The sequence below is a fragment of the Solea senegalensis genome, linkage group LG15 (assembly GCF_019176455.1).
Source record: "Solea senegalensis isolate Sse05_10M linkage group LG15, IFAPA_SoseM_1, whole genome shotgun sequence".
Taxonomy (NCBI): domain Eukaryota; kingdom Metazoa; phylum Chordata; class Actinopteri; order Pleuronectiformes; family Soleidae; genus Solea; species Solea senegalensis.
In genome coordinates, this window is record NC_058035.1 from 19,157,604 (window position 1) to 19,279,499 (window position 121,896).

Genomic DNA, 121,896 nt, shown 5'->3' on the forward strand with positions numbered 1-121,896 from the left:
CTGTCGGCAGAGTTTGCAAAATATTTCCCCTCTGCAAAGGACTTGAGGATTGAGAGCGGATATGGGATCCTCATATTTCATTTACACATATTAAGAAAACATCATTTTGCAGTTCATGTCACATTTAATTTGGGGGGTTAAAGGGGTTGAACTGCAGCATGGAGAGCCTCCTCACCTAAACTAGGGGATGGAATCATCCATGTTTTTTCTCCATATAGCTACTTAATCATTTTTGAAAATGAAAAAAAAGACTTATTGTATCTTTATGTGTAAAAGAAACCATCATTTATACATTTTTACCCTAATTTAATGCATCATAATGGTCTTTACCTGATAGTTAAACACCTCCTCATACAATATGCAGAATCATATAATAAAAACTTTCTCATAAAATACATTGGAAATGTAATTCTCTAATTTATGTAAGAATTGTGTGTGTAAGTGCATGTGTGAAAGTGTTTCATTTGTGTATGTGGGCATATAGTCTATATTCCCACATAGTTGTTAGTGTGAGGTTGTCAATTGTGTATGCAAATGCATTCCATGTGCATGTGTGTGTGTATTCAGTGTAGTATGTGAAATATTCTGATTTCACATGTGTATGTGAGAGGTAACGGTAAATAATGTCCCTACCAGCCCCCTTATGTCACCGTCCTCCTACTTTTCTGCTCTAGTTTACCATTGGAACACTTGAAATACACATGATATAGAAATATAGTGATGAGGGAATGTTTTAAACACTAAAGGCTTTGTGCTCCGTGCACTTCGCATCTCTCACTCGTGCAAAGATGTCAAAGGTGGGGATGCCACAATTCTCAATATGATATTGAATCGTTTGATAAAACATTTACAGTTACTGTAAATAGGCATTTGTGAATTGTGGTAATTTTGGTTTTCATGTCCCGCAACACTGCACATTATATTTCTTGATACTGTGGGCCTGTGAGTCCTGGTATCACCCAGCATTATCACTGCCTGGAAGCAGGACAGTGTGGTGAAGGATTTGCAGCCTTTGCAGTTGTTGAAGGTATGAGCTTCTGTTAAAACATGGCCCATGTTACGTATTACCCTTTCTTTTTAGAGGGTTTTATTTAAATTAACATTTACATTTATTCAACATGTATATATGTATTTCATTTCCTACATTACAGCTATGTGAAATTAAGAAAGAAAGTGTTTTTCTTCTCCCTAAGCCCTTACTATTCCTGTAAAGTCTGTCGTAATGCGTAAGCAAGAAATGCTCTGGGCCATCAAAACCGAATAGAATGGAAAACCTAAAAACAGTCAAGGTACAATTTAAACCTGCCCCTAATTTTATTCCCCTCATTCACATAACTACCAGTCCTCTTCAAGATCATCATCCAGGTCAGAAAACTCATTTGACATGCTGTTGTCTTCCCCATCACTTCCCTCAGTAAGAGTTATAAGGAGGTCCAAGAGATTATGATGGATGCTCTCCAAGCTGATTGCATCAACAGTTCCCAGGGAATTGGAGTACCTCTCTTCAAAGAGACGCAGCAGCACCAGCAAATGGAGGCCGCGGCTGATGAGCTCATCACCCTCATCATCATCACTCTCAGACTGGACATGTGTCCTGTGTAACTCCGGAATGTCAAAGCTGTCTACGTCTAAGCACAGCTTCTCCTTGCAGAGTTCACATGTTGTGATGGCCTTGAGGTTTGCTCTTGAGGTTATTTTGGACATAATCCACCTCTTGATGCATTCCTTGTGGACATACTGCACACTGCCTGTACAACGGCATGGTTGAATCAAAGAGTTGGCAGCAGATTTCTCCCCTGTGTGGCAGATACGGCACAGGTCACCCTCTTCGTCACTGGAATCCTCCAGAAGCAGTTTCTCCTTAATCTTGTACAAGTTCTCTTGATCCCTTTTGGAATGAACTTTTTCTTGATTTTCAACACCACTTGGTTGACCCATAGGTACTGAACTGTTTTCAATGACTGAATGTCCATGTAATGTTTCATCTTGGAGTTGCCAAGGACGGCCAGCTGCAAGGACATCTAAACCAACTGCTCCTTCCTCTGCATCTGCTCCTTTCTCTTTTCCATTCACCTCATCCTTCTGCAGTGCTTTATTTTCAACATTGTCCCATTGCGTCAAGAGATGCTGTGGGTGGCTGTATTCTTCCTCTAAGCCTGCAGTTGAACGTGCACTCCCATCGCTTGTATGTCTTTTGGGGCAAGATGGGGGCAAGTGATCTTGGAAAGAGGAGGAAAGCCAGAAGCAGCCATTGTCTCCTCCACTGCTGTTGTTGCTATTGCGAACACTAGGCTCTCCCCACAATGACATTTTGGACACACTACAGTAGCCATTGTTGAGGTCTGCTCTATGGTTTTTTAGGCTACCCAAGGATGTCTCTGACCATCTAGCATCAGGGTCCACACTGAACATTGAGGCCCCCTCTTCACCATTCCCAGACTCTCCTACTTTTGAGGAACTTGGTGAGTTTATTGGACTGTCATTGTCAAGAGAGCAGATACTGGAAGATCCACACAAAGAGTCTTGGCTGAGGTATTTTAAAAATAGTTGTAACAGTAAGCATCTTGTAGAGCAATAGCCAACTGACTCTACTGCTTCAGGGACTGACCTTGGAGGACGTGCCACCTCTTGTCTGACCGGGGTGGTGGTGTACCATGGGGTGCGGGAGGAGTAAGAGGAAGATGTATCTGAGGAGGATTCAGGGAAAGTTGTTTGTTCTTGAGGTGAATGGTGGGTGTATGAGCTGCTCAATGAATGTGATGTGGTTGTGCCTCTCAAGTTGTCAATGAGAGAAAAAGAATGAAGGGAGGAGTGTGATGATGATGATGATGATGATAAGTGTCGACGTTGGGAACCAGAGGCTGACCTTGACGGGAGTGTGGCCTCTTGTTTGACCAGGGGGTGGGTATACCATGGGTTAGAGAGGGAGTACGGAGAAGATGTATCTGAAGTGGATTCAGGAATGAGTGTTTGTTCTTCAAATGAATGTAGGGTGTATGAGCTGCTCATTAAATGGGATGAGGTTCTGTTGCTCAAGTTGCCAATGAGAGGAGAAGAACGATGAGAGGAGAATGATGATGAGAGGTTTTGATTCTGGGAACCTTTTGTAAAGGCAGAGGAAGAAGAAGAAGAAGAAGAAGAAGAAGAGCTAGGAGTCCTTTTAGGCTCTACAACTTCAGGGACTGATCTTGGAGGGAGTGTGGCCTCTTGGTTGACCAGGAGGGGGGTGTACCATGGAATGTGGGTAGAGTAAGAGGAAGATCTGTATGAGTAGGATTCAGGGATATTCGTTTGTTCTTGAGATGAACAGAGCTCGTATGAACTCCTCAATAAATGGGATGTGGTTCTGCTGCTCAAGTTGCAGAGCAGAGGAGGCCAACATTGGGAGTGTGTTGACAAGGGGTGTTGATTCTGGGACCTTTCTGTAGCAGAATAGGTGGAAGATGAAGAGCTGGGAGTCTTTGTAGGCTGAGCTCCCTGTGCATAGGTAGAAGCCATCCTATCAGTCCGATACCATGTGGAAGTCATTCTAGGAGTCCCAGTTCTTATTTCTAAACCTGACAGTCTGGGCATGTGCTTTTTCTCCTGCTCTGTCCTGTGCAATTGCTTTGGGGAGTAAGATGATGAAGATGGTGACCAAGAGCGTAAATGACAATAGCTCTGCAAATCATTTTGTTTTTCAACTACACCTCTACCACTGCTACAATCATCATCATCTCTGGTGTTCAGACTTGGGCACATTCCCAACCTCTCTACTGAATTACACTGTTTCCTTCTACTGCTCAGATAGGAATCGTTCCAGGGGCGATCAAATAATCTGCTCTCTCTGCCGTCTTCACTCCCTTGAATTTGGCTGGGCCAGTGACGTTGGATGGGTTTGCTTCTTTGTTGGTGTCCTTTCTTGATGCTATTCACATATCCTCTTTTTTGCTTAACCACAGTTGACGGTGTCTTACGCCAGCCAGCCTCCATGATAGTCCTTTTGGTACTCTTTCAATTCCTTTCACTCTCCACTCTTGTACAAAAGGTGAATAATTTCGGGGAGGGGTGAATAATTTCCACTGAGGGGTGTAATAGATCTTGGCTACTGGTTAAATCTTGGTTCCTTTGATACTTTTATGTTTTTTATTTATTTTTTAATTCGATCTGTCCTTTGCAGGTAAGCGCATTCCTTGCAATCTGTGGATGTTGTATAGCATCAAGGCCCCCAGGAATTATGCCACTATTGGATGGGTTTATATCTTATTTTATTTTTTCCTGTGAAAACGTCACTTTCACAGGATAATAAAAAAATGACATGCGCCTATACCCCCAGTGGGTCTGCCCAATGCTATCCCTATCGGCCTTTGATCTGTACATAAGTTACCATGACAACCATATTGTTAACAGAGTTCAAAGCCATCAGTGATTACTAAAATATTACAGAGCATTTTCTACCTTTCAAAAGGATCCTGCAAAGAAGAATCCACAATGCAACAAAGTGGATTCCAACTGCCATAGATACCACTACCAACGAACCAGCATTTTCGGTCGGCAGTGAATGCACATTTTGTTCATCAGGCCATAGCATTTCACCTCTTATTGTACAGCCTGCCAAAAATGATCAGAGGAAATCCAGTTGTTTTACCAAATACAATTGAGTATGGCGAAAGTGATCATTAGTTTATTTTAGTTTTATTTATTTTATTTAAATTCTTCAGTGGAGTGCAAAGAACCTTGTTGCTAATGGTCAGGAATTTAAGAAATCTATTCAAGATTGTAAGAAAAAAAAACTAACGATAAATCCTATGTCAACAGTACATGCTCATTTTTCACATGGTTGATTCAGAGCCCTAATAATCACAGAAAATACAATAGAGCCTTCACATTAGTTGGTGTCCAAGCCCCCAGTGTAATTCACAGCTAGGGCCCAACATGGGACGTTGAGCATTTTTGTGTTCTCACAGTGTTTGAAATGTTTTTTTTTTCTGCGATTTTGTTCCAAATGGTGTTTTGCTGTCATGGTTTCCTGGTTTTAACAGTTTGTTTCTGTGTGTGCAGAAGTGGCTTGGCACTGGCCTATTACACGCACCTGTGTTTCATCACCACCTTTTACCTACAGTATAAAGACCTTAGCTGCTAGAGTGCTCCAGTTGTGTTTGCACCTTGGCTGCTCAGCTAATGCTTGTTTTGTGGGTTTTTGGGGCCTGAGTGTAGATCTTTCATCAGTGCCACTCCATCTCCAGCTCACCAGTGCTGCTCTCCTGCTAATGTCATTGTAGTTCAAATCTGTAATATTGCATTACTGCCTTCTTCTCCTCTTTCCTTTGCCTTTTGTGTTATGTCCTTTTCCATATATAATATGAATGGAGATGACAAACTGGTATTTGGAGCCACACTATGCTTGGCTAACCGCCATTTGACTTGTATGTTTCAGAAAGATTTTTAGTGTTGATGACTGTACTGTAATCCTATTTCATGATCTTCTCTGAAATCAAATGAAAAGGGTAACCTCTGCTCCTGTTAAATGTCATTCTGTAAGGTTCACTGTGTTCCAAGTGATTCTGTGTGGCTGTAATTAACTTCTTAATTCACTTACCCAGAGAAAAAAACAGGAACCATGATACAAACCTGTGTAATTTCCACAGTTATAGAAACATTGCAAAACATTAAAAAACGTTTATGATACATTAGAGGTGGTGGTTAGTGGTTGCATATGTTTCCTGTGGGTTTGGGACCTAATGGTTTCCACTGCATCTTTGAGCCATGGTTTAATGGTTGCCATTACAGGATGCAGTTGGTCACTAATGGTTGTGATCATTTCCAATAGATTACAATAGAACTAACAAACCATTTATTTGTCAGAACCTTGAACAATTATGGATAAACCCTTATAACTGTTTAAAATGGATTCTAACAAGGATCTTTCAGCAACAAACTTCTGTTTGAAGACTCCAGTGCTATAAGAGTGCGAGCAGGGTACATGCATAACCAATTCAGAACTGTCCTGTCTAAATATGTAACTTGATACAACTGTTACATATCTGCTCCTGGTCTCTCCTGTCTCTGCCTCACCTTCCCCTTTTCCTTTCCTTTCAGCTCTCCTCTGTCCCCGATTTTTCCTTTCACCCCAACCTGTCGAGGCACATGACTTGAGTCTGGTTCTGTTAGAGATTTCTTCCTGTTAGAAGGGAATTTTTTTCTCTCCAGTGATGTCTAGGGCTTGTTCATTGCATGGAATTGTTGGGTTTCTCTTTGATCTACATGTATAATATTGTGAAGGTTTCTACCTTGAAATAATGACCTATATGTTGTGATTTGGGGCTATACAAATGAAACTGAATTGAATTGAATGAAGCCAGGTAGATGGTGAGTGGTACACCAGCCAGGCAGTCATTGAGATCTGAATTAAGGGATTGATCATCTATATTATACAGAATTGTTGGACTACAGACACTTTTTTTCAGGCAACTGTATGCATTGATGGCTATCGGGGTGTAAAGAGGATTTTGACAAATAAATTAAAAAAATGTCTAAGAAATAAATGGCTTTCATACTTCTCTGTCAGGGAAAAAAAGTGATACTGCAATGATGATGTGCCATGCTACAGTACAATACTCAATTCCAGCTGGATTTCTATTTGGTCACATACTCATCAGAATTCATCAAACATCCTACAGGGGTCAGTGCAGCAAAGCTTTTACTCTACTTTGCAGAGTTACTCTTTAATCTGAGAGTGCAGTGGGCATATTTGGTCTAGCCCTTGACTCTCTTCCATGTCACTTGTCAGAATGATCGGTCGTGTAACCTGAATTAAGTCATGGCTCGGTCCAGAGTCTTGGGGATCCATTCCTGTCTCACCAAGAGGCCTGAGCACTGATCCATGATCAGTTCTGCTCATCAGCTGTTTTGCTGCTGGCAGGGCAGCTGCAGCTTTCTTAATTAATGTAGATTTGACTGGTCATGCTGCTGCTGCTGCAGACACATAGCTACCTGCTGCCGCGGCTGCCACGAGAAAAAGAAAAAAACCCTTCAGCCATGTCACGACACCAAAGAGGTATAAAGTAATTAACTCAGAGACCTGTCTTGGTGAGGCCATCATGCAGCTCATCATGCAGCCGGTAGGAGAGTTCTGTCACGTCTCTCGTGGTCAGAAAATGTACCTCTGTCCTGTCAGGTTTGACAGCTGCCTCAGTCCTAGACACGTGTATGATAGTCATCATCTGCCATGTTTTAATATCAACGTGGATGTGCTGATGCTCAGTTATGGTTGACTTGTTGCCCATCAACCCGTCTGCTTTCATTTGGTGGTGGCCTGCATAATCATTAGTTTAGGCACCAGTGGTTTTAGAATCACATTAGAGCTAGATAGAAAATGTACCAGAAAAATTGAAAAGGAGAAAATGAGAGAAAAAAGGAGACTTAATTGAAAAAAAGGGAGGAGAGCGTAGACAAAAAAATAATTTCAGTCTGGTCACGTAAGACAAGTTTTTAATTTTCCATAAATCTGCTTAATATGCACATTGTTTGTCAACATAAGTTTTCAACAGCTGCTTGGAAAACTCAGTGCTGAGTGCTCTTTCCTTCCATAGGTCACCATGTTTTTCTAACCCTCATAAATATTCATTAGTCAACTGATGCAAACGTCCTGTAATTATTTTTTCTTGTGTACTAAGTCTATATAGATGTACAGTAGCGTTGTGTGTTTGTGCGTATGTAAGAGTGAGCCCACACCATGGTGCATGTTTGATTTCACTATCTCCTGACACCAGCTGTGAAACTATCGGGGATTTAAATATTTAACATCTTGAGATATCATTTTCACACACTCCTCTCCTCCATTTCTCCCCCCACACGCGACTGCTGTGGGTTAAAATCCGCTCCGTATGTCTTCTTTTAAACATGTGCTCGCGACTATCTCTTAGTCTGTTTCCGCTTATGTGTCCATACGTGCCTACGTAGGAGTGTTCACCATATGTACTTGCAAGTTTGTTTGTATGCACCGTACACCTCCAAGTCCACACGACACATCTTGATTTTCCGGCTGTGAAATACAATGATGTAAATTACAGTAGAGTGACAAGCCTCTTCATTTGAGCTGCTGTATATCAGCATTGAAAGAACAGTATATGGGGTAGTTTGTTATTTACACATCTCTTTTATTATTACAGATGTACATGACTTATTGTTTAAAATATCATCACAGAGTCGCCAGATTTTATGTCTGACAATTCCATAAATGAGACTTAATACGCAGCATCACACTGTGTTCATGCACATATGTAGCTGCCCCACCAGCTACTTCAGTCCCATCAACATTCGACCTATTTGGTTAATTTCTGCGTGTCGGCAACAAGTGGAGATGGAAAGTGAAAGTGTCTGATTTAGAGCAGCAGTGGAAAATTGGATTTCAACTAGAATGAAGTGTTTCATGAACCAATTACTGACCTAAATTCTAAAGTCAAAACCCATAACATAGTCAACATGCCTCGTCACCTTCCCAACATGGTGCTCTCATTCCTTGAAACCTCCAGAAGCAGTGCTGGTTTCAAGCTTTAAGACTTTAAATCCACACAGATCGAGCATTATATCACAAAAGCTGGCAGACTGAATATATGTGATCCTTACAATACTCCCATGTGCTTTGCATGCGTATGGAAACAGCTGCAGGGGAAACTTGACTTAGACACACTGTCATGTAGAATGGAGCTTTTCACGAATGTCATAGTGTGTCACAAAACACAGCAAGGCTTTACATTTAAGTGCACCACCAGTTGCATGCATTTCCATAATGACATGTGTCCGACAGTAAACCTAGGAGGAAACTTACAAACTTATCCCACCAGTCAGAACTCCACAAACAGGCGGTTCTCTCTTCCTATGAGGTTTGAGTGTTTGTCTGTGAATAAATAGCCCACTCTGGACACCACCAAAAACTGTGAGTGAGCTGTGAGCGATGTAAGCCATAAGTTAGCTCTAAAAGTTAGCTCACTATAGACTGGGGGTGACACTCTATTCATTCTCCCAGTCAGTGGATCATCAAAATGATTTGAAGCTTTAAGTAAAACGCTTGCATAATGTTGCTTTTTAAGAAAGCAGGTGCAAAGTACGGCGTAATCTTTGAATGAATGAGAGTTCATTTTATGAGATGGCAGGAGGTGGTTGTCACATCTCATTTCCTCGCCGCGGTGATGTTTATGCATCAGAAACACTGTGGTTAATTTTACTGTGGTTAAAAAACCCATTCTTTCTCAAAGTATTGTAAAACTGCTTTCTATATTCAACCAGTTGAATCTTCGATCTTTCCCTAATTTGAATCAGCATGCTGTTGACAGCCTTAACATCTTCATATCCTATAGCACATCAGCAGCATTAACCTTAATTAGTCAGTAAAGAGGAGACATCTGACTTCAGAATTGCCATGTTGATGGGTGGAAGATCCCATGGGTGACCATAAAACCCTTTTGAAGAAGGAGTATATTAACTTAACTGCTAGCAAATGGTAAAATAAAACTGCAAAGCCAGTAAAAGTGAGCAGTGAAAGAAGAAAGTAAAGTCAAGCACTGAAGCCGATATTACCAAGACTATATCTGTGTGCCACCCGAGCATACATCTATAAGCATATACATATTTATTGTCATCTGAGGTATTTGTCATTACTGCAGCAGGGAAGTCTCCATCTTTATTCTGCGCTCACTGAATATTTCTTTTCCTCTCCCCCTTCTCAACCATGAGATTACCTGAAGGGACAGTGAGCTGTCAGTGTAACACACACACACACAGTTGTGAGAACAATCATACATCTATTTGAACAAGTATCTGTACTGTACATGGGTGAAGATTAAAGCCACACACACACACACACAGGCAGTTGTAACAGTCATCAGGGACAGTAAGTTGAATTGCACTCATTTAGATGGAATGACCATCTTACCATACACGCGTGTGTGTGTGTGTGTACGTGCATGTTTGCACCTTGCAGAGCTTGGGGAATAAGACGCTATTACCTGCAAGAGTCTATGAGAAGCTCTGTAAATATTGACAGAGGGGGTGAGGGAGGATGAGCGTGAATGAGATGAGGTGGAGATATGAACCCTAAGGGGTTGTGAATTGATAATTTAATGGTTTCACTGGGGGAAGAAGATTGGATCGAGAGGAGGAGATAAGAGGAAGAGGTGGGATTTGAACCCTCACTGTTGCCATGGCAGCATTTGGCAGTAAAACGAGCCAAACGGCCACAGCTCCGAATGGTTTGTACAGAAAACACAGAGGGTCTCTTCACATCACGGTCATCAACCCACAGCAATAACAAGAGAATCTCATGGAAGGGAAAAATCTGCAACAAAAAATACAATAGCGCTTTCTTTTTTCTTCAATTTTAAATCGGCTTTGGTGATGAGTCACCTTGTGCTACAGCAGGACTTAAGGCCATTCCCTCTGCTGTGTTCATAGGTCAGAATGGAAAAAAAAAAGATGAATTACAATCCGATAAAACGCACACAAACAGTGAGGTCACACGAGGTGAATAGAAACGGTAATTATCCTCATGTTAAAGACTACGGAAAATATCATGATGGAAACTACTGAGAACTTTATATGGCTAATCTTTATTTTAAAGCTGCAGTAAGCAGGATTGCCAGAAAATATTGGATTGCTGAATCTCATCATCATGTAGTTTTGAGATGGAGGCTCTTTGTCCAGAGCCTCTCCCACCAGATGAACATCATAAACGACAGGTAACCTCAGGCAGTTTCTCCAATTCTGAAAGCCTCTGCCCATATTGAGACAGGCTTTGCCGCTTTTATTGTTCCATCTCTTTTAGACTTTTACCTTTTTTAAGGATGCTTTGCAGCTTTGGAAGTTTGCTGCTTCGTAGAACAGCCAATAAGAACACCTCCCGCTCTGAGGCCACATTTCCCCAAGGCTGGCATTGGTGTAAAGAAAGTGCAGAAGTTTATTTCTCCCTCAGATCACTTGATTGCCCTCATGCTGAATGGTTATTATTGAATTACTGATCAATACTTTCAAAAAATATGTTTTTTGAATGAAAAAAACATTAAATAAATAACTGCAGAATCCATATAGTATTCACTGTTAATGATGTAGCACAGCACACAATTATGCAAATATAGTGAAAACTGTAACGGATACATTTGCTGACGTTTTGGACATAGTGGGCCATCACTAGCTATATTTGTTCTGATTTGAATTTGCAAAAATCTCATTTAAGTGGATCAGACACAGTGATGGCGCCTCACCAGGAAGTCATGATCAGATGCAATGATGATCATAAGATATCAGCTCTCTCTCGTTCGTAATGAAATTTGTGTTGGATCATGGTTTTTGGATTGGCATGTTTACTTGTTTACACTTTTATTCTATTTACTTGCATCCATGTAAACTTATTTGATCAGAGGTAATGGCACTGATGTGTGACAATGAGCTAAACTGATTTGCTGTAGTATCATCTGGAGCAGATGTGAAGTTGTTTGTAGATAAAACGTGTGTAGTGATTATGACCTAAGCAGGAACTCAGAGTTCTTTCCATTATTTTCTTTTTTGATGTTTGGATTCTGAAGCAGATTCATTTTACTGAAACATGATGAGGACAGGTGAATGATGAGGACTGGTGAGAATGGTGAGGACAGGTGAATGATGAGTAAAGGTGGATGATGATGAGGTGAATGATGAGGACAGGTGGATGATGAGGACTGGTGAGAATGGTGAGGACAGGTGGATGGTGAGGACAGGTGAATGATGAGGACAGGTGGATGGTGATGACAGGTGAATGATGAGGAAAGGTGGATGATGATGACAGGTGAATGATGAGGTGAATGATGAGGACAGGTGGATGATAATGACAAGTGTATGGTGAGGACAGGTGGATGATGATGACGGTGGATGATGATGACGGGTGAATGATGAGGACTGGTGAGAATGTGGGACTGGTGGATGGTGAGGAGGTGAATGATGAAAGGTGGATAATGATGACAGGTGAATGATGAGGAATGATGAGGACAGGTGGATGGTGAGGACAGGTGAATGATGAGGACAAGTGAATGGTGAGGACAGGTGGATGATGAGGACAGGTGGATGGTGAGGACAGGTGGACGATGATGATGACAGGTGAATGATGAGGACAAGTGAATGGTGAGGACTGGTGGATGATAAAGATAGCTGAATGATGACAAGTGAATGAGGAGGACAGGTGGATGAGGAAGACAGGTGAATGATGAGGACAGGTGAATTGGCACTCATTAAGGTCCCAGAGTGAGTGAGAAAGTTAAAGTATTTGTGACCTTTGACCCATTTTGACTTGTAAAGTTTTGCATTTAAAAACACTTCATGTGAGATTTGTGTCCCCTTGTCCTTTTTGCATGACACAAGAAAGAAACCCAACCTTGTTTAAAAAGTAGCTCAGTAACTCTTACTCTGAGTACATTTTAAACAAGCTACTGTTTTACTTTAACTTGAGTACATTGTTTGAGCAGTACTTTTACTTGAACTGAAGTAAAATGTTATCAAAACAGTGGTACTTTTAAGTGAGTAGAATATTTCAGTACTCTTTCCACCTTTGATCATTAGCATCACTGACTGATATTCACCTGCCTCCCGTCTGAACAGAGACATAGAACTGTGTTAACATGTCAGTACAGTCTTTTTGTTGTTTCTGTTTTATTGCTGCAGGTTACAACTAAAGCCACAGTATTGACTTACATTGTTTATTACAGCCAAACAAGTTGTAATTAAAGTAGGAATATTTTCATAATCTAAAATAATTTTAAGAATATTTACACATTTTTTTATTAGTACAAAACAAGCATGTTTCAATTCAAAATCCTGCAATTAGTATATTTTACACGCATACTGTGCTTTTAATGATCTACTCATTGCATTTTTCTCTTGTGTATTTTTGGAAAGACTATAACAGAAAAAAGCCCCTTGCCCACTGCTCTGCGGTATAAATTTTGATATTTTTTTTCAAAAATCACTCTTAATTGGATTAAAGTTCATTCCTTTGTTTCCCTTTCTTATAGTCATTTGCTTTCCACTGTTTGGCCTTTTAACTTCTACTAATAAATAAACCAGATGCTGTATTACTGGTAAAATGAATAATCACATTTTCTAAAAATGTAGTTGTTTGTTAAATGAAGTGGATCAGGTTGTAAAACAAGACGGTGCTCACTTTTGTGCCTGCAGGGGGCTGAAGATATTTATTGATTTAATTGAACATCTGTGACTCGGATGTTTGTATCTGCCAATGATCCCTCAAGGGATTAAAATGTAAACATTTCAATAAAAGTGACAGTAAACGAGACGTGAGGAACGAGGATCACATTCCTGTTGTGGCACTTTTTGGTATCGGCCCATATTGGCTTTAAAATGTATTATCAGATATTGGCAGTCTGATGTGATTAATGACTAAAACATTAGAACACTTTTAAAAAAAGGTTATATCTACATCTGCTGTAATATAAGTATGCAAAATATGTTAATTTCACTCCAGAAGAAACAAAATTACTTTGCAGTACCTGTTGGCATCTGTATCGGTTTACAAGTGCTCCAAATGTCCAATAACATGTATCCTTAATGCAAACACATGTGCATATTAGCTGCCTTGTTTGTCACAAATTAACATTCGCAAGATCTCGTAGTCATACAGACAATTTTACTCTTACTTTAGTTGGAATATCTGATTATTAAAAAAAATGAAATCTGCTTATTTTTTGTATTCATCCTTGGCCTCCTTTTAACCCTGTTTTCTTCTTATTGTGTTTTTTAGTACATGCCCCAAAAGACTAAGGAAAATACTTTCTGTCAAATACCTGCTTGGTAAAAAAAAACAGATTCTGATTTTTATCGAGGAGATAAGACAAAGCATTTGAATATGTAATATCCTAACTCTTCATATAAAGAAAGCAATATTCCTCAGAAGTGCTCTGTGCTGCTTTTCCCCTCACATACTGTCATTTACAGGATGTTTACGAAACACTTTAAAACCTGTGGTGTGTTTTTACTGTTTCATATAAGAAACAATATCTTTCACTCTACCGCCGGTTTATAAGGTGTTATTCCCGGTGATCAATGAGAGGAGCACATCTGTTTATTTTCTTCTTTTTTTCTCTCGTCAGCTTAAAGTCCACTCACTGTAGTTTTAACGATTCACGTCTCGGTGCTGGTCTCCCACCTTCCAGTCAACAGGCCAGCCTGCATGTTGTCTCACATCAGCAGCTTCTCTGCTAATGAGCTGCTGCTGCGACTGTCAGACAAAGCAGAGGCTGCAGAGTTACACCAAGTTAGAGCCGAGTGGTCGATTTCAAGCGAGTCGACGCTGAAGCTGCGGCAGAATCTGAACTGCTCAGACGAGCGTGTTGAGACTATTCGGCAGTATGATGAATCAGCTTATTAAATCTCAGGACCGGCCACATTTCAGGATTACAGCTGCAGCTGGTTGCTGTGGAGTTTCCAGCAATTATTTGATAGTTGCAGTGGAAAATTTAGTCTATACATTCCAGAAACTAGTGAAACATGGCTTCTCTGAGCCAGACAATAACACACCCATGTACATATGTCTACAGCTGCAACTGTATTAATGGCCTATTTTCATAATCGGCTTGAGTGTTTTTGGAGTGTGTTAAAGACGTGAAAACTGGTGACCTAATAGTTAAGAAGTATGCATAAACACATGATGGAACCGCAAATCACTGCAGCTTTATTTACACCAGATGTGAAGCAACGTTTCAGGGATGGCGCACATATAACTCTCTGCGTGGTTCTGATGGAACGCGTTACATTTTGAAATTCAAAGTTGTCAGTGTTGTTGCAATCGTTCATGTCTTTGCAGTGATTTCTTTCTATGAAATATAAGAAACATGGGGCCACGCGGTCGGTGCAGTGGTTAGCACTCATGCCTCTGTAGCAAGAAGATATGCAATATGGGGATTAGGTCAATTGGACACTCTAAATTGACAGGTGTGAATGTGAGAGTGAATGGTTGTTTGTCTCTGTATGTGTCGCTGTAGTGGACTGGCGGGTTGTGTGATTGGCACAGAACCACCCACGACCCTCATGTGGAGGATAAAACGGTAGAAGATAGATGGATAGATATAAGAAATATACTCCCGTTTGGCGTGAATGCATTAGTATTTATCTTGTCCCGTAAAAGATGTTCTTCCTCTTGATTTGTATCTTTTGTTCCTGTGAAGCGTGAAGCAGAAATGCATTCAGTCTCTTACCCACACTGTCCTTCCCGTAAAAAGCTGAAGTTAAGCCAACACTCTTATATGTGTGTGTATTTTTTTTTTTTTGTAACATCCCACAGGCCCACTTATCATTCTGGTTGGAGTAGTCTGGCTCTATCTTGATTCACAGCAGACATATCTGGGTGCACAGACTCACAGAAAACCACACAGACAAAGACGGGAATGAGAGTCATTTCAGTGGAAGTGTGATGGAATCAACGCTGCTGATTTGTCATTTGGTTGGTACACTGCGGGCGCCTGCCAAACAGCCACTGATACGGTTGCCATGGAAAGAGGTCTGGTTTGGTGCAAGTGAGGCGGAGAAATCTGATGCACTGCCATTCTGGGCCTGGTTCATTTTTGTGTCAGATATTTTACTGCACAGATTGAAGCACACACAAAGAACAGAGATTGTTCCTCGTTACTTACTTATCGTTTCCTGTCTCTTTACAGTACATTTGACACTCGCGGATGACAAAATATGTCTGTGCTGGAGCTGCAACCCCGATAAGCGAAGAATCAGATTTCATGCAGATTTCTCGCTGTAAATCCATCCATCATACCTCTCTGTATGTATGTTTTCAGTTTCATATTTATATAGATGTGGGAGTTTCTGTCACTATAGAAACCAGACTTTGAGATAAAATGAATAAAAACATCATCAGATGTAGAAAACTGAGTTTCTTAAATGTGAGCATTTCTTTTTTTTTTTTTGTGTTCAGGCAGTGTGACTGAAAGCTACATGTTTTTTTCTGCTCTCTTGAGTAAATTATTCCACTAAATTAAATCATTCTGTCTGCTCAGTGAAGGACCACAATCTGAGAGAGCAGCTGAAAGCTCCATTGTGTAACTTCTCAACATGACGTCTGCCTTAGTGATGTCACTTTACGTGGACACTTCTTTGTGTTTTCAGTCATTCCCTCACCTGTACGCTGCCGTCTTGCTATATGAGCACAGTGTTGCTGTCTTGTCTTATACACAAATCACTTCTTGTGTGCAGCACGAGACTTAGTGGGCCGCTTGTCGTCTCTTACCCCCAAAATACACTGGTCGCAGAGTGGATACACTTACACTGCACTCTGATCCGCACAGCTCCGCCAATTTACGCTGCTTGCTTCTCACGTCCGCCCGCTCCCACGCGGTTGGACAGCTGGAGTCGCGAGACTAGGTTTTTGTCGCGCATGGAAATACACTGTACATGACGTAAACACAACAAACTGAGCGATATTTCTACTGACCGAAGAAACAGGAGCACGCTGGGCTTGCAACGATTGATGTTTTATTCTCTCGCCAGAAATAGAAGTGCGGCATATCCACTCCGATCATCCGAGCTGTTACGCAGATGTTCGCAACCAGCGTACTTTGACACACTGACTAGAATGGATGTGTATCAGCTCCGAAGCCGCATCGGAGGTCTAAATTTTAATTTCCCCAAGGGAACCTCCCAAAGGGATTAATAAAGTCGTCTGTCTGTCTGTCTAAATTAAATGACTGTCGCATTTATTAGAGTATTTCAATGGCTATAGACATTAGGGCTGTCAGTTTTCCTCTATAATCCCATTCCAATTCCTTTACTTATTATTTTTAATATTCAAATTATTAATTCAAATTTGAATACATTTTAACTTAATGTGGTTGTTATACGTTCTGTCCACCGGGCCATGCATGGGACGCTGGCGGCCCGCAGGTGCCTCTCGACGGCGGTAATTTAATTAGCCGTGTTGTCCGTGGTGATGTAGAGCACTGACTCACGTTCTACTCTCCCGAGTTTGTCACCAATGCATTTGGCAACGTTTTCGGGCAGTGTGGCTCGTCTGAGCTTCTGTAGTTTTGAGAATTATATCATTCAAATGTGCGGTGACTGTCACGTATGCCTCCGTGGCAACTCTGTCGCTGATAGTCGTGCAGCTATAGGAACCGTGTACCTTGGCTCAAGCTCTTGGATGAAGTCTTTGTAACCGGACCCCTGCGAGATGTTAATCACTCTGTCTTTGCAGATAAAGTGTACCAGTTAAGTTGCTTGTTGCATATTCTGCAGATTACGATAACTTTATTTGTAGTTTTTCCGGTTTGTTGATGGAAAGCCTAAAACTTTCCACACGTGAGATTGTTGTGATTCACAAAAATGTATTGTTCTGCAAGGGTCGTACGCGAGCAAAGCATTTTGTGTTTCACACGTGAATAGGCAGAGGAAAGAGGCCCGGGCTTGGGTTGCCACGTTTTAATAAAAAATACACATTCAAACACTTATTACAGCACTCGATTATTATTGACTTTTTTTTAATATTTGAATTAAATTTGTTCCAACAGATTTAATATAAAAACATAGACTTTCTTCTACTCTGTTTGCAGACATAGATTGTTATCAGTACATGTAAGGGTCCGCTTCTTAACTTTCAAGTGGACAAATATTTGCATTTACGATGCCTACCTTCAGTTTTCCAGTCGACTTGTTGACAGAACTTCCAGAGTGAACATGTTGCTCCTATAGCTTCAGGTTTGTGGCAATGACATGAGAGCTTTTCTCATCTTTGTAAAGAAAAGTGAGTTGACTGGTGCTTCACTGCAAACACAGCTCATCATGTGGCAGCACTGTACTCTGCTGAGGCGACAGTCAGTGTTTCCTCCCCTGCCTGTTTTTGTTGTTGTGGTTGTTGATAGATTTCTCCCATAACCACTGTTGTGTTGGTGATTTGTATAAAATAGTGAGAGGCTGTTTTCAGGTGTTTGTGTGTGGATTGTGAATTATGGCTTTTCTGGATTCCCAATCATACATATGGATTGTACAGCGGAGAGAAACACAGTTTTTACAACACAGCTGGAACCAAACCCGCCACTCACAATGTCACAAACAGAAATAAAATAGTTACTTTTAATTTATTATTAATTGTTAATGAGATTAGTTGGAGATATTATTATTTTTATACAATTATTTACAATAAATGATTTCTTTGTTACAGTGCAGACAATATCACTGACTGAATTGTTCCTTTAGAAGTAGATTTCAAATAAATACTTTGAAAGTACTTTTATTTAGTTTAGTCAGAATGATATACAGTGGCCGCAAACAGCTTTTTAAAAAACAAAGCAAACAAAAAAAAAACGTTGAGACAAGTAGCAGAGGCAAATTATAAAATGCCAATAAGGAATAAAAGAATTTCATGGCTCATTACCTGCTGGATTCTATCGACGCAGACACGACGAGTCCTCGCTCAAAGCTGCAGTGCGACATGAGCATAAGTGAGAAGGCATCAGCCAGCAGGGAGTCTGTGCTCTTTGAGGAAATATGTAAAGATATAAAAAATACATCTGTGCAACCATAACCGACACTTAAACCTCTCCATATTGTCATCATGACATCGCTCAGGCAGTGTCAGTCAGGCAGGTTCAAACAGCAACAAGGCAGAAGAATTACACAAGATGAGACGGAAGAAAGAAGAGTCTTCAGCCTAGACTTTGAATTCATTGTAAAATTAAAGAATTTTGTTTTGAGGTTAGTGTAATAGTACCAAGATCACAGTATTTCAGAATCTGAAATAATAATTGAGAGTTAATTATAAATACTATTCCAGCTAAATGATGTAATTAAATTATATATTCACTCAGAGGTTATTTTATTAGTAGTGAACAGCATACTTAACCAAAGATCTACATCAGTGTCCAGTATGTGTGTGTGTGGTGTCCACACTGCGGCACAGCACAGACTTAAGTGAAGCCACGTCCACTCCTGAATCCTGCTGATTAGGCACAAAGTTACATTAACTTCTCAAGTTTTAAGAGTTATGCAGCATTAATGCATAATTCCTGAGGCAGTAAAATGGCACAGTGAGCAAACGCTGGGGTGATATAAGGTTGTGCACTCGGTGTAAAGGGAAGTGAGATTGTGCAAAGCACAGAACAGCAGGGGAGCACTTTTCCATTGGTCAAACACAATAACACAAATACACATTCCGTTGAATGCACAATACAACCATACAACAGCTGTTCAACAAATAGAGACATTCTAAAAGGCTGTAATGTTATTGTGAGAGTGGCTCTTCAGGTCTTTTGTAGCTAAGAGGCTGTGATATTTGAACACACAATGTTGCAGCGTTAACTTCTGATGTATCAAGAAATAGGTGTATCTTTAAAGCTGTAAAGATCCAGTGTGGAGCATTTAGGAGGGTTTATTGGCAGATATTGAACATACATGGTGTATAACTGGGTATATGTACTTTAGGCAAGGGCCTTGCTTTATGGAGGCTCTCATCTTGTGCCGCCGTGTTTCTATAGTAGGAAAGGATCTCTATTGTCATTATACACCTGAAATTGCGAGGTGGGATGGATGGTTGATCAGACTACTAAAGACGAATGTGTCTAACCCTACTAACCACTACATTACCATGCTATTAAGAGCCAGTAAAGAAGAAGGAGGAAATGCCAGGGAAAGTGGCAAGAGTTGTGTTTAGGACACCTTTGCAGTAGAAACCTAACTACACTGGTTTTGGTACGGTTGTGTTGCGTCTCCACTCGGAGCTGATACACGTCCATTCTAGTCAGTGTGTCAAAGTTCAAAAGTGGATACGCAGCACAAATTCAGCGCAAGCGGGAGAGGAAGTAGGAAAATAATAATACTACTTTTCGGAACAAATCATAAACTCTGTCGACGCCACGTCGTATTTCACTTAATTACATCACAGAAGGAATCCTTGCAAGCGCAGCGTGTTCCTGTTTATTTGGCTGGTGGAAATATTGCTCCGTTTTGTTGTGTTTACAATAGAGATGTTCTGATACCATTTTTTCCCTCCCGATACCGATTCTGATACTTGTGCTGTGGGTATCGGCCGATACAGAGTACCGATACCGATACCAATACCAGTGTGTTATAAAAAAATATAATAATAAAAATATAATATAATATATATCATACTACGCCTGCATGACTGTGATATGATTATCATTGGTGGTAATGTCTGGCTCAGGTTAAAGCCTCTGTAAAACATGAACGAATACAGCAAATGGACATTATTTATTTTTACCAGTGATATGTTATTTCGTTTTTCAGCTTGTACGTTTGTTTTGTCCAAACATCGCAGCACTGGCAGAGCTTTAAGTTTCCATGACGACTGACCGGGAAAGGACGTGCGTGACATAGTTTTTCCATGACTCCAGATTGTTAAAATGAGTCTCTGAAGTAACGCTAAACTTTAAAAAACAGAGGCACACATACGCAGGACACAGGTACGCTGGTTAGTTGTAGCGCTGCTCTTTTCGTTTAATAATCGGGCCGCTCCAGTTTGACTGTAGGAGCTAGCTCAGCTAACAACGCAAACGGAGCTAACTGGTAAATACTGCCAAACCGCCGACATGATGAGCTAACGTTAGCTCCTTGTCTACAGGTGTCGGGTGATAAGTTCTTCTTCACACCTCTAAAACAGCACAGCGCAACTCTTTCAAGAACGGCGAAGAAGAACCATGTCAGAGCTAACGGAGCTCTTATAAATTACGTGCTATCGGATCGGTGCATGGACTCCAGTACTCGCCGATACCGATGCCCACATTTTCGGCAATATCGGAGGCATTTCCGATACCGGTATCGGAATCTTGAACTTATTGATTGCTGAATATTTATCAGAAAATGTCATAATAATAATGTAAATCAAGTTAGCCCCAGCTTACCATTTAATATGCAGACAACAAAGATAAAAGACCTAGACTATAGGATGCTAAAACTTCACTGTATATGAAATACATACATAATCCGGTAATTCTGATCCATGACAGGAGACTTTGACCAATCACAGGGCAGCTCAGAGAAGGAGGGTGCTCCTATTGGCTATTAAGTATTTCAATTAATCAATTTGAGGTTTGTTTGTTTTATTGATTCAAACAATCCATTTGCTTTTTCAGTTGCCATATAACAAAGGAATCATTACAGCTCAATAATAAGACAATAGAGAACATCATCATTTCAAGGTTTGGGAAATACCAATCCACACAACAATCCAAACATCAATGTAATCAATGGAGAAAATAATCGATTCATCTGTTTCAAAGATGGAGAGATTGTCCCGGGTCATCTGTCGTGTATATAGCACTTTCATTTTCAGCCCATGCTCTTGTGGTGACTCGACTCATTTTGTGGTGTTCCTGTCCACCACAGCTTTATTTGCTCTGGTGCTGCAGATGAATAGTATTAAACAAGATGTTAAACACGTTGTCTTTAGGGCTGCAGCGAAACAGTGCTTGTTGGTTTGTATCAAACAGGCGAGATATTTCAAGGTGTTGCACATTTTAATGATTTCCCACAAGCTAATCCTGAATATAATTGGCACATTAATAGGAAATAGAGTTGTCATTGCCTGTAGCCCCGCTGCTGTGGTGCCGTGTACATTCTCACCTGAGTTCAATTCACAGCGATGGGCAGTGATGGGCTCAGGCAGGGAAGCAAAACTGCACACATTTTTTAATTTCTTGGGACTTCTCTTGGGATTAAAATGAAATGTCCATCTCAGGACCATAGCAACATCAAATGCTGCAGCCTCAAATATTTTGGTAAATCTTTTCCTTAAAGCACTAAAAGTCTAGAAACTAGTCGAGTGGAGCCGCCACCTAACTCAAGTCATTATTTTACCCATTTCATTCATTGAGTTGTTGCACAGTGTGTTCACGCCTGACTGCGGCTCCTGGGCCCCCCTGGGCCCCCCTGGGCCACTGTAAGGTGAAGTGTTGGTGCCTCGGCTTATGACTGAGGTGATGCTTCTCTGAGTGGTCAGGATGAGGAAAAATAAAGCTTTAAGCTCTTGTGTGTAACTTTTAAAAATAAACACATGTGAAAACACCAAGAAAGCTATACTACAAGATTTTCAGAAGTGGATTCTACTGTTCAAATAAACCTGGACGTCCACACGTGTACTTTAATCAGAGTAATGATTTTGGCTTCTTGTGAACATGATTGTGCGTGATTGAAAATGAATTGGTGGCCAACAGGACGCAAAACAAACACGACACAGCTGCTGCTGCTGTTGCTGCACCAAGCGGCTCCAAGTTTACTGATTGAAATCTGGACGAGTAACATCACGTTCAAAGACAGATATACAGATAACTGAGCGATGGCAGGAGCGGTCTCTCCTCTCTCTGTGTGTGCAAAAGAGGACGGGCTTTGGACCTTTTCCTTTTCTTTTGATAAGAAACAAGTACACTTCACTTCTCAGACCACACAGCAAGCAGAGGAGAACACTACTGAACACCTAAACCATTCATTCATCTGTCATCCATTTATTTACTGTATATATATTTAAAGATCTTCTGTCTTTTTTTGTGTGTTTTTTTTTTTTACCTCCTATTATTGTTATTGGCATTAACCCCCACATTGACTGAGCTATAAAATGCACCAAAGCTGCAGATGTTAACAAAGGTTTGAAGTGAAAGTGAGTGTGGACTGGTTTTATGATGCCTTGCAACAATTTCCTATTCAGGAAAAAAGTGATTTAAACACATTTTTGTTGAAAGCTATATCTGGAGATGTATCGCTCAGTTAGCCCAAGCACCAGACTACTCAGGCAGGGATGCAACATTAGAGCAAACAAATGCATGTCTTTCATATTGTATAAGACACAGTGAAGAGCAGGAGTGTGAGTGTGAGGCTGTCAGCCAGTTGTATGGGAGGCATGAGACTCTGTCCAGCTCCTGTGGAGGAGTCCTGGGCTCTGGGGCGGAGGACGGGCAGTTTGAGGAGGGTGACAGAAAGGAACAGCACATTCCCAGAGCACTGCTCTCAATAGATCCTACACTGAAAGCAACACAATGTTTCTTTCAGTCTTCGACTGGCTCCCATTACCCACCTCCTGACAGTGAAAACACAGGCTGTCTGCTACAATAAATCACTGCCTGTTTGTATGCTCGGATGCCTGGGCTTGCAAGAGCTAAATTCAGAAATGTACTAGAGACGCACTCAGACTCGACACAAAGTTCAACATCAAAAAACACGTAACTTTTTAAATGGTAAGGGAAGAAAAGAGAGCGCGAGGAGGGCTGGGTGTTGTTACTCAAGGAATGTTTATATGTTGAAGTCATGTCTGAGCTGCACATTTAATCATATTATATATATGCTTATATTTCTCAGAAAAAATGATGTCATTCTGTGGCCACATTTTTAATTAGCTTAAAATATATTTGTAGGAAACATAGCATTAATCTTTAAGCTGTTTGGAGTTCCTTTTCCAGCGAGCTGGACCAGTGCACTAACAGTTCCAAGGAGAAGTGCAATTAAGCGGCGTTTGATGTGGACTGATTTAACAGCTTCTGTGAACAGATGTGAGTTTTTACAAACTAATCATCCCATGTTTTTGTTCATAAAGTCTAAATTTGGAACGCAAAATATTTAAACTTCAAGTGTAAAAAGTAAGAAAGCGATGACAAATAAGTCAAAGTAAAATAATGATGTAGAATAAAAAAAAAACAAGCACCTCCCACTTCAAACTGAATCTTCAAACTCCTCTGACTTGTTTGAATTGGAGAGCTCGAGCAATTTCATTAATTGAGCAGATACAGTATTTTGATTATTATCACTAACATCTACCATGAGAACAATAATAAACATTACTAATAGAGCTGCAACTAACGATGATTTTCATAACCGATTAATCTGCCGATTATTTTCTCCATTAATCGATTAATTGTTTGGTCCATAAAATATCAGAAAACCTTTAAAAATGTTGATCGGTGTTCGTCAAACCTGGAAATGATGTTCTCAAATGTCTTGTTTTGTCCACAAACCAAAATGATTGACTTTTAATGATTTCTTTGTTATCCAGAGCAAAGACATGAAGAAAATATTCACATTTAAGAAGCTTAAACAATCGGAAATCTTGTTTTAATCATGAAAAGAGCTTCAAACCGATTAATCGATCATCAGAATAGTTGTTGTAGTTTAGTAATTGATTAATAATCGTTTCCGCTCAAATTACTAACCTGGAACATGATTTACAAGCATAACCTCTCCACACAAAACAACAGGTAAATACATCACATACTGTATGTCAGTCAACTATTCAACCCTGTGTAATTACACAGATTTTATTCAACATTTTGGATTTCTTTGATGCCATTCCATCAGGTGGTGTTGCTCTTTTTCAAGGCTTGAAGATTTGATATATCTGTTGGAAAGTTCTACTTGTCAGGCCAAGGGAAAAACATAAATAAAGCAATCTGTCATCTTTTTCAACGAGACGTTTCATGTACACCTGCTTCTTTGTCATGGAAATATTTGCTGGGGAAAAGTTACGACCTAAGTTGGAGAGAAATCCTTTAAATTGTTTCACAGTGTACGAGAAAAACTTAGAATTCGGCCTTCTTTAAATGAGCAACTTATATTCCTAAGCACAAACCTAACAACTCAGTATAAACCAGCTGAAACTGGCAAATCACCAAGGCCTCTGTGTAACCCTGGCACCCCTACAGAGTGTTCCTCATTATATGTTTGTTGAACCTCACCTAACTGGGGCAGAGGATCGACAGCAGTCGTCCCCAAGGTCCACTCTGGGTATCAGCAGAGGAGGTGCCAGACATCTTGACCTGACATCTCCCCCTTTTCTCTAAAACATTAACCATAACTCTAGGATTCACACGCAGAATGACAGAGGATGCCCAACTGTTAGCCTCTCTGTGTTTGACAGATCTGAGCTGTCTTCAATAAAGATTTTCAACTTAACTCGTCACCGGCTCCAGAAACTCCATTCTTGGTCGTCTCACCTGATAATCAAATCCCAACAAACTCTTCTCTACAAAGCCTGAAAAGAACCACATGGATGTAAACTGATCCTTTTGTGTAACACTAGTGCTTTTCTCACACTGTAACAACTGTCACCTTATAGTTCTGATCATAATCACCCCAATTTTTTACTTTGGAAAAAATGTATTGCTTGACTTCACTAAATATGATCACATTTTTTGATTTGATTAACTTGCTCATCATCTTACATTTACATCTAAGCATTTAGCAGGCGCTTCTATCCAAAGCAACTTTCAACAGAGGAATAAGCTACATAGAAGTAGTCTTGGAAAGAACTCCACTAGATAGTGATGGGGGTGAGAGTGCAGAGGTGGATCCAAGTGCAGAAGGAGATGCTCTTGGAAGAGCTAAGTCTTCTTGGAGATAGACAGGGACCCCCCTGTTCTGGTAGCGCTCTGGTAGAATCAGTGATTTGAATGTGTTGCGGGCGGCTAAGGGTAACCAGTGGAGTTCAATGCGCAGAGGGGTGACATGAAGGGTGACCCTTTTTTTGTGCACTGCCATGTTCTGGACCACATGACTGGGCGACCGAGGCAACATGATCTGTAAAGGTCAACTGGTCGTCGTTCATGACGCCCAAGTTTCTTGCTACTTATCCAATTGTATTATAAATCTATTATAAATGTATGAATTGTATTCATTTAGACCAAAGTGCCTTGTGTTGTTCAGGGTCTTCTTCTTTAGGTCTTTATGGCGGTTGGCAAACTGAGGTATGGTCGGGCAAATGGTGGCTGCATTCAAAGGAGTCAGCAAATCGAATCGAAACGGGACAGCTTACGGCGAAAACATCCGGTCAACAAATGCACACTCCAGAGGATGCAGCCCTTGGATTGAGACACAGCTACTGGATTTGCTAAAGGATTCTAGGAAATTCAGTGGAGCTGCAGATTGATTCAAGGCCGATTAAAGGAATATTTAAATATTTCAGAGTTGAGATGCCACACCTCCCCCCTGTTGACCTATTCCCAGTTTAAAGACACCGTCCTTGTGGCTGAAGGTGCATGCCAGTGTATGTGTATCTATCTAAAGTGGCCAGCAGCCGTTGTTCCTCAGCACTCAGACTTCCTGATTGCTGTAATTTGGTCAGCCATGGCACCAGTTCGCTGCAATTTACAAGACTCGAGAGGTCGTGTGTGTGTGCGTGTGCGTGTGCGTGTTTGTGAAGCGAAGAGAAAGAAGTAGAAGATCGAGGGGGAAGGAGAGGAGAGGAGTGTGGCAATTTGGAGTCAGCGCAAGTGTGTCCAAATGTGTGTGTTTGTGTGAGCGTGTAGACAGTTCAAGAAGCAATTTGGAGAAAGCAAGTATAAATGTGTGTGTGTATTCAACGTGTGTGTGTGTGTGTCGACAGCTCCAGCAGCTTTTCGAGTGGCTACTTTGATGTCTGACCCACTTTGGCTGTTGCTGACTATAAAGCTATTTATTTAGTTTTGTGTGTGTGTGTGTGTGTGTGTGTGTATAGCTATCTATCAGGCAGTGGACTGGCAGAATTTTGCTGCGTGAGCTTCTGGACTCTCAGCATTCGCCGGGTTTAGACAGCAGAACATCTCACACTCCTCCTCCTCCCTTTCTTTCTGTTTCTTCCCTCCATCTCGGCCATTTTCTTCTTCAGCTCAAGCTCCGTCTTCTCCTCGTCATGCCTCTCTCCTCCGCCACCTCCCCCCCCCTTCCTCTCATCCACTGTAGCTATAATGTGTTCTCGTCTTCATGCCTCGTAGTACCACATCCTTCCATCTTCCTCGTGCCATTAACCTCTCTGGTGAGGTGGTTAGTTTCGGCTCTCCGATCTCATTGGCTGAATCAGGTTAGCTGTTGCAAAGTACCAAATAAATCTTTTTTTCTTTTTTACTCTCCTCATGACAGACTTCTCTATTAGGTTGCTCATAGCCAGGATTAAACACAGCCATATACACGTGGAAAAGGAGGCGTTACACAATTTCCTTTTTACACTTAGACTAATATTAGATCTTTTTAAACACTCAGTCATTTCCCAAACCAGGTGCTCACTATAGTTTTAGCAGCTGTTTTTAAAATGGCCTGTTTGATGGGGACTATTTTTGGCCACAGATTAAATTTGGGAAAATGCATACATTTACATGCATAAAATACATTTGATGTTCCAGTGAGTGTCGGACTGTCTCACACAAGAGAACATAGTAGTTGATTTCATTCAAATATGAGTGAAACAGGACAGGTCCACCTCTGATGTGTGTTGTGTTAATGTAACAGTGATGGTAAATAACAAACTGTCAAGATCCCGTTGTTTTGTTGTTCCTATAACCATAAATAGAGTTTCCTTGTTCTTTTTCTTTTTCTTTTCACCATCACATACAGAAGTGTGTGTCACGTGTGACAGTCGTGCTGGAGCCCTGCTGCTATTCTTACTCTGCACTTTCCAAAGATAAGTTTGTCAGTGTGGCCACTACTGTGACGTCTGTTGATTTTGTTTTGGATAATCTGCTGTACACAGTGTTTTCTTTTCTTTTCTTTTCTTTTCTTTTCAAACAAACAAAAATGCTGAAACGAGGCAATGTTGTTCTCTTTTGTGTGAGAAGTTATGCAGATGATTAATTGATCGTGAACTCACTCTACAGTGCCGTGGACATGAGATTTCTCACTGTGTTTCTTGTATTAGCACAGCACAAGTGATGGTTACTTCTGAGCAGGTCAAACACGGTGGATCAAAGATAGACAACAATGCGTCGATTTTTGAGGCGTCATACCTTTTGATTTTAACCTGTAATTTGGAATTAAAACGTCCTGACAGCTAAAAGGTTCTTGGCATGTGTTGTGATGGAGCTGAAGGTACACACAGACTTTGATCCAGCAGCTCAGCCTCCACGCTCTGACTCTTTGTCATTTCACTGACAGATCTGGAACTGCATGTACATCTGTGTGCTTTTCATGTCAGACCAAACATATTCCAGTTTGCATATTTCCAGCACCTTCACCTCCGCACCTTGTTCTCCCTGTCACTGCTGTTATATTAGTAACCATTAGCAAAGCTAATTATTCTTATGATAATATTGCAGATTTGAACTGTGTGATTTATAGTACTGCAGTGCTTTTTTATTACACAGGAGGTAGGAGCAATAAAAGCAGCAATAAGCCACTTGACAGGTTTCTTTACTTTGATGTTAAATCAGTGAACAGGTTTTTTAAAAAAAGACAAAGACTTTTCTTAGTGAAATCACTGTGGCCTCTCACGGCTTATTCTTTAATTTTCTGCTCCTCCGCTCTCCTCAACCTTCACCCCCTCTTTTCTCCCCCCCCTCACATCACCCCCTCACATCTCTCTCCTTCTTGGCTCTGTGGGTTGATGTAATTGAGGAGTAGCTGGTGTGCGGTTCTCCCCCCGTTCCACCGCCCAGAGTCCGGAGAGTGAAACCTCTAATCAGTAATGTCAACAGCTGACACTTTGCTGTGCTGCAGCATAGACGGAGTGTGTGATGATGGTTTCAACTCCTGACAACAAGATCACATTCATCACAGTGAGGTAAAAAAACATAAAATAGATCTGTATACAAATTATGCCGAACTTAAGCTGGAGATGTTCTTTTTAAAATTGTGTTTATTTAATTATTTTTCCACAAAACAGGCAGTAACACAAACACTCCATAAAAGCAAACGCCTTTCTTAATCCTCTGTAACAAGTGAATCCTTCCATCAGGCACTTTAGCTCCTATAACAGTGCAAACTGTGGTCTTCTTTGGCGCATTAACATTTAAATGAACATTTATGTGGTCACAGGTGTGCATTTATTGGATGTTTAACAGTGGCCCAGGCTCAGCCAATCAGAGTCGAGGACGAGGAGTGTCTGTTTTATAAGTCGTCATTAATGTCGCAAAGCGGCACAGATGTCACACTCACTGTTTCTGGGGAGCCATATCTGCGTTCATAAATCTGTTCCAAAAGCTGCATGTATCTCAGTCATTTTTCTTTCTTTTGCACTCTGAGAAGAGGAGCAGTTTGGCTGGAGAAGAAAATTCCCTTTTTTGTTGTTGTTGTCCAAAGGGGGAAAGCAGATGAATGAACAGTAGTTAAATGAGAGATGGAGCTCAGCATTCATCTGTAAAGCTTTAGCTCGGATGTCACAGTTCAGTCACTATGGATTACGGCTTTAAGAGCGACTAACTGCCAAAATAGCCTCTGTGTGGATGTGTGTGTGTGAATCTTGCCCACATTTATCTTTACATTATGCATATATCTTTATATAGATATATATGTATATACACATGCATATATATGTATATATATAAATATACATATACATATATGTGTATATATATATATATATACATATATATATATATATACATATAATGTAGGGCTCTCACTGTTTGTTCAAAACTGTTAACTGTTCAAAGTTTGTGTCAAAGTGCATACATGAACCTCAAAAACCTGTTTGCATTCAAAATATACAGCCCTAGAACCTGTCGCAGTGAAGGAAGCTTACCTTAGGTCCACTTAAAATCCAGCAGAAAAAAAAGACTGTGAAAAAAAATACTAAACCGCTTCTCTTGAACCTTGATGACCGCGTGGCCCAAATGAAAAGAGATTTGTCACCATTTTTCTTTATTTACAAAGCACTTTAAAACAACACGGTTGGCCAAAGTGCTGTATACAGACATGAGGACAAACACAAAAGTAAAAACAATACAAACAGTAAAAGCAACATCTCAAACTGAGTTAAAAGACAAATAGAAAAAAAAGGTGTGTTTTAAGAGAGGACTTAAAAGCAGGAAGTGATGTGCAAAGTCAACTCATTCCGCAGTTTCATGGCAGTGACTGAAAATGCACGGTCACCTCTAAACAGTGACTGAGACTGAAGCAGCTCAGATAGATACTGTGGGGCAAGACCATGAAGACATTTAAAAACAAATAAAATCATTTTAAAATCAATTAAAAAAGGAATTATAGTTGTGTGAACCTAGAACCTATAGTGATATCTGGATAAGCCAGTGCGAATCACAGTTGTATATGAAGTTGCTAATATGAACAGGTCAAATTTGGATTTTAGCGTTGGTGTGTGTTCTCTCAGAGCACTCTCTCGTGCTGCACATTTATGCCTATAAATATATTGCCGTACTTGTACGAGTCAGTCAGTCATCATCTACCGCTCTATCCTCCACCAGAGCGTCGCGGGGGGTGCTGTGCCAATTTCAGCTACATCGGGCGATAGGCGGGGTACACCCTGGACAGTTCGCCAGTCCATCGCAGGGCCGCACACACAACTAGAGACAAACAACCATTCACTCTCACACTCACTCCTATGGTCAATTTAGAGTGTCCAATTTACCTAATTCCCACATTGCATGTTTTTGGACTGTGGGAGGAAGCCGGAGAACCCGGAGAGAACCCACGCACACACGGGGAGAACATGCAAACTCCATGCAGAAAGGCCCTTGTTCCAACCGGGGCTCGAACCCGGGTCTTCTCGCTGTCTTCTCGATGGTCTTCTCGATGTAATCAGTGACTTGGGTTTTGTGCCGTAGCCTTCAATTAGCATCAAAACTGAAAAGGTGAAAAGATCCATTGCTGATGTAAATGAAAGGGTTCATTCTGTGATTGTACAATAATATGTGTGCCCTGCCATTGAAAAACCAGGAAGAAGTCTCCAAAGGGGCATTGAGTTATAAATAGATGTTTAATAGATGTTAAAATATTTGAAGATGATGTGACCATTTGCATGACCGTTGGCACACCTCAAACTGGTTTAGGGATAATTTTAGCCTCAAAGATTTACACCTTCTGGGAGCCAAGAGACGGAATCATCACATTTACATAGTCCAACCACCTCCTGGTCTAAGCTGTCAGCGACATCTGATATATGTTAGCAAACAGGACAGAAACCAGCGTAGTAGTTTGAACAATGGTTATCAATAACAGGTCTAGGGACCCCGAGGGTTCTATGAAGAGGCCCCAGGGGCGTTCCCAGAAACAAATAAAATGAAATATGAATATAAATTTCATAAAAATGAAAAACAATAACATACAAGAGTTAGAAAGATCTTAGATAGATACATATTTCTAATATGAAATAAAATAAAATACATTGAAGTGCCTCTGGGTAGTAGTGTGGACGGATCAGTATGTTTCTGAGTGAGCTGATGATGTGCTAACTCTCAGCTAGTTGCTAATTCATTAGCATCATAGTCAATACATTATACGCAAAGCTGTGTCATTCACGCGTTATTCAAGCAAGTTATTTATATTAGACATATATTATGTCTTAGTCTTTTGGACTAAAATGCTTATTAGTTTTAGTCACATTTTAGTCTTTTCTATATGTGATAGTTTTAGTCTTTTAACAGATTTATTTAGATGAATAAGTATTTGAGATTGCTGTTGGGCAGAAACCTTTAATCTCCATATTTCAACAGTTTTTTTTTTTTCATGAATTGATGCCTACATAATACAAGAGTGTCACACACAAGTTGTGAAAATGAAAATGAAAATTTCTCCGCCGGTGGTGCGCCGCGACCGACTGTAGGTTTGGAAAGGCTTGGGGCGAAGGTGGTTTACAGCTAATCCCCACCTGTCTATCGGAGCGGACTGTCCTCAGTGCGCCCCAACCGCGTTGCGTCACCAGGGTGGGGAGCGAGGGGTCGGCGGCGATTTCGCAACCCAGCTGACCTTGAAACACGGACTAAGGAATTTTTAGGTTTTAATTGACAGATTACGCGCACAATAAGTAGAAATGTCATGCATTTTGATGGTCTGACAAACCACCCACTCACATTTACACCAATTTACGTCTCGTCAACGAAAAACTCACACACGTCTCGTCATGTTTCCGTCATCAAAGATCCATGTTCATTTCGTCACCGTCTCGTTATTGTCATGGAAAAAAGGGGCGTCAACGAAATTATTTCGGCATCGTTGACGAAAACAACACTGGTGTCTGGAAGTGCAGTAACAGTAATGAGCCTCTGCAGGAGCGGCTGCATATTAAGTAGCCATGTGTTTTCTCTGTGGTGCACAGCGGCACTGGAATGTGGTATCACCACACCCCGACTTGGAATCGGTTCACAGCAATCAAACAGCTCAAAAACCATAAACTCAAAGTTTATGGTTTTAAGACCCACAATACTGTGATTTGAAACATTGAGTGGCTTCTTTGAAATTTCAACTTGCATTTTCTGTAAAAAATGAAAATCTCTTTGTTTGTGCTGGGCCGACTTGTTGCTGGTTTCCTCGTGGCTGGTCACACATATTATATTATAATATTAAAGATGAAAAACAAAATGTTAGTAATCACAGTGGCAATTCTGTTGTCCTTTGTGCAGCTGATCCTCTGTGGTGGCTGTGTTTTTCAAAGCCTCTAATGTCGTCTAATGAACGCATTAATAATTTAGTCTGCACTTAGGTACAAATTTGAGATACTTCAGTGTTGATTTACTTTCGTGGTTTTTACTGCAACATGAAAACAGTGATATGTGAACTATAAATACCTGAGACACATCAGACCTGTCCACCTGTAACGTAAACGAAGCAGGTAATAATAACAGGCACATGAACGTTACATCAAAGGAAGCCTTTCAGACGACAGTGAAGCTGGAGCTCCACTGAAGCGGCATGCGGCTCTGAGCTCAGGCCAGATTCATCCACTCTGCTGCTGAACTGTAATCACTCCTCTGTTGCTGGCCGGCGTGATCACCACCTGTGCTGATGGCGCTGGCAGCGGCTCAGCAGCAGCAGCCAGGAACCACATCAGCGTTTCATCACCCGACTATGAAACATACCATTTGTGCTTCAGGTTTCCTGGTGTGACGGTGTGTGAGACGTTCATTTCGCTGCGGTGAGAGGCTGTTTGCAGCTAAAACATGAGCAGTGACAAAGCTCAGTGCTGTTTTCAACAATTTTAGGAGCAAACGGAATGTGATGAGCTGTAGTGAATCATTTCTCAGATCCTCATCACCAAACATCAGTTTATATTCATGTTTAGGCAGAATCCCTCTGAGAGCCCATGTTAGACTTATTTCTACAGTTGTTTGGATTTCCTTTATTGAGTTTTTACCATAAGGTCAACGTGGAAGTGCATAACACGAGGGCTGCACGATGTATCGCTTGACGTGCACATGTGCAATAGTCACATCGCAGGATGTGCAATGTTTTCTCTTTTTGTTTTTTAGAACATGTCTGAACCGGCCACTGGCTCTGTGCTCTCTCTGAGGGTCACAGGGGAGCTGGTGCCAATCCCAGCTGACATAGGGCGAAAGGCGGGCTACACTCTGGACAGGTTCAGTTTGAGTCCTGTGTCGGACGTCACGCTCGTGACTCTTCCAGTGACGGCACTCGGCTCACCTCACCAGAGCGTGTAACAGAAAATGTACTATCCTTAAGGTAAAAGCAAGAAAAATCAAGTTGAGTCAAGCTGTGCTACCTTATAAGCGTCCATCTACTGAGACAACCAACCATTCATTCTCACATTCCACTGTCAAATTAGAGTGACCGACTGACCTCTGCAGGATTTTTGGACTGGACTGTGGGAGGAAACATGAGTACCTGGTGAAAACCCACGCACACACTGTGAGAACATGCAAACTCTGTGCAGAAAGACCCATGAACCTGAGTCTTCTTGCTGCAAGGCGACTGTGCAACCCACTCTACTGCTGTGCAATCCTATAGTCAGTGATTTCGGATTTTAAAATCTAGGATGGCACTGGCCAGTCTTTTACTAAATAAGGGATGATAATGTAGCAGGTTGGCAATTTTTCCGCTTTTTTAATCAAGGTCAAAAGGAGGAAGAAGATGTTAAAATTCTTTTTGTTCCCCCTTTTTTTGCAGTACATACAGAATATCCTGCATTTACATCTAAATTTTGGTTTTGATATTCCACTAATCATTAAGAGCAATGGATGATATTAAAGTATAGAATCAATCCTCAACTAATAAACACTAGTGCATCCTTGCATACGGCCAATTCAAGATCCTGTTACTGATTTCTCTCTTTTTTTGGACTGTCGCTCAATGTTGAATCCATTTCTCCAGCAGAAACTCCGAGTTAAAGTCCAAGCCAAACGTTGTACGTTTTGATTTTAAGACATTAGGTGGTCAGGGAAGAAGAAACACTCTCACTCAACACTCGGTCGTTGAACAGGAGCAGCTCAAGGCTGCCGCCGCCGCCGCCGCCGCCGCCTCCTTCTCTCGCTGGATGAGAGTGTAACGTTGTTTTAAGCTCACAGGCAATGCCGCAGTTGTTGGTCTGATTACAGATGATGAATCACTTTACATAGCAAGCGAGGAGTCTGTGGTGGAGAGCTCTTCAATCGGATATAACCTTTTGTTTCACCTAAACAGGAGCTGCAGTGAAAAAGAAACACTGACTCCGGGCGAGAACTGAGACACAATCAGTCATCATGAATAAGCCAAAAAAGTGTGGAAGGCTAAAAAAAACAAAAAAACTTTTTATTTCCTCAGCACTAAAACACTGTCAGCTTTGAAAGCAGAGAGCAGTGTTGACAGCGTGGTGAATAAAAAAGAAAGAAAAGCCCATCGGAGATTCCACTGACTCAGACGACTACAAGATGTTTGATGCATCTCTGGCAGCCGTGACCCATTTCTCCACAGAAGCAGGAGTGATCAAAAATGTTAGAACAAATGTTACTGCTTTCTGTCGGCCTCCCTGCGGTTTCAGGCTCTCTGGATCTCGACTTCCTGCAAGAGGAAATGTGGGCCCATCCTGCACAGCCATTACCAGCCATCCAGCGTGTGTCAGTGCAGTGCACTCGTGCACAGTATACATCAACCACTTCCCTCAAGTTACACCACAGTGGAATAACCCTGCATCTCAAGTAAAAGTCCTGCATCAACATTTTACTTGGCAAAATATTTGGAGTAAAAATGTAATTTGGTGTCACAATTCCAACTGATTATTGTCGAGATGTGTCTCTGTTGCAGTTTTAAATCCTCAAAACTGGAGGAGGGAAAAAAAAATGAAACGGATAAAAATGACTTTAGGGCTGTGAGGGATTACTGCTCCTGCAAGAGCTAAGAAAATTCTCTGGAAGTCTTTAGATCATGTCTGGCCAGCTGTGGTTTAGTGGTAGAGTGGGCTGTCCTCCAAGGCTGGGGGGTTTGATCCCCAACTCCAGTAGTCTACTTGCAGATGGTTTAAGATGCGTCTGGAAGTGTGTGAATGGGTATAACAGTGAGAGAAAGAGTGCGTCAAGTAAAGATAGTGAAATATAGTGAAAGAGTCAACTGCAGTGTAAAGCACCTTGACTGATCATCAATACAGACCATTTACCAGACCACATCAGTCCACATCAGTCCACATGAGCTTCAAGTCTGGTCAAGTGAAAAGAAATGACTTCTAGAATTCACTTCTGACGGCAGATTTGTAAGATAAAATAAGATTTGAGCCTTAAAACTACTGAGACTACGGTGGGTTAGTCAGACATCAGCTGAGTAGGCTTGGACATGAGGCTGTGGACACATTCAGGACACACGGGGTGCATTCACACCTGAACTCAGTGCTGTCCGCATTTGACTGGATCACTTAAGATGGATGTGGACACCAGGGACGTCATTTATAAAAGTGTATGCCTGAAAGTTTGGCGTACGGATGAAACACAGGATTTGCTTACGCCCCAAAAAATATTGGGATTTATAAAACTGTGGTGTTAGCTGATCGCTTAACAATAAGAAAAACCTAATCACCACATGTTGTGTGCGCGCTGGCGCTGGATCCAGTGTGGGAACCGGTTCTCAATCCATTCATCGTCACTGGCCAGCAGATGGGACCGTTCTCTGTAAAGTCTGTCCCTCTGCAGCTTCCGTTTGTCTGTCCCTCTACCAGAGACAGAGCTACAATTTTGCATCGTTGCGCATTGTGATGAAATTCCTCTTTGTTTCTCTCCACATCTGATTGAATCCTGTCGGCTTGAGTTGTGGGGAATTAAACAGTTCTGCACTGACTGTTGCAACATTCTGCCCAATAAAAAAAACAAACTTTTATAACGTGGGAATGAAATTAAGCCTAAAACAGGAAAATATAATTAGAAGCACAACGTAATTAATTATAGGAAAATCACACAAACACGAAACCTAGATCCATGAAAACATAGTCCGTCCTCCTGTTTACCTTATTATCCCAGAGAATGCGTCTCATGCCACAAAAGTATTTAATAATTACAGCATTTATTTAAAAATGTGTTTATTTGTTGACAAATTAATTATTTTTACACACTGGTGTCATTTTGAACAGTTTCTGGCCATCGGGGTCGCAGTTTCTCCTCTCTAACGTAAATGTGCGTACACATGGGTCAGAGTTTATGTAAAGTGTCAAGTTTGTTTTTTATAAATAACAAACTTTGTGTAGAAAGTGGTGGACTTTATAAATAAACAGGGTCTTTTGATGGAGACACCAGTGGATCAACAACTCCTCTGTGCTGTTATGTAAAAGCACTCATTTCCTCTCTGGTCGCAGTTGGGAAAGTACGCTGTTTACAAGAGGCCACAAACTTGTAGCATTCATTCGTAAAAGGCTGTATAATAACAACACGCACACAGTTCAGTATCATTCTAAGTCTATCTCCTGCCAGGAGCCGTGTATTTTGGTATTTATAAAGTTGTGGTGTTTATCGACCCAGTCACCAGCCGTCACAGCCCAACAACCAGACCAGTCCACCGGGACTCTTCCCTCGCCTCTCGATTAGTCACTCTGGGCCTGGTCACAGTGAGCGGATGTTTGTTTGATTTATTTATTGCAGAAAGTTCACATTCTCTTCATTGCTCCACTCAGATCTGATGTGTTGACGCCGCATTTCATCATGTCTGTCACTCGCTTCATGTACTTTAGGATTTAATCTTCGTGTCCTTGGCTCTTTGTCGCGGTTTGCAAACATTTCTATTGTCAGTGAAAAATTGGTCAGAATGAGTTTTGGAAAGTATGTGCATTATTTTATTTTTTTTTAGACAGATATTCACCTATTTTGTATTTTGAAATTAAGATTCATTTCAGCTGGATATCCCTCCTCTAATCCTCCATCACCTGTGTTCCGCATTTACACTTCTGTCACAATGAGTTTCTGATCATCTCCTGAAGTGGTTTGGCAGATTAGATTATAATCCATCCTCTGCTGTATTTACACATCCATTTACAAGTGGTGAGCCGCTATGAAATGCCAGGTGTAAAAGTGTGTTTTTAGAAACAATGTCGCCTTCAGTTGGAATCAAAACTCAAAAGACGCGTCATTTGTCCATTATGGGCTACTGTAGAAACACGATGCTCCACCTCCATAGAGCTGATGCCGTTCCTGATATGCACATAAAAGGCTAATTCTGGGATGATGAAATCCATCCACTTTTAGTGTAATTATTTCATCTTCAGTTTCTGCCAAATGAAAATAATAAAAATCTAAATTTTACACACTGGTCCCTTAATGTGAAAGTGACAGAAATGCTGAGTTTGAAGTAGACTTGCAACAATTATTTGATGAATCTATTGTTAATTGATGACTGAATCAATCGTCAACTATTTTGATAATCGATCAATCGGTTTTAGAGGTTGTTTTTTTTAAAAGCCTTCTGATTTTTCAGCTTCTTAAATGTGAACATTATCTGGTTTCTTTGCTCCATTTGAAACCGTGATTGGCATTTTTCAACGTTTGCTCAAAGAATAATCGACAGATTACTCAGTTCTGAAAATAATAGTTAGTTACGGCCGTAGTATACAACTCTAATCTGAAATCTCTAGTATACAGCATTGTCAGTAAATGTACTTGTCACCCACCCAGCCGCTGTGTGTGAGTCTTTATAAGCCACAAACATCCCTATCTGAGGAAGCTGGAACACTTCAAGTCCAAGACAAAGTGATTATGAAGTTTCTGTTCCCCGGAGCTCATTCAGCCTTCCAGCAAAAGACCCACAAACTGGTTTTCAATCTCTCAGTTTTACCCATGAATTTCTTATCTGACTGGCATCTCACGGTTGTCGTCTGCTTCCAGCTGCTTCTCTCTCAGGGAAAAAACAAACAAAAAACAAAAAACATGCAGCTTATGGGGAGAGAAGTTCAGGTCCTTTTGAAAAATGCTGCTTCACTCTATGCCAATGATTAATCCTCATTTTACATGTTTGATTTTGTGTCTGCACTTCACTTCCTCGGCTGTTGTTTGTCTGATTACATTATGCGTCACACTGAGAGAGAGAGAGACGCAGGAAAACAACGAGTGTTTAGAAAAGTTGGATAACAAAGACTGTATTGACTCATTTTTATTTCTCTGTTGAGGGTTAGCTGCAGAATCATGTTATAAACAGATTGAGTGTGTGTGAAGTATGTGATTGTGTCCATATATATGAAAACTTAGTCGAGTTTCGTCGGTGTTATATCAATCAGGCTTTTCAGTGACGATAAAACTCACATCCAAAAATTGCCCTAAAGTACACATACACGTCTTATTCTGAGGTTAGAAAAAACTCAATTATTTTTAATTTAAGGCACTTATACGCTCAGAGAAAACATATATAACTTATACACTCGGGTATTAGATTTCATTTTCTGCCAGTAAACCCTCCTAAATGCTGCCCACTGGCCCTTTTAAAGCTTTGTAATAATAATAATAATAATAATAACAGTTGCAGGACCGACTGCTGTCCTGTGTAATGAAGCTTAATTTTATAATTTATTGCTAAATTGTTCATGAACCCACTAACTGTGGGTCACACACTCCACTTTGAGAATCGCTGCGTCGTGATTCCTGTTTGTGTTTTGTCGCAAACGCAGCAAGTCCAAGCTTATCTTCATTTAAATGAATTAGTTTCGTTTTGAAATCAACGATCTCCCGTCCTCTTATTATTCTTACAAACCATGAGCAATGTTTGAGCTCCCCTCTGCAGAAATCACATTATTTCTGTAATAAAATGTTTGCTTCATGTTTAGCCCGGAGAGAGTGACGGCAACCACAATGGTTCATTAATGGACGAGTGTTTTAAAAGCTCTGTTTCTCTCTGCTCCTGCTGTGGTTTGCTTTATGCCTCGTCTGATTAGTCTCTGCGGTGGACGCAAAAAGGAAGGAAAACCATAATGTAGGCGACCGCAGCGGATGCGCAGTCTGTTAACTCATTCACCATCAAGTGCCGGGCGGAGTCGAGACACACGCGTCAACCTTTGTGGGGAGAAATCAAATTACAAAGAGCCTACATAGAGTTCAGGGCAGAAAAGACTACGTACACTTTTTGAAACTAATTTCATAGCAGTCAAGTTTTAATGTCAGAAGGCTTTTTGTTGGCTTTTTAAAGGTCACAAAGTAAATTACAGAGAACTGTAGATTCTGTGGATGTGTTTCTCTCTATATCTCTCCCACACACACACGCTGCAAATTATACACATTCAAGACACAACAGCCCCAGGTGTTGAACATGTTGACATTTGACGCTATTTTAGTCATTGAACATGATGGTCCCAGCTGTCTGTTAACCTCCTGGACACACACACACACACGGAGGGGAGAGTACATGGATTCACAGACTCTTTGTGTTTTATTTTCTACAACACTTTCTTTTTTCTCCGAGCTTGAAAATTGATTAAGCTATTCTCTGAATGAGCTCCACTCCCTTGTCTTATAGTGTTTCTTGCCTTATTATTTCACACACAGGGGAAATTACAGGAATGCGGTGGTAAAAGCTATCGATTCACAGATTTGTCTGATAATAATAAGAGTTTTTTCTCCCCTCCTGTTTTTAAGAAAAAACAAACAAATCACTCAGGTATAAAGTCCACTGATTTTATTTCCATTTTCAGCACTATTTTAGCTTTTCCATGGGTTTAGATCTGTTATATCACCAGGAAAAAAACAAAAAAACATCTGTGGCTGACATTAGATTACACAAAGCATGTAGCCAAATATTACTTTATTTAGGGTCTTATGACGTTTCTCTAACAAAACTGGGAGATACATAAATGTGGCCCTAAAAAGCCCATGAGCCGACCACAGGGACATACATGTATGTACAACAGCTTAACATGAACACAAGTTAAGTAGGCGTTTAGTTGATTTACTCGCTAAAATATTATCAGAGTACATATACAAAAAACGGTGCCTCATTCAACTGAGGGTTTGCTACAAAAATACATTTAATAACAGTGTTCTTCTCTAATGTACACAGTTTTATCACAATAATAAATAAAAGTGCATTCATCGAGAACGAGCCTTGAAACCCCCACAGAGCTACAGAGCGAGACTGTGTTTCTGAGTGCAGTCACACCAGCTAAATGTGACCGTGGTGTTTTTTTCTTGCAGTAGAAGAAGTCGTGAGCTCCGTGTCACTACTTCTGTTCACAAACTCCTCGAGAAGCGCGTCACTGTGGGCTCCATGGAGTCGCCATGGCAACACAGCCAACATAGCGGAGGTCATCTGGTGAGGAATCGAGCATCATTGTGACCGTTCAGCCCAAAATGTTGTACCGTGTGAACAAAGATGCCGATCCGTTCACGTCGTCATTTCACGTATGAGTGTATATATATCTGCTACTTGCCCCAGAACAACAGATAGGTGCTGCCACTTATGCCCCAAAGACATTACAGCCACATGTGAGAGAATATGTGACAGAAAAACAGCGTGTTTTTGCATCTGCTCCTCCGTAAATGTCGCTGTTGCATGAACACTCGCGAAAGTCTGATGCGCTCCCGGATAGGCGTGGTTCTACAGAGGTATGAAGACACGGGGGAGTTGTTAACGATGATATGCAGGACTCTATGGAACATGGTATGGAGACTCAAAAGCTGAAACCTCTATCAAAGAATCCACACTATAATAGCTGGCTTTAAAGGAGAAATCCACCCCGAGGGCCTGTTCAGACAGGAACGTGCCCGAATGAGGAAAAACGCTTTGAACTTCCAATTCCACTTGCATTTGGATGCACGGATGCAGTGCACCGGTGCTATTGTGTCACAGAACACAGAGTGGAAATTCACCTGTCAAACTGCGACAAGCAGCCGACGAGTGACACAAACAGGAAGGCGGTGGTTATGAAAACACAGTTGTGTTCTGATTGCCTGAAGCGCGACGGGGTTTGTGTTAGCGGAAAGATTCCAACAGTTTCTGAAAGCTGAGAAGCAGCACGTCAAAGCCACTGTGTGGTTATTACAGTAACGTCACTCGGCGCTGTTGCGGGAAGCTGGAGAATCAGCGTCTTTGTCACCAGAGAGGAGAGAGTTGGAAAGACGCCTGTACATAGTTTCCATTTTTTGGCCTGTTTTTGGACATTGAGACAAAGACTCAAACAAATGCTATTTTAAATATGTTTTACACTGTTCATATCTCAAATTTAACACACAAAATAGTGTTCACACGCCATTTCAACATGCAGTGAACTGTAAATTACTGCCAGGTGTTGAAAAATGGGCAAAATAAAAGTCCAGGCGTACATAAAGGGTTAAATTAGTATGATGCATCAAATCATTTTTTTCTCACCCCCCCATTGGGTGAGTCACTAAATGTAAACTTATCCACCACACTGGGATATTTTTAGTGCAGCACTGAATATGAGTGAGACTCCAGAGAGTCAACACTCTAAAGCGTCATGAAGAAGAAGATGAGACGCCGGAGTCGGTCCCTCAAAGTCAAAGAGCAAAGGCCTATTTTTAAACGTACGCTCATGCTCTGACTTGACAGCCACTTATGAGGAATATACAGCGCAGAGGAGGCCACGATAATTGAATTATTCTCTAACTGTGGCATCAAAAGATTCCACATGGAGCACCGTGGAGAAACTGTGTCCATCTAAAGCCAACACAGGCTAAATACTGTCATATTTAAACAGGAAGCAGAGATTAGTAAACAGCTGCTATGTTGAAAACTGTGTGAAGCTGTTTTTTTTTTTAAATATAGATTTATGATTGAATGGGAAAGTAATGGTCTAAAGGGAACTGTAAAGCACTTCAATTCAATATTTGCTAAATAAAGCCTAAATTTGTAAAAAATTTAACTTATGACAATGTGCAGTGTAAAATGACACTTAATCAATTTTATACCAAACTATTGTGATCTAATTAATCAGGCAATTTAAGAAAATTTACTTTTATTTTTAAAGAACTCCAATAATTTACAAAGTTTAGTTTTTCTTTGCCTGTTTCTTGCAATGAATATTAAGTTAATACATTATTTAATTATAATTATTTATTTAAAATATATAAATGCACTGTGGTTTAGACACAATTGGCAGATTAAAGAGATAGATAAGTGGCTCTTTAATAAATGTTTATTTAAGTTAAAGAAAGTTTCTGTATTTATTTAAATAAAATTGTAGGAGGGGGAAAAAAAAGAATCAAAGAAACGGCATCAACATCAGCCATGGAACCGTCGTTCAGTAGTTTTTTAGTTCATTCTTAGTTTAGTTCATACAAGTGGGAGACGTGTACGGCCTCTAACTCCACTCATAATTGTTTTATCTCTGTTAAAGCTTCTCGTCAATAAAGAATAAAGAAATAAATCCTGGTCAGGAAACTCCAGCATCTCTGCTTTATTGTAGCTTTAAAAATGCACTTTTTTTTTCCTGTTTTCTCGCAGCAACAGAGAGGCTTGTAGGTTGAAATGTTTGAGGCAAGTGTAGGAATTAGTTTAGTTCCAAAAAGCATTTATTAGCACAGACTAAAGATATCTGAGAGTGTACAAGGGTGGATTTGTCCTTTAAAGTCACAAACCATGAAATTTCCAACATGCCTTGCAAGCAAATCATTGGTTTAAAATGCAAAGCAGGAGCGTCGACTGATTTCTACCACGAGAAATGAGCCCAGCTGTGTGTCCCTGTCACGATCCCGTCGGCTGCACACCTGAGGCTCATTTTGAGCAGGTCGTGCGACTGATGAAGATAATTAGTTCGTCTTTTTTTTTTTTTTACACATGAGTGAATCTGCGCACGGAGTGTTCGGGAGTTGCCAGAGATATGGCTTTGAGAGGTTTTTGTTTTTCTGCTTAAGTCTCATTAACCCTGGCATTTCATCCTCACTTTGGTTACGCAGGTAATGACACATAAAAGCTGCTCTCTCCCAGCTCACAACTTCTTCCTCGGGAAATGGGAAAATGTACTTTTTTCTTCTTTTTAGAAAAACAAAGATGAGTCAGAACAACACCTGTAAGGGTACGACAGCTGGATGTGGCGAGGGATAGAGCGGTGCGTGGTGACTCTGCACTGGGTGAAATGCTGTTGCTATGGGATATGAACTGGGAGCATCCAGGAGAGGGATGGGGGGAGAGGTGTAGAAAGCGGGAGGAGGTGGTGGAGGAGGCGCAGGACCTGGATTAAGAGTGAGGGGACAGAGATGAGGAGAGAACGAGGGAAGGAGTTGAGGGTATGATGGGACCGGGAGGTGCGGCGGAGGCGGCGGGAGGAGGGAGAGGTGATGCTGGATGAAGGTGTGACGGAAGGAGAACGAAGAGGAGGGAGACAGGGACGCCGGGAGGAGGATAGGAGCGTGGAGGGGGATGCACGGTGGAGGAGGGAAGGCGTGGGGAAAACGCGGCCTCTTCTCTGGGAAGAAGTGTTCAATATCCATCTCCTTCCTTCTCTCCCGTTCTTTCTCTTCCTTTTCTCTCTCCTTCCTCCTCACCCACTCTTTCTCCCACTCCTCCTTTACCTTTATCCTCTCCATCTGTTTCTCCTCCTCCGCACCTCTCTGCTTTGTTTGTGCACTCGTGAGTGCGTCGTCATTTCTGGCATTGTTGTTATCGGCGACGCCACAATCAGCGGTGTGATTCCTGACGGGGTCATCGCGCTGACCGCTGACGCGAGCCGTGTCACTGCGGGTACTGTGATCACGCGCCGCCTCCAGGAGGTCATGCTTGTGCTGCTCGTGACCGTCCTCGCCGCGGCCACGTGTGCCGCACGCGTGGCGCGTGTCATTGGTTGTACAGTTACATGCTGTGCCGTGAGCTGCATTCACTGTGTGCTCAGGTTTACTTTGACGGTGGCCGTCATGTGTGTCCTCAGTGCTGCAGGAGGCACTGAAGAGTCGGTCCACAGGTTCCACCACACGATCTGCAGACACATCGTCGTCTTTGTTCGTGTCTAAATGTGTGTCAGTGGAGTTAGTGTCGTCTTTGGAGCGGGGATTGTCGTCTTGACCGCGGTCACTCTGAGTGTTAGGGATGTGACAGTCACTATCGGGTGTCTTCTTCTGGTCCTCGCCTCCCGCGCCGCCTTCACTGTCATCACCGCTGCAGCAGTTATTCACATTGTCAGTGATGTCACAACCCGCCGCCTCCTCCGCGCCGCGTGTTGTCGCGCGGAGACGCCGGCACGCCACTGTTTTTTCCTCACTTGTGTTGCACTTGTGCCAAAGTGTCTCGGCCTCGCTCCTCTTGAGTTTCAGCTCCTCTGTGACATCCTCCACATGAGAGGTATCACTTACGCTGAGGTCAGAGGACAGAACAACACATGCTCTTTCCTGCGTCGGCCTCAAACCTTTGACAACCCTCCTCGCTTGTCTCCTTCCCCTTTTCCGTCTCTTCCTCGGCGTTGCCTCAGCCTCCGGCAATTCCTTCTTCCTCTTGCAGGCTGTTCCTGCGCTCTTTGACATCACTTCCTTTGAAATAACATCTCCAGGGAGGGCTGTGTCTGCGCAGGCTGATCTTATTCTAGATTCGGTGTCTGACTGTTGTGCAGAGCAGCGTGGGGCTGGCCCTAACACGAGATTGCCGTGTCCTGCAGGTATTGTTTGTCTTTGACTGCATGCTGTTTCTCTAAAGGGAGCAGGGATGAGGCTAATCGCAGGATCACCCGCTGTTTCCCCGTGAGGTGGAGGAACAAGACAAATTTCTTGCTCACGTGCTGCGCCTTGACAGACAAGAGGAACACTGCTAATCCCGGGTCTGCACATATTTTCTTGAGCATCCTGAGCAGCTCTTATCTCCGTCTTCCTCAGATACCTCTGCTCGTCGTCGGGCTGCCCTCCCTCCTCCTCTTCCTGTGTATTTATGTGTATCTCCTCTGTCAGTCTGTCATTCAGAGCGGGGTCGGGTGTAATTGCACGACGGCGTGCCGTTTCTATAACAGACCCATGGACAGGGCTAATCACTGAGTTACATGCTGCACCCCTGCAGAGGAGCTTTCTGAGCCCCTGGTCCCACCCAGAGGCTGATTGCTGGGATTGATGCGGGCTGGCCTCCCTTTTCACCTGCAGACACAGCTGGTTACACCGATTACACCGATTCACAGGAAGATTACTTAATAGCGCTCCTATCTTCTCGTCATTTCTGCCTGCCCTCTCTTGCTCCGTCTGATCTCCTCTTATCCTGCCTTCTTCTTTTCTCATCCTCTTTTCTTTCCCTCCTCCCAGCTGATGCGCTGCAAGATTACTTAATAGCCCCTTTACTCTTCTGTGGTCTTTCTCTGTGCCCTCTCTTTTCAACTTTTCTTCTCCTCTGCCTTCAAGCATGTGATTCACAGAAAGACTGTTGATTATCCGTCTTCCTCTCTCTGGGTCTTTTCTGTCTGTCTCCTCCGCTCTCTTTCTCCTCCCCCTCCTCCTCATTCCTCTCCTCACCCCTCCCCTGCGCTTCCTCCTCCTCCTCCTCTGCCCCCCTCCACTCTTTTGAAGGCCCGGTGCTGGTGCAAGGTGACATTCTGCAGAAACGGGAACTAATGCTAAAGCATTTGCATCGTAGCAGCCGGAGCAATCCAGAGCTGTGTTGCCACTGCTGCAACAGGCTACAGGTTCAATAGGATTTCCTGCCTCATCCTCTTCCTCCCTTTCATCTATCTTTGCCCACCCTCCTCCCGCTGTATCATTGTTCCTCTGTTGGCAGTCAGGTTGTTTGATCACAGATGGCTTTATTCTCCCATCGCCTTCCTCCGTCCCTCCTTTCTTGCCCTCACCCCTTTCCCTGGCCCTGTTGTGTGCTCTGAAGTCATGCAGGAGAGGGTTGACACTGTAGGATATGGATGGTGACGTCTTGGTGTAGCTAACCATCTCTGATGGCCAGAGAAGAACCCTGCTGCCGTCTCGGCTCAGGACACTATAAAACGGCTCTTTGGGACGACTTAAGGACAAAAACGCTGGGTCCTTTGTGCAGTTTGACAGGGAGGGGTTTGATTCTTTGGGCTGCGATTGAACTGAAGACTCTTTGGTCTCATCTAAAACACCAGAAATAGATTCTTCCGGCTGATTTGTAGCAGAACAAAACAGATCTGTCAGTTCTCGGGTGGGTTCTAACTCTATCCGATTGTCCACATCTTTTGTGGATTTAGCCTCACCGTCTCTGCATATGGAAGCTTGAGCCACAGTTGTGCTTACACCGTCACAAATCTGTCCTGGTATCCCATTATCTAAGGGAAGATTTCCTCCAGTCTCACTTTCACTGCTGATTTGGGCTCCATTTCCATTTTTATTAGAAAAGAAGAATCCTCCATTTCCTCTGTCAGTGGGTACACTGGCTTCAGCACTACCCCGGTTTCTATTATCCAAGTGATCCACAGCTCCCACATCGGTGTCTGCAGATCTGAGCGGCTCATTTCCAACTCTCTCCCCCAGATCTTTGCTCCTCTTTTGGGACATCATACTTTCGGGCTTTGTAGACAATCCTGAGCCTCGTCCAGCTTGGATGAAAACTGCTGCTGATTGGTGGAGGAGGACACAGGTCCTTTTAGGCAAAGAGAAGGACACAGGACGGCCTCGGCCAGGGACAGATTGGACATCGAGTGCCCCCTGCACCGCTGTGCTGCTTGTCATGTTAGCAAGAGTTGAGCAGGAGGTGGAGGTGGTGGGGTTCTCACTGAAGCTGGTTTTGTTGGAAATGCAGCCATCATTAGTGGAGGTCACGGAGATGTTATTGGGAGTAATGGCGTTGCTTAATTGATGATGAGCCCATGGGATCTTGTTAAAGTGTCTTGTTTTGGTTAAAGAGTTCGTCGTGTTGTTGTTGCTCGGCGTAACGGCAGCGGCTGAGCGGTCACTGCGGTTCAGATGAGTCTCGTTGAGGATGAAGGACTCAGCAGCCGCCGAAGTTGCTGTGTTGTTTGCGTCCATTTGATTGTACACCCACTGTGTGTTGCTCAGGAGTCTGGTTTCCAGTGCAGGGTCCAAGGGCAGGAAGGGTCCAATCAGTGGGGTTTGAGACTCTAAAATGAAGGGAAGAGCAGAAAGGATTACAGCACTTGACACTGATTACATTCACATGCAAGACATAACAGGATTATCTGGCTAACCTGACTATAAAGACAGGAGTAGGAGAGGATACACGTGGAAGAATAGAATTCATTTTCAAGACTTTCCATCCCGTAAGCTCCTTATGCATTTATTCAACATCCTGTCTCTTCATCATTACTCTTTTGTAGCTGTTAACACATCAGAATGTGATATATGGGTGTGGGATGGACTTATGAAAAACATAAGCACCCAGATGAATGTGAAACTTACATAGAAATGGGACCACAAATAAAATTAAGATTACGGTTTTATCCTATACATGTCAAATTCCTTTTGAAAGCACAACATACAGCGAGGCTTTCGTCTGCCTGTGCGTAACTGTGGCCGATGATTTAGTATAGACTTGTTTTCTCGAATGATGTTTTGAGGAACTTTTAAAAGTAATCCATAATTCCTCACACCAGGACATTTGATAAATCTTAGAATTTTAGATGGCAAGCATCATCAATCTTCAAATAAACAAAAATATGATATATATTTAGCCCCTGGAAAATAACCACATCTCAAACGTTTCCACTGGTTTCAAGTTAAAAAGGAGAAAAGGAAACCAAGCAAGAATTTGATATATTTTCTAGCAGGTTGGCAGTTAATCGTTTAAAGATGCTGCTGTAAAAATTTCTTGATATTGTTTTTTAGAAACAAATGTATTTCCCATCATGAAATCCCCTCCAGATGCACCAAAGGGAGCTGATATCATAGCACAAACACATTTAACTGGTGAATATTCTCCCAGTGTCATTGGGACATCCATATATTCATGTATTAGAACACCTCACTAACACTAAAGCAAACAGCACTGTATTAAATCCTAACTTAATGTTCGGCTTTTGTTTTAGAGAGGTATTGATTCATCTTCATGGTCATTTTGTTGTTGTGGTGCTGCAGAATTGCACTATTATACTGAGAGGTGTCTCTAATATTTACCCTGCACTTATTGGTATAAATGGGATGGACCAAATAATGACTACTGGAAACTGAACGCAGTTTCCTCTTTCACATTTTGGTCGGCAAAGAAATCTTTTCCAAAGTAGAAATAATACACATCTCGTGATGAAAGTGGCTCTGCAGCAATAAATGTGAATATTCTAATGCAGACACATCAGAAAGTGGCACAGTGAATTTTATTTTCTACATCCTCATCAAATAGGTAAATGGACTTCATTTAGCTTTAAGTGCCTTTTGAACTTAGCAGCATACAAAGCACTTGACAATTTGCACCCATTCACCCATTCACACACAATTACATAGCAACAGTAGCAACATGAAGCTGTGGACTGAATTGCCAATCCTGCAATTAGTGGCCAATCCGCTCCACCACCTGACTCTCAGTCCTGCTGGAACACAGTGGCTCAAAGTTGGGTGATAAGTAACGACATTTTTCATTTTCAGTCTTTGAGTGAACAATCTCAGAGACCGTTGGCTATTGTCCGAAGATTCATTTGTACTTGTGGGCAATAGCAAACATTTTTACTGTGTGAGAAGCTTTTAAATGATGTGTGTGGCCAGATTTGTTTAAACCCTGGTCATTATTTGGCCAATTTCAGCCAACTACATGTGAATGCATAATAATTAAATAGCAAGGAGCTGATGCATTTCAGTCAACATGCTCCGCCTCTGGCCAAAAAGTTAGGTTAAAACCGCAGTGCATAACTTTAAAATGTATACATAACGGTTATTGTGCGTTTCCACTAGCATAGTACCTGTTACCTGGTACTTTTTTCAGTACCTGCTCTAGCGAGGTTCCAAGCGAGCTGAGGCGATACTATGCGTGGCGTCGCCAGACTGCCGGCCACTGTCTGGTCAGAGTGACGTCACAGGAAGAGACGTCTGACACAAGAATCAAGCCGAACTGTAGATCCGTTAAAAAGACTTAACAATCCTAACAACGTGGGTTAATCTCCAATAATTACCAGGGAAATGTCTAAAATCTCAATGTTTAACAGAGGAGTCTGGTGTATTTAGTGACAACACTGCCGATCGCGACTGGCGAGCAACATCACAAAAGAGGAAGTACTGAACAAATCTTTTTAATTAACTGATTCTAATGATTCAGTTACACTTTACAAGTCACTAGTTTGTGTGTATCGCATGTAAAAATAGTCACGGCAGTTTCATGCAGCCGTGCGGTGATGACTCAGCCCATGCTGAGTAATATTTTGTAGTGGAAAACCGACCTAAGCCGTGCCGTGCCGCGACGAGGTGAGGCGAGTCGAGCTGGGACCATGAACCATCAACTCCACATGACTGTGTTTCTCACTGTATACACACAAAGCCTCCCTCCAGTAGTTTTGCCTCACAGAGCTCACTTTTCAGATGAAGTACACAGTTCACAGTACACAGAAGTACACATCATGTCTGACTAAAATAATCAAGAACAAAATAATTACAGTATGCACTGCTTTCGTGCAATCTGAGCATACTGTAGAAAATTATGTTATAGATGTTTTGATTAACTGGATTTTCCACCTCCGCAGCTCTAGAGGGATGAATCATACATGATGATCAATGTCCTGCTGTAATTATATTCCCCATGCTTACAGTATCCTCTCTTCACTTGGAGATGTGAGTATAAAGGGGAGTTTGGTCTCATTAGTAGAAATGACTTCTGCCGTGCAGTGTTGTGATTTGTTGTGAGAAAGAACGGCCATCTACTTCAACATTATTGAGTTTTTCCTTCCTTTACTGTATTCATGAATTAAGATGTGGTCAGAGCAGCTACTGTATATGCAGCGTGTCCTCTAATCCTTTAACAGATGACTGGAAAGCCCTCTTAAAGCAACGATATCTAACTTTTCCTGGACGTGCTGTCATAGCAGCAAACACAGCATGATGATGACATTTTGAACAACTTCTGGGTGTTTTTAACTTTTGAACTCATCAAATTACCTTAGAGCAAAGACAGAGGTTTAAGGTGGAGATGAAAGAGACTCACTTCTCCATGTTACAATGACCCACTTAAAGGATTTTGAAGCTTAAAAAATTGCACAGCTTTACATTCAAGGGAATGTATCTTTTTTTTCTTTTATTTCTTACCATCCACTCCTGTCTCACGAGTGCAAACCATGCTGCAGCTCCACAGGGTTACATAATCCCGGGTAGTGCGACACAACTATACAATAGCTTCTATTCAACTCTCTACTCAAAGGTCAGCGCTGTCAGAACCGTTCTGGCCTGGTCAACGGCGGGAATTTATTTGTCAAAGTTCACTTAAGTTAAACTCCACACAGGAGCTGTGGACTAATCCACTGTTCCGGCAGTTTCATTTGAAATCCATTGATTTCTGCGCGATATTCTGCTTTTACCACTTCTGCTACTGTATATAATTGCCCAGAACATGTTCCTGTTATTTTGTGCTCAGACTCTTCCCTCGACCATCATCATTAATTCTCTTCTCTGAAGTCAACTGTCGATAATGATATTTCAGCGTTACTGCAGCAGACAACTGTGTGTTTAATCTCTTAATATGAAGAGCGATATCCTCATCACCAAAACCAAACACATACTCATAAACTATTTAAGCAGTTCTGTGCATGCAGCTTTGAAGCACATAAGAGGCCTCACTTGTTCCCAGTGTGGAGCTGCTTCTGTGGATGTCGTCCCAGTTCTGCTCAAAGTCTGGTCTGGTCTGGATCGCTGGATCGACCGCCACTGTGGTGGATCTGAACATGGGACCGGAACCTGGAGCGCTGAGTGGAGCAGATGAGAGGAGAGGAGAGGTTTTGGTTTTCAAAATCCCTTTAATGACCCATTTCAATGAAAATCCAGATCACTTTGGATCAGAGGAGGAAAGGAAAAAAAATGTCAGGAGGATAGGAGGAGAAGATGAACAAAAGAAAGGAAAGAGGGAGGAGGAGGAGGAGGTGAAATGATACAAGGAACGGAAGGTGAGAGAAGAAGAGGAGAAGATGAAAGGGAACAGGAGGAGAGCAGCAGATGAGGGGAATGGGGGAGAGGACGCAGGAGACGAGCAGCAGAGTAAAAACAATAAAGAAGGTTGAAAGAAAGGAGTGAAAAGAAGTGTAAACTAACAAAAAGAAGAGAATACAGATGAAGGAAAAGGACAGAGGAGAGTGGGACAAGGGAGGAAAGGGAAGGAATATTAGAGGAGGAAATAGGGCAAGAGTTAAGTTGAGGATGAGAAACATAAAATAAGGGGAAAAATCTCAGGGCTGGGGTCAAATTATGATGAATAAAGAGGGGGGAGGAAAGTGAGGAAACCAATACATGGGAATCAAAAATATGATGGAAATGAAGAGTAAAAAAGTGTTAAAGAGTCCAAAAGAAGAAACTGAGAAAATGATCAACAAACGAGGGGGGAAGGAGGGAGGAAAGTAGATAAGTGGTGAGGAAAACAACAATAGACAAGGAAAGAAGAGGAAACAAATGAGAAGGGAAGTCGAGGAAATGGGGAGACGGGTGGTGGAGTTGGTGAGATGCGAATGCGGCTGAAATCCAGCTGAAAATCAATTTGACCATGCGTTCCCTCTCCCTCCCTTTGTGCCCGGAGCCAGGCGGCGTTGTTGCAAGTCCTGAAACGGCAGCAACAGCGAAAATGGCAGCGACAAGACTTCGAATACTGCGAGCGTCTTCGGCCACACGACATAATTGGTCAGGAACCCTTCACAGCCATGCTGATAATCCACATTAAGCGCAGTGAGATGCATTTCTTTGGGTTGCTGTGCCAATACTGGTTGTAACCAGGGAGCTTGTTAGAGAAATTCTATTTTCTCCCGGTTATTTTTACTCCTACATTCAATCCTGTGAAGAAAACATGTCAGTCAGCACATCAAGTGTTATTAAACGTGCGTAGGCCCACATTGACAAAGTAAACCCACATTAATATTCTCACATGAGTGCATTGATTTAGACGTCGTTGATGTCGGAGTGGGTCTGCAGGGACTATTTTCTGGCGGAGACTTGTACACACTCTCGTTGCGTGGGCCTCGTCAGGTTGTGAGTTGAAGCCCTGAGCTCAAATTGTGCATTCATATGCTATCGTACTGTATATTTATATATATATATATATATATATATATACATATATATATTATTATTATTTAAAAAAATCTCTCTTTGGTAGCTCGCCAGACAAAACACTCACCATCACACGCTTTCAGCTACAAACAGCCAAACACACATCAGCTGTTTCCACAGATCTGTGTTTGTTTATCAGTTGTTGCAGCTCGTGAACGCAACACCGCTGAGCAGCGTGCGACACAGCTGTGCAGATGTTGAATTCTAGGTGTGATGGCGGTTACTCACCACTCTCCTGTCCTCCTCTCCTGGTGTCGATGAAGCTTCCTCAGCACTTGCTCCGCTTTCTTCTCCTCCCTGCGCCTCCTCTGTCTCCTGCAGGCCAGTGCTCTGTAAAACTCCCTCTGTTTTAGCTCCTTCAGCCTCTGCGAGTATTAGTACAGTAGGAATAATTGGTTAAAATGGATTAAACGGTAACATTAATAAAATACAACAAGCTGAGCATAGAGGCAGTACATGTGGTTGCACACTTGACCGTTTTATTGGACGACAATCACTAGCAGGGAGTCACTTTATTGAATGATGGGTGTCAGATATGTCCCCTTGTTCCAGGTTGACCTATTACATCACAGACAAAACAACTTTTCTCACTCTAATATTATTTCTGAGTCAAAGCCCAGGAGTTAGAGCTTCTAAGCCAGTTTGAGTGCAGTTGAACTGGTAATTTGACTCCCAAGTTATGGTTAAGGTGAGGGATAACGCTGTGTAAATGAATGGAAGTCAATGCAGTGTCCTGAGAAGAGTAGCTGTGCAAACCTCTGTGTGTGTGTGTGTGTGTTTACAGTATATATGCTTACTAAGGCAGTCAGTGTCAGTTTTAGTACAGGCCAGAGCAACTTAATTCACTTACTGAGCTCTGTCTGCAAGCTGTCTGTAAACCAGAGATACTGATATTGCCTGTGTGTGTGTGTGTGTGTGTGTGTGTCACAAATAATGTTAATAATAACGTCCCAGTGGGTTAACATCACACACAGACCGATGACAATAGACAGTGTGACAGACAGACAGCGAGGCGGCCAGGGAAACCAACAAATAGATAAACAGACTAAAATAGACAGACAGATAAAACACAGAGGGACAAAGAGACAGTGTGTGTGTGTGTGTGTGTGTGTGTAGCCTCAGCGTTTCCTATACAGACGTACAGTGTGGACAGAAATGACAGGAAACCTCACCTTAAACTGCAGTTTAACCCAACAACAGCCACTGCTGTGACTTCAAAAATAACCACGGTGTTGAATCGACAGCATTATGACACTTTCAAAGCAAGAGCTGTAAACTCTGAGCTCAACAAAGTGTTCAAATGTCTGCGTACACACAAACAGACTGTGCAGCCCAGAGCCTCAGTCCCTGCACAGTCTCAGGACCTTTATTTCAAATCAAATACTGAATAATCTGTGTCCTTACTTCACCTTTATGACCCTTTGGGATAAATATTTAGAGACAGATAACATTGAGTTGAACAAAATCGTCAGACAGTATTTAGTTCAGACATCAGCCAATGCTTTGTATATTATTCTCCTACAGCCGCCTTTACATTAGAGTTTCTCAGCTTGTACTGTGGCATTCAGCAGCTTCAGCAGTGGAACAATGCTCAGCCAGTCTGATATTCACAGGTGAGCTCTTTTGTGCCTGCGCTAATGTCAAAATGTCACACAGTTTCCCCAGAAACATTTAGTGGCCAAGCGTCCAAGCAGAGGTGAATCGCACGCTTTAGCATCTACAGTTTTCTATTTACTGTGGTGGAAAAGAATATGAATCCCGATGTGGACAAAGATGAAAAGTCGCGTGCTTATTTTGCTTTAAATAAGAAATACTCATTCTGTTATTTGCAAAAGAAAACGTGACGGTGTGTAACACACGCACAATGCAAACTGCGACCTGCTTCAGTATGTCATTTTCGATTGTTGAGATACTAATATCATGAAGAACATGGACTGATAATAAGACAACGTGGCCTCGGGCATAAACACTGGAAAGGACCTCCCTCCTACATAGCAGATTTAATTGCTTCACTAATTTTAATATAAACTTACTGCTACATGTTGTGTGGTTCTGGTCGTGGAGCTGAAACTGAAAAAGAAACTAAAGCGAGGCCGGGTTATTTCTATAGCAACATTCAGACAAAGGCCTTGAAATGTAAGAGATTAAAAATAAAAGACAATAAAAACAAAGAAGTCATAGTGGATACAGAGGACGATTAAAATAACAATTAGATTGCATTAAAATTGCATGTAAAAAAGACAATAAAAACAAGAAAAGTGGAAGATTAAAATGTCTACATATTCATCTGCAGCAAACTACAATTTAATACAATTTTTTATTTAGTCCTGATTAGTTTTAATATTAGATTTCTTAAAACGCCTCAACCTTACACCACAATATGAAAGCTGCTTCCCTTCACTGGGTGTTGATTCTGGGAACACGGAGCAAACGTGTCCCAGATAACCTGAGGCATCTGGAAGCTTCATAACGTACAAGGAGATCAGAGATGTGCTACAGCCTCACACCATTTACTGCTTTATAGACAAGTAATATGATTTTAAAGTACATCCTTTGACACACACAGGAAGCCAGTGCAGTGATTTAAAGACTGGCGTAATGTGTTTCCCTGGTGTTAGTGACGAGTCTGAACGTCCTGTAGAACATGAACATGTCTTGTTTACATAGGAATCTTTTAATTCTCGTTTCACTGCAGGGAAAGCTGATATAGGATTTAGACGACGTCAGCGTCTTTTCCACTGACCCTTAAATGCAGATAGACATTCATTTGCGAGCACAGAGTAAACACACTGTGTACACTCCTGTTTTCGTGTTTATTTGATGTTTTATGTTTACATTTGGATCAGATACTTCACTGTACGTCTCCCACTTCCACTTCAAATAAAAAGGATTTACCTCAGACATCATAGTAAAGTAATCTGCGTCTATAAGATGCACCGGGCACGAGTGTGTTTGGTGGAAACAGGAAGTTGACTCTCTCCCCTGACGTCCAGAGAGTAGTACTGATGTGAAACAATCAGAAAGTGAACTCTAATTGTTTCCCAGTGTCTCACTTTTTGCCCGTCTGTACTCTGAAGTATTCAAATAAAAACACACAGCCAGCAGTGTTTGTAGATTTTCCCGTCGGGCTGGTGTGGATGACAAATAAAGAAGAGTGTGGATGTTTCTTTAACTTGCTGGGTCTGGTAATTTGAGTCACTGGCTATAATTAAGAAGCCTTTCGATTCCCTGGTTTACTATTGTTTGATTACTGTTGCAAAGACAGTTACGACGCGTTGCGTTATTAAAAAAGCACCCTCGCTGTGAAGAGCAATCTCCTCGTGTATCACGACTGCAGGGTGACACTGGGTGAACACAATTCTAAACAGTTTTTTTGTCATTAAAAAAAGCCAAAGTTCATAAATTAAGATGTAATTTTTCCTGGTAGCCGAGAGAATAAGACAGTGAAACAAGGCTTATGGGAACCACCGTAAACGAGGATGATATCAGTTTCCTTTCATCATTCGTACCGGCGATCAGTTTTAACGTCAAAATGACAAGTTTGAATGACAGAGTGGGAATGAAAGAGTCTCCCTCCTCCATATGACACGTCAGTGATCCATCAAAATCATTTAGAACAACAACATGCGTAGTGTTGCTTTATTTTATAAATGTCTTTATCTGCTGAAGTCCATAGCTACACAAAGACTTCTGGTCTTAGTTGTAGTTTTAAGAGTTTTAAGTGATTTTAAGCTCAACATCTTTGGTTCCAAAGCCATTTTCCAAACACGAGCCGTGGAGTCAGTTACTGTATGTTTCTGCCGGTCGCCGTCCGTTTTGCATGCATCTGTGTTTTATCACCGTTCACCAGCACATACTCTCACAGCAGTATGGACTGGTGACGTTGGACTCATTCAGTTCCAAAAGCAAATGTGGCTGACAGTGAACCAGATAGTTGATAGCACTATGTGTGTGTGTGGAGAACGGCACCATCAGAACATCTATTTCCTGCTTCAAACAATACACCCTAAATGCTTTGCGCCGTCAAGTAAAGAGATATTGAGAGATATTACATCTCTTTCATCGCTTTCAAGTGAACAAATGATAATTGCAGCGAACGCTTTCCTCTCAGCACCTATAATTTTGCAAGAGACCCAAACAGCTGCAAGTTCTCTCGCTCGCCCTCCTCCATTTATGTTCCTCTCTGGATTAACAAATGTTTAGATTTTAGACTGAAACGAGAAGAGAGGATTTGTTTGTTTTTTTAAACTGGGCAGCCTATAGACAAGCGGAAACAGAACTTGGCCATGTGGCCAGTGTGTTGCCAGTTCGAGTCCCTGCCAGGTCAAGGGATAGGAGGTACCCAATCCCCATTGCTCATTGACACTCTAAATCAGGGGTCTCAAACTCCAATGATCTGGGGGCCAGTGAGCATCTAGTCTGGTCAAAAGGCTTGACTAAATTATATCATGATATGGCAGTGATGATATTCATGACAATATTTCACAGAATTTCAAAATAAGGGAAAAAAATGGGTTTGTTTTGAAATGGAACAATACATAGTTCACCATAAAATGATATGTTGATTAGGCAAAATGATTCTTTAAATAACAAAAACACACAAATAATTCCAATATCCAGTGGTGGGCCGCATGGAATTGACTGGGGAGCCGCATTTGGCCCACAGGCCGCAAGTTTGAGACCTCTGTTCTAAATTAACCCCAGCAACAGGGGAACCACATCAGGAAGAACTAATCTCTGCCAAATCAAGTAGTTTATTTTTTAACTCAATGTTTGCTTCAAATAAAAATAGTAAGAGATATAAAATATGTATGTATATCTATACATATATATCTATATATAGAGACATATATATATAGATATATAGATATCTATATATATATATAATAATTTGATGCATAATCTATGAATTCAGAGTTTGACGGCTAAAGCAAGAGAGAAATATTTCAATTTGAGAAATCCAGTAATGTCGTCATGACGCTTAATCACATTGATACAAAAATCATAAAAATCCAAAACTGCCTAAAGGAAATTGATTTCATTTGCAGCAAACCCAGAGTGAAAGAGATGATTTTATAAGCTGTCCCCTTCACCTCATTTGGCTCACGCTCCAAATAATATGACAAAATATCTTTGTATATGAGGCTTCCTTGTGGTCTATATTTAACAAATTCAAATTAAAAGTAATTATGCCATCAAAGCTCAATCAAAGATTTTAGATTACTTACAACCACATTACATCCTTTCTATCACTATCAAATTAGCCCATCATTGAAGGGCATTACTCCAGATACGGCAGGGATCGTTCACACGCTGTTTTGACCAAACGCTTGAAGAAAAGAAGCCAGTGTTGTTTTAAACCGAGGCACTTGTGGGGTTTTGCTTTTGTCTCATCCAGTTGTTAAGTAACCAAAACCTTGGGGGTCTGAGATGACTGACTTTGCTGCAGCTTTACTGAATTAATTCATGCATTAAATTAAAAAATCAAAACAAAGACAATAGATTAACGCTTTTCCCCTCAACCCAGTGTGTGTAGTCTGTCTGTGCATGTGTGGACACACAAAAAAGAAAAAAAAAAAAACTTCAGGAGGTTCAGAGTTTATCTCATAGTCGATAAAGACCAGTTTGACCCTTGTTTGGCCCAACTATCACTTACTGGTACCTGAAAAAATGGTACCGGCATCACCGTGTACTTTAAATCCACCGATATGGAGCAATATGTCACTGAACCTGACAGACTGAATAAGATATCTGATCCTTACAATAACCCCAGTATGGAAACAGGACATTATTCCAGACCTGCAGCATAACACAACTTCACCTTTCGGAAAAACTTTCCCTCAGATATGTAGATATGTAAGATATGTAAGATAATTAGTGCTGGAGTTGGCATCCAGATTCACAGCTCGGCAGTTTAGGGAGGAACTTGAAGGAAAATGAACTCCCAACAATCGTGCCCCTAACCTTGTCAAATTAAATGAAGGTTTTATTGATGTCAGAGTATGTCTCAAAGTAGAGTGAGACTACTTAAGACCCTTAAGTTTACCCTTAACTGCCAAATCTGAATGTAACGACAGTAGCTGATATGACGTGATCACTGTACTGGAGGAATCCGTTGTCTGTGGTTCCTATCTCGTATAAAGTACTTGAAAACAATACTTGAGTATCTTACCAGAAAATTACTTTGGTAGAAGCCACCTTTTAGAATATTACTTATTAATATTAAGTAAATGTCTTAAAGTACCTGACATTTACTGTACTTAAGAGCTGTGAATCTGGATGCCAGTGCTGTTACAAAGAAGCGCTAATTCACTTACATATCTTGTTTATTTTACATGATTTTATTGCGATGTGATTGCATTAGAATAGAGTATGAGGGTGTGTTTTAAGGCCACTTGGAGCCGAAATCACTGGCTAACAGCTGGTGCCGCTAAAAACAACTAGCGACAACTCAACTTTTATTTTGTAGTAACGAGTGACAAAGATGGTTAAGGGAAATGTAGTGTAGTAAAAGAAAAAGTTGACATGTAAATAGCGAAGTAAAGTACAGATATGTGAAAATTCGACTTTTCACATGTCTGTTACTCTACTGTAACACAGTATTTGTACTTTGTTACATTACAACACTGCCTATCACTCACTTCTTCTACACTTTGGCGATCCTGGAAACCTTGAACCACTCCATTCTAAGATGTTGTGCATTTTGCAGTCCTTCAGTATTAGTCATCAGCTGAGATCCTATGTTTGTGTGTCTTTGTGTGTTTGTTTGTGCTGCGTAAGAGAAACCAGAGTGTGTGACATTGGCCAGGTGTGTGTTACACGGTGATCCAGACGACCGGGTGTCCTGTCAAGGTGGCGTGACTCACCTGCTTGTGGTGGTGGTCGTAGGAGTTGATGTGGTTGTCAAACTGCTGGTGTCTCACGTACTGCTTATTGCACAGCTCGCAGTAGAAACTGGAGTCTCCTTCCTCCTAGATGGAGAGAGATGGAGAGAAAGGAAGGAAGTGAATGAGAGAGAAATCTTACACGCTGCACTGTGCGTCATCGATGCCTCTTTGATTTGTCGACGCTCTTCATTCTCAGTTTGGGATTTTTGTCTTAGAAGAGCGGCACAAGTTATTTTAAGACACATGACCATAAACATCCAGAATAAGAAATAATGATCATTGCATGAAATAATGAAAGACAATCTCCAGGTAATAGAAAGTGAAGAGAACAACTAGAAGCGCTTAAAAGCTAAGATAGTGATTAGGCTCCAAAAACTCGTCCGATTAAAGTAGAGTTGTTTCAAAGCTCAAACTTTTATTGACATAAACCTCAAGAACCACAAAACATAGCATTGTATTACATTTTCTATACTCAGCGAACGTTGTAGTCACTTGTATTTTTAGAAAGAGGCTACTTTAGACCTCCGTGTTTGCCGCCATATTCCAGGATGAAACACTGTTGTAAAACTGTTAGCCGTTACTATTATGGGTTTGTGTCCCCGTGATTCATTCCCACAACCTTTGTAAGTTAAGTCCCTTCATCATAAAAGTCCTCAAGCATAATAAAGTGCTACATTTCCTCATAAAACTAAACCAATCAAAGACAAAAGATGATCACCTTCACGTATTTGTTGATCGTTAAAGGAAGTTGTACTGTAAAGTGGTGACTTACAGATTCATGGGGCTGATGCTGATGTAAATACCAGGTTATCAGCTACAGGCCATACTGTATTACTGTCATCTTATAGTTGCATATTTTACAGAGACAAAGTAATTGTGAAATAATTGTGAGCTTGATTAACATTTACAGAGTTGCTAATTATCCTTTAGAGAAAAGTACCTGCCTGTTATATCTTGTTTGCATAATTATTATTCATGACTCAGGTCATTAAAACCTAATTAAAAACAGTGTGTAGGTGTTAGTAGTGATACGCAGTCATAACCAGTATACTTTGTAAAGTATACATATATGGTGTAATTAACTGTACTGTGTACATCTGTGTGTGTTTGACGAATTCCTGAACTTGTGGGGACCAAGTTCTGTTTTGACGGTCGTTTTATTTTGACATGCTGTCCTAATTTATTACATTTTGAGGTGAAAACATATTTTAAGGTTATATTAAAGTTAGGTTTAGGCTTACATGTAGGTTATTGGTCACGGAAGAAGGAGTTAAAGTCAGTATGTGTGCAGGCAATGATTTATGATTGTAAGGAAACAAAACTTCCTTTTGATGTCATGGAGATCTGTGTGTGTCTGCGTGTGTGTGTGTGTTTGTCATGTGGAGTGATGCTGTCTCTGTTGCTTCCGATGGCTAATGGGACATTCAATCAAAACTATTGATCAGCAATCTGAGTGTCTGAACGCACACACACACACACACACATTTCAGTCATAGCTTTTAATACAGCGGTGTGTCTTTAGCCCACACTCACTGACATTTACAGATGGAATAATGTCGGATTTTACTTGCTTCTTCACACACACACACACACACACATGCGCGCACACACACACCATCTCCATTAATGGAAGATTGATTTATCTTTAAAAGTAGAGAACATTCAATCTGTGACATGACCTTGAATGGAGGCCTGTGTGTGTGTGTGTGTGTGTGTGTGTGTGTGAGAGAGAGAGAGAGAAAGTCTGTGTGTGTGTGTCTCCACATGCACTTAACACTTTAAAACTTAGTTGGAAGAATCCAACTTTTTTTTCTCTCTCTAAAAATTACTGTCGAGAATATTTTCGAGCTCTGCAGCTTTTAGGTGAAGGATGGAGTGAAGGGGAGGGGCTGTGAAAGGGAAAGACAAACAGTGAGTGAGTGAGACAGACAGACAGACTGAAATGTGACAGATGGAGACTAATAGAACGACAGTGACAAAAACAGAGGGGAAACAGAGGCGACCTCATTTAAGCTCTCATGGTCCTGCATTGTCCGCCATCCTCGGCCATTACCAGGGTATTTTCCTCCTTTGGTCAGCATTATCTCATCAGAGAAGTGATTACTGCTGCTCCCGTGATTCCATTAAGTAACTTATTTATGTTACATTATTCTATTACAGAACAAAACATTACATTTGCATTATTTAATCAAAGACGGCATTGGTTTGCATTATGTCATTAAAGATGTCGTTGGGTTGCATTAGCCCTCTGAAGATGGCTTTCCATGTCCATTACACATGGCGCGCTGGATGACTCGGGAATTGCTTTTCAGTAAAGTCAAATTAAAACACACAACAATTTACATAACTGCGTGGCAAACAGAATAGATCTATTGTTTGTTTTGTCGTCGTATTAAAATCTTATTCCTGTTTTTAAGCGGAGGGAAAGTTTTGCGGAAAGTGCCTGACCCGCACACTGACTTACATTTTCAAAACCTGCAGATGAAACTCTTAGATGCACAAAAACAACTTCCTCCAAGCTCAGTTGTTACTATCATATTTAATATGAGACCAACAAAACAAAGGGTACAAGATGCTATATATAGGGTAAAAGACTAAAAGGGTGAAATACTATAATAAAAAGGGGCATAAAACATCAAATAATCTACATTTCAAGCAATTCCACTCCCTCAGTCGACTTGAAATGTATTACTTTTGCTGAAACAAAGCTGTCGGCTGTAACTAATTTGATTTTGATGTTTTATAAGTGCCTTGAGAAGAGAAGTCTGAAGTGTGAAGATTTGTGAAGTGAAGCTCCTCTCGCTGAGCTTGTCCTGTAAATGACGGATCTCTTTTGCTCTGTCTCCCTCAGGGTTATGCTCTTTCTCCCACTTCTCCCTGCACTAATGACTAATGACGGTCAGTATGTAGATGGGCATTATATCAAGTTTTAAGGGTCAAGGTAGGTCATTTTTAATCTTTTGCCAAAGAGAGAAAATGGCCACGGCCAATACATTGATCATTCTTCATCTTCATCTCTGTGCTCATTCATCACTGTGTTGCTTTAAAAACTAATGACAAGGGCAGAGCCCTTTTTATATCGTATACTGTATGTAAAATGCAAGAAAACCTAATGTTGGACAAATGCAGTATCTTGTTCTTGACTTGTATGCAGGATGTATACATCTTCTCAGGTTTACCTTAACCATAGGTACCAAGACCATGACTCGTTGGGATCCATGTTTGATACCAGTAATAATGTCCTTTTTGTGATTAAATTGCAGTGTTTTTATTCAGTATATTCTCTTGCTACCTCTAGCTAGAAGGTTACATTTCTGTTGTACAATCTTCTACAATCGTTTAACCCCGCCCCATGGTCCAGCCCCTCATCCCCCTAGCAACAACACATCATATGATCGGTCAGATACCATCGTGTAGTCTGTCAGTCCAGCCCGTTCTCATTCAGAGAAGCAGCATATACTGTCACTGTCATACACACTAGGTGTCCATCTGCATCTGAAAGACGCTCACATCAGAGTGTGATGTCCACTAATGGCCATTTTCCACTATGGTCCCAGCTCTCCACACCACTCCACAGTATAGGTTTGTTTTCCACTACAAACCTGGCGTGGGCGGAGTCATCACTGCATGGCTGCATGAAACGGTCGTGACTTTGTTTTACACGCGACACACACACACACACACACAAACGAGTGACTAGTGACTTGTAAAGCAGTAGTTAGAATCAGTTAATTAATCAGTTAAATAATTTGTTCAGTACTTCGTCCATGACTGGAGCACAGACTCCGTCTGACGCTGGACTGAAATACAGCAGCAGGGTGAGCAGTGCTGTCGCTAAACACACCAGACTCCTCTGTTAAATATTGAGATTTTAGACATTTTCCTGGTAATTGTTGGAGATTAACCCACGTTTTTAGGATTGTTCAGTCTTAGTACCTGGGCGTGGCGTGGCGTGGCATGGTGTGCCGAGCCAATGTAAACATGCCATAAGCCTAACCTGGATTTTTATCCTAACCCTAACCATAGTCCTGTCCTAGCCCCAAAACCCTAACTTCAATCTCTGATGTTTATTTGACCCCTTCTCTGCTCTGGGTGTCTAAAAGTGCTGCCAGTGGCAGTGGGTTTACATTGGAGCGTCTTTCACACGCAGAACAATACCTTGTGCATCTGTTGAGGCAACACTTTGACAGAGCTGGACTGTATACGACGCTCTGGGATGAGAATGTGTTGGTTGGTCACGACACTGTGAAGTCTGACCTACGTATTACAGTCGGCTGGCTCTGGTCTCAGTCTGTGACTGTTTATTACATGCAATAACTGAGTGGATATGTATGTAAAACGGTACATAATCCGAGCTATAATAGCACTGCAACAAGATTTTTCATCCATCAACGTAAGAAAAATTAATGGAATTTGAATTGAAAATCACAAGTGGATTAAGTTCTGCTCGGGTCTGGGTCCCAGGCCAAGATTTCAAATGATGTATGAGTCCAAGTTAGGGATGGACATGAATATTAGATTATCCGATTATTAGTTTGATTAAAAAGTTGATCAGGTTTATGTTTTCAATCATTTTTAAACCTGAAGAGAAGAATTTTCTCTCCAAATCCTCAAGGTCAAGCTCAGGTCAACGTGACGTTCACATTAAAACACACCAGGATGTCTCCATAACAGCAGAGTTTCAGAGCTGCAGTCTCAGTGGTAGCGTGCATGTGTGCAAACACTGATGTTTTACCCTGGTTGCCATGTTAAGGATATTCAGGTTAGCTACGTTTACCCAAATAACTAAGAGACAGGACAGAGAATCACGACAAATACTCCCTGACTCACTGAAATAAAATAAGTGTTGCTCCAGATGAATGGTAGAAGAAACACTCTGTTTGTCACGCTGTTTATATAAATGAGTATATAGCGTGTGACATTTTAGCAGGAGGACCTTGTGGTCCTGTCAGTGTGTGTTATAGTTTTGATCATAGTTGTATCCAAGAAATTGGCTTTAAGAAAGTCCAACAACAGAGTGTATCAGTGAGACGTCGTAAAGAAAGTCACTGCCGTTTATCTGGAAACACTGACTCAGCCTTTGAGAAGCTTTTGGTGAGGAAAGCTGATGCGTCATTCAAGAGAAAAGGAATATGATATTAGCCGTTTTTTGTTCCCCAGTGCAATTTAATTGCTTAATATGCAGCCAAAACAATGTAGCTTATACCTGCATAAGAACGTCATATTCTCCACTAATAACCAACTTTTTATAGGACTATATGGAGCTGTTGACTCAAGAGTTATTCATTTATTTATTTATTCATATATATGTGCTTGTGGTAATTTTCTGTGCGTTTTATTGTATTATTGTCTGTTTTTCATCATGTGTCCTCTCTAGAAGCAAACAAGAAAACTAGTCCTTCTGGGACAATAAAGGTTAAATTAAAAGGGAAATGAAGTGAAACGAAAGTGTGCGTGCGTATATATGTGGGCAAATAATATTTCCATCCATCCATCTTCTACCGCTTTACCCTCCACATGAGGGTCGCAGGGGGGCGCTGGTGCCGATCTAAAGCTGGCGTAGGGCGAACGGCGGGGTTCACCCTGGACAGATGGCCAGTCCGTCACAGAGCCACATTTAGAGACAAACAACCATCCACTCTCACACTCATGGTTTTGAGTATATAAATCTCAGTGTGTATATGAACACATGCATATGGTTGCTCAGGTTTAGTGGCACTCACCCTTCATACAATCAGAAGAAGTGCATTTCTGTAATTGGAAGAAGTAAAAGTGATTGACCTGCAGCCCTACAGCTCCTTAAATGCACCACTCCTCTGACATGAAAGGAACTATTGTATATTATATAACATTATGTTATATTATATTATAGTATTATTATATTATATTATATTATATTATATTATATTATATTATATTATATTATATTATATTATATTATATCATATTATATTATATTATATTAGTGGCCTGTTCCAGTCTTCTAGGGGGAAATTAATTTGCTGGGAGTCCATCCAGACACTTGGTCATAGCAGACCAGCAAAAAAAACAAAACAGACCACACTGTTTCCTCATATTGCATTTTAAAAACATTTACTGACCTGTGAATTACAGCAGATTTTTTCCCCCAACGTTAATGTAAACTTTTGAGATAAACATATATATATATATATATATATATATATATACACAATGGGTAACCAATAATATTGTATATTGCCCTTTCTTTTGTTGTTTCAAAAGGGTTTTGCCCTTTACCGTTGATTTGATTTTTGATATTAAGATCACGATTCAGTTCGATTTGATTCTCTTTTAGCACAGATGTCGCAGGTCTGTCTACATGGTATCATGAGTGATACAATGTCCATCATTTGTTTGCAATGTACCACTTATTGTCAAATTCAAATCATTTATTAACAATATGAAGGTAATAAATGGTTAATAAATGACTATTGTTCTCTGTTTAAGAAATATCACTTGATCAGGCCCATTCTAACATTCCACACTACAAAATAAGTCAATAAAGTATGTATGATTCGTGCTGACATCGTATCGGATCAATATCGGTATCGGCCAATATCGGCTGCAATATCGGTATCGTATCGGAGGTGAAAAAGTTGTATCGGGACATCCCTACTTCAAAACGTTTCCACGCCGATGATTTCAGAGAAGTGGAAGGGGGTTTGAGTTCAGTCGATGTGCCGCCCCAAATCAGCAGTTGCCATGGTTACTATTAGTTGCCAGCCGCAAATGTCTCTCGTTCATATAGCGGTTGTGTTTTTGTGGGTTGTGCATCAACAGCAATTACAGCAACATAATTAAGATGCACAAAGGTCACGGTATTTCAGCATTACTCCAATTTGATGACCTTGAAAGGTTCAGGTTTCATCTTTGCAAAGAGATATAACTCTACTTTCAATCCTTTGACTGGTAAAAAGGAGAAAAGAATTGAGAACATGCTAATTCCGTGATTAAAAGAAAATCAAATAATATAAAGGTGAGCAGTGCAAGAAATGATTAGTCATTTTACAGCTATATAAAAAAAAAAGCACTTTAATGACCAAACTTGACATTTGAAACCTTCCATGATGTAATAACATAACAAACCTGGCAACCACATTCATGTTAATGACCAAACATCAAGCATTATTCCATATATGTGATTCCTCACCGACATGGAACACACATTGTTTTTCTGAAACTATTAATTGACAGAGGCTTTGGTGATAGTATTGTGATATTAATAAGAGCTTTATAAAACACAGGGAATTCTTAAAGACAAGCAGGACGAGGTACATTCAACCTGATTTTGATCAGGTTTTATTCACCTCTGAATTATAGTAATAAAGTTGTCACATGTCACTATTGGTAAGTTAGCTAAAACACTTTCTTGTTCACTGAACTGATGGAGCTGCTATTTCTTTGGGTTCGCCTAAAACAACTTCCCTGTCTGTGTGCACAGGAGACCATGTGGATTACTTCACATTTTCTTAACATGTTGTCAGAGTTAAAGCTGTTGGCAGAGCCATGCGCTGAGGGACTGTAACACAGAGACTCTGAGGCTCAGGCTTACAGTATATGCTCCTGACACAGCAGCAGCAGCAGCAGCAGCAGCAGCAGCTCCTGCTGGGCCGATGAATGCTGAGCAGCCTGCAGCTCACTGGATCTGATCTGTGCTCCAGCTGCCCACAGTGCAGCAGTGAGGTTTTTATTCTGGGCTCCATATTGCTTTGTTCAAAGAAATAACCAATGATATAGAGCAGGATTTTTAAACTAACAAACGTTACATTCAAACCATTATCAATTAAGGTCATATGGCACAAAAATATTAAACAATCTTTTTCTTTGCCATTTTCAAAAAGTTCCCCCCTAGAGACAGCGTCGTTTCAGGAAATGTCTCCGTCCATACGGAGGGACAGGGTCCCCCTGAAACGACTCAAAATGCTGTAGTTGTGCTGTAACATTACACCAAAAAACAGAGAAGAAGACGCTGATATAATAACAGAAACAGAGACAGAATAAACGCAGCCAGAGTAATGAAAGGAAAAATAATGTCTGTGTGTTTACATTGCGTGCCGTTTCTGTATTCATATTAAGAGACTTTACGGTCCCCCGGTGACGTTTTTTCTTTTTAAAACTAGCGACTAGCGACAAATCTACCGACTTTCTGTCAAAAATACTTTACGAGAAGAAAATCCACCATTCTGCCGCACGAGTGAGATCCATCTAACCGTATTTACTGTGAGCGGAGAGTTGGACACACAGAGTCACAGAAGAGCTGTGGATGTTTAGTGCAGCAGACTTCATGGAACCATCACTGATCTGTTTTGTTTATTCAAGTAAACATAGGCTTTATTTTAGGATTCAACACTTTTTTTACCCCGGTGTGAGAAAGACAGGACGTGTTCTAGTGATATCCAGTGTCTTTTCAGACCGACTTTAGTTACTTTTCATCGACAGTAGTTGGTAAAACTGTCAAACAATCTCCAAACACATGACAATGAATGACAGCGCAAGAGAGAGCTGGAAATATGACGTCATCAATTACCTATAGACCTATAGAGATTTTCCCACTCTGGGATTTGCACTGCACACAGGAAGTGATTTGTTTTATGTCTAGACAGACAGATGCAACAGCAACCCCGGGCTAGTAAAGTGAGCCGGTAGCAAACAGGTGTGAGTGTGATTGAAAACATTGACCACTGTCAAATAATGATAAACAAAAGCCCTCAGTCAGGTCTGATAGTATTGCTTGATGATGGACGCAGCATGCAAATGATGTTACACTGTTTCTGATTGTGGAGATCAAACTTACACACTGCAGCTTTAAAATGAATGAAAGAAGAAAAAAGTGGCCAAACAGGTAAAGTTCAGTCCTACAGGCACATGAATGAGTAAACCACTGCAAAACAGTTTAGTGAGAACCCTTAACTGAGACTGTCCTCCTATGAAACGTACATATAGGTCGTATGCAGTGCGACAAGGGTTCGATTCCTAACTATACCGCTCTTTTAATATATTTTTTTTCACTTTTTACTGCCTAACCCTGTCTTTTTTTGCCCTAACCCTAACCTCAGTAACATATTTGAGCGTATTTGAGTTGAAAACTACTAGTGAAAACATACCTTTACGTCGTATTCAGGGGTTGGAAAAAAAAAACGACCCATAGTTACGTTTCAGTGACTGATTGGAAACCTCCTAACTAAGACTAAAACTATATCTCACTTCAGCTCAGTGTAGCCCCCACACCCCCACTGGCCTGTTTTTTTTTTGTGGATTGGCAAGGTCTGTTGAAGCTCTTGTAGGTGTGATATCACAACAATCACCCACAGCGGCTGCATCATTCAGAAAAAGAGAAATACCCACACATTTGGCAGGTGGTGGGTGTCAACAGTGATTTCACACCCATGTACCATTACACACAAGCGTCAAAAATGTAACCTCACTAAGCAACTTGTGCCAGATTTTGGCGCGAGAGTACGAGACAGGAGAGCGAAGGCTGACCGGGGAGAATGTCAATGACAGTTCAGCCATGTTCACTGTCAGTATCATGTGGTTGGCGGTGCAATCGCCGGCTCCTCCAGCGTGCACGACAAAGTGTGTGTGTGAATGACGGTTAACAGAAAGAGACTCTCTTTACAGGCATGTGTGCACGATGTGTGTGACTGTTTTTGTTGTGTAGAGTTGTCGCTGTGGAGGCAGGCGTTGGTGGTGACTCACTGCTCCACCTTCTCTTTGTCTCATCGTTGTCGTTTAAATCGGAGCAGCAGGTTCTGTGGAGTCGTGGTGTTTGTGTTACTATAGCTCAGAGACTGCTCCGTAAAGGACAGGGGAAGGGAAGAGAAAAAAGAAAAAAGGAAAAAGGAAAGACATACTGCATTTCTTCAAGATCTCATATTCATTGAGGTCACTGTACCTCTGAGTCAGTTTGGGCCATGGAAACTGACAACAAGCACAACAATGGAGCGCACACTCACTCATGAGAGAGTAGTTTATTCTGGGATTGGCCTCAAAAGACATTAAGTCCGTGCTTGGCAGTTAACACAGTGAGGGACATCTGGAAGGACCACTCATCTGTGTTGTTATGTTGACCTATTGTGTTATTGTATGAATTCTGTGCCCGCCTTGTCTCTCATGCGCACGTGTCTTCTCTCTTTCTTGACTGCAGCACAGTAGTTCTTTCAAACCCTTTTCCAGGACTATCTCTATTTACCAAGTCCCATATGACCAAGCGACCAGAAAATACCTGTATTTTGTATAATGGAAGAAATCCCTGAATTTTACAGACGTGAAGTTGTGCGTGTGTGTGTGTGTGTGCGACAGCATTGCACTGAAAATATCCTTAAAGCAAAGCTTTTATTGGCGTCACATAACTCCCCGTTTCTCTAAACTGACTCTACCTCGTAAACATCATCAGGCAGCGTTTTAATTAAAAGGGCCGTTTTAATCCTTGTTTACCTACCATATTGTTCTGCTTCTACAGATTTAATGTTTAATGTCCTCTCACTAAAGGAAAAAAAAAACCCAAGTCCTGGTCATGGATGCGTTATGATCGACATGGATCTCACAGTCCAGAGGGACTGTTTGACAAAATACAAATGACACACAACTTTCCCTGTAAAATGTCCGTGTGAGAATACAGCACAAGAAATAAATAATCATTCACAGCGAGCAAGCGGGAGGGTGGGTGTCCTGCACCCTTCGTTCTCATCCCAGATGACACCTCTCTCCACAAGGTTTTTTTTTATTATTTTTATTCCTCTGGTTTCCAAACACATCTGACCCAGAAAATACCCTGCTGCTATCATGTGTGAATTCGAGGTTCATTTCTGTGCTAATGTGAGTATATTGAACTTTTGACTCATAACTGCTCCTTGCTGAAAAAAAAAAAAAAAAAACTCCCCTTGCCTCCAAATGAAATTTGCTATTGTGTTATATTATATTTGATAAGTAGGTGTAACGGCATTCTGCGGCTTGTTATGAAATGTGTTAAAAATCCACACAAGGACACATATTTCATTCTGAAGGTTTGACTCACTCGCACCATTTTAAAAGACCTTGAGTACCTGCAGCTCGGAGCAATGACGCGCACGCCAGCCTTGTAATTAATAACAACCAGTGGATACAAAGACATCCCAACCCAAATAGTGGCAAAACATGTTTGAATAAAAGCTTCAGTGCAAATAAAACATAGATAAATGCTCTTTAATCACTCATTATTCTGATTTTAGACTCTTAGCCTAATGAATACGGAAACAGCCATAACTTTAATTTAATAAAAACATATGGAATCATCTCATTATATGATTAAAACAGTTTTTTTTCCTCACAGCGTATCCTCTACTCATACGTACTCTTACATGTAAAATGTAAATGTGTTTTAATTCTGCGTCGAAGAGCTGCAGTCCAGTGTCAAAGGCTCACAGACAGAACAGATCACACTGAGATCTCTGTTCATTTAGAAGCGACTCATAACTTTCCTGCACATACAAGTGTCATACATACAAGGGGAGTTGTTGCGTGCGTGAACGTGCGCTGAGATCGAACATATGGCAGTGCCTCTGGCTCCCTGATGCAGAATTCGATGCATATTTCACAAGTTGCGTGGCGTAAAGAGGGCGAGGAGGGGCAAGATTTCGAGCGAGACTGCTCTGCAAACAAATGTAAACTGATGCTCCTGACTACCTTTGACAGAAGCACATCCAAAAAGTGCAGCTGATGCAATGCAGGGGACGAGTTCATCTGCAGCGTGTGGACAAACAGTCCACTAACCTTGTTGCTAAAGGTGATTTTTGTGAATGTTTGTTTTCTACTTAGCGAGTCAAACAGTTTGCTGAGCTGTTTTCTTTTTCCCTTCATCCAGACATCACCAATATCTCAGCAGCAAAATCCCATGTATTGCTCATCTGAGCTAAAACAAATGTGAACGTAAGTGAATGTGAAATAGATTCACAATCGTGATTAAGATATGATCCATAGAGTACAGTTAAACAGTTTAACTAACGCTGAGGTGCCGTATAGATAATCTTTTGACATGGTCATTATCAATGATGATCTGAGCCGATCAATAAATCAGCATTTAGAGCGGAGGTTCGCTCCGTGATCATCTGACAACACCGGGCAAAGTGAAGTGTAAATAATTAAACGATACGAGATGAGCCGCGTTGACGTATTTGTATGCAGCAAACCGTTTATCTCCTCTCCGTTACAGTTTCTTTGTTCTGACAAACGTGCTCATATTTGGCCGTTGGGCTGTTTCCTTTTCGTCTGACCTGAACTCGAGGTTTGTCTTCTGGCCGTGGAGGTGACACACAAGTCACATGGAGATAATTGCTGTGTCCGATTGGAGCGCGACGCCGTGTGACACAGCAGACAACAGGGGGCCGGCTGCTGGTAGCTTTCTCTTCTTCTAGTGCTATTTTATTTTGCCTCAACATCCATGGGATATTTACACCAGTCGCAAGAAGCTGACTTGTCGTGGGTGGAGCCAGATTTAGCTCCAGCCTGACCTTGTTTTACGCTGGTAACCCAAGGGAAGGGTGCCAAAGAATGGAACAGTAAGGACTGGTTATTTAGCACTATTCCTAATGAAAAGAAGAAAAATATGTAACATACTGTGCCAAACAGAAGCGCTCTACTCGATGGAGACGTGGCTCCCCTATTCTTTTCCATGTCTTGACAGAGAAATGCCCGACTTAAACATCTCCATGTGCAACTCGCTCGACATGCAAACTTACGCATTCAGTGTCAGACCCTGGGCGAGTTTATTTTTCCGCCTGACAGCACCGACATCATTTCCATTTGGCTTTGCATTTGTTGTCTGACATCACAGAAGTTGTCAAAGTAGGCGAGAGAAGGCAAAAAAAAAAAAAACTCCAGTCATACAAATCATTTTTGGCAGGACATTGCGAGACATAATTTTTTTTTACTTTGACACCCCACACGGGACAAATCGAGCTGCCGTCACGCCACCGCGGCTATTTGTCTGCTGATTTGGGCCGTTATCACTCCTCTGATCCCCATATCTCAGCGCACGCCGTCACATACCATCCGACATCACACGTTTGTGCGAATAAAAAAATGCCGGGAGAGCACATTTTTCAGCGCTGCAGTGAATTAGCTTTCCAGATTTTCCATGAAAGAATTCATGATTTTTAGAAGCCAGTTTGATTTTATTGTCTCATAAATATCTTGTTTTTTTGAATCACAAAAAGTCTGATTTAACACAGCCTGACACTGACAGTCATTCGTATGGAGCCTAAACAAAGCATTAACCCTAACTTTAATCATAACCAGTTAATGCCTAACCATAACCTTAACATAACCACAGATCACATCTTAGCTCTAAACCTAACCAGTAAGACCAGGTTTTGGTCTCCATGAGGACTACTGGTCCTCACAAGGTTTGTGTTTATGTTCAAAAAAAAGGTCCAGTACACACACACACACACACACACACGCATGCACTCGCACACACATGCAAAGAGACTCTCTGTGTCTTGATGGCGAATATTTTATGGCTCATTTGTCTGAGTGTCTGAACAACTGAAAGTGAGAGAGACAGAGAGATAAAAACTAATGATAGGGACAGGAATGATCGGATGAATAATAGAAAGAAAAGATGAGAGAGAGAGGGAAAGAGAGAAGGAATAATAAAAAAAATAGTAGATGAGACAGTGGAGGCGAAGTAATGATGCAGTAATAACATCCCCCTTATTGTCTCTGCGTCTCTTGGTTTCTTCCCCTCTTTGTCTTGCTCTCCTGTCTCTGCTCTTTCCCTCCTCATATCTCTGTCTTTGTCTATTTCTCATCTTTCAAGTCATTTCATCATCAGCTGTGCAGCTGAGATGAGGCCGAGTCAAAAACCGCTCTGAGACTCTTTTTTCACTTGAACTGAGACCACAAAGCACATCTATGTGGTTCACATCCACAGATGGATCGCTTAACAGGCCGACCACAGATGTCACTGGGAAAAGAAAAAGTGTCGTGAAACAAATGCAGAGACGGGAATATGCAAATGGATGACAAACGGGAATCAGAGTGGCCACAGGATTAAACAAAATGGACACAAATAAATGAAAAGTGGATATAAATGGCCGCAAAACAACCACAAGGAGACACACAACCGCAAGCAAATGCAAAATGACCACAGAAAAGATGTAAATTGACTGAAAAGAAAGAAAGGCAAAGTGGTGCAAAACAACAGAGAGCACACAAAGAAATGCAAAATGCAAAATAAATGCTCACAAAAGAGACGCAAAGAGAGACAAACAACGACAAAAAAAACATGCAAAGTGATGAAAATATCCACAAAGATGATGGGATGGACGATATGGCCAAAAAGATATCGCTAAAGGTTTCATAAATATCAGATAATTAAAAATACAATATATGGAAGACACTTTACGTTCATTAAACAGAAGCATTTCACAAATCTGAGGTTAAAAAAAACTTTATGTCACTTTATATATTTTCTTTTGTCATACACACACAATTTGCACTTTCTTATTCAAAGTGAAACTACTGAAGTAAACCAGTTTATTGACTTTCTTGTTTAAATCGTAGAACAGGCACGCAAATGTGCACTAAATGGGCTATTTATTTATTTTCAAGCCCAAAATGAAACCAAATAATTACTATTTAGTATTATCTAAAGATATCTAGTTTTCTTGAAAATGTTAAAAAAAACTATTGGGGCCCAAGATGACAGTAGTCAGAGTGCCTCACAGCAGTTAAAAGAGAGAAAACACAGGTTAAGAAAAGCGGAACAATGACAAAGACGAGTGAGAAAGTGTGTGTCTGGGGGCACAGATTGCCTCCTAATCCTAATCCTTCCGTCTTCACATCAGATCTTTCTCACCTAAGATCCAGACTCTAATTCTTCACTGCGGGACGCCTTTCTTACACCTTCCATTAACATGCAGCTCATAACCACGTGGATCCCAGACAGGAATTATATCATGTTTCACTTTTACATTTCCATTTAATAAGAACTGATGAATACGACGCACACACACACACACACAGAAGTCCACCAGGTGCCCAACTCTCAGCGCTCATTTAAAATCCTCTCCAGGGAGTTCCTCAGGGCTGCACCTTACATTTCTTTACGTCTCAATTAACACCCAGCAGGCATCATCTGCTTCTCATCATCAGAACTTTCTTTTTTTTATTGCCACACTGACCAAATGTGCAGTTTTTTGTTTTTTATAATCGCAGTAAAAAGCAAAGAGCACCAGTTTCTGTGAGGAAGGAAACGGGTCGAGTGTCTGAAGAGAAAGTTCCTTTGATAGGAATGTGACGTCCCCGAATCATGACTCCTTTCTTCTCCAGCGCTCCCTCTTGCCCTCCCCTCTCCTCCTCCTCCTCCTCGCCCGCTCTCTCATTATGCGCCGCTTTAATTAGCCTGTCTGATACGGCGACTGGACTTCAGAGAGACAGCAAGAGAGGGGAAGATAGAGAGATACAGACAGGGACGAGGGAGGAAAGAAACACAGAGATAAAGGAGGAGGTAAAGAGGGTTTTTGATGTCCACTGTGTACTTTGTGGGTTAATTACAGAGGCTTACCCTCCCACTTCCCTTTCACTCTTTTTTCATGTGAAAGAATGGAGGCGTGATGGGCATAGATTTTCTCGCCGTATGAAAACGAGGATGATAAAAGCATGAATAGGTCACGTGACGCGCTGTGGATTGAAAGTTAACATTCGCTGTTCATTTGTACCAGTTTACTCACTTTTCAGTTCCATTATTTACAGACCATTTGTTTTACAGCCGAGATACAAAATGAAACTCCTCCATTGTTGTTCCCGAGCTTTTTCTTTTCTTCATGGGCAACAATAAAAGTCTTTAATTACGACCAAACGTTTCAACGAGAGCTGCAGAAGTTGGTTAATTGGACAGAAAATTACAGTTTTGTAATTAACAACATTTAAGTCCATCTATAGTTTTTTTTGTCCCGCACTTTCTGGTTAATTTTGAAAAAACAAGCAGCCTGATATGTTTGTGTTTAACTCACAGTAAGAGACAATATTATGGGATACATGGCCCACAGTTCTTTCCGCCTAAATGAAAGAAACCAAACAGTCTAATTGACTCTGGATTTTTGACTTAAGGTCATTTTAAACTTTAAGTCAGGGGTGTCAAACATACGGCCCGGGGGCCAGAACCGGCCCGCCAGAGGGCCCAATCCGGCCCACAGGATGAATTTGTTAAAATTTCACACTAATCTAAACGTAATGTCAAATGCTCCAGATACCCGTGACTAAATGTTTGTGCCTTTATAGATCCAGTGTGCTGTGTAAATAGTAAATTTAGGCATGATAGTGTTGAAATTGCACTTATATTTCTCAAGAAACTTCATGTTTTGTAAAAATTATCCTTCAGTAAATGTAAAACAAAGGAGAAAAAACAAAGGGGTTCTTGTTGTTCATAGGTTATTATGCTATTATTTTACTATTTTTACTGGTCTGGCCCCCTTGAGATCAAATTGTGCTGTATGTGGCCCCTGAACAAAAATGAGTCTGACACCCCTGCTTTAAGTCAAACATTCTGTCATTTTATAGCTTAAAGATATATATACAAGTATAATATAATTATTTAAATTATATATCTATATGTATCTAGATTGCATTGTTTGTATTCCTCTTATTTTATAACGGTTTATTTAACTCATTTATAATATACTAGCATATATAACATATTTAACTTATTAGGTGCCTGCAGCCACAAGGCATACTAGTCAGAACCCTAGGGTTCTCACTAGAATGCATTGTGCTGCGAGCACATCTTGTAATCCTACGCGTTTATTAGGTGCCTGCAGCTACAATGCATACTAGTGAGAACCTAGAGTTCTCACTAGAATGCATTGAGCGGAAGCACCTATTGATATTCCAACGGCGTTTATTCTGCTTCTTATTATTCTCGCACCCCCAAAAGTTTGGCACGCTTCTCCTCCCGCAGCTTTGAGAAAACCCCAACACAAGTTATATCAAAATGTGCGGCCTGATCGGGAATCGTGAGCTATGACTTTTCTAAGACTTTCGCGTAACCATGGCGACAAAAATCGCGAAAAACTGCGATTAATTTCCACTCACACAATAATGGGAAACGGCCAAAATTTTGAGAAAAACCAAGCCCACTTTGGAGCATCACAGTGTCGTCATACTTTAACGTAGAAACGTGGTTGAAACTTTAAACGGGTCACAAGACTTGGGACTTTTCTGACCTAAGTCAAAGTTTTGATACATGTTACGGTTTTTAAACAATCGCAGTTTACGTTTTGTACTTTTTTTCGACGTTTTCAGATTTTATAATGAGTGTTTGAGTGGTGTGTGGGCGGCAGCTAGAGTGGCCCACTCTAGCGAGATCCAGCAAAATAATCACCAAAAATCTCTAAACAAACTCCTCTCCTGCCCACAATTTCCAACCTACACTGATAATTTTTACATCAAAACGTTGCCATGGGCGTCGTCTAACCCTGTGTGCGTTTTCATGTTAATATGACTTGTAGTTTTTCTTAAAATCACCTCAAAGCGCAGACAACTCCGGTCACACTCTCCATTGACTCCCATGTTAAAATGTCTGCTTTTGAGTTCTGGAAAAATCAAGACGAGGGTGATTTTAAAACTGTGATTTCTCTGTCAATTCACGTCCGTTTGTCACAAATTTAAATGTGGGAGTTGCCGAAAGCCTCCTGACGCTCACAAACCAAAAATTTTATCTCTACCATCAACCGTTCTTGAAATATGACAATTTTAAAACATGCTGTTTTCTCAGCTTTCTCTGCTGGTTTTGGAGAGATAGAGACAAGCGTGTGTGTGCGTGTGTTTGCGTGTGTGTGTGTAAGGAGCAGAGGGGACTTTGGGAGGGGCTTGTCAGTCTCTCTGTATTCTTCCACCCAAAACTTTGACGTCTAACTCCTCCCACAGTTTTGAGAAAACCCCCACACATGTTATATCAAAACGTGCGGCTCGACCGGGACTTGTGTGCGATGACTATTTCTAAGCGTTTCAAGTAACCATGGCCACAAAAATCGCAAAAAACTGCCATATAACTTCCACATACACATGAATGGGAAACAGAGGGGCTTGTGAATCTCTCTCCCCCTCTCTCCTTTAAAACTTGGTCTTTTAAAGGGTGACTCCACCAAAATGTCCACGTACTTCCAAGGTGGATTGGATCCAAATCATATAACTTCCACATGCCGCAAGAACTGCAGGCACCCTCGAAATTTCGGCACGGAATTGCCGATCTAGTTCCGCTTCTTCTTCCTCTTCCGCCTGTTTTTTGCCGCGCTACTCCTCCCGCAGCTTTGAGAAAACCCCAACACAAGTTATATCAAAACGTGCGCCTTGATCGGGAATGGTGTGCTATGATTTTTCTAAGACTTTCGCGTAACCATGGCGACAGAAATCGCGAAAATGTAAAATAATTTTCACTCATTTCCACTCACACAATAATGGGAAACCGAAAACAACCAAGCCCACTTCGGAGCATCACAGTGTCGTCATACTTTAACGTAGAAACGTGGTTGGAACTTTAAACGAGTCACAAGACTTGGGACTTTTCTGACCTAAGTCAAAGTTTTGATCCATGTTACGGTTTTTAAACAATCGCAGTTTACGTTTTGTACTTTTTTTTTACGTTTTCAGATTTTATAATGAGTGTGTATTGCGTTGTGTGGGCGGCAGCTAGAGTGTGCCACTCTAGCGAGATCCAGCAAAATAATCACCAAAAATCTCTAAACAAACTCCTCTCCTGCCCACAATTTCCAACCTACACTGATAATTTTTACATCAAAACGTTGCCATGGGCGTCGTCTAACCCTGTGTGTGTTTTCATGTTCATATGACTTGTAGTTTTTCTTAAAATCACCTCAAAGCGCAGACAACTCCGGTCACACTCTCCATTGACTCCCATGTTAAAATGTCTGCTTTTGAGTTCTGGAAAAATCAAGACGAGGGTGATTTTAAAACTGTGATTTCTCTGTCAATTCTTGCCCGTTTGTCACAAATTTAAATGTGGGAGTTGCCGAAAGCCTCCTGACGCTCACAAACCAAAAATTTTATCTCTATCATCAACCGTTCTTGAAATATGACAACTTAAAAACATGCTGTTTTCTCAGCTTTCTCTGCTGGTTTTGGAGAGATAGAGACAAGCGTGTGTTTGCGTGTGTGTGTGTGCGTGTGTGTAAGGAGCAGAGGGGACTTTGGGAGGGGCTTGTCAGTCTCTCTGTATTCTTCCACCCAAAACTTTGACGTCTAACTCCTCCCACAGTTTTGAGAAAACCCCCACACATGTTATATCAAAACGTGCGGCTCGACCGGGACTTGTGTGCGATGACTATTTCTAAGCGTTTCAAGTAACCATGGCGACAAAAATCGCAAAAAACTGCCATATAACTTCCACATACACATGAATGGGAAACAGAGGGGCTTGTGAATCTCTCTCCCCCTCTCTCCTTTAAAACTGGGTGACTCCACCAAAAAGTACTTCCAAGGTGGATTGGATCCAAATCATATAACTTCCACATGCCGCAAGAACTGCAGGCACCCTCGAAATTTCGGCACGGAATTGCCGATCTAGTTAGGTGCCTGCAGCCACAAGGCATACTAGTCAGAACTCCTTAGAGTTCTCACTAGAATGCATTGTGCTGCGAGCACATCTTGTAATCCTACGCGTTTATTCTGCTCGATATTCTTTTTCCGCCAAAAGTTTGCCGCGCTACTCCTCCCGCAGCTTTGAAAAAACCCCAACACAAGTTATATCAAAACGTGCGCCTTGACCGGGAATCGTGAGCTATGATTTTTCTAAGACTTTCGCGTAACCATGGCGACAAAAATCGCGAAAAAGTGCCGAAATTTTCCCTATTAAAATGCATTGAAACGGCCAAAATTTGGAAAAAAACCAAGCCCGCTTTGGATCATCACAGCGTCGTCATACTTTAACGTAGAAACGTGGTTGGAACTTTAAACGGGTCACAAGACTTGGGACTTTTCTGACCTAATTCAAAGTTTTGATACATGTTACGGTTTTTAAACAATCGCAGTTTACGTTTTGTACTTTTTTTTTACGTTTTCAGATTTTATAATGAGTGTGTGAGTGGTGTGTGGGCGGGAGCTAGAGTGGCCCACTCTAGCGAGATCCAGCAAAATAATCACCAAAAATCTCTAAACAAACTCCTCTCCTGCCCACAATTTCCAACCTACACGGACAATTTTTACATCAAAACGTTGCCATGGGTGTCGTGTAACCCTGTGTGTGTTTTCATGTTCATATGACTTGTAGTTTTTCTTAAAATCACCTCAAAGCGCAGAGAGTCATGGTCACACTCTACATTCACTTCAATGTTAAAATGTCTGCTTTTGAGTTCTGGAAAAATCAAGACGAGGGTGATTTTAAAACTGTGATTTCTCTGTCAATTCACGTCCGTTTGTCACCAATTTAAATGTGGGAGTTGCCGAAAGCCTCCTGACGCTCACAAACCAAAAATTTTATCTCTATCATCAACCGTTCTTGAAATATGACAATTTTAAAACATGCTGTTTTCTCTGCTTTCTCTGCTGGTTTTGGAGAGATAGAGACAAGCGTGTGTGTGCGTGTGTTTGCGTGTGTGCGTGCGTGTAAGGAGCAGAGGGGACTTTGGGAGGGGCTTGTCAGTCTCTCTGTATTCTTCCACCCAAAACTTTGACGTCTAACTCCTCCCACAGTTTTGAGAAAACCCCCACACATGTTATATCAAAACGTGCGGCTCGACCGGGACTTGTGTGCGATGACTATTTCTAAGCGTTTCAAGTAACCATGGCGACAAAAATCGCAAAAAACTGCCATATAACTTCCACATACACATGAATGGGAAACAGAGGGGCTTGTGAATCTCTCTCCCCCTCTCTCCTTTAAAACTGGGTGACTCCACCAAAAAGTACTTCCAAGGTGGATTGGATCCAAATCATATAACTTCCACATGCCGCAAGAACTGCAGGCACCCTCGAAATTTCGGCACGGAATTGCCGATCTAGTTATTTATTTGACTTCCTAGACATTGATTTTTGTTTAAATTTCTATTCACTCATGTCACGTCTTTGAACAACTTTTTATTTTCCTTCTTTTCTTTGATCTCCGTGTTGTTTTAAATGTTTCCGTGCAACACCGTCGGTCTGTCTTTGTCTAAGTAAATTGCTTTAGAAATAACATTGCCTTGCTTTGGTGAGACAAACTGGTACAAATGTAGACTGTTATACAGATTGCTGTTTGCTGTGTTGCTGCTTATTTGACGGTGAACACAATCATTTCTGCTCTGATGCAACCAACCTTTCCACCGTCGGTGACTTTGGTCTAAAAAGGTTTGTTTCAGCTTTTAAACACGGTGTATGGATTTAACTGGGTTGCGTGTGCTGCTGCGGTTGTTGTTGTTGTCCCGCACAGGTGGGATATCAGCTGGATCACAAAGTTGTGTTGAATGGCAGCTGCTCTTTAAAGGTGATTTTTCATCCCAGCGTGAACTCCCGTCAAACGTGAGCGTATGAAAACAAAGCAGCATATTGTAAAATCAGTGGCGTTGCTCTATAGAAGGAGCTGTTGAGGTTCATTTCTTTATTTTTTGAGACTTTGATGCACTTGTGTGTGTGTGTGTGTGCAAGTTCCTCAATAATACATGATCATTTCTCTTAACTTGTGTGGTGGCGATCCCGGGCTTCGTTTTACTGACACACAATAACAGTCTGGGGATGTTGGAGCGTACTGGCCCTTTAAGATTTCCCATCAAAAAAAAAAAAAGAAATACAACAGTGAGATGAAAATGAGACGGGCATATTGTCATTAATATTGCATCACTTTCACAAGTGTTTGCCATGTTGTTTTATGAAGACGCCCTACATTCTTGCCAAAGTCTTATCCTATGAATAAACATGTTCAAAGTAGACAAGAAACACACACACACACACACTGTAGAAAGCCCTCATCAGCACAGCTTCAACACTGGACTCATCTCTCACTGGTAATGGCAGTTATTTCATGTTAGACCAGGACGTTATTGCTCACGCTGGATGAAAGAGGGAGGCAATTGTGCTGTGTGTTTAATAGAGGTAAAGTCTGAGCATCACCTTTCCATCTCTAAAATAAATGAGAGGAGCGGCAGCTCTGAACTGAGCCAGTGGGTCTGCCTTACACCCGCCACCCCCTCTACCCCCCTCCACTTTGCTGTTGAGGGTGAAGGCTTTTATCCTGCAGGCTACACAATATGGAGATCACACAGTAGCACACTGGTTTGAAGATGTAAAATTAAAAATGTGTCTGCGCTGTGGCTTTTTGATTAAATGTTGTCTTTCTTGTTGTGTTTGAAAAATAATGTTGATGCGTGAGGACCTTGGCAGTCCACGGAGACACCGATGCAGAGTAGATCTGTGTGTGTGTGTGTGTGTGCGCGGTATATGCAGCCAGAGGGGCAGATGGAGACAAATGGATGATCTTTCAAGACAACAGCTCTCCAATTAACACACAGACACACTCACAACTCACACTACGCATGCCACATCTACACACACACACGCAAAGCAAAGAAAGTCACACCACACCACACCACACACACACACAACAGAGATCCATGTGCACACACACACACACACACAGCTGAGTCTGACGTGAGCAGATCCTGCAATGCCTTTGACTCATACTCACATTTTGTCATTAAATGTTTTAGATACAAAGTTAAGCCTTCAGGCTATTTTACTTACTGCTTAAATTACTTTTATACAGAATGTGGAAATTTGTTCAGCTGCTTGCATAGTGTGTGTGTGTGTGTGTGTGTGTGTGTGCCCTTGCCAGGACTAGTAGTCATCATGGAGACCAAAACGTGGTCCTAATGAGGCAGAACCTCATTTCCCAGAAACTAGAAACAAGACTAGGGCTAAGGTTTTAAGTTGTGGTTAGGAGACTGAGGGTGAGAACATAGTACAGTACTGTGCAAAAGTCCCAGGCCATCTTTTGTGTTCACAATGCTATAATGACCTCATGGAATTATTCCTCTATCTCTGTATAGACACACACACGTTAACATGTCAAGAATTGTGTGTCTCCCTTTTGCAGTGGAACACAAATCAATGTCATAGTAGTAATAGTATTAATACCTGTATGTATTCATGTCAAAAATGTTAGATACTATGTATACTACTTTGCAGTAAGGAGACCTGGGTTCGAGACCTGGTCAGAATAAGGGTCTTGCATGTTCTCCCCGTGTGTGCATGGGTTTTCTCCAGGTTCTTCAGTTTCCTCCCACAGTCAAAACAAAACATGCAGATTTGGAGATTAGATAAATTGGAAAGTCTAAATTGACCATGGGTGTGTGAGTGACCCTCATGTGCAGGATAAAGAGGTATAAGATGGATGGATGGATGTATACTGTATGTAAGCTTGTCAATATATAAGGCCCAAAAGTAGCCTAAAGGCCAGTGCATGTGTGAACTGAACTTCCACCAGTAGGTGGAGTATTAGGCCCCGCTCACCAAGCAGAAAATGCAGACAACAGAAGAAGTAGTCGCCAAGAATAGTCATCCGAGCCTCGACCTCGGATGACTCTGATTCTTGACACCCCAACTCCCCTGAGCGATGGACCTTTCAGCTCGACACCAGATGTGTCCGAGGGAGCTGTAGTGTTGTTCTCTTCTTCTTTGGTAGGAATGCGTCCTAATCCCCGCGTCCAGACTTGTACCGCCACCCAATGGTGAAGTCAGATACTACAGGACCCTGACACGCGAGTATACCAAGGGTTCCGCAATACGCGACGTACAGTGCGGTGGTGCAGCTTTAGGGCGGAAGTATACCAGGAGCTTAAGACGTTCTCTGCATGTGTGTGTATGTGACATACTTATGTTTATTGAAGCCATGTGATGTGGATCCAGTTCAGAAAGTGATTGCTAACCTCTACAGAGCACAACAAGAGATGAATGCTAGAAAATATATGTATTTTCTGACCGAACAATCCACTGTGTGGGGCTTTTTCCTCTCGCCACGTTTGCATGGCACACACACAGAACAGCAGCAGATCCACAGTTTACCAGGTGCCACAGGGGTTTATGAGTTAAGCCAATCAACAAACTGAAAGAAGAGCCAAAAAGGTCAGAGATGAGCGAGATAATAGAACTATGATTGTCTGCAGATCCTGTGTGATGTGGACAAACCAAACTGTTTTGCGAAATTGCATAATGTCTGGTTTTAAGGTGCCCTTATTTTTCTTTCTTTTTCTTTTCGTCAGCCATGAGACAATAATATCAACACAAAGACAGCGTATCAAACATAAAATGTACCATTTGCAATGTAGAGAAGTTGTTGTTTTGGTTTTAGACTTACTGATGGGTTAGGGTTCGGGTTAGTAAATATCCCCCACATCACCCCACTATAAGAAAGCATACATTTAAAGGCTATTGATGTAACACTGGTGATTTATTAACCAATGAACAATCAGCCTGATGGGAGCAAATTGATAAACCAATTGACCAACTTAGCATTGCTCTTTGCATCATGTATCCTTAGGGAAATCAACCCGAGTCAACCTTCACCATAACTTTACCATGGATTAGTCAATGTAATATAAAGCATTAGGATTCATTATGTAATAGGTTCTTTCTTAAGTTTGAGTATGGGAAGTCCACCAGTACCCACACAACTCAGCTCTCAAAAATGATGTATACAGTATGTATGTGAAGGACAAGGACATACAAATGAGGGTGAACTTGTGGAGAGAAATTGCTGCTACTGAACAAAATTAGGTTCACATGGGTGGAACTGTCGACTGACATGCACCCACATATGAACATAAGTGCATTGGCCTTTACCTAAGAACAAATGCCAACTGGTGAATTTCAGAAACATTATAAAAACTAAGTGGATTTTAAATGGAGGACATTTCTCCTTTCTCCTACCAACAGTTGGTGAATGCAGTCCTTTGTGTAAAAGGATAAAACTGTTCAATTTAATCAGAAATAATCTGAATGTATGTTAAAATATACAGTATATACAGAGGGTATAAGAATGTGCAATACAGAGTTTCTTATTTCCTTTTCTTCAGCACAACCTAGGCAATCTCATGAAAAAAAAAAATTGAATTTATTGTCACCAACTATATAAACACACCTGAGCAAAAACTGCTCAAAATCTTTAAAATCGGCTTGAATTTGTGAAATTTGGAAACAAGTTCACAGTCAAAGTTCACTTGGCTCGTTTTTATGAACGAAAAAAAAGAAAAACTGTCTATTTTGTGACTTCTGCACAATTATTGCTACTTTATATCACTACTAAAAATGAATCATAACTATGAAACAACAAAAAAAACACATTGTCTAAAGCTTGAATATGTGACCGATAAACACACAATCCCCAGGATGTCCATATAAGGAGTTGCACTAAGGGTTAATTAAGTAATTAATGAGGCAGGATTAATTAAATCCAGCAGAAGGCATTAATGCAACATGACAGATGGCAACAAAACCAAGTAAAAGATTGCAAAACAGAATATTTACATATATATATATATATACACTGAAGGTGGGCCATAGGAGAAACCTTAACGTAGCATCCGTACTCTCTAACTTCCACCAGTGTAATGTGAACAAACTGCTGATGAACTGTCAGGATCCGGCCGTGGTGTTATGGATTTCCTGGAGCCTGCAGCATGACCGGGAATAACGATTTCAGATCGCGGCTTCAAGCGCGGGATCTTGACAGGTTAGCGTTGCTTGTAGCTACACAGCCTCGTCTTTAACCTCCAGCCGCCCCCACCTCGCCTCACCGCTCGCTGCTTCCCCTGCGTCTGCGCCTGCACCTCCCCGGGCGGCCGGAGCCGACGCTCGTCTGAACTGCATGAGCAACGATAGTGCGACCAGGAGAAGGCTTAGTTTCACTCTCTACCCCTCTGCCCTTTCCACTCACATTTAATCAAGTGACTTTTGAGTGAACCTGAACTCTTCCTCATTTCATTTAGAGAGTTGGGTTTACCTTTTACCAAATACACAAATACACACACACACACAAACACACACGCACACATGTTCTCGAGGCAGCTATACCACTCTGTATCAGAGCCGGACACACATCCACAGGCTTAGTCAGGATTAGACCACACACACTAACACACACTCTGCAGATATCCACTTGCATCCACACACACACACACACACACACACACACAAACAAACAAGCAGATGCTGGTTTTATACACACAACCTGTATATTGCCTTAGACACACACACACACACACACATAGGGACACAGTGTTTCTCATTATCATGCATAGTGGTAGTGGTTGCATTGATTTTCACTCTGTATTAAACTTAGCCCACTCTGTGTGTGTGTGTGTGTGTGTGGGTGTGTGTGTGTGTGTGTGTGTGTGTGTGGTCAGCTTGGCACAGCTTCTCCAGGCTGAGTGAAGATTATGGCTCAGAGATTTTTCACTTCCTTTTTTTTCTTCTCTCTATCTGTGCTTTCACTCTTTTATGCCCCGTCCCTTCCCTCCACTCTCCCCCTCACTCACGCTCTCTCTCTCTCTCTCACACACACACTCACTCACTCGCTCTTGCTCCACCCGTCTCTTTATTGCTGTTCACTCCATCAATCTCTGTCTTTCCTCACACAAAAAAAGAAAAGTGTCATTAAGGAATTTCTAAGAGGCAAAAGGGAATATAAGAGAAAGAAATAAAGAGATGGAACCAGATCAAGATGAATTGTTAGAGAGGTGAGGGAGGAGAGTAGAGATTGAAACAGATAGAGGGAGGGATGGAGGAGGACAGGGGGATGAAAGAGAGTACATGCAGGCGGGTAAACGAGGAAGACATGGGCCAAAGAGTGAAAGAAGGAGATTTTAGCCCGGATCTGGAATCATTTCAAAAATGATAAAGTGCAAACAAAATGTTTTGGAAAGAATTGATGACAGACGCTGTGAAAAAGCCTCAGTGCTGCACTTTTATTATCCAACATCAGCCTCTCGCACGTTAGAGGAGGCCACTGGAAGCTCAGGCTGCTCTCCCCGAGCGAGCTGGTTCATCCCAGCTCTCTCAGGTATTATAGCTATATTATGGGATGCCTTAACCACTGGCATTGCTCCATTCTAATTAACTACCTTACAGCATATATCTGTCTCCTCAGACATTTACTTAATGGTTTGCAGCAAAGCATGAGCAATCCAATACTGCAATTAGAAAGGTTTACTAACTTCCTAGCAGGAGATACCTGCAACATAATTACTTAAAGCCTAAACCTATACTGGCAAAAGCCTTTTTTGTGTGTTGCGTATGTATATAATGAATTAAAGTCGAGTAGAATAAATACACTTAAGCCAATAAATCACAGTCAGCTGAGCCAGCACTGCATTTGAATATTGAATGATGAATGTAATACAGACGGTACGGTGCATTTCTGCATTTACACACTCGGCCACAGGACAGTAAATCCATATTGTATTTCAACAGAAGCAAGTTATATATGGATGTGGTGCATATACATACATACTGTATATGCAGCATAATTCTTCCCTCACTGCCATTATCATGATCCCATGTGCACATTCACACACAGACTCTCAACCATCTGCGCACACTGTGTTGCTGTGTTGACAGAATTCACATTTTCATCCGTCCATTGTCTTTTTTAGCTGCTATTTTGTCCCTGTATGTACTTGTTTGTTTGTTTTGTCAGAACTTTATTGCACAAACAAAAAAAAACAAAAAAACTACTGTGTGTACTGACGCAAACATAACTTCTAATGTTGTTTCTGTTGAAAGGATGAACTCGTATTTGATTAAAAACAACTTTATTAGCCTGTAGTGTGGTGGTTAGAAATGCTTCCATTTATCTTTAATTTTATTTCTAAAAATATATAAATGTATAATATTAATATTATATCATTGAATACAAGACTTATCTTTATTCTGCGTGTGCATCAACTGTATAGATCTTCCTGATTTTAGGTCTGATGACTGATCGGTTCAGGTTTCCCCCTTAATGTCCTGCCCATCACAGGGTCTGCATGTGATTGGCAGGCCTCTAGCGTTTCTAGCGCCTCTAACATTGTTTCCGTGTTTCCCGTCATTACATTTCCGAGCCTTAATTACAACATTATCTGTGACTTATCTGCAACCAAAGATGTCAGTTGTGCTGTTGTTGGTATGGGGACACAGGAAGGAAGATAATAAACGGTCTAGTTTTCTGTGTAACCTGTACAGCAGGAACATTCAAGTGAAAGTCAAACATTTTTTTTTTTGTACCTAACACAAAAAATGTCTGGGTCCAGATCCAGACCCTGGTCTGCCTGTGTGAGCTGCACCTCCTCACCTCCCCGTCCAGGCTCTCAACCAAACTCTGAGCGTTTTCCCTAATGTGCTGCTCTTTTTAGTGCAAATGTCACTGTATATAAACAAGCCGTGTACAACTGCGGCTGCTCGTTTCTTTGGTACAAGATCATGTGACGGTTGATGTCTACAGCCAGAACTTCAGTGAGCTTTCAAGTGTATTTATACACAGACATTGAGTTAATATTGGGTGGCATGGTGTGATTGTGTGTGTGTGCGTGTGTGTGTGTGTGTGTGTTTCAGAGAATTCCTGCTTGCTTTTTATTTAACAATGTTGTTGTTTATTTATTTATTTATTCATTTATTCACTTATTTATTTAGCCAGGAAGATCTCAATGGGACTAGAGCCCTGGTCAATAAGCAGCATAGATATTAGAAGACATAGAAGACTATTTCAGATATAAAACTCTAAAAGAGAGTAAAAAAAAAAAAAAGAGAATAAATTGCAGAAACATTGTAAACATTGAACCAGTATACTATATATATCTTTAAGTTCTCAACCTTGCAATAGAGAAGAGTCACAATTTCAGTTATCATGTCTGCGTCTACAAACCCAACACATCATACGCTATTTCAACCATGTGAAAAAGTGAATGTAAAATAGACGACAGAGCGCAGCACATGTGAGTGGACAGCAGTGTGACTGACAGAAATAAGGTTGCACGTCTGTGACATCTGTGTGCTTATGTTTGCTGGCCACGTCGCAGATCTCTACGCTTCACAGCCAGAGTTCACATTCTTCTGTGTGTTGTTACGACTGGTCGCCACCTGTCAGAGACGCATCTGTTACACATGCGTCCGGTGACGCCCAGCTAGGCTTTATGTGCTTATAAAAGGTGCTTATTTGATTATAAACCTCCCACACTGCTCATCCTGTCATATGTGTGTGTGTGTGTGTGTGTGTGTGTTTCCTCCCTGCATGAGCAAATTACACTTTCTGAGTATTACAGAGTTGAACTGACAAATGCATAGGACAACCTTGCTGCGCCCTCTGTCTCTCCCTCTTGTCTCCCATCTCAACCAGCCAGACCTAATTTTTTCCCCCTCGCACCTAATCCCTATACATCTCTTTTTTTTTCTCCTGCCCTCTATCGCTCATTTCCCCTACTCTATATCTTCTCCACCCCTGTTCACATTTGTCTCCTGCGCCACTTGTCTCTCTTCTCCCATTTCTCTGCTGTCTTCATATCTATCTCTCTCACTGTCAGGGGTAGAGAGTCAGGGTATCATTTAGAGACATGCTGACACACACGCACACCGCACACACACACACACACACTCACACAAGTTAGCTCGGCCATCCATTGTCTCCCAGTGCGTATCGGTGTTTGCAGGGCAGCTGCTAAACTAGATGTTATAAAGTGCAACTGGTCGCTCTGTTCAAGGAGGATTTGAGAAGAGAGCTAATAGAAAGAGGGGGAGTAGGAGGGAGAGAAGGGGGGGGGAAACAGGGGATACAGAGGGAGAAGAGAGAGAGAGACAAAGAAGGAGATGGAAACAGGAAAAAAAAAAAAACAGGGCAGGGAAACCAATCCTGCTGGTGCTGATAGATTTTTGTGAGAACAATGTTATCTTTGCTTCCCTTTCACACACACACACACACACACACACACACACAGGCACAGAGAGAGAGAGAGATGCTCACCTTGTAATAGAGAGAGCTAACAAATCTTTGTGGGGAAGTACATGTATCTGCAGCCTTTATTTTACAACCGTGCAACGCTCTAAAGGCAGAGCCGCAGACTCACAAAGAAGTCGAACTGTCCCGAAATAGAAACACGGACAAACTCGTCGCTGCATACAAATCTCTGTGTGTGTGTGTGTTGTGGCTTTTTGGTGTTGGTTTATTTACATTCCGCGCAGCATGGTGGCACACGGTGCGTCGAGAGGTAAACTGAGAGAAGCTGGAAATAGCAGCGTCAGAAAATCTGAGACCACTGATGTTGACGCTGCGGTGAAGCTGTGACAAAAGGTGGCTCAGGAAATGTCTGTGGCAAAGCATCTGATCAGAGGAATCTGAGAGAGGATGGACGCTTCAAAACTGTTGTTTTAGCATCTAATGCGTTTGAAAACGGCTCAGGAAGTTTGTAACTGTTGCAGAAACCGATACTCCTAAGTATGTTTGTGTTACAATCCCTTTAAAATAAAGGTATTAAAGGGATTTTGTAGAGTATATGTATTACCGCCATTAAGTGTATTTTGATGCAGAACTTTACTACGCAAAAGAAAGTTCTGTATCTTACATAACCATGACTTTTTTTTACAATCTCAATGATACTTTAAAAAGTATTATTTTCCTGAGAGAATACTGTAGTAAAAACAAGGCTTGTAGGGGAATAATATAAACCTGGACTGCCAGCTCTATTGCAGTGTGCAATGAGCTTTTAACATAATAATAATAACAATGATAGTAATAATACATTTTATTTATAATTCACTTTTCATGAGGAAACAAATCTCAAAGTGCTAATAATGACAAATTAAAGCCATGAATTTGAACATGTGTCAGGGAGAGAAGCTGGATGTGGTGTGTTTGTTGAGTTTAGTTTTATATTTCCCACCAGCATTTTATAATGGATCAGATCAATAATCAGAATTCATTGACCCACATAGTTGTGATAATAAACATACTTTATCACTCAATACTGGCTGTGAACATTTATTCGCTTGACGCTTCGTTACATTAGTAAATACAACTGTTTTGCTTTGATAAGTAGATTCGATCACATGTTGTCCTGATAACAGCTGACGAAACAAAGTGTTATTTTGTCATTAAAAATTAAAAAAATGAATTACTGCAGATAGATTATGAAACACATTCCTCATAGGTTTGCTGTGTCTGTGTTGTTATTATGACATTTGATCGTCCATAAACGACGTGATCAAATATCCTCAGAAAGTGACTGATGGTGATTAGAGTCTGGTTCAGTTTGGTCCTGACTGTATGTGACAGTTTTCTTCTGGTCTGCTTTGATTCACAGGTTGTTTCGTTAACCTCTCTGCATATTTACAGGGATGTGCAGTGCGTATTGTACACTGCATAATAGATGCCGTCCTATTGTCACAGCCTATTTCAGTCAATTTGGTGAATCCGTGAGAGTGGGATTAGATCCCTGGTTCAGAATAATAGAATAATAGAGTGAGTTTGCAAAGGCCTGGATTTATACGTATAATTATTTGCGCTAGTCCTGGCAATGCTGAGACTGAGCATATAGATGAACTGTGGATTTTGTTGCAGGGGCAAGGTGAGAACAAATTCCTTTAGACATCATATCCTTTTTTTGTGGCTCTGCAGCAGCAGGCAGGTCAGGTAAAGAGGAAATCTAAATAGTTCATTAAGTTTTAATGTGATTGATTGTCCCTGCACCGTGACAGAACTAAAGAACTGACCCGTGGTGGTGGGGGGGGGCACATGCTTGAACTCTTTTTTGCACCTTCTCAATCCTGCTGATCCATTTATTTGCAATCCTCTCTGCAACAGTGACACTATAAGAGGCACTTTAACACTGAGCTAAAGATGTGAGTAAGACATTGAGGTCACACATTACTGCTGGTTTAATGGCATTTAAAGAGGCAACGGGCAGCTTTCAGTTCACCGGCAGCTTCAGGTTTTATTTGGTTACCGTTGTAAAGATGCAGGTGCTTGTTCTTTCCCTCAGAGTGAGAGTTGTGCCATAATAAGTAAACCTCGTTGAAAGCACTCTCATCCCCACACATGAGACTTTCTTTCAAACATGATGCAAGTCCTGGAAGAAGAAGAATGATTCAATGAAAATGTCACTTTGAATGTGAAAATGATCTCAGATGTCAGTTAACATTTTCCAAAAGGAGTTAATGGTCTCATTCACTAGGTTCAATAGAATATGGTGTCAATTCAGAGGGAAATAGATGATAAAGCACAACATCTATGTCATATATATGTATATATATATGATTCCGGAGGGTAGTCAAATGCTGCTATGTCTATATATATATATATATATATATATATATATATATATATATATATATATGTATATATATATATATATATATATATATATATATATATATATATATATATATATATGATTCTGGAGGGCAGTCAAATGGCGACTCTTGAGGCTTCACTGTGTGTTTGTTTTGCAGCAAGTTGACTAAATCCCTTTGTACAGTCTATATTCCCCACCATTACAATTATAATAGGTCTGTATAAACACTGATAACACATCTAATTTAAATCGCAGTTTTCTTTAATAACGTAAACAAAAGAAATTGCCTTTTTTAAGATAATCTCAAATATTTTTACCCTTATTTAACCCTTACAACACGGAGCTGCTTTTTTCCACCACTATGTTAAACTGTATATACAGAGGCAATAAGAATGTGCAGCATAGAGTGCTTTATATCCCTTTTCCCAGCACAACCTATAGGCAATGTGATGAAAATAAAATAATAACAATTTTCACCAACTCTGTAAACACACCTGAGCAAAAACTTGTTTGCTTGGCTCATTTTTATAAACAAAAATAAAATAAAATGTTCTGTTTTGTGATTTTTCGATTTTCTCGATTTAAATTAATCATAACTTTAACTCTACAACACATAAGAAGACAAAAACAATGCATTTTATAAAAGCCAAAATTATATGACCTGTAAACACACCCCCATCAAGACTGTCCATATAAGGAGCACTAAGGGTTAAAACTTAATTACAAAACTGAAGATTAAAAACTTTTAAAGACCTCTCACAGATCACAATGCAGTACCAAAATGTGGGTCGGGGGCCACAGTTTGAGTTCACCGATCTACATTAAGGATGTGTTGACTGAAGCACGTAAATGATATGTAGACATTTGATGCTATAAAAACAATATCAGAGACAAAACGCAGCCGTGACAAAATGAGGATTTCAAACCACATCAGATCGGCAGTGTTCGACCGTGAGGCGACAAACCAGGCCACAGGAAATGGAGATGCTTTTCCACACTGCGACCCAAGCGATCATGTGGCATTTTACACTTATCACAGACGGTCACAAAGAGGCGGCTGGTGTGTGTGAAGCCATTGACGAGTTCAGCCCGCGAGTGTCGACACACACTTGGAGGTACAAAGCCAATGTGGTGTGTAATTTTTTTTTCAATAAATGTGCCCTTTTGTCTGTGGGAACTTGTCAAAATTAGATTAGTTTTCTGAAGCAAGCATGGCCTTTACACTTATACAAACACATAGACAGCCGGGTGCACACACACACACACACACACTCAGGAATAGACTCAGCTTCGTTGTGTGAGGCCAATTCATTTTCCCACAAGTGGTCCCAGATTGGATCTGGTCAGAGTCCCATTACGCGTCACCTTGTCTGACCTTAAGATGCCCCACCCCCAACACACACACACACACACATACATACATACACACAGACAAACGCAATCTCGAAACTATATTAAGGAGCAAACACACACACACACACGCACACAGACAGCATCACTAAGACACAGGTCAGGTCATCAGAGCAGATAACCACACACACTCTGCCTCATTGATTGTTTGTAACGTTATCTAGATGGGATCGTTTCTATTGATCTGGAGAGAGGGGTCACTCTGATCAATACTATCTGCTTGTCTGCTGTGTCATTAGAGAACAGCCTGAGTGCCAACATATCTGACTATCTCCCTTTGCTCTTTGAAAGGTCTCTCGAGCAGGAGCAGCAATTTCTCATTTCATCTCAGGTATCAACATCAACACTGCCAATGTGTCCTAAAGCAAGGGCATCTGAAGGTCATCAGTGTTTATGCTGTCCACTCTGCTCTGAGGACTTGTAGCAGATGTTAGCTTACAGCCACCAAGCAGAGATAAGTGGGGTGGTAGATCACAAAAACAGCAGAACATAATAAGTGGTCAAAGCCCTGTAGGCACATTGTAACCAGACTTCACACAGGATGAGGAAAGCCACTGAAATTTAGTCTGCAATAAAAAACGGTTTTAGTGTGGCATTAGTCTTTGTTTCTCTGTCTTTAAAAAGTACTCCACATTATTTAATAAGGTCATATAGAGGTTTGGTGATTAGAGTCACAGCGAGAAGTTTACAGGTTTGAATCCTCGCTTGACCGAGTGCTTTTCTGTGGCGTGTTTGCATGTTCTCCTCGTGTGCATGTCCGTTTTCCTCAGACACAATTTTGGGTTTAATTGCAGACTCTAAAGCCCCCTTTTCCACCTATGCTCCCAGCTGCTCCCGTGATTACATTACAATATAGCACCTCCTCAACGTGGGCGGAGGCATCACTGCATGAAACTGCCGTGACTTTGTTTTACACACACACACACACACACACAAACGAGCGACTAGTGACTTGTAAAGCAGTTGTTTTCAGTCTAACTGAATCATTAGAATCAGTTAATTAAAACTATTTGTTCAGTACTTCCTCCATGACCGGAGCACAGACTCCGTCTGACACAGTCACTGGACTGAAATACAGCGGCAGGGGTTGTGATGTGAAATAATGAGATTTTAGACATTTCCTCAGTAATTGTTGGCGATTAGGACTTTTTTACTGATCTATAGTTCGTATTGTTCATTGTTCCACAGTCTGCTTGTATGAGAATAGACGGCTTTGACTCCACCCTGACTGTACCTGGGGCAGGTTATTTTGCTACTATTCATAAAAAACGAAAAAAGTACGTACCAAACCATTCTATTCAGTAGAAACGTGTTTTTTTGCTCTGGACACGCCCATCGTCCACACTACCCCAGGCTTGTAGATCTCAAAAAATGGAAAAGTTTAAAAAAAAGCTGCTGTTTAAAATCAACAGGGCTTGTGTTTAAGAGTAGGAAGGAAATAGCGATTCATGATGGTGACAGTGACACCATTAGCACGTCATTAACAACGTCAACTATCATATTTGTCTGGATGATGTGAAAAATGCCTCCGATGACACTGTTATTGATGCAGGAGGAAGAAACGCAGGCCACACAGCTGCACCGACAACAACCAACATGATGCACCGACGATGCATCATGTTGGTTGACAGGTGTCTCTGTCGACCTCATCAGGTGATGAATAAAGACACACGCACACAGCAAGTCTAAAAGTATGAAGGATTTCAGCTTTACCTTCATCAAACCTCTTCAAAATGATCACCATGACACTTTGTGACTGATGATAAAGTCATTTAAATATCCTCACTCAACACTTTGATCATTTTTGCTCGACAAAACTCCACGTTTTCACTATATGCCTCAATGAAAGGTTTCCGTCACCTCATGGTAAGAAGACACGCTCCTCTACAGGCAGCTCTTTTACTTACTTTGTATTGGGGTTGCAATAAATTATCCAATATTTTATATTTTATATTTATGCCTCTGTCAGCTTGTTCATTTATATCTATGGTTGTGCTACTTTTTCCTTGTTTTGATAATAGATTCACTTCATCATTTGCTGATTTAAGTCAAGAGAAAATTATTTGCCTTTGGCGTCTCTGGAGAATCGGAGATGGTCAGCGCTAACCAAGAGTGCAGTAGGAAGAATAACATTCAGTTTAATAATTGCAGGCCATGTATTTAAAAAAAAATTAAAATCACTTCAGTTTTGTGAGATGTTTTCCAACTGCGCTGACGATCTGCTCAACTGCAACCGTTTGTGATGTCACCCTTTGTGATGTGATGTGGACTCATATCTTATCTTGTGTTTTCCTCTAACTGGAACATAATTCACGAAATCAACACCAGGGTCTATTAAAGAAGACGTGAAACTAGTGAACGAGAACATGAACTCCTTACTAACTCCTCATTACTAAGTGAGATATAGAAGCTTCCCTTCAAATGAAGTCTCCCCCTGGTGGCTAATCAATGTAGTGTTACTTCCTTGTTGGCTTCAGAGAGGAAACCGCAGATCTGCTCACTCCTGATCATTCAGAGAGCCTCAAACTTCCCGTAACATGGGATTATTCTATATTGTTGTGCAACATGAAAAATAAGTGTCATGGAACTATTTTATATGTAATGTCTGTCAGGAATATAAATAAGGCTATAGGAGGGCCACGTGACAAGACCTTATAGGTTGTTTTTTGGCTCCTCTTGTACATTTTGTTTTCCCTCCATTACTTTTTTCTTCTATTATGTGCATGTACAGTAAATTCACTTCTATTTATATTGTCCTCTTATGTGCAATAATAATAATACTGAACTATAGATGAGTATTTATATGTTCACAACTTCACAAAGTGAGTCCCTCAGGCTGTGATGACCAGATGTGTCCCCTTTGCCATCATTTTTTGCACCACTGCTTTTCAGACTTCATTGCACACACACACACGCACACGCACACACACACATGCACGCGCACACACAGCGAGGTTTATATTAATAATTTGATAACATTTGTAGCCATAAACCTGTCTCAGAGTGTTGAAGGTGACAGTCTGACATGTTTTATCGCTCACTCAGTAAAAAACAACAGAGTAATTACAGGCTGTTTTTAATCTTAATCAGGAATTACAGGAGGCGTTCCAGCGTCATCACGTGGTTTTATACGAACGTTGCTGTGCGGTGCCGGGTCGCGACGTCACGCTCTGACCTCTGGGCGTCTTTGGTCTGAGATGTTGCTTTGAGTGAGAATGTTTCCGGACTTTATCTCATCTTCCTGCGGCCGCGAGTACACAAGGTTCGCACAATGACATGAGTGAATACTCTCTGTTCACACGCGCACGCGCACGCACGCACACACACACAGTGTGGCTCTATCTCTTCATCTCTATCTCACACACACACTAACTCACACTGCAGTCACCTCCAGTCAAGCGTGTCTTATTGGCCTTCTGTTTGACTTCCTACTCGGCTCAGTTCTGTGTGTGTGTGTGTGTGTGATCCAGATGGAGATGGGTTTATAATCTTGGGACAGTTGTTGTTTTTATTATTATTTTATCTGTGTTTTTACTGCTCACTAAACTGAGAATGAAGAGCAGAGAGGAGAAAAGGAAGACACGGACGAGAAGGAGAGTCCTGCAGTAAATAAGAGGAGAAGGGGAGGAAGCGAGTGAGTGATGGAGGGATGAAAGCAAACATGTTGTGGGAACAAAGAGAGCGGAGATAACCAATCAGGTGAGAATCAACAGGAGGGAAGAGGAATAACAGGGAGGAACAAGGAAACAGATCAAGGTGAGAATGAAAGGACACGAAAGGTTGGAGTTTTCTTTTTTAAAATAAGTAGATGAGACAAAAAGAGGGCAGGAGAGGAAACACCAGATGAGAGGAGCACATAATGATGAAAGGAGAGGGGAGGAGGAAAAGATGAGTTGAAAGCAAGGCTGCCAATGAGTAATTGAAAGCAGCAGAAATATGGAAAAGAGGAATTAAAAAGGGGAAAGGAAGAAGGGAGGAAGAGTAACAAACAATTATGAAGGCAGAAAAGAGGATGGTGGAAAGAGGAAAGGATGAATCAGGATGACAATGGAAGGTGAGAGGAGAGAGAGATTGTGAAGGGGAAAGAAGAGAACAAAGAAAGGGAGGAACATGAAAGATGCATAGATAAAAAAAGGGGGTGCAAAGATCTTGTTTAAATGTGGAGAGAAGAGGAAAATGTGAAAGGAGATGAAAGAAGTAAGAAAATGAGGGGAAATCATAAAAATGAACCAATGATGAAGAGATGACTGATGCAACAGATAATTGCAAATGGCAAAATGAAGAGAAACTGAAAATGGAATTCAGGGAAGAGGAAAACGAATAGGAGGACGGAGAACTAAGGACGAAAAGGGGGTGAGACATGATGAATTGTAACATGTGTGTATAGTCTTGGTAACCAAAGCTGCTGTACACTACACTTTTGTCATTCACTCATTCACACAGCGCTTCTTCTAGCTTCACTCTTCATCTCTCCTACCCATTCACACGCTGCTCGCGGAGGAATCGAACCCACAACCCTCGTGTTAGACAACTCGCTCTTCCACTGAGCTACCGTCGCCCCAAACTTGTCTTGTATAGGATAAATGACAAAGGAGAGAAGGTGGATAATGTTAACAAATGAGTAACAAGGTGAGTAATGGATGGAAGAAATGAGTAAAGAGTAAGTTTGGTGATGAGGAGGAGGAGAAATCCCGAGGAGAGAAGCATGAAAAGACAGTGGTTGTTAAAAGGAATGAGAGAAGAGGGGAGGGGATGATGATGAAAGGGGGGAAGGGGGAGGCGGAGGAAAATGTGGACTTTAAGACCGATAAAACTTCTCAGCGCGACAAAACTTTATCTGTGAATATTTCATCATTTCTTCACGACTCCTCTCCATCTGCTTCTGTTTCCTCTGTCACTCTCCCTCTCCCTCTCTCCCTCCCTGACTCTCTGCCTCTCTCTCCCTCTCACTGTCCCTCCCACCACATTTACATGGTTCATCCAAGTCGCGTTGACGCCCACTCACCTCCAACATGCTACCTCAGTTTCCATGGTAATCGAGTAGCGACCTTGCTACACAAACACACACTTTAACATCATGCACTCCACAAACTCATTAAGAACACCTCCACATGGAAGGAGAGAAGGGGGTGGGGGGGGGAGAAAAACAGCAACAATCTCTCAGGGTATCGCTCCTCTTAAAGGGTCGCGCCGCTTAATTTAACTCCCGAGAGTGTTTGCGAGCACAGAGCCAGGTGAAGCACATGAACGCTGAGGTCGTCGGGACGTGTAAAAGCGGGAGCTGCTCGGCGGAGCGTCACATGACACTAAATATGTGGGGAACATTTTCTTGTTCATGACTCACGAGAGAGAGCAGAACAAAGCTCATGAAAGACCCTCTGTGATATGGTCTGAAGCAATGATATGTAATTTGTCTCAGGTGTTTGTGTGCACCTGCCCTCACAATGTGAAGTATTTCCTGGTGGGAAATACTTCACATTAAATAAAAAATACAGTCATTTTTTATTTAATTTTTGTATGTTATTCTTCTTCTTCTTTTTCCTTTAAGTGCATCAGGGAACTATGGTGGCCTTCACAGACCTGTTAGGGTGTCATTCTTTTTTGTTGTAACTCTCCGCCTCAAAACACAGCAACGCTCTGCATGTATAATAAGAATCATATTTATATGTTTATATCATACAAGTAAACCCATGTTTTTGTCCAAGTGGGCTACTGTAGAAACGTTGCGGCACAAGATGGCGGCATCGGTAAAGCAAGGCCCTCTCTCAAAAGCATGTTTATTTTAAGGTTATGTGAACTACACAGTCTTTTTAAAAAAACACATTGCCACATTATGGGTAGTATTCAATTTGTTACACAGGACTTTAAATTAACCTTTTTTTTGCTCGTATTTAAGTTCAAACTCAACCGTCACAGACTTACGATGACATCACCGGCTGTTGAAATGAGCCTATGCACTGTGTAGTATGTGGGGAAAAATAAAGAAATCTTGATGTCCTTAGATATATCTAGATATCTAAAGAGTGTAACTTATAAATAACTTGCACATCTGTTCTAAATTTTAAACTTTAAACAAGTAAAACAGTCATTAATCTGTGCAAGTTAATACTAGGGCACTAAGAGTTCCACGGATTTGGTGTAAATAACACAACTTTAATGCAATTTTTAGTGTTAGCACCGGCCGCTCCAAGGTGGCTTTGGGGCCAAATCAAATTCAGCTTAGGGCCCCATAAAGACATGGACCGGCACTGGGGACAATCCTTAATGCTTTTATCTTGAAGAGAAATGTTGCTTATGTTGTTTCTTTACATATTGTGGACTAGATTGTTACCTGCACACTATAAACTGTGCGTTCCTTTTTGATAAAGTCTACCATAATGGGAACACACAGAAAGTGTCCACAAAGTGCCCAAAATGGCCACGAGAGGACCCGCACACACACACACACACACCTGATGACTGTGGAACAATCATAAGCCCTCATTAACTTTCCATAAAAGGACTTGGACATAGTTTTTAAAGACAATATGGACACAGTCACGAAGAATAGCCAGTTCGGAAGTGGCTGAAAAATGTATTTCCATTTGTGTGTATGAGAGGATGAGCCTGTTTCTCGCTTGGTTTATAATGTCAATAAACATGTTCCTGGAGATTTTATGGTCTCAATTACTAGTTTCAGTTCTTGTTCGATACAGTATGGTGTCGATTTGGCAAATTATGATTATAATTACAGTCAAATAGACGACAAATCACGGTGCTTTGACACTGTGTGATTGACAGTTAGTGCCATCCAGTAGGTGCATGATTGAAGTTGTAGGAGGACATGCAATGGGTGAGTTCTCAGTTAGTCCCACCCTGCTCTGCCAAATATGGTTACCTCTGGTTTGTGTATGGTTTCCAAATCCAAGACGCTAAAGTCAAACCTTGAAAACAAACCAATAGATTGCTTCAGTATAAATTGCTTGAATGCTGAATGAATAAAGTGGTGGAGGTGGTTGTTGTAGATAACAGATGTACAAGACTATCGCTGTAATCTTTCCTCAACTGTAACCAAGTGAACACAACCATAAAGAAGTTAAATATAATCTTTATTTCAGGTTCTGAAATACATTTTATTGATAGGATGAGAATCAATGTACTGTATTTATTAGGTTAGCTGTAAGATGAATAAAATGAATGATCAGAAACAGAATCATAATTCCCCACAAAAAAAAATTCAGTATATAAAAATTGATTTTATATATTTTAGTTTATTGAATCTGTGCACTCTGAAACTTCATGATGTCCCACTCGCACAAAAAAACGACACTCAGCCAAGTGGAACTTCACACACGTGCACACGCAAGCACACACACGCACACTTGCACTCTCCCTTCGGAGCAGATGGCTCCATAGTCATGGCTGATGTTTCACACATCAATGAAGCACACCATGTACTCACAACTACTGAAAACACACACACACACACACACACACACACGTATGTAAGTGATTTAACCAGGGCTGGCTGACCACACACACACAAATGCACATGCACACACAGAGTGTTCTTCTGTGCTAATTTATGGAGTGAGGAGCCATGTTGTTGGCAAGTTAGCTCAAACCTCTCTCTCTCTCTCACACACACACACACACACACACATTCCTGTACACAGCGGCGTAGCCAGTAATGGGCCTGGTTGGACCAGTGCCGCCCACGTTACTCACTGGCCCACCCAGCCATCTCGATTCAAAGAAACATTTTGTTATAAAAATGAATTGTTAGAAAGAGATAAATACAAAGAAGACTTATTAACTTGTTCTGTGTTTTTAATTAAAACGGAACCATTAGAAACGAGTGGTCGGACCCCTGGGGAATGTAACTGGTGTTGCTTCGGTTCACAGGCACGCAAGCAGTTGGCTTTTCAGAGTTAACGCCACAACGGTGGCTAAACTAAGTTACTTAACGCGTTACTTCAAAAGAGTTGAGGAAGAAGATACACGGCCACCCCCAACAAGCCGACACAGCCCAGTTCAGACACAGTAGCTCACAAGAAGGCGTCCGGCGGCCCAGGCCACACAGGCTGACGCGGGTTTACCCACAGATTTATCTGCAATTGATGAGCCACCATCAAAGCAGCTGCGTGTCCATTCGCTGTTATTCATGAGCTGTCCGATGGTACTGAAGCTGCAATGGCTGTAATAAATACATGTAGGATATCGTGCATTTATTATAACCATTGCAGCTTCAGTACCACGGACAGCGCATGAATAACAGCCGCTTGTTTTTCGTGAGCTGTCCATGGTTCTGAAGCTGCAATGACGCAGGAACGTTGTATCTCATGTGTGGAATTTTATTCGTTAATTTTTTCAAACAACGAAGCGAACAACACTTTTTTAAGAAGCAAATAAAATATCAATTTAATTGTATTTTATTGTTTGAAATTCGTTCCCTGATTTGTTTTTTGCGGCGTGTTTTTTTTATTTGCATCTGGAACTCGTTCCCCAGCTTTGACAAGCTTTAAATAATTTTTTATTATTAAATTTAACTACAACTTATTTAATTATAAGTTCCAGACGGAGTCCAAGCCCATGATGACTTGGAGCTGTCACTCCAAAACTCAGTAGCCAATCAGCAGGAAGCTTCCTAAGGCGCGCCCATGGTCAGAATCACTAAAAACCACAACCACAAATCGATATTTTATTTGCTTCTGTAAAAGTGAAAATATTGACACAAATCTAATTCCATTCTCATGCAGCATGTTAGTTAACACATTATCTGCTGTTTAGGTTGATTCAGTTCCGTGCTCTGTAGAGTCAATGCGCCTTAATAGACAGCTTTGTTCGTTGAGCATATATTATATATATATATACATGTCGGCAATGTGTTGTTGTTATTTCCTCTGCAGAGCATATTCAAATGATGGCTGTTTTTTCAGTCTGTTTATGTTTGCCTTTTTTCTACTTTTACTTTTCCTGACAAGATGGTCCGCCTACTTTTGTACTGGCCCACCCAAAAAAACATTTCTGCCTACGCCGCTGCCTGTACAGCATTATTTGTGAGAACACTCATGAATATAATTCATTATGTGCATTATAATGCGTTCCCCAGGCCCTTACCCTAAACTGATTTAAACCTAAAACCAAGTCTTAACCCTCAGAAAACCTTTATAGTTCTGAAGATCACCTAAAATGTCCTCACAAGGACAGTCTGTGTCAAAATGTCTCCTCACAGCCTTCTACAGACACACACACACACACACACACACAGAACAGCATTAAAGGAGTCATGTAGGTTACAGTGCAGTATTGTCATGGGTGTTGTTGAGCCTGATGTCAAATAGCCGATAACACCAAGTGAGAATATTGCACTATAACCCAGCAGCTCAAGGACATTATTGCTTTTACAAGGCAGTCAGCGGCACCTGTGGGTTTAATTGAAAACACTCACCACTAAATACAGACGTCTGATAAAGCAAATAAACCCAGCCACAGTTAACTAGTCCCTTCTTTTACTGCCGCAGTTTGGAGGGTTTTATACGTCGGCGCTCTAAATCCGAGCTCTGTCACTTCTCTGGGAGAAACTGTGGCACACTGAGCCTCCAAAAACAAATAAATGCCTGTAAAATATCACTGCCGCGAGCAAATTAAATGCTCAGACAGAATTTGATGTTAACGCTTTGTGCCAAGTGGGGTGTAGAAAAATCAGTGTTATTTAACTTACTGGAATCAATGTTTCTATAGCAACGCAACTGTGGCCTCACTGATATTGGGAAAGGTGTAAAAATTCCATGACAGCTGGTGGGCTTTCATGAATTAATGTCACTGCAGAGTCGCTGTGAACTCCCTGATCTCCCCAAACACCTAAAAACACACACTGGAGGATACATGTATACACTTGTTGAACGATTTTAAAGGTAGTTTTAATAAAGTGAGACTTTGCATCATTGAGATGAGCTGTGCTGACAGCATGGATAGTAACACAGAGAGATTCAGGCAACGTGCCGAAGTTTCTCTGGCACATTCAACCAATTAGGGTACAGGGAGGAAAAAAAAATCATTTTCTTTCCTTCAAAGAGGAGAGAGGAGGGTGATGTGAGTGTGCAGTATGAGATATGTTCAACACAACCTGTTTGCCTGTCAAATAACATGTCAGGAAATAAGGAAAAACACACTTTAATATCATGCGTATCCTCCCGAGATGAAAGTGTTATGATATACTGACTTGATATACAGTGTATATTAAATCTCAGGTGTTCGTCACATTAAATATCTAGATCAAAGTAGCTTTTATAGACACGCGGGACTGCCAAAGCACAGAAATATACAACAATGTACAGTAAGTGCATGATATGAATCGACAAAGGAGTGAAAGATTAAATTAGTATTAATGAAGTGGAAATCATGTAGACTCATGTAGAGAATCATACACACAACTACTTGTAACTATAGACTCAGACTAGTGAAACTGTGGCTCGTGGGCCACATGCGGCCCAGAAGCAACCCCACCGTTGTCCCACCAGAAACACTGATAAAAGAAAAACACTTTTTTCTGTCCCTCAAAAATGTATAGTTATTTATCTTATCTATATGACAAATGTTTCTCTTATTTCAAAGAGAAACAAATGATTTCATGCTCTAAATATGACAAAAAATACATTTAAAACAACTAATACTGTTCAATTTTTAGGCACAGGTGTAGTTTTTGATGATGTACTGTTTCTACTTTTTGATGCCCAGTTAAATGTCTCGGTTTGAAAAGTGAGTTTGTAAGTGAATTAGCCCCGCAGTATGGACTGTATAGAGAAATGGATTTACAGTTAGTCTTCCAGTTCCAAAACAAATTTCAGTTTTTTCAGTCCATGGATGCAGGATGGATGATTCCTGCTGTTAATCCCACTGGTGTCCTCTCTATCACCTGTCTTCATAATTTACAAAACTGACTTCAAATTGATATCATAAACCAATGGAAATGTTTCCTTATGTATTAAATGAAGTGAGAAGTAGGTTCATTTCCACATCCATCAGTCACTCCTGGTTGCTATGCAGTATATTATTACTTCTAGTTTGGCTTTAGGCAGCTAACCAGAAGCCAGTGTCCATATATGTATGTGTGTGTCTGAATTTGCTAAGCGGCTGAAGTTCACACTGAGCATCAGAATGAGTACGACAGGTGATTTCAGAGACTCTGAACGTGGCACAGTTGGTGTCAGATGGGCTGGTCTGAGTATTTACTGCCGACGACGGGGATTTTCATTCACAACTAACTTCTGGTGTTTACAGAGAATCATCTGTAAAAAGAGCAAATATCCAGTGAACATCAATTCTCTGCGTGAAAATGCCTTGTTGATGCCAGAGGTCAGAGGAGACCAGACCAGACCGATTTGAAATAATAACTCAAATTAATAAAATAACACTTGTTACACCCACGGTGTAAAGAAAACCTTGAAGCGGACGAGCTACAGCAGCAGAGAATGCCATACTGCAACGTCTTAATATCTTGACATAAAGGCTCATTGCAGTGAAATATTCTTAAATGACAATGAAGGATTATACCACATGGTGGAGTAGCGGCTTTCTCGCAGTTCTCCGGTTTCCTGCCACAGTCCAAAAGCACGCAGGGGTTCATTGGACACACTAAACTGACCGTAGGTGTGAGAGAGCAGAAATATCAGAATTCTTACTTGTGGTAAATGAGGAAATATCTCATCTCATTGATCCAGGAGTGGTCTCATTTTTCAGTAATATTGATTTATTGAATGCATCTACTGAGCATAATTCTGTGGGATCAAGGAGACACAAGTCCCTTTGTTTTTAAATCTTCAAACAATCCCAGAGAGAGACACAAATGTAGGAAGGATGTTGTATGTCAGTCTTGTTACCAGTGTTTTAAGGTTTTTCTGTTTGTGTTTATCTTTTGCCTTTTTGTTAGTTCCATTTAAGACTTCTTTTGTTCATATTTTCAAAGCTGCGTCCATTTCTTTCCATCTAGATCTATTCTTATGAAAGCCTGGAACATCCCTGATAGCACTTCACTTCACTTCACTATATCACAAAAACATACTTTAAATTATAAAAATAATCTTACCCCACGGTCACATGTGAGTAAAAGCTCTTAAATGGACATGAGAAGACATTTCTAGTGAGGTTTGGAATGAACCTTGAATCTCAGCTTTTATGTGAACATTTGCAAAAGTGCTCAGAAGAGACAAAAACAAAAAAAAACTGAAGGTCAAGCCTGAAGTGGAGTCTGCTCATTACCCTGAACTCATCAGGAAACCAGAGGAGCCTGGAAAGAAGTTATTACTCACAGGGAAGACGTGGGGACAAAGAATACATCATGATGAAGTCCCTCTAAGACGCGCGAGACACATCCTCCTCCACTGACACACTATTTTTTTAGCGGTAATACTCGGTCATGGAGGAAGTACTGAACGATTCTGTGAACACAACGTTTTAATGAACTGATTCTAATGATTCAGTTGCATCGAAAACAACTGCTTTACAAGTCGCTGGTAAAACGACGTCGCAGCACGTTTCATGCAGCCGCGCTGTGATGACTCCGCCCACATTGAGGAGGTACTATATTGCAATGGAAACCGCGTAGACTTGTGCTGTGCCGTGCCGTGCCGGAACTGTATAGTGGAAAAGCGCCGTTTGCAAACACAGAGCAGGAACCAGAGGGGGGGGATAAGGGGGCTCAGTCCTTCATTTGCATTAGTACAGCAAATGATTGGCTGAGATACATGTGACAAATCAGTTAAACTGGATGGAAATGACCTTACTATACTGCTATACTATCAACGGAAAATCATTCATAAATGATTTAATGCATGATGTTTACCATTCTTCATTAATGTTCTTTAATGAATACTCAAACTAAAACACTCCAATGTTGATATTTAGTGCCTCATTTTATTTTATGTCTTAACATGACACGTTCCTTAATTTCAAATCTGATCTCTGATGTGTTTCTTTATTTAATCTGTAAGCCTGCTTTGTTCTGACTTTTATATTATTTGACATGGTCTGGCCCTGGACTTGGACACAGCTGTTATTTTCGGCCCCCCCCCTGTAATTGAGTTTGACACCCTTGCTCTAAGCGGTTTGTCAGTTTTCGTGCAGATCAAACAAACTGAGCGATCACATAAGTTCTTGTCATGCAGGGTCGCGAGGAGCATTTTGATCGTAAAGTCTCATCCTCAGGTTGTTAAACATTTTTCTGTGGAATCGAAGGATCTTGGTTTTATATTTTAAATCACAACACACCTTCTTTCAAGGCATTTTACATCTTATGGCCAAGACCATACAACTTTATGGACACAAAGTGAAAAACAGTCATTGACTCGTGAGTAGACAGAAAGAAAGAGGTGTAATGAGGCAATGGGGTGTAAATAAGTTAAGTGCATGAATGAATGAATGAATGAATGAAGTAAACGGCATGAAATGAAAACATCTCCACATAAACGTGGGACTGAACTTGAGTCACTCTGCTGCTCTGCTCACTCTCCATTTACACCGCTCCGACTTCAAACTCTGCCGCCTCACTTGGCTCGCACCGCTCTCTCCGTCACACGCGCTCCTTCCCTTTTGTGCTGGCACAAACATATCGCTCTCATTTCCTATGCACAGCGCATGTTATTTGAAATTTTAGGACGCGATTGTTTCACGCAGTTTCATCAGACCCGCCTGTGCTGAAGAACTTGGAGGTAAAATTAGCTCGGGTATGTCAGGGATCCAAGGTAACCAGTGATCGTCATGTGTGGTTGTTCACCAATTAAGTCTCTGGATAAATCTTTCTATTCCTGGAGTAAATGACAGGTTTTCTTTTTATTTATTTCACTGGCTAATTAAAGAAACTTTATTTATGGTTTTGTGCTATCAGCACACACTTTTTTTTCCTTATGTTTTCTCCTCATTCAACAAGTGTGAAAAGCTCTACCTTGTTAAAGGTGTTATAATGCCTTCATTAGTGTGTACTCTTTTTTTTTAATGAAGCTCAATAATTGATGTGTTAGCGAGTGAAGGTTTATTTCTGACTTTCAACTGATGGTTTTTAATGAGAAACGTGGTTTCGGCCATAAACTGTGTGAGAGAAGCGATAGAAAAAGAGACGAGAATTAGAAAGAGATAAACAAAGACGTCGATTTTTACTTGGCACAACCACTTATCCAGGCTTGGTACCAGCACTCGGCGCTCACTGCTGGGCTTGATTTAGAGACCTTGCTCAGGGGCACCCCAGCCCTTGACCTGGCGTGGACTTGAACCAGCATCCCTCCAGTTGCAAGCCAAGTTCCCTTTCCACTTGGCCATGCATGGCACCTATGTTGACTCTTAATTGATAATAATAATAATAATAATAAATATTATAGTTAATGCTATTTTTTTATTACTATTAATCTTTCAAAACAGACTAATGAGGTCATTTACAATAAAACAAATAATGCAAAAATGGTGTTGCTCTTTAAACGGTCCGTCGGTATCCGTGAGAACGATTCAGGTACTTTTCTCCAGACTTTTCACTGTTTTTTTCCCCACAAAAAGTTCATCCCAGTAGTCACGAGAATGACATTTTGGTCACAAGAATGAAAAAGGGCTGGTGGTGTTGTCTTTTAATTGCTATTACACTGTGTAATCACTTTAACATTATAATAAAAACTTACTTTACTTGCTCGTTATATTACTTTAACACTTACTGTCAGAGCCTGAGACACGGAGTCTCACGTCTCTGAGCAAACACTCTAATAGCTGTTGGAATATAGAGCTATTTAACACAGATTTGAACTAAAGTGTTTCACTGACAGCAACTTTTACTCGGCTCAGCTCTGTCGTGAGACTTGGATCAACTCCACAGCCTCCACACCTACACCTTTTTCTGTATTTAGCACAGTACAAATAGAAAAGAGACGTTGTGGTGGCAACGTAATAACGTAATCACTGCCAGGATTAGATGTTCAGAGGCAAAGTTTTCTCTTGTTTTCAGTACAAAAACAGAACTACTTAATGACCAGGAGCAGGACTGTTGGGGCTCTTTGGTCAAGGTTAAGCATGTTTTATTCATGTAAATAGGTGTGTTGTGTCTGCAGCAGGCACCCAAACTGCAACTGTACCATATCACGATAATGTGTCACAGCCCAAAAGCGATTAATATTCAACAATTGCCCACAATCAAAGCAGTTATTTGTGTAACCATGACAACGGAATCTAACCCAAACCATCCATTTTTTTTTCTTATTTCTCATCCCGAACCCCAGTGGCAGCAGTGTCACATCAGGAAGTAGTTTTTTATATTTCAGTTCAGCTGTGATTTGTGATGCTTTTTTTATTTGACACTGACAAATGATGTCGCTGTGCTGAATTCCTAAGAGGTATTGATTACAAATTTACACAAAAGATCAACTCAGGAGGTGATTCATCGTTCGGAGAAGGTTGGTGGTTCCACAGACGAGCCAGAGACGCTGATTTGTTTAATGCGGGGGTTTAAACTAAGGGAAAATAAACTCTGAGCGTGTGCACGCACACACACACACACACTCTTAGTCTGTGCAAATATCACAACGTATGTTTGAGTAACACTTACAAATAATTACCTCATCAGGTGCAATGTGCCAAAGGCTTTATAAATACCCTTTTTTCTACTCTTATCTAGGTTCTACATGTGTTGATTCTACATCTATACTACTTTTTTTTAACTGTGCAGTGTCGCTCTTTGTTGCTCTATTTGAAAAAACAAACAAAACAGACACTTAGAGAGCTGGTGAGGGCTGCAGGCTCCATTGTGAGCCCTCTACTTAATCAGATGCGCGGTTGATTTAGTGTGGGCCGGTCACTCCTGAAGACTTATAGCCCTATCATTCCACCATGACATGTCATCATAACGTGTGATTTATGACTGTTGTTAGAAGTATTGACACAAGTACGAGTGAAAAATGATCTGACAGCGATTTCGCGCGAGGACAAAGTGGTCAGAGCGGACAGATGCTCTGCAGCCTTTTGTTCACGAGATCATTTTATTTGTTGCAGATCCATTTTCAAGTCCAGCGAACGCGGCGCCGCGATTTAAAAAGGTTAGAGGTTGCATAAAAGGAGCAATGAGTCCTTTATGTCTAATGAGCTGAGTGTAACGCTGCCCTTTCGCAACCACCTCAAATCTCATGCGACGCTGCCCTTCGCAGCCTGTAGGAGATGTTGCTGTGCGTCTCATCAAGGGCTGCAATTACGTTTGACTGTAGTGTTAAAAACCAGGTTTAGGGCATGTTTAAATCATTAGGAGAAAATGTCAAAAGGTGTTTGGGCAACGCTCTTCCTCTCCAACAGAATGTCAAATTAGTTCAGGGGCTTTAAGTATTTTGACTAACATACGGTTAACTTTATCAAAGAATAGTATTTTGACGTCAAGATGTTGCAGAGAAATCTAAGTGTGCAGAAAACATGTGTCTCCTGCAATAAAGTAGTATATTCTAGGTGTTGTGCTTACCTGGGGATAAAGGTGCAGTAATATATTTTAAGATAAAAAAAAAAAAAAACTCACTTCCTGACATTTTAGTGACCTTTAACATGGAAAGCTTAAAAAGGGAGAAAACAAGATGTGAATGTGTGGACGTGATGGAGCCAGAGGAGCTCTGTGCTGCAGCCTCCCCCCACCTCCATCTGCATCTACATGCCTCCAATACCGAGTCAATTAACCTAATGGAAGTGGCAATTAATTAACTCTGCAAACACCATGATTAAGAACCTGACAATCAAGTGAGTGGCAGATGTTTAAGTGATGCTGATTTACAGGTAATGGCTTCCTGGATTCTATGTAAAGCCTAAAAAGAATATCACATTCACAAAGACACGCGCTAAAAGAAAGAAAAACAACCCTTAAAGATGTAGATTGTAAAGTAAGAATATGAACAAATGTTCCTAAGATTCAAAATGAGTTCAAATAACACCGATCAGCTCCCCCCAACTCTCTTTGTGTTTCTCAGATCATGACACTCAGTGGCATTCCCGCACTGCACACAGGAAGCGATTTATTTTATATTTCTCGCGTATTATACAGCGAGGCATCTGTACTCAGGTTGGAGTGTGACGGAAAACACAAAGAAGAGCCAACGAAGAAAAGTTTCGTGCACAAATTCTACTGCTCCAAAAATTCTTGTCCCCGCCCGGCCCGGCCTGGCCCTGCGCTGCTGCTGTACAGACACAAGCGCTTCCTCAGTTCAGGTCTGATAGTATTGTTTGACAGAGCCCATTTTCAGATGGACACAGCAAGTGATGTTACATCGTTGTCCAAGAGCAAACCGAGGCAGAACAGAAACATCACCAAAAAACAAAGTTACACACTTGAATCTCAAAATGAAAGCTTTTAAGTGGCCGTTGTTTTTTGTTCACAGCAAACTCTGGAGCTACAAAGACAGAAGAGAGACTTACCGTGTTCCGTTGGCTGTTGGCTCCTATTGGTCCTCTGAAAACCCCCTTGATGCTCCTCAACTGTCCGTCACGCAGGTGGGTGGAACTGATCACAATGTAGTAGCACGCCATTGGATATAGTTTGCTTTCATACACTTTAATATCTAGTTATTTATCTCTTTATCTGTGTGGATGTTGAGGGGGAAAAAAAAGTCTTAAACTGCTTCCTCTCGTCTGGCGTTTTCCTCTGTCCTCATCTCATCTTCTCTCCTCTGTTTTATGAAGAAGCAGAAAAAAAGAGAAAGAAACAGGAGCACGGGTTCCCTCGACTGCTCAGATTTATGCTCTCTCTTCTCTAAGTTTTTGACTCTGCCTCCTCTCTGCTCGGTCTCTTTCTAAATATTTCACACTTTGCTCCTCCTTTCCTTCCACTCTTATCCTCTGAAGGCTTTTTTGTTCTCCTCCTTCTTTGTTTCACCTCCTGTTAGATTCCTCCATCTACCGTTCACTTTTTCCTCTTTCATTCCTGCTCTCTTCAGATGTTTGCTCCTATCTTTCATTCATCACTCTCCCCTCGTCATTGACTCCCTCCCTCCCTCCCTCCCTCTCCCTCTCTCACTCGCTCTCTCTTTCTTGCTGAGTCTAAATTTCTTCCCAAAATCAAAGCTGCTCATTGATCAGTCTTGCAGCTCCTCTAACTAATTCCCGTCCGCTGGCTCCCTCTCTTCACTTCACCTCTCCTCTCCTTTTGTTTTATCTCCCTCTTTGTCTCTGTGTCTCCCTAAATGGAACGGAGAGATACTTTTTTTCTCCCTCCTCTTACTATCTGTACTGTCCCCGTCTTTGTTTCTGTCTCTCTCTGCGTCTCTGCCTCCTTGTTAGTGCTGAGAAGAAGTACTCAGTCTTCTCCTCCCTCTGTCTGCAGGCGTGCAGCTTCCTCTCAGATGCTCCTTTCCTCTCTCCTCTCCTCTCTGCTGCGCTGCATGTGTTCGCTCTCCTCCCTCCTTCTGTCTCCCTCTCTCTGCTGATCTCTTGCTCTGTGGCCAGCAGAGTGGTTTGCTCCTCAGTTACCCGCGGTTACCATCTGCCCTTTTAACGCATGGAGTGCTGACGCTTGCTCTCTCCTCCCTCCCTCTCCATCCCCATCCCTCCCTCCTTCCCTCACTCCCTTCATCTCTCCTCTTGCTGTCTTTCTTCTCTCTTTAATCATCTCCTTCTCTCCCTCCTTCTCTCTTTCTCTCAAGCCAAAGGAGACAAGCTCCACCTACTGGCAATAAGGAAACACACAAAGAGGAATAAAGGTGAACAGATCTGAGAAGCAGCAGGAGGTATGCTCTTCTTTATAGACCATGACTACAGTTACTGCTTCACTGATTCTTAATTTCACTGCTACTTTATTCATCTTTATGTGGAAACACATGATTAAATACAAGAGGCTGGGAGTTATTCGGTGTGTAGCGCAAGGGCGATTCACTTTGAATCCTAATTCTCCAGCAGTCATTGTTTTGTCCACACATAAAATAATAGGAGAAATAATGACAGATCTAAGCATTAACAACAGAGCCCATTAACTGTCGCGTTTAATCACGTTGGGACCGTCATGAAAGCCATTTTAGTCGTTTGCAAGTGTAGAAAAGCAGTCATCTCAGTAATCCAGTAGCATGCGGACTCTTCACATGTACAGTACGTCGTGGATGCGTCTCCTGTGATCCTGCGTTTGGCTTCTCACACCCGTTATTGCAACACACACGCACTTCATGACTGTTCATGAGAACAAAACTATGTTTCCAACAACTTTGACTGCACAAATGGGGTCAGTATGTAAGAGACGCGTCGCCCCCCCACCCCCCACTCCCTCCTGCCAATGCTCTCATCAAAGCCCCGCTCCCCGAAACCATGTGACTCGTCATCTGTAGTGGCACTGTGAATTATTGCTGCACTTTCTGTGCCATTTTCCAGTGTCTCGCTCTCTAACTTCTGGCTGCGGTCTCTGCTTCAGTGGTGTATGCCTCTCCAGCTTGTTACCAAGACTCTGGTCATGCACTGCAAGAGGACAGGCAGGGCGTGCGCGGGTAGGCAGGCCAGTTAGTCGCCGTCATGTGTGCCAGCCAATCAGTAAAGATCCAAATAAAAATGATTTTGTTTGTGTTCATCACAGTATTGCCAGGGCTGCAGAAACTGAACTGGCTTTATTTACAACTTCATTTATTGATGGCTATTGGGACGTGAAGAGAATTTAAATGGATAAAAGTGTTTCAGAAACACGTTACAGAGCCAGATTTAAGTTAAGCCCGACAAGGGCTTCTATGCATTTGTATGAATAACGACCCCTGTTTGACTTTAAACTTGTATGAATTGATTTTTCTGGTCAGTGGGGACAAACTGCAAACACAGCACTGACATATGATCCAGTGTTAAAGTGTCACAGGACGACAGTTGCTTATTTGCACATCACACACCAGCGGCATTAGCATTCCTTTGGAGTTGTGTCGCTGCCCAGCTGATTAATGTAAGTCCAACATTCACAGGAGACGCAGCTGCTAAACGCTCCACTATGTTCTCTAGACATTTATCAATGGGTGAGTATTGTTTAGTGGGTTTTTTACGCTGTGGAGCAGCTGCCTCCGTAGCTGAAAACACAAGTGATGATGAGAGTGGTGAGCGAGAGAGAGAGAGAGAGCGAGAGCCCGAACAGTGAAGCTATGGACTGAGAAACCAAAAAACAATGAGCTGAAAGACACAGTCCTGCAGCATCTGGTGATTAATCTCTGTCATAATATTGTAGCATCTTTAACAAAGGTGGTGGAGGCATGGAGTTCATGATGAATGGCCGGGCGTATAAAGCATATAGGGAACTGACATGTAGCCATGCAACTGAATGAAGCAGCATTAAGTGTTGCTGAACTGCATTGTGGGTCAATTGCTTTGCTTTTGCCCGCATTTTATGTGGCTGATCAAATCATGTTTTGTAAATATTCCAATACAAGCGCTATAGGCAATAAAATCATGCTGAATTATATGTGTTAAGCTCAAATACTGCACTGTTCAGGGTCACACTGTGGCGCAGTGTTTCTGTGTATTTCTTCGCATGCTCTCTGTGGGGTTTTCTCTGGATTGTCCACATTCCTCACACATTTGAACACTCCGAAGTGCCTGTAATTGTAAGTTTGTAGTTGTTGTTCTCCCTGTTGTCCGTGTTTATGTTGGACAAAGTGCAGCCAACAGTGACAGTCACTGCGGACATCACTTTAGCAACATTAGCAACTCTTGTACTGAAGGTCAGCCATGACAGAGACTCTGCCACCTCCAGCATGAAGCGTCAGACCCACCAGCAGTCAACAGTAAAGCAGTGAGTGCTCAAGCATCAAGACACTTAAACCATTAGGTTGAAGTATTTGTCTTCCGTCCTCTCTCTAAACACTCAACTCGACCTGGAACCTCCTCTAACTTGAACCAACATCTGTGTCTTGATGATGAATAAGTCAATACTGTTTTCTAAACATAGGTTAACTTTAACCATGTTGGTGATCATTTATAAGCTCAGTGTGCTGGGCCACGGTATGTTCCATTTTCATGCAAGAAACTGGACTTTGAATAACCATAGATCCCCAACAGCCGCCATGACCTTTACCTGACCTTCACATTGTGCTGCTACAGCACTGCCAGAGACAGGATGGTCAAACCTGATCAGAATCTGGGATTTTGTACACATTTTTCTTCTTTGTCGAAATGTGGCCTGTGCATTACCCGTAATGTAATTCCTGTGTGCAGCCACTGTGGCCTCGTTCCTCCACCCTGAGGCAGAGATGGAGAGCAGACGACAAAGGTCTGCTGAAGCTACCCTCACTATAATCCCATATAATCCCAATTGCCTGATTTTATTTTTCTTATCAAATTTCTAGACTTCAGACTCCCATGATATTTAATCAGAATTCACACAGCCACAAAAGGATTTATACAAAATATGCAGCAGTACACCTTTATCATCAGGTTTATTGATTCAAGTTGGGGTAGGCAACATGTTTGTTTGTTTTTTATATTATTGATCAGTAATTCCATAATAACCTTTAAAAATAATGTAAATCACCTGCACCTCCTCCAGGCTTTGTTTCCTAGGCTATGTGTATGTGTGAATGTGTGTGAATGGGTGAATGGTGAATGGTGAATTTTCAAACAAACTACTCTGCTTTGAACAACGTTTGTCTGACATTGCTTTTCCACACAAATACATGAATGAATACAAATTCTAGACGAGTTATAAATGAATCAAAATTCCATTTTATGCATGGGTTATTTAATTAATCTTAAGTGAAAGGCTGGGGAAAAAAAAATTTAAAATGCTAATTCCTGTGGTGACTTATCTGTGGGAATGACTGATAAATGACAATGAAAAGTGCAAAAACTCACACTGAAGAAGCTGGAAACAGCAGATGTTTGATGACTGGTCTGGTCCGAGCGCTTTCATTTGTAGCGTTTTTGCAGTGTTCTCTTCTCAAATGGTGTTGGGGTTTTTTTGAAGATGAAGATGGAGAGAGAGAAAACTATTTCTCTCTCTCCATCTTCCTTCTCCTGTTCTCTCAGCAAAGCTCCCCCAACCCTCTCTCATGACTTAAAACATTAACATTGTTTCAGGCACAAACAAGCTCTTGCCCCATAGAAGTGTGCATCTACAGGGCTCAAGTTTTCTGTGCCCCAGACAGGAAGTACATCACCTCTCAGCAACTTTAAACAATTTAAAACATTTTAAGTCTACATTGTCATTGCAGATTATACATTTTACTCATTAAAATCCCCGGTATACGTCTGTGCACAGCACGTGCGGACCCAGCGTTCATCGCCGATTTTGGAACCATGTGCAAAGAGCGTGTTGGTTCGCATGGACAGCAAATAAGCAAACTGAATTTCCGACCCACCAGTAGGTGGAGTATAAGCAAATTAAAATTAAATTAAATTTAAAAAATACTCACATCTAAGAAGCTTAAACAATCGGAAATATGTTTTAATCATGAAAAAAGCTTCGAAAATGAAAATAGTTCTAAAACTATTTCGATTCATTGTTTCAGCGCTAATTCACTGACACACTCACCCCTACGGTCAATTGAGAGTGTCCAATTGACCTCTGCATGTGTTTGGACATGTGAGAGGAAACACGAGAACCCAGAGAAAACCTATACGCACACACTCAAAGAGAACATGCAAACTCCACATAGAAAGACTCACACTGGGAAGTAGACCGGCAACCTTCTAACCACATGCTCCATGCTGTTTGACCCTTACCTTGTTCATTTAAATTGAAACTGAATTTAATTTCACTTCATTTAAAAAAAAATTTGAGATACATAGTGTCTCAAAAACATTTTTAAATTCAGTGAAATTGTGTGATTCTTCTTCATGTGAGCCAGGCGAGGCAGCAACAGCACTGGAGAAAAGGCAACTATTCTAGCTTTGGTTACAAAAGCCTGCCTACACTGCAAAGAAACCTAAAAAAGAAAAGTGTAATATAGATTCAGACAATAAACACACAATAAAATGTGTTATATAATAAAATGTTATTTGGAAAGGAGATTCAGTAAAATCACCTTTTTTGTGACCCTGAATCCACTTGAATGAAGCATAGCACAAAATAATCAGAATAAATTCATATGTAACTATAATATAAATGTCATTAATGAACATCTGTCATGCTTGTATTTTACTTTTGTACTTTCTTTGTTTTTTTAAGTTTCCACTTCTTGAGTTTGGAGGATGAGGCAACACCACAGCTTTATAACCAAGAGGTCAGAAGGCTTAACCCCATTATCTGAGATAAATTATCTGAAGCCAAAGTTAAATGGAAAAATAAAACAACCATTACAGCCATCCACCGCATTAAATGGCTGCATGTTCGGGAAACAACTTCAGCAGGTCAAAGGTGAAGCTGTGATAGTAACTCTGCAAAGTTAAAGGACTGGGACCAGATCTTAGAGTCATTTAGTGGAAGATCTAAGAGGTGGGATAGAAGGAGAAGAGGTTAGAGATATAAAGCAATGTGCTTTAGAAAAAAAGAAAACAGAACCTTGTGATCGATCCTCCGTGGGAGGCGAGTGAGGGCGAGATACTGTATCTCTGATTCATGCCAGTAAGAAGCTGGGCAGGCGGGTGAGACAGCGCTGACTCACACTGAGAATCACAAAAACCAAGAAAGGCACATTAAACATCCACATCTTAAAAAGGACACAACAGTTTAGGTAAGTCAAGTCTTCCAGACATGTACATATCATCTGTTCTGTGATCCACATTCTGTGAGGGACAGAGAGAGATAATATCCTCCAGTTAAGAAGTGTCTAACTTGAAATAAACCCCGTGGGATTTCTCTACAATTTCACAATTACACGCTTCAATTTTGTTTTTGTATCTGTAGTTGCAGGATCACTGGAAAACGTCTCATCTTCAGGGGTTAAAATAAATACTAACACTTTGGCATGGAGGCTCTCTGTCCTTACAGGCGACCTGAGCTTATCTCTCCATCTGACATGACGTGACGTCTTTTATTGCATTCATTGTCGGGGAATCTTTCAGAGTCTTTCTAGCTCGCTCAGCACTGTCGTTATCGCTGATGCTGGAACGGCGACCTTAGCACCACAGGAACGTGTACATGCAACCAGCCAATAGGAGTGCTCTTCTTCTTTGGTTAAAGTCTGCTGTCAGAGGGCAGAATCTCCCAGTGGTGGAAACAGAACCCGGAGACGGTGCAGAGGTCTAGTTCTCTCTCAGATCACTTGATTGACATCATCGGTGAATTATAGCGATTACATATTATGCGAGTATTGATCAGTAATGCTACATGCTGTCTACCCCAACTTTAAACTTCTTCAGCTTCTCCCTGCCTCCATCTTGTCTTCTCCATTGTGTCCTCTCCGGCTACACCAACTGTCCTCATGTCCTCCTTCACAACATCCATGAATCCTTTGTCCAGTATAATCCCTGTCCCTCCTCTGCGACGTGACCAAACCATCTCAATCTCACTTTATCTCCAAACCGTTTAACCTGAGCTGTCCCTGGAATATTCTCATTTCTAATCCCGTCCACTCAAAACTCTCGGCATCTCCAGCTCCGCCTCCTGTCTTTTCGGCAGTGCCAATGTCTCCCATCATAGCAGGTCGCACTTCCATCTTGTTAGACCTTCCCTTTCACTTTTGCTGCCCGTCTCCACCCACTCCACCCTGCCTCTCTGCTTCTCCTCTGTTGTGCACTGTCCATTACCTTGGATGGTTGAGAGCAGGCATTTAAACTTATTCACTTTCACTGCCTCCTTTTATTTCTGTCTACATTAAATATTCCTCTGATTGTTCCTAAGCGTTCTCATCACAGTTTTGCTCCATTCTCCATGTTTAAGCTGAGCCTTCTCCATTAACTAGAAATTTATTTCAGCAAACATGGATTAAACTTTCATTTAAAGTAAAGTTTGCTGGACTTGAATCTAAAAAGCACTGGGAACCTTTCTCTATTTCCAGTTGTGCACATACTTCAGCATTTCCCCAGAGCCTCAGAACCTTAACTCCATCTTCAAGAGATTCACAAAAAATAAAAGCCCCAGTGTGCCGCAATTTGTTTTTTTTATTGTTTCCCTCAATGAGGAATTGGCAGATGTGGGAAAAACAACTTGGGAAGATGAAACACCATTTCACTTCCTGTAGGTTTCATGTTCTCAAAATTAAGATTTAGTGGTGACAAAAGAAAAGAACACATCAACTTTGACACAGTAAATGAATCATATCCTTTTCCTGAATCATGTCCCTATTAATTGATTCATATTAGAAATATCTGGTTGTAGATGGATGGAGAGATAGATATTGATCCCAGGGAAATTGTTCAGGTTTTTTGTTTTAGATAGATGTATGTATGTTCAATAGAGCTTTAAGTTTCTCTGTTATGCTTCGAACAAAAAGAGATCAATCCCGACTGCCCATATACTTCCCGCCATTCTTTACGTTGGCATTGCTCTTATAGAAAGTATAGTACGATGTCTAAATTTACCTGGATGTTGTTCGATTTCATTTGCACTATAATGAGAAACACATGGTCTCCTAATGTAAACACAAAAGGCTTATTCTAAAGCTGCACAAAAAACAGATTATACACTTAAATAAACAAACATACTTACAGGTGGTAATACATTCTATCTCTCTCAATAAACCACCCCGAACATTACACTGGACCTTTAAGAAAGAGGTAAAAGTTGCATCTTTTTAACCAACTTTCAATAAAAAGGTTCCCTCATTGTTTGAAGTTTCGCCTTCGGAGAATACGCACCTATACGAATGTAATGAGCACACATTACAAACAGTATGTGTATCTAACTTTGGTCATCATTGAGTTTCAAGTCTAGAGTATAGAGTTTGACGTAAAAGAAAGAAGTAACAGTTTATTGAATAGCTACCAGGGGGCGACTTTGCTGGTTGTTTGCATGGAAGTCTATGGGGAAATGAGCTTTTTGATTTATAACAGCAGTGAACATTGTGTGGAGTAAATGGCCTCAGTCCCTATAGTTTGAGGTGTTTTTTTGAAACATATGTATATTTGAGGTGATAAAGCACATCCTACAGGTGGCGCAGTTGCTATCAGGCTGAACAAACACTGGACGTGGACTCAAAAGCACGACTCGACAACAGTCTCAGTTTGAACAGAACAGGAAACGGAACACAAGACAACTCAGGATGTTACAGTTGCAGCATGTGACATCTGTGAAATTCCCATTTTGAAAACTGTCCCGGTGCCTGGTCAGCGGCAAATCTCAAGGCTTTAGAACTGGAAGACTTCTTTCGTTTTTTCACATAGTTTCTTTTAGTATAAAACTTCATGACCCCCACAGGGACAGTTGACTAAAAACCACACTCCCACTTGTACCTAAGGGACATCCATCTGTGGTTAAAAAGTTATTATTTTCATGTTTTAAAAAGTTTATTTAAGCTGTTTATAATTGCAAAGCTTTAATATTCATGCGATGATTGCTCATACCAGCTAGACCTTGTTAAAAATGGACCTAATGACCTTTTGCGAAAGAGAACAACCCGCTTGGCTTCACTGCTCGACGCACAGGTCCAAGTGAATTCTCTGTAAAAGTACACAACCGCCAAGTTTATGTTTATGATTGCAGGGGTTTGCTCGAGTTTCCACTGCAGCATTATTAAGCATTGATGAGCTTTACAGAAGGCGTCCCAGCAGAAACTACACACACATTATTTTGGTCATCTGCATCTGAAACACTCACTGCGCGCGTCTCCGTTTTAATTCAGTAATAAACTAAGTGATTCCTTCCTCGTTGCTCACCGAACGACTCGCAATCACCACACGTGCGACGGCGTTGGCTCGTGAAAGAATTTCCCTCAGTAGGAAATTGTTAAGACCCCCACAGAGTTTCTCACAGGTTTATTGACTAAATATTGTTGGTGGTGCTTTGAGAAAATAAAGTCCACAGTAAGAGGCTTAGCTGATAAATTTCCCTCTATGTTGTCCAATATTGCTATTAGCCTGAAATCCTACCATCTGCAGATTAATGCCTCTAACAAACCATTCTAACATTTTACTCCCTGTTCATTTATTTTTTTGTTTTTTAATTATCAGTTTATATTGTTTACTCGGTTTTACATTTACTAATACAGTCATTTTAAGTCTGATACGTGTGTTTTTTGCATTTCTTGGTACAGTATAAAGATAATAGGAGAGTTGCTGTTGGATTAAGAGTCCATGCTTGGGGCTGAGGAGATAAGAAGGAAATCATTAAAATAAGTAATAGCACTGTGTGTTAAATGAATGCCCGGTTTATTTAATAATATATCACATATGCACCCACAGGGAAACAAATTATAGGACTCATGCTAATGTGGGCCAATCCATTCTCAGTATCTCCACATTTAAGTGGACAAAGAAATAAAAAAAAAAAAGGGAACGCTTCATTACATTTGCACTATAGTGAAGAGTGAAGAGTGTGTGGTGAGGGTTACATACATGTGTCGCAGCAACAGACACACACACCCACACACGCAGAGACTGTAAAATACCGCCAAATAAATGTATTCAACATTAACATGGAATTTACATGATGAGTGCGCATGTTAATGTGCTCTTTCATGAATGCACGTGACATATACACGACCACGCTTTTATGCATATTTGCTCACACGAAATGCTCTAAAGAAACTGCTAATGCAGGTATTATTTATATATTTACAGACTTTTATGACTGGACCGGTCTCTAATGTTACTCTATGACACTGCTCACGTCTGCAGTTCATCAATTTTAATGACAACCAACAGGCTAGATAATAATAACAACAACAACAACAACAGCAACAACAATAATAATAATAATAATAATAATAATAATAATAACATTATTGTTATTATTGTTATTATTATTATTAATACTACTACTAATAATAATAATAATAATACACCGCTTCAGTGTGAAGTTTCTGTCCTCCTGTATGTAACCCGGCTTTTAAATTAGTCTCATATTCAGTGGCTGCACAGAATAAGATGGTGGCTGGACCCCAGGAGACCCTGCAGATGGGACAGCTTGTGCCATGCTGTGGGCCGTCACATCCAGACGGTGAAATGTCACAAAAATGTCAGGGGGAAACACAGTTGGCTTCAGAGCGGTTACTCTTCAGTGAAACACCATTGAGCAACACCAGAGAAAAGGCCAAACTCCCCGACACTCAAGTGCTGTCATGGGCTGCACATTGGCTCTGTGGCCATTAGTCAGACAACGGTTCACTGTTTTATTCACCTGTTATTCAAAGCTTGAGACTTTAAACGGGCAGAGTTGTGCATTGATCGGGAGACGAGTGCACGTTTATTGAAGAAGCACACACTGCAGGCTCCAGATATTTCTGTTCACAGTGACAGAGGACTACGGTGGCTTTTAAAAGAGGGGGTGTTAAATATCTATGACCTTTATGGGACCAGTAGGAATAGCAACAAATTTGGCAGAACCTATCTCCTCCTCCAAGTCCCTGGCACATAACCAACCTGCAGGCTTCTGCCTCCACCAAGGGACAGCAGCCTGCAGCTGACACAAAGTGCAACGCTGCATTTTCATTATTTTCTTTTAAAGAAAAAGGACAAATACTGTGCAGTCTCTAATGAGCGCAGAAACCCAGCACAGATTGTGCACTGTTTTAAAGGCAGAATGTGTCAGGATGAAAAATACGGGAATAAAAAACAATGTAATAATAGATTTCAAATAATATACTGCATGTTGTGCGTGCAGGAGAAACCACTGAATATGCATGCAACTGAAACAAACGTACGAGATATGAGAACATACTGTGTTTTAAAGAAATGCATTCAACAAGGACCGAGGAGCAACTTGTAATGCGCAATTAATTAAAGCAAAAGCACACTCGGGCAACATCATCGAAAAAACACTAAATATTAAGCACATCATTTTACAATATGCAAAGAAAACAAATATAATATTGTGTTAAATAAAAATGGAGCTGAAATGATTGCGTCCTTTTCATACGCAGCCCACTGTAACCCTGATCATAAATCATGAGTGGATAAAACCGTTGTAAGTAAACTCCATAAACAGGAATCAACATTGTGTCCTCTGCAGCTGATTGGTTGTGAATATATATATAACACAGTGTATATATATATATATGTATATATGTACTGTATATAATACATAAGAAGACATTGTATACAATGTCTGTATACATTTTACTATGGGTATTCCATATGTCATTTATTTAT

General features: G+C 41.1%; 2 protein-coding genes across 2 annotated transcripts; both read right to left on the reverse strand.

Annotated features, from left to right (window-relative positions):
* Nucleotides 1–1,335: 1,335 nt before the first annotated feature.
* LOC122782112 (E3 ubiquitin-protein ligase MARCHF7-like) lies at nucleotides 1,336–3,498 on the reverse strand. The gene is made up of 3 exons (XM_044046323.1): nucleotides 3,381–3,498; nucleotides 2,609–2,687; nucleotides 1,336–2,500 (listed from the first exon to the last, which is right to left on the reverse strand). The coding sequence occupies exons 1-3, from the start codon at nucleotides 3,496–3,498 to the stop codon at nucleotides 1,336–1,338; spliced, it is 1,362 nt and encodes a 453-aa protein (XP_043902258.1).
* A 41,119-nt stretch (nucleotides 3,499–44,617) lies between these two features.
* Nucleotides 44,618–110,734, reverse strand: znf804a (zinc finger protein 804A). The gene is made up of 6 exons (XM_044046324.1): nucleotides 110,176–110,734; nucleotides 59,042–59,146; nucleotides 52,404–52,540; nucleotides 50,703–50,827; nucleotides 45,480–47,053; nucleotides 44,618–44,770 (listed from the first exon to the last, which is right to left on the reverse strand). The coding sequence occupies exons 1-6, from the start codon at nucleotides 110,284–110,286 to the stop codon at nucleotides 44,618–44,620; spliced, it is 2,205 nt and encodes a 734-aa protein (XP_043902259.1). The 5' UTR covers nucleotides 110,287–110,734.
* Nucleotides 110,735–121,896: the final 11,162 nt, after the last annotated feature.

Coding starts and splice junctions, on each gene's coding strand:
- LOC122782112 (XM_044046323.1), bottom strand. CDS start 3,498: ATGGCTTCTACCTATGCACAGGGAGCTCAGCCTACAAAGACTCCCAGC. Junction 2,688..3,380: donor CTTGTCAACACACTCCCAAT/GTTGGCCTCCTC, acceptor AATCCTCCTCAG/ATACATCTTCCTCTTACTCC. Junction 2,501..2,608: donor GAGGTGGCACGTCCTCCAAG/GTCAGTCCCTGA, acceptor TGGATCTTCCAG/TATCTGCTCTCTTGACAATG.
- znf804a (XM_044046324.1), bottom strand. CDS start 110,286: ATGGCGTGCTACTACATTGTGATCAGTTCCACCCACCTGCGTGACGGA. Junction 50,828..52,403: donor GAGAGGAGGACAGGAGAGTG/GTGAGTAACCGC, acceptor TGCTCCACTCAG/CGCTCCAGGTTCCGGTCCCA. Junction 47,054..50,702: donor CAGCTCCACACTGGGAACAA/GTGAGGCCTCTT, acceptor CCTTCATTTTAG/AGTCTCAAACCCCACTGATT.